Here is a 144,179-nt window from a genome sequence, read left to right as displayed (position 1 = left end):
TCTTACCAGTGGGCAGAAGAGTGAGCCACTGGAGCTGAAGGAGGAATGAGAGAGCTGGCCCTATAGTGTTCTGCTCTGCTGGGCCATGAGCTTCTCCAGGCTGGGTGCCTCCCTCTTGTAGTTGGGAAGAGCCTCTCATACTCTGGGCTTCCTGACAGCTACAGCTCCAAATGGCAGTTCAAGTTTAGAATGTCCCACCTTGCTGTCTCCTAGTGCAAATTGTGGTCAGTCTCAGCAATATACTTAGGGATTTTCTTTTTAAATAGCAAAGATCTGCTCCCTTAGACTCCTTAAAGTGAAGGATTTTGTCTAAAAATAGTCACATGAATAAGGCCATTGTTTAATTTCTTAGCTATCTGGAGGGAACTCTGCAAACCCCCTTTCTTTAGGACACCCGGTTGGCAACTGACAGTAATATATTGTAGGAAACTTCTCATTAGAGCTGTGCTTGCTTCTTGTGTCCTTTGCAACTGGACTGAAGCAGAAGCAGTTGTCTCATTGAGTTGTTTGGGGAGCCATTTCTCTTGATACCCCAAGGTCATTCCCAAGGTCATTCCTAAGATCACTCCTACTTTTTTGAGGCCAACATTTGGTCATAAGGTACGGCATTGGATGTAGGCATCATTATGTCAGCCTCTTGCAAGGATAGAAACTGCACAATGGGTTTTGTTTTAATTATTTTAAAAAGTCAATGCCAAGGGAAGTGTGTGTGTGTGTGTGTGTGTGTGTGTGGATGTGTGTGTGTGTATGTGTGTGTGGTATGCGTATGCATGTTGTGTGTATCTGTTTGTGTGTATATACTATGCACATGATTTCCATACACAGCCTTTTAATTCCTCTGTAGTCATTAAGTAAGAATAGGGGCAATGAGGCAATTTTCCAATTATTAGATTCCTTTTTTAAAAATTCTTGATATTTTAAAGTATAAATCTGGTTATTGTCATAAATATGAATAGCTTGTATAAGTATCTTGTAGGGTTTTTTTCCGTTATTTTTATTTTTTCTAGTTTATTAACCAAAGCTTCATCCATCCTCAAAGTTTTTAAATTTTATTATTATTATTATTATTATTATTAAATTAATGGGCATTGTGTTTGTGAATTTAAAAAAAAATGTTTTATTTAAATGCCATGATGAACAGTTGTTCTCAATATGTGGCAACCAAAACTTAATAGATTTCGATCAATTTTGATCAATGTTTAGTGATCTGAAACATGTACTGTGTACAGATGCAATGATACAGCTGTTATGGTGGCTGCCCAAGGCCTTTAAATTCAGCTTAGTTCTGCATTTCATTACAGCTACTGTCTCAGCCTCTAATTGATGTGTATACATTTTTGGTGTGTATATTTGGTACTGGAGAGTCATATATACCAATATTCTCATATAGGACGCTCTACCAAAAAAAAAAAAAAAAAAAAAAAAAAAAAAACCCATAAAGAGTTGTTTAACCAGTGCCCAAAGAGACTGTTTTGAGGCCGATGACTCAGCCCTCAGCAGCCAACAATTCAGTGACTCCTACTACCCAGCTCCGAGCCTTCCTGGAATGTTCGTGGGCTGGGAGAATGTGTGTTTTGCAAAATGAAGTTGGAGTGGAAAGAGAGGAAAGTTTGAGTGGATGCAAATAGTATCTGAGGATTTGGGGAAGGGGCACTTAAGATGGATGTGAAAGGAAGAGATGGGAGGAGGGAGACAGGAGAAGATCCCGGGAGGGGAGGGTGGGAGAGTTTTGGGTGAGGAGATGTGTTTTTAGGTATGTGTTTTTTCTAGCCAGGAGTCACAAACTCAGTATTAAAGGCAGGGAACTAAATAAGGGTGGGGAGAGGTGGGGGGGCACTGTGCCTACCTTAAAGAGGGTAGCCACAGTTAAGCTCCAGGCGGGAAAAGAAAAGGTGGAGCTAGGAATTGGTATTTCAGATTAAAAGGCTGAAGCTCAATGGCTTTTAATTTAAGGAGTAATTTAATGTCTAAAGCCACAGAACAAAAATTTGGTTGAACCTGAAGCCACCATTTTTCTACCCCTTGCCTTACAGTTAGCCTTCCACCCAAGTATATATAAGGTTATATTCTTTGCCAGGGAGATGATGGTTTTATATATAGGAGGGAGTATGCTAGTTCCTTTCTGCTTTATCTGTCAGAGTTAAGCTTTATTATGGGAATAACAACAGAAAAAATTAACACAGCCACAGATAACATCCCCAGTTTCTGGTAGAGCTCCCATTGCAAGCCTGGCTCTCCAGTGAGAACCACAACTAAAACACTTGGGGGCTATTTCTGGTTTTTCTTTGCTGGTGATTTGGGGTCAACTTCTTGGCCTGGCTGGAGCTTGCAGATGAGTAATGAGGCACAACTGCAGAATAAGTTCTTTCTTTGTATTTGGTTCTTATATGAAAATTAATTTATTTGGTTGTTGTCCATGGTAACCTGGCCTGGGACTTCACAATGTTGCTTAAAAGGCATTAAACACCAGCAAAACAAAAACAACAAAAAAACAGCCAGTATTCATCTTTGGGCCAAATTCCATGGCTTTATACTATTCCCACCTCCAAGAACACTGGCTGACTTCTCTTCCAGCATTTCTAACCCTTTCTGACTTAGTGTCTCCCATCAAAATTACCACCAGCTGAGCCTGCTTCCAAAGTATCTTTTGTCACCTCCCAGAGGAAGTCATGTTTTCCACAGAACTGGGCTTCCTGGCTTTGACTTTGACAAAGAGGTTTTCCCCATGTCTACCCAAAGAAAATTTCTCCCATGTGGAGAAAATGAACCTCACCCACATTTCTGGTTCACTGTTATCCCTGTGGTGTGTTAGTTTTTTCTTCTTTAATTGCTTGTCTGTAACACATCTATTTATTTTTTATGGCACACGGGGTGGGAATAATGCTAGTGGAAGTCAAGAGAGGGAAGCAAATCCCAGATCATGTACACAGAGAAAATAGAGTAAGACCTGCATCTAACTGATACGGAATCTGGTTTTGGAAGTATTGGATATTCAGGAATATTTTAGCACCTTTTGGGGGAAAAAGGTTGCCTTGTCTTAGTCACTTGACTTGAAGCATTCCATCACTGGCTGTTTTTAATGTGCCTTCTGACCCCAAACACTGGGATACAGTTTGAGGGTCTCAGTTACAGCCTGTTTGTTCCAATGAAAGAGACCAAAGAGTTAATCAGACCTGGTTGGCTGCTATCACAACGGTGTGATTAAGGCTGTCTTGATCACACAGTTTCCATGGCCCCAGGGGTCAAGCCTGTCACTCTCATCTTCATTTGAAGTTGGAGTAAATTTGCACTTTTCGATCCTGTGGGTCACTAGGGGACCTAGTTCTTTCCCTTTTTGCTGTATCAATAAAGGAACTTGTGGAAACCTCTGGACTATGTGTGTGTGTGGGGGGGAGGTGAGGGGGGGAGATGGGAGGGTGGGGGGGTCTGGGGACCTCAGTGGGGGGAGGGTGCTGTGCCTATGCCTGCTCTGGCTTGAACTACTTTGCAGAAACTTCAGTTGCTTTGCCTCAGGTGCTCCCTCTTCTCCCCCAACCCCTGTGTGTATGTGAGAGAGACAGAGACAGAGAGACATGGAGAGAGACAGGGGAGGGTTCTGGGCATTATTAACTCAGGTTCTCCTGTTTGGGTGGCAATCACCTTACCAGCTGAGCCATCTCTCCAACCCACCTCAAAGACTTCTGGAACTCTTGCCCAGGTGAGAGAAGATACCCTTCAGGGGTACAGCCTGGACTTCTGTCTTCCATTCCTTCCCTGCCTAGACCTCTTTGTCCTGCCCCTCCTCTCTGCCCCACCATCTCCCTCCCCAATGCAAGTATTGGCCTATGGCTAATTCATAGGTCAAACATTTTGCCCAGAAACTGCCTGGGCCCTGGGGCCCTCTTGACATGGTTAACTGCTAACATTGAAAATCAACTGTCTTAGCATGAGATGGAATCTTGGAGACCGTGTTGGGTGGTCGACAACTCAGCCAGCTAGGCCTCAAGGAAAGCTGCAGCTACCGCTGACTAAGCACTAGTTGTGTGTTAAGCCTCCGGGAAAACTGATGAGCATGTTTCATTTGGTTTTGAATTAAAGTAGTAATATCCCAGGGCTTTGAAGACAGCACAGAGCTGGCAAACACACACACCACCTCTTCCAAGTTTACAGATGTGCTATTAGAGATTACAATATTGGGCAGGGAAGGCAACAGAACTCAAAACAGAGATGCCTAGGGCATAAGGATTTCCAGGAGGGCCACTTGGAAGAGGTGGCTTCTAAATAGGAATTAACCAAGCCAAGGAGGTTGAGCTAGCTGCAGAAGACTACACCAAGCACCATCAGAGATAGAACTGGTCATTTCCCAGGCACCAGGGAGCAATGAGAGGAAGGAGCTGGAGGTCCCAGTGCCTGCTCTCCATGACTTGGCCTCCTTCCTCCATGGCCCAACTCCCAAAGGATCCACTATCTCCTGATGATAGCCTGAGGACCAAGCCTCTAGTGTAGGGACTTAGGAAAACATTAAGAACCGAGCATTCCAGAAGAACATGGTACATGCTTGGCTACAGCTTGTAAAAGTCAGACCTATAGTGACATTAACAGTAAGGTTTCAAACCCCATCCCCTTCTGGAAGCCTGGATGTAAGGGTCCCGCAGTTGAGGGATGATTTGGGATTTGGGCATCTTTTTGCTTTGGCTTTCCAGGTGGCTTTGCTTTTATCTTCATACAGTGTTTGTCCAGATTCTGTAGTGACCACTTTCTTTTCCTACAGCTAACTGGCTCAGAGAGAGGACAGCAAACTGACTATGGAAAATGATGGATTTCTCTCTTCCTATGGGACAGAGTCCTGTCACATGACATATTTACACAGGAAGCTGGGCAGGGCAAATGGGCATTCGTGGATAAATAAGACAGCCACAGGATTTGGAAATAAACAACGCAGTCCTATACGCAAATTCCACAAGTCTACCAGAAAAGGGAGTAGTAGAGGGCTCACGATTTCATATCTACTTGATTTAGACTGTCCTAAGTTAGCATGCAATAAACTACACAGATGTGTCTGGTCTCAGGGTCACTGTTCACTCATGATGATGATGATGATATCATTAGGCCAGTTATACAACATAGGAGTGAAACCCCATCCCTTGATAGTGGTGCTGAGAACAGTGCCTGCACACAGGCAGGTGTGAGTCAGACCTTAGCTGTCCACCCTTAGGAGGGTCTGCACACCAGATTTTTGAAACAAGCAGAGGGTCAGCCTACAAGAGGGAGTCCCCCTCAAGCACTCAGCCCATGTCTCTCCATCACCAGATTTTCTTCAGGGTGGCACTCTACAGTTTTGAACATTTGCTGTAGATGTCTCTAGAAATGAGGTTCATCCAGTGAGAGGTTTGCCCACAGCCATTTCTTTCTCCCACAGTGTCTCATCTTCAAATGTCCTCCAGTTGTTGTCCTTGCTAGAGTTCCAGGCACAAGGCTCAAGTTCTCAGTGGCCTCAATCCCGACACTCTTAGGACACACCAGGGACTTTGCAGAGACACCCAAGCTTGGGGTCTCATCTATACCAGTCAGATCAGAGCCTCAGAATGTGCAGCCCAAGCAAGGACCCTTTTTTTTAGAACTCCATGGGTGAATTTACTAGTGTTACAAATTACTGAGTGCTGTCTGGTGGCTCTTCCAGAACCTTCTGCCTATGATATCTACGTCAGGGCTTATGGAACCAGTTGGTGTTTGTCACATCTGCTTCCTGGCAGAGACAGATAGGTGAACGGTCAGCAGCAGTAGTGATAATGGGCAGAAATCTTTGGCTGAGAAACACAGGCTTAGCATCACTTCTGAGCAGGCATGAGGCTTAACTTTACAGGCACTTTCCCTTTTTTCTAACCCCAGGAAGACAGAGACAACTTTGTCAAGATGTCAGGATCACAATAAAACGTCTCCACATAGAGAAACTTCTCCATACAGAGAAATGCTTCTATATCAGAAAGACACTACACTTCTTTTACAATCTGTCATCTAAAAGACAGCCAGATGCTACTGCTTTCTGTCACTCTGACAAAATACCAGGCACAATCAAGTGATAAGAAGCAAAATCTGTTTTGACAGTTTTAGAGTTTAGCCATGGTCAGTTGTCTCCATTGTTCCTGACCTCATTGCTACTGGGGAATATCAAGGAAGAGTTAGGGTTGAGAGCCCCTTCCATGGCATGCCACCCATGGCCTGACTTCCTCCCATTAGGACTTACTGCCTAAAGGTTCAACCCCCTACCTCCTTCCAATGGCACCATGGGCTGGGAACCAAGCCTTTGACACATGGTCTTCAGGATGAGACATTTAAGATTGAAGTGCAGTAGCTGTAGCACTACTTCGTAGAATGTTGGCTCTTTTCATGAACATCCAATGGCTTTATCCACGTGTACACACATGCATATGTGCACATGTGGCAACCAGAGATTAACCTTAGGTATACATTCTTCAAGCTCTTTTCACCATGTGATTTTTGTTTGGTTTGGTTTGGTTTTGGTTTTGGTTTGTTTTGAAACAGTCTTCCAATGGCCCGGAACTCAACAAGTTAGCTACACTGACTAGTCACCTGAAATCTGCCTGTCCCCACCTTCCCAGTATTGATATTACAAGCATGTGCCACCACATCTGGCTTTTTAACGTGGTCCCTTATGGCAGAAGTCAGGTCCTCCTGAACCCAAGGCAAATACTTTAACAACAGAACTGGCTGCCAAGCTCCTCGCCACCGTTTATCTCAGTGTCTTCTTCCAAGCCCTCTAGGTGCAGTGACTTTGAGCTGGCCTTGAAGAAGAGACTCAAGTCCACTGAGTCACCTTCCATTGAAGTCAGGGGGAAAGACCCCAAGAGTCCCTCTGTCTTCCACACCCAACAGAAAGCTTTTAGAGACCTAGTCATTTGAAAGATTTTATTCTTTGTGGTTTATTTAATTCTCAGTCACTTCAAATTAGGAAGTGGGCCTCTACTGAGTGGCTGTCGATACCTTATCAAATTGAAGGAAGTGTTTCAACTGTACAACGGTCTGGCATGGGAGGCCTTACCTGTGGGAGGAGTGGAGGAGGGAGGCGGGAGGAGGGATGGGAGGGAGAACTGTGATTGGGATGTAAAATGAAATTAAATTAGTTAGTTAATTAAAATAATTTCAACTGTGGAGGCAAATGGAGCTGATGATGAGTGGCCTTCTGGATCCCACAGGGCAAGAAACTGCACCCTGAAGACACGGCCTCATGGCTCAGATGTCACATGGGCAAAGGCTGTGTGATCCCCATGCTTTTCCTGATAAAAACAGTCAAATTTCCATATCCATGGCTTGCACATCTGTCGGTTTGACCAAACACAGATCAAAGATTCAAAGGAAAAACACCAACTGAATCCGGAGGTCAGCAAGATGGCTCAGCAGGTAAATATGCTTGCCCAGAAAGCCTGATGGGAACTGACTCCCAAAAGTTGCCCTTTGGTCTTCACATGCACATTGTGGTATTTTCATACCCATACGTATACCTATGTGCACACATTACACATATAATAATGATACATTTTAAAAATTACATCTGCAGCTGGAAAGGTCACTCACATGATAAAGATGCTTGGTTGGCTAAGCTGAGCTCGCCCCTGGAACCCAGAAGGGGCTGTCTTGAAGACATTGTTCTCTGGCCTCTACATGTGTGCTGTGGCACACACGGATCTAAGATCACAGGAGACTTTTGCAGTTTTTGGAGAAAGCTCACTCTGTAGTTCCAGCTCACCTGGAACTTGGTCTCCTGAGTACTTGGATTGGAATGAGTCTTAGAACTAAACTGATGCTTCCGTGTGATTTGACCTGGTTTTCAGAAGCCATCTCCTTAGCAGTGATCTGTACTTTCCAGGTCTTCATTGAGCATTGTGACTTCCTCTTTGTAGTCACAGACACATGAAACCAGAGGAGTCTGAGACCTCTCCATGAAGAGGCACTCCCACATGCACACTAGCTATGAGCAACCCTCTACTGCCCAGTTCCCCCAGAAGGCGCACAGGGCCAAGCGACCAGTTGTATCCAGTGGGCATGGAGCAGAAGAGACATGTGCTTGGTCTTGCAGGGACAATAAAATTGACCAGTTACAACGACAACATCCCAAATTGCAACTGAGTCATTAACACATAATCACTGCCTGTAAGAGTCACTGGAATGATATTTAGATGGTTGAGAAATCAGCCTTTGTTGTAAGATATTTGACTACACAGTATAAAGATATGTCACTGTGATTGATTTAATAAAAAGCTAAGTGGCCAATAGCTACACAGGAGGTATAGCCTGGACTTCTGGACAGAGAAAGCTCTGGAAAAAAGAAGAAAGGCAGGGTCACCAGGTGGACATGCAGGAGGAGAGGTAAAAGCCATGAGTTCCGTGGCAGCACACAGATGAATAGAAATGGGTTAATTTAAGTTATAAGAGCTAATGGGACAAGCCTAAGCTATAGACTGAGCTTTCATAAGTAATAAGTCTCCATGACATTTTTTTGTGAGCTGGAAGCCCAAAGAAAATTCCATCTACAGGCCTTTGTGATGTCAGGCTGGGGTTCCTTGTCCTGATAGCACAGCCTCACTTGATCTAACTTATACATCAGGATGCTTCCCATCAAAGCAGCAGTCTTCAGCTTGTGGATCATGGCCCCTTTGTGAGTCAATGACCCTTTCACGGGTCTGTGGAAAACACAGATATTTGTATTAGAATTCATAACAGTAGCAAAATTACAGTTGTGAAGCAGCAATGAAAATAATTTTATGATTGGGGGATTATCACCACAATATCTACTGTCTTAAAGGGTCCCAGCTTGAGGAAGGTTGAGAAGCACTGCACTATATGTCAGCTATGTGCTGGCCCTGTGCAGAGATGGGATGGTTGGCAGACAGCTGGCTAAAGGAGAGAGATTGTTGTCAGACACAAGGGCCAATGCAGGTGTTTGCTTTGAGGCAAAGAAACGAGTTTCTATGACATCATAGGTGAAAGGAACCTCACAGAGCCCAGGGGTGTTATGAATGGCATCTCTAAAATCTGAAATCCCAGAAGTTCTGTCTCAGGGTACCACCTTGGGAAACCTTTCCTGGCACAAAGCTCTGAGTCAAACACTTGACATACACAATTCTCATTACTGTCATAGTTCCAGGAGGTGGCTCTCAAAGCCGCCCCACTTTACAGATGGGGAACCCTTTGCTCAGCAGAATGAGGCCATAGGCCCAAGGAAGTACACATAGGGTTTTGAACGCATGTCTGCAGACTCTGTAATGAACTCTCAGCAGCCCCTGTATTCCGGCTTTTTAAACTTAGCCAAAGAAGTGACTCAGGCAGGAAGTTACCCTTTGAGAGTTCCAGGGGGAAAAAAAAAAACTAATGGGCAGGCAGTGTCCACAACAGCCTCCCCCCAAGTCCCTCCTTAAAAGCTCCTGGTTCCTTTTTCATTTTTATGACTTCCTCTCAGTACCCCCACCCCCAGGGTGACTTCAGTTCTCCTTTAGCAGATGGGAAAGCGAGGGTGGTTAGCCCTACAGTAGCCCAGCCACTGGCCTCCTTTCCCTCCAGACTTAGCCCAGAGACAAACAAGGACACAGCAGCTGACTCTTCTCTTGGCCTGCTCCAATGCCTCCCTCTCTCCTTGCTACAAAAGCAGGAAGTCCCCGGGTCACTGTGTTGAAATGTTGCCTGGGTGAAACTTGTTGCTTTTCCTTACAGAACCCAGACAGGGACCCAGTGACACATTCAGATACATGTTTCCCATGGAGATGTGTACACAGGCTCATGTGTATCCATGCATATCAGACATATTTACCAACTAGAAGGACAAACCTTGGCCTGCCAGCACTGCAAATAAAGTTTTATTGAAACACTCATTCCACAACATCACATATTTGCTGCTTTTGTCACTACAGAAACTGATCTGAATGTGCAGCAAATGACATTATTTATGACTTTCAAAACCTAAATGATTTATTGTTTGCCTTTCAACAGGAAAAGTAAGCCTTGTTCCTATTGACCTTTCTTCCAGTGTTCTGTGAGGTGTCTGCTACTTATAGGCTTGTAATAAAACACCCTAAGAAACTGAGCTGCTCAAACCCACTGTAGGGGATGGAAAGATGCCAAAGTCGGTACAGTGCCTGCCTTGCAACCATGAATACCCAAGTTTCCCAAGAACCCAGGTAAGACCCTGGGGTGGTGGTGCTTGTAACCCTGATAAATTGCAATGCTTACTCATAACCCCACTCTGAAGAGATGGAAAGAGGCAGATTTCCCATACCAGTGAGAGACTCTGTCTCAGGAACCAGGGTGGACCACTCTTGAGGAATGTGATCAGGTTGACCTCTGACCTCTATGTGCATATGCATACCCTCCAAACACACACACACACACACACACACACACACACACACACACCCCACTGCTACAAACACCATGACCATGGTGGCCTCTGTCATGGTTCTGCATCATGATCAAGCTGGGCCAGGCAGTATTGCTACCCATGATGTAAGATCTGAGGCCTGGGCACCTCTGCTCACTTCCTTAATGTGGAGGAAACCATCAACCACAGATGAGCTCAGCATGTGTCCTGAGTGGCAGAGCAGCCCCTGTGTTGGTGGTGCCTAATGAACACCCTTCATGGAAAGTTCTGGCACAAGGGAAATCCACAGTGCCCCAGAAATGAAAGGGCTGGAAGTGCCCATTCAGTATTGATGTATGGTGTATGTACGTATATATGTGTAGGTGTGTGTATGTTTGTGTTTCTGTATGTGTGTGTACTGGTATGTGTATACATATATTTGTATATATGTATGAATCTGTATGTATGGATCTCTGTGTATATATCTGTGTGTGTGTGTGTGTGTGTGTGTGTGTGTGTGTGTGTGTGTGTGTGTACTTCACCATATGATTCCAGTTTTACTTAGTTGGTCTGGTTGACCAAGGAGTTCTAGAGATCTGTCTGTCTCTGCATCTCCACTGCTAGTATTCAGATACACACTACATGCCTAGCTTTTCCTTGGTGCTGGGAATCTGAACTGAGGTCCTCATGCTGGCTCAGAAGCACTTTACCTACTGAACCATTTCCCCAGTACTCTTTAAAAAGTATCCCCTCTCAAAGATTTTGTTAGATAACTGAGAATAGGTGGAAACATTTAGTAAGAGTAAAACATTGTTTAAACTAACTTGTGATGCTGGGCATCAAAGCCAGGACCCACATGCTAGATGAGAGCTCTCCCGCTGAGCTACATCTCCAGCCTCAAGAACTCAAGAACTTTTTCTTTCTTTTTTTTTTTTCTTTCTTTTTCTTTTCTTTTTTTCTTTCTTTCTTTCTTTCTTTTTTTTTTTTTTTTTTTTAATGCACAGTGATGCCTGAGTTCCATCCCCAGAGAATAAGGTTTGATTGGTCTGGGCTGGACCTGAGCACCAGGGTTTGTTAAAGCTCCTGGTAGTTCTAATGTGTGTCTGGACTGGAGCCTGACTGGTCCATGGAGAAGCTTCTGTAGGAAAATGCCTTGAAGCTGCAAAGAAGAAGAAAGGTATCTGCTGAAAACCAAAACAGGAAGGTCTGGATGATTGCACAGCCCTGCTGGTGGATTTATCAAAACAGGATCAGCCACTCTAGGCAGAACACACCCTCCCTCTGCTCTTGAATGTTGACTCCCACAGCCTTCCACCAGTGACTGTTCCTGTAGCTACTGCTCTGACACCCAGACACACTTTACTGTGGTAACTGGCTTTGGCCAAAGTAGCCTGCATGTCTCAGTCTGTCCACAGCACTGGAAGTGTTTATTTTTATTTTATTTATGTCTATGAGTATTTGGCCTGCCATGTATTTCTGAATATCACTTATGTGGCCGATGCTCACAGACGCCTGAAGAGGGGGTTGGATCCCCTGCAACTGGAGTTTCAAATAGTAGTTAGCTACCATGTGGTAGCTGGAAATTAAATGTGGGTCCTCTGGAAAAGCAGTAAGAGCTCTTGACTGCTGAGCCATCACTCCAGCCCCAAGGGGGCTTCTCATATATCCAGTGTGATGGCTAACCTTGATTGGCAACTTGATGTGATATAAAATCACCATGGAAACAAATCGCTGGGCAGGTCTAGATTAGATTAACTGAGGTGGGAAGGCCCAATGTAAATGTGGGCAGTGCTGTCCCAGGGGCTGGGGTCCTGGGCTGAGAGTGAGGAAAAACCAAGCTGAGCATCAACATTCATCCCTCTCTGCTTTCTAACTGTTAGCACAAGGCAAGCTGTAGCTTCAAGTATCCCTATCTTCCCTGCTATGAGGGGCAGACAGTCCCCTCCAACTGTGAGCCAAAACAAGCTTTTTCTCCCCAAATGGCTTTTGTTGGGTTTTGGTCACACCAAGACAAGCATTACCCTGTTTCTTCAACTCCGAGGCTTACTTGAGGGCTGGCGTTCCAGCAGCTGTGTCTACAGGCTACAGGTGACAGAACCTGAGGAGAGCCTCCTGATTCTGCTGGATGGTTATCAGAAGACCAAGACAAGAGGCAGGGGGTCCAGGTAAGTCAGAAACTGACCCCGAGTCTCTAGAGGAATGCCAGCCAGTGCAGGGTGGATCTTTCATGATGGAAATAGTGTCCTTGTCCTTTGGGACTATAGAAGTCTGAAGAATGCATAGGTGTATGGCAGGGAATGGAGATCATTAGATACCCCCCAGAATTTTAAGGCAGAGCATCCTCATTTGGCACCAGAATGAGGGAGAGGGGATTCTCTAAAAAGGCTCCTTTCCACCCAGCTTTGCCCATGGCTTCAGCATAAAACAGGCCATTTTCATGACATCATCTCTTTGCCTTGGGACTGTGGTATGGGGACAATGGCAGGATGCAGCCTTCCAATTTAGCTCTTGACATCAGCCTAGTTGGAAAGGACTTGGCCCAGAGCCTCTATGTGCCCCTGGGGAGGACTCACTGGGCTTGGGCCCAGATCCTGTCTCTGGAGTGACTAATAATAAGCCTGGACACTCCCTGCATACCAGCCTTCAGTTCACAGACTAGCTAACTCAGACTTGGGCACACCCCAGCACAGGAACTACTACACTTCCCATGTTGAGTGTTCCCCACAGGCCATGTGTTGGAGGTGCGCTCCTTAGAGAGACATTATTTCAAGTTGTGAGGCCTTTAAGAGATGAGTTTAGTGGGAGATCTTCAGGTCATTGGGTGTCCTCTGGAAGGGGTCAGTGGGATACCAACCTCCCTTCTCTCTCTTTTTGAGTCCAGTCATGAAGTGAATGACTTTAGACAACAACACACTCTCATGACAGTGTGCTGCTTTGTCACAGGCCAAAAAGTGGCAGGGCCAACAGACCATTGGATGAAGCCTCCAAATCTGTGAGTCAGAATAAACATTTCCCCTTTATAAGCTGGTTGTATTGGGTATTTGTTACAGCAATGGGAAGCTGACGGACATCATCATAGAAGAGAAAGTAGCTCAGAGGGGTAAAGTAACTGGCCAGAACTCACAGAGCTGAGGAGCAGCAGAGCCAGGCCTGGATTTGCATTTGCTGGGGTCATATTCATCAAGGATCTGGCATGATGTTCAGTGCACCAGGCAAGGCTAGTGTGTTCAATGTCCTCCATACATGGTTGAGGAAATTAGTTGACAAGGAGTTGACCAGAGCCTTCCATCTCTGAGATAACTTATGAGGAGGAAGGGTTGTTTTGGCCCATGGTTTCAACAATGGTTGATAGCTCCACTGTTTCCAGGTCATGGTTATGTGGTATATCATAGTGGGAATCTGGGGTGGAGCAGAGCTGCTTGTAGAAGGAGGAGGTTAAGTAAGAATACAAGAGGAGGTTAAGTAAGAATACAAGAAGCCAGACGGCATTGTGCTGTCTGCTTGTCTGCTTCAAGGGCATGCCTTCTGTCTTAGTTAGGGTTTCTATTGCTGTCAAGAGATACTATGACCACAGGAACTCTTATAAAGGTAAGCATTTAATTGAGGTGGCTTATAGTTATATTGTTGCCCTGGGGACCAAGCCTTCAGCATGTAAGCTTTAGAGGGACAACCCATATGAACAAAACAAAGGGATGCTAGAGGGTGGGTTTGGAGGTGATCCTTCAGGTATTGAGAATTGAAGAGAAAGGCCTGTGCCTAGGGTTGTGATCTTAGCAGATGGAGGAAGACCACCCCACATACTAGTAGACATGGTTTTGAGGAAGTATGGGTGAAACAGTCTTTGGAATGCCACCTGTTCCTGTAAGCTGTATTGTTCCTGACTGTCTCATCCCTCCCAGCCATCTATGTAACAGAGACTGGAGTGGGCCTACAGCTTGGTGATGAAGTGCCAAAGTTGAATTTAACTGACCTAGGATCAGGTTCTTGTTTTTTATAACTAACATCTGTATGATGATTACAGCAAGTTCCTTAACTTCTGTCTTGATCACTGTTCTATTGCTTTGAAGAGACACCATGACCATGGCAACTCTTATAATTTAATTGGGACTTGCTTAAAGTTTCAGAGGTTTAGTTCGTTGTCATCATGGTGGGGAGCATAGTGGCATGCAAGCAGCCATGGTGCTGGATAAGTCACTGAGGAATACATCCAGATCTACAGGCAGCAGGAAGAGCAAGACACTGGGCCTGGCTTGAGTTTTGAATCCTCAAAGCCCACACCCAGTGACACACTTCCTCCAACAAGGCCACACCTCCTATTCCTTCTCAAGTAGTGCTACTCCCTGATAACCAAGCACTCAAATCTATGAGCCTTTGGGGGCCATTCTTATTCAAATCACTACAATCTCTGAGGAAAGGCTGAAATGAGCATACTCTAGAAGTGATGGGTAGATACTGGGCACAGCCCCAGGGAAGAGTGTCAGGTGTATTCAATTGTTAGATCTGTACAGCTTTAATATGATCCATGAGAGGAAGAGGCAATCTACAGCAAGAACAATTCACCCTTAGACAGAAATAGGCATGCACATCCCTGTACACCACGAATCCATTATGCAAATAGAATCTGTGGCATGCTTTTTACCCCACCCCCACTTACCCTATATGGCAACTTGAATAAGAATGGCCCCCAAAGGCTCATATGTTTGGATACTTGGTGCCCACTGATGGAAGTTTTGGGGAAAGATTAGGAGGTATAGCCTTATCAGAGGAGGTATGTCACAGGGGTGGGCTTTGAGATTTCAAAAGCCCATGGCATCAGTGTGAATGACTCTCTGTCTCCTACTTGTGGATCAAGATGTGAACTCTCAGCTGTTCCTGCCATCATGCCTTTGCTCTGAAACCATAAGCCCAATTAAAGTGTTGTAAGCCAGCTTGGCCATGGTGTTTTGTCACAGCAATAGAAAAGTAACTAAGAAACCTTGTATACTGGAGAGCTTTGCATAGCAGCCCTTCCAGGTGTACCTAATTTTCAGCATATCATTAAATTCTAACATAACTACAGTGAAGTGCACAATGCTAAGGGAAGACTGTTTGAATAACCATTACAGCTTGAACCCAGCAGCCAGCACTTCTCTTACCATAGAAGCCTTCTCTAATCCACACGATTAGCAATGCTGTCCCATGGCGATGTCTGGGGACCTTGTGGGTCATCTTCACCTGCAGGGGGAGATTCTATTGGCATCTATCAGGTAGGGCCTGTTGTGTAGCAGTTCCCTTTGAAGTGAAGCATTCTATCCTGGAGGGAGGTTCATTAAGGCTCAGAAAGTTTTAAAGGAAAACTGGTTAAGATTCTGATAATAAACAACTTAAAAGTCTCAGGAAGTCCCTAAAACTTATCAAATCCAGTCATTCCATTCCTAAGGTAATATAAGTAATAAGCACTGCCAAAGAGAAGAGACTCTCCAACCTGTGGAGCTGCCTGCAAGTTCTGCAAAATGCTGTCAATTTCCAGCTTTTGTGGACTGTCACCCATGTTGCTGTGGGCTTCAGTGATGTGGCTATCCTTGAGTCATTTCTGCTCTAGTAAGTAATGCCTCATCATACTCCTTAAAGTAACTCCAATAACTCATGGTTGGATTTTAGTGGTATCCTTACTTTGGTCTATCATCAATTCATCTTTGGATTAAGTATGTTCCAGTTTCTTCAGGGGTAATATCACACAATAAGTCCAGGGATGATGTTCAACATCCCACAGTTCAGGGACTCTCCAAAGCACAGAAAGGCCTTTCTCTGGGTGTTAGCCATGGTGAAGTGCAAAAATCTACTTGGATCAGACTAAGAAGTTCAGATTGAAGAGCAGTGGAGATGGTGAGTATGAGGACACATGATTGTCAGCCCAACTCTTGGGAGAAGGAGGCAGAAGGATCATGAGTCTGAGATCAGCTTGGCCTGCAGAGAAAGACCCTACATCAAAACAAAGTGAAATGACGAAAATGAAAGCAATGAAGAAACAATGGCCTAGGGGTGCATTCAGTTCTACCGGACACGGCCAAACTGCTTTTCAAGGTAGCTATGTCCTCTTTCTCTTCTAATTCTGACAGCTTACCAGTTCCTAGCAAATAACTTTTCCTCATTCTTTGGCTACCACACCAGTGCCAAATGAAGACTTGCAGAACAATTTATTTGGTCTAAAACACACACACACACACACACACACACACACACACACACACACACACACACACACGTGCGCACGCACGCGCATTCTCTCTGCAACAGGACCATGATAGAAGCATCATTTAAATCAGCTGTTCTCAACCTGTGGTTGCCAACCCTTTGCGAGTTGACCAACCTTTCAACATGGTTGTCTAAGACCATAAAAAAAAAAAGGCACAGACATTTACAATATGATTCGTAACAGTTGCAAAATTACAGTTATGGAGCTGCAACAAATGTTATGATTGGGGGTCACCACAACATGAGGAGCTGTGTTTAGGAGTCCCAGCATTAGGAAGGTTGAGAACCACTAATTGAAATGAAATCTCCACTCTCTCTCCTCAGCATGGTATGGACACCAGGAGATAGCTCTGGTCATCTTGGCTTCTGCTCTGGTTTCACATCTTGTGCACTGGAAAGATAAACAGGAAGGCGCTCCCTGACTGGGAGGATGGGATAAGCCTCTGCTCCTCTCAGAGTTGGGACTCAGAAGAGCTAAGTGTCCCCTGGGAGGGGCTCCAGGGCCCTGGGATGAACTTCCTGCTTGTAAAAAGGGCTGGATGGCTGGGGGAGAGGAGGATGTCTTTTTTCTCTCTCCTAAATGGGTGTGGTGGACTAATTTTACTTTGAAATTCACCTGGAACATCCAGAAGCGTTTTGTCTTTGTCTAAAATTCCAGCTTGGGTAATGCTTTGACTCCTGAGCATATGGTGTCTGTGACTTGTCTGGTCATTTTGGTGTCACTAATAGTTTCACTTTGTGTGTGTGTGTGTGTGTGTGTGTGTGTGTGTGTGTGTACATGTGTGTACACGCACTTGTATGTACAGGCCACTGGTTGACATCAGGTATTGTCCTCTATCACTCTCCATTCTGTTTCCTGAGACAGGGTCTTTCCCTGTGCCAGGAGCTCTTCCATTTGGTTACTCCAATTAGTCAACTTGCTCAGGACCTCCTGAGCATCCAAGTGCTAGCTTGGATGATAGATGGGCCACTGTGCACCCCACTATTTAATGTGGATCCTAGGGATGCAAACCGTAGGCCTCGTGCCTGAATGGCAAGCACTTTATCCACTGAACTATCTGTTCCCTAGGCCATGTCACTGATACTTCAAGCAGCTGGATCAACAATCTCTATCAAGTAAAATCTATGCTACCAGAACAACAGAATCAACAGAATAGGCATTTTCATATTCTCTGCCTCTCTCTTTCTCTTTCATTTGTTTAGAGATGGGGATCTTGTCACATCTAGACAAGGCTAGTCTTGAACTCACATTCCTTCTGCCTCAGTTCCCTGAGTGTTGAGATTACAGGTGTGTGCTATACCCAGTTCCAATCTCTCATTTTCCTTTATTTTTGAAAAAATAAAGATTCATGTTTAAATATTTATGTGTGAACATGTGAGTGGAGACACTCACAGAGGCCAGAAGTGGATACATGTCCCCTGGAGCGGGAGTTACAGGTGGCTATAAGCTGCTTGACACGGATCCTGGGAACTGAATTTGGCTCCTCTACAAGAGCAGTTTGAACTCCTAACCTGGAGCCATCTCTCTAGACCCAGTCTCTCATTTTCCAATAGAACGAAAACCACATATTGTTAACTGAGATAGTATTTATATAACATGATATTTCTGTGATCTTGAAATCTGAAAGGATGGGGTGTGAAGAGCTTAACCTTCCAGTCAGTGTTTTTGTTTCTGCTTTTTTTGTTTGTTCCAGATGGAGTGCAGATGTCACAGTTGTTAGCTCATACAGTCATGGTACCTGGTTGACCACTTCTGCAGTGTGTGTGTGTGTGTGTGTGTGTGTGTGTGTGTGTGTGTGTTTGAGATATGAACTGCAATAATCTCTATCTTCCAGATAAAGGTTCAGGGACAGAGAATTCAAATAACAACACCCTACCTACTCCAGCAAGTAGAGGAAGTGATAGGGAGACAGGAAGATGTTGTTGTCTTCTTGGAGCATAAAAGACCCTAGGGATTGGGAGATGGCTCAGTTGAAAAAGTGCCTTCCATGCACACACAAAGACCTGAGTTTAGATCCCCAGCATCCACACAAAAAAGCCAGCTGTGGAAGTGCGTGCCTCAATCCTAACCTGGGGGAGGCAGAGATTGAAGGGTTCCTGCTCACTGCCCATCCTGTCTAGCTGAGCCAGTGAGAGACCATGTCTGAAGAAATAAGGTAGACAGAAATTGGTGAAAACACCTGGATTGACCTGTAGCCTCCACACATTGTGCCCAACACACATAGACACACACACACACACAAACACACCCACAAACACACACATATACACACACAAACACGCATACACACATACACACACACAAACACATACAAATACACACACACACACAAACACACACACACATAGTTATGGAACTTCCCCAAGGTCATCCTGCAGAACAGAACCCAGGTCTTCTGGCTCCAGGTTCAGGGTTTGTTCTACTGCAGCCTGAAGCAAGCCAGAGTTAATAAAACCATTTCTGGAAATAGTTAAGAGCCAGAGCTGGGGAAAAATATTTGGAATTGGCCAAGAGGGAATTGAGCAACAGCTCATGTCAAGTCCTTGCCTTCTCTCTTGATGTGGCTGCTCTGCTTTCCCCACTATATTTTTCTGAGTGCTCTATTCTCTCCCAGAAGAAAATCAGCACAGTAGTTCATTCATTCATTCACTCACTCATTCTTTTACTCACTATTACAGATTGGAGTTTTGTCCACCCAAATTTATATGTTGGAGCCATGACCCCAGCATCTCAGAATGTGGCTATGTTTTGATACATGGCCTTTAAGAGATGACTAAGGTACCAGCTACGGTGGACACATACTCTAAAACCAGCACAGGAGGCTGAGGCGGGGGGCGGGGGGGGGGGGTCATGAGTTCAGGTCCAGCCTGGATAACAGTGAGTTCTAGGCCAATCTGGCTACCTAGCAAGAACCTATCTCAAAAAGAGTAAAAACTACAAAGCATAATTAAGGTAAAATGAAGTCACATGGGTGGACTGTAGTGACTGGTGCTCACGTAAGAGGACACAAACGTCGCAGAGATGAGGACACAGGAGATGGGCTGCCACCTGCAGGACAAGACAAGAGGTCTCCCGAGAAAACCTCACCCTGCTGACACCCTTCTCTAAAGGTTAGAGAAATGGATCTCTGCTGGTTAAGTTGACCAGGCTGTGATGTTTTGTTGTAGTTTCTGGAAGAACTGAATACATCCTTTCTCTCTTCATTCCCCACTCACATATATCACAGCTCTTACGAATCTGAGCTCAGCTGTCAGCTTAGGGGCTTTCCTGGATCCCACCCCCACCCCTATGGCTGCAATGCCTCTGTCCCTGGCTCACACTCCTGTGGAATTCCCATCTCTGCTCCATCATTCTCTGTAGGGCTGGTCACTAACAGGGACTCAGGAGTTACTTGTTTGTTGCTGTGTGTTTCCTCCACCCTCACACTGTCATATACACAAAGGGCAAGAGCATCTGCCCATTCTCTTCACCTGCTGCAATTGCAGTGCCCAGGACAGGGCCTTGACGCAGCGGGTGCTCCGCACTGTATCTTGAGTGAATAGAGTCGCTACCCAGGCATCCAACCAGCAGACAATAACTGAGCTAAGACTGTGTCAGGAACCATTCTCAAGAATCTGTCATCCAGACCTAAGCAACATGGCTGCCGGGGACCACAGTATATATATGACCCCTCTAGGACCTAGGACCAGGTAGTCACAGGCTTTTGACTGGGTTCACAGTACCAGGCATTTGCATTAGCTTTAGCTCAGAAGTCCCTGTAACCTCAGTGCTCATCCAGATTTGGCCAGTCAATATCTGTCCCTTGGAGGTTTACAGTCTGGTACAGTCTCAGGATATGTAACTACAGAGTTTCACTGGAATCAGCATGAGAGCTAATTGTCCTCATAACAAAGGGAGGAGAGAAGCAGTCTCCTGCTCTTTTGCAAATTATTTCTAAAACTTTCAAGAGACACATACAGATGATTAGTGTTGAAGTATCATGTGATGTTTCCATACATGAATGCATAACACAGAGAATGATATAGTACTGACATGACTGTCAGGAAGCTCACATAGCAACAGACAGTGACTTGCAAAGTTCCAACTGATTTCTGATTGGATTTGAAGCCTGCTCCATGGGAGGGAACCAGGCCTGTTATTGTCAATATGGTCAGAAGCCTATGCTGAGGTGAAGTCATGGTCCTGGGGCGGGGGCAAAGAGGGGGTGGCCTACAACTGTTGTTAAACAGACACATTGTCAAAGACCTTCTAAATATTTCCATGTATGCCCACAGGTCAGTGCTGTGCTCAACCTTGATCAGAGGAGCTTCTTTCTACAATGGGTAGTGGTCAATACAGAGTCTCATAAGTAGCCGGTTAAAGTGCAGAGAACAAGTAACTGTTGAGTGCTCACCCTTAAGTGGGACATCTGTGTCAACCCCATCCAAGGTCAGGGAACATGGGAAGAAAGGACAGAAAGAATGTAAGCGCTGGAGGATGGGGCGAGGAGCTGTGATGTTCTGTCTTCTGGATATGACAAGGCTTTAAGCTCATGGGAACGGTAGTTACCTGCACAAGACCTACATAAGGTCAAGCCAACCAGCATTCCAGCACAGACCAGGGAGGGGCTCATGAGGCCCCACCTCCAGTGGGGGAGGGACAGCTAATTTTCCTCAGGGGTGATGCCTGTGTGACTGTAGGCAGCAATAATGGTCTCCTTGAATTATTAAAACAAACAAACAAACAAAACAAAGAAGAGGACACTGTTGGGAGAGTCTGGGGGAGTGAAAGGAGTGACTTGGGATGGATATGATCAAGATACATGATATATGTAAGTAAACTTGTCAAAGGCTGAATGAGAACCCCCCCCCCCCTTTTTTAAATCGGGATAACCATGCAAATTCCTCACGCACTTATCACACTTAGGATTTATCTGTGAAGATTCAACCACCTTTTGTTTGGCGTTTGAAGTGCTTAGGGCAGCACTGTCTTGTACAGTCCCCTGCTGGGCAGTAGCAGGTCAGAACTGTGCTCTGGTCTAGCTATAATTCTGTGCCACACTGAGCACACGGACTCTACCTGAATTTAGCATCACTGTTCACCCCTCAGCATCTCCAGCACTAACTTCTCCAGATTCCAGGGCTGAGGTACCCTGTGCCCGTCTTTCTGTGCCTGGAGAGTTTCGTGTACCTCATTGCTTCCAGGTCCCTCCCGGTGGTGGAAGTGATGAGATTCCACCTCTCCTCTGAGTTTGTTCATTGTTCTCTTCTAGATGTGAGAAGATGACAACATGGTGCTTCGCAAGCAAAGATGGCCCCAAAGCCCAGATTCTGGGATGCACAGTGGTCCACCCTGCCCCCTGCTGGCTTACTGTCCTTGGCTGGGGGACCTTCCACTGCTCCTCTAGGGTCATGTATATTTGCCTTTAATTTTGCCCATGGAGACAGCGTATGAAGGTGGAAACCCCCTTGTGAAGCACTGTCTTGCCCTAGTGAGCTTTCTTTTCCTGCTACAAAACAAGTCTGGGCTACACAGCTGTGGGAGTTGTCAGACACACAGGACGGGGACTTGAGACTTGTGCAGACCGCCGTCTGCAAATGCTGCCAAATACATATTGATGTCTCTGGGCTAGGGAGATGATCAGTTAGAAAGCAGTTGCTGTGCAAGCATGAGACCTGGAGCACATGTAAAAGCCAGGTGTGGTGGGAAGTACCTATAGTCCCATTTTGGGGGAGGCAGAGACACGGGGGGGGGGGTAGGGTGCCTGGAACATAATGTTCAAATCATGGTAGCTCACTTGGTAGCCCATCTAACCAAACTAATAAAGTCTAGGCCAGTGAGAGACCCTGTCTCAAGTGAGGAGAAAGACTGCCTCTGGCCTGCACACTTATACACATGTGAGCATGCATGTGAGAATGAATGCACACGCACCCATGAGAAAGCACACACAAACATGTACATACCAAAATGTCCAAGTCTTTGAAATGACAGTCTTGCTGGGGTCTTTCGTGGGAGTAGGTAGGTATCCAAGATTTCTTTGGTGAGACATCAGACATCAGGATGGAGGAAGGGACAACATAGCTGGAGGGACTCATGATGAGTCATGCTGGATGAGGCGCTCGTGGTGGTAGTCATCATATCCTTCCTGAAGACCACAAAAGGCTATGTGAGAAGTGCGGGCAAATGAAACTTTGTCCTTCTGGTTTTCAGCTGTTCTGTTATGTTTGTTTTTTTGAGACAGTTTCTTGGAGCCTGTCCTGGAACTCCCTCTATAGTCCTTGAACTCACAGAGATCTTCTTGCCTCTGCCTCCCGAGTGCTATCTTGAACTCACTCCGTAGTTTGTGCAGGTCTTTGAACCTTTCTATTCCTTTGGGATTACACTTGTGACATGGGCGCTAGGGTAGACATGGTCTCTCGATTTTCCCACTTGTGTTCGGATGGCAGGTAGTTTTAAAAGCTCTAGTATATTTCTGATATTTATAGTTTTTTCTCTTTTACTCATTCACTTATTCACCCATCTCTTCCCTCTTCTCCTCCCCTCTCGTTGCTTCCCTCCCTAGCTCTCTTCTCCTTTCATTTTTTTCCTAGTAACTCCCCTCACCACCCATTATAAACCAGTTAATAATATAAGACTAGTGAAGTATGGGCTGGAGAGACAGCTCGGTGATTAGGAGCACTGACGACTCTTCCGGAGGATCTGGGTTCAATTCCCAGCACCTCGTGGCAGCTCATGACCTTGCTGACCTCTGTGGGCACTGCAAACATATGGTGTGCAGACATCCACACAGACAAAACACCCATATATGAAAAAATGAAAAGAATAAATTTCAAAGACAAGTAAAGTGTGCAGTGGTGTTTTTCATGCTGATCATAACATTAAAAACCTATCATTTAAAATCATGAAATAAAGGTCATTGACTAAACCTCACACATCTAGGTACAGTAGAAGGTCAGATAAACAATGATTCCTTTCTATGGAAGTTTAACTTGTGGTATACTAGGGACTTACTCATATTAAAATTTTGTTATTCTGATATTTAATTTTAACTAGGCTTTATGTGTGTATTTTTTTCCTGGACCTACACACAGGCTTGCCTAACTGTATTAACACGGGGAGTGTGTGATACTAACAGTTGGACTCAGGACTTGACATTACTAAGCATGCAGTAATCCTGGATATACCCCAACCCAACCCAAGAACAATTCCAAATAACTTCCTACTTTGGAATCATTTAGCTTTTTAAAGTAACACAGTATGAATGAAGTTATAGCCTACCCTAATGTTCACACTTTACAGAACCAGGGGGAAAATCATCAAAGCTACCAGACACTTATCCATGTGTCACAAGACTCCAGCCTGTGTGTGAGTGTGTGTGTGTGTGTGTGTGTGTGTGTGCGCGCGCACGCACTCCAGTGTGCCTGCACATATGTGTACATGTGTGCCAACACCAGGGGTATCACTCTTCCCTATCTTGTTTTCTGAGGCAGGGTTTCTCACTGGCCTTGAACGTTCCAAGTAACTAGACTGGTTGGCCAGTGACCCCAGGCATCTGTCTCTACACCTCCCTGTTGATGGGATTATGTGCATACACTACTACTTCTTGCTTTTTACATTTTAACTGTGGGTTCTGGGGATTGAATTTGGGTTCTTCTGCTTGCATAGCAAGCACTCTACCAACTGAAAAATCTCTCCAACCCCCAGACTTAATGTGGAGCTCACCACATTTTCCTACTGATAAGCCTTTTCCGTCCCAGATTCCAGGATCTCACATAGAATTTGGTGGCTTTGATTTTCTTTTCAAGTTCAATATTATGGGGTACATGTCTGTTCACCTTTCATTGCAAAAGGCAACTGGCTGAGACCACGTAACTGGGTGTTGTTTGAGGCTTTCAAAAGTTACTTGAATTTCACAGACCCACAGCAGGAAGAAGAGTACAATGCCATGCTTGTGAGTGTCACCTGAGGGCTGGTGTGAGCTCGTGGCCATGTGCTCACTTTCTGTGCACCTGTGCCACACACAGGAATGTATTATTTACTGAGCAATCATCAGCATTGAGCTGCTGTTATCAGATCACTTGCCCCATGAGGGCAGGGACCAAACTCCCTTTTTGGCCCTAACACAATGTCTGGCATTCAGTCTGTGCTCTGCAAACATTTATCAAATAAACCAGGCATACGATTGTTCTCCCTAAGTCTTTCATTATCCGTTTAACTGGTTTGAAGGTCAAAGTTTTATTAATGTGTGTTTTTCTTTTAAATTTATTAGTGTGTGTTTGTATGATGGGGTCACACATGCTGCACTGTGTTGTGTGCGTGGAAGTCAGAGGAGTTGTTTTGAGGAATTTTTTTTCCTTTCCCTTTTCTGTGGGCTCCAGAGATCAAACTCAGGCCCAGGCTTGTATGAACTTACTGGAGCGCCTTACCAACCCTGTGTTATTTGAGACAGGGTCTTACTATGTAGCCTAGGCTGGCCTGGAATTTACGGTTCTCCTGCCTCTACTGACTGAGTGCTGATATGTGTTATCATGCCACAATAACTCATGAATCACTGAATTGCAGTGATTTAGGAAAAGCAAACATGCATTGCTCACTTTTCTGCATGTCTGAGGCTGATCCCGAATGGGACTGGAGGGGCTTTGCTTTGCAGGCTTCTTGATGGTTAAAGAGCAAGGGCACTGGTGAGATAGTTGAAAGTTGAATGTGTGCATGCCTGCAATTCCAGTACTCCGGAGGCAGAGGCAGAAAGCTGCAGAGTTTGAAGCCAATCTGGGCTATGCATTTTGGTTACCTCTGCTATATCCTTTTAGTTAGAAATAACTATATGGTTTCCACTAGCTGCAGGGAACTATGAAATTTAGTCTTCCTTTGGCCCCCAAAAGAGGTCTGTGAAAGGGAACTTGGTGGGTGTGGCATTGTGCATCCCAAGCTTAATGGCTCTTCTTTTAGAGTAACTCTGTGAAACAGACAGCTTCTGCTTCACTCCCCAGCTTGGCACAGAAAGGACATGCTGTAGGGACTTGTAGATGGAATAAATGGATGCATAAATCAAGGACCGTCATTTTGCTTTTTGCCTGGCTTTGGGCAGGGCACCCTCTGAGTCATATTTAATTCCCTTGCTTCCAGGCTGAACTCTTGAAAAGATCTTAATTAGATTCTTAGAAGAAGTGATGCCCATCAGACAAACAAATGACAGGAGGTTGCCCGCGGAGCTCAACTCCAGGCTGGGAAAATGTAATAAGAGGGCCCATCCCTCCAGGGACCAGACAGACAGGCTAAAAAAGGTCATGCCAACTCACGGCAGGCAGCAGGCAAGCTGCCCACTGTGTCCTTCAAGAATCAGAGCCCTGCTTCAGTTACTCTGAGGAGCAAGAACACTTCTACCCGACTGTAGACACATGCTTTGATTCCAGTGACATCAAGCACCCGAGTGTCCTCAGACAAGGACATTTTACAACTCAAAAAAGCTGAAGGGGGGGGATGTATTTCACAACCAATTTGATTTTGAAACAAAATAATATTCCACAAAGTAACACTCAGATTTTGTGAGAAGATATGCCATGCCTTGGTGTTCTTTTTTTAAAAAGTGTGTGTGTGTGTGTGTGTGTGTGTGTGTGTGTGTGTGCATGTGTGTACATGTATATTTGGGGTAGTGTATGTGCATGGAGTGCAGGTCCCTTGCATGAGCAGCAAGTGTTCTTGAGCTGAGCGATCTCTCCATCCCCTGGTGATCTCATTTGTCATCTATTCTCCCCTGGGAATATACATGGTTTATCACAGTGTCATACAGCATCTTACAAGGGACTTCAGAATGACTCTAGAATAATCATCTATATTACCCATGAGGGAGCTGAGGGTCAGTAAAATTATACTTAATGTGAGTTAGTGTCTGTAACTGAACAATTAGTGAACTGTACAACTCTGGTATATGTATGCTGTGTGTGTGTGTGTGTGTGTGTGTGTGTGTGTATGCACACGTGTATGTGTGTGTAAGCATGTATGTGTATGCTTGCTTTATAAATATAAGTACTGAGGCTGGCGATATGGTTTAATGGTCAGAGGTGCTTGCTGCCAAGGTTTATGACCTGAGTTCAATCCTCAGGACCCACCCAGTGAAGGAGAATAAACTCCTACAAGTTGTCCTCTGACTTCCACGTGTGTGTCATGTATCTTTCCAATAACAAGAAAATTTTAAATTTATTTTTCAAACAGGTGCATTAGAGATGGCTCAGCATCCAGGTACCTTCTGGAACTGTGTAACGTGTTAGTCTGTGCTAATGGCTTTCTCAAAACTGTGATAGGTTACCAGACAACTTAGAAGGGAAGATTTATTTTGGTTCATGGTTTCAGAAACTTTAGTTCATGGTCCTTGTTGCTACTGACTATGGGACCATGGTGAGGTAGAACATTATGACAGTGGAAGGTGGACAGGAAGCCAGCAGGGACAGAAGAAGCCAGAGCAGCAGTCTATGCCCTTCAAAGACACTCCCCCGTGGTTTTACTATCTCCTGACAGTCCAACACCGTCTAACAGTCTATAGTCAGTTTGACCCATCAACAGATTAAACGTCATTTAGGCCAGAGGTTCCATGATGGAGCCATCTCTGTAAACACCCAGAAGTAAGCTCTGCTAATCTCCTAGTGGTTTCTTAGTTCATTCAGTTGAGAGTCTCTTAGTTCATTCAGTTGAGAGTAGAGATTGGCAACAGTCCTAATCTGCCTCTGTTATGAGGGTATCACAGTTCCACACATTAAAAAAACCAAAACCAAAACAAACAAACAAACAAAAAAAATGACACCTTCCTGCTAGGAGTGAAAATACCATAGATTTCAAGTACTGTTTAGCTGACATGACTTAGAAAACAGGAATAGAGCCTCCAACACCATTCTCAATTCCCTTTTTCATCTTTTGTACTGCTAGTGATCAGACCCAGGATACACGCTCAGCAAGAGCACCACCACTGAGCCACATCCCGGCCCTTGAATTCTGGAAGAGTTCCATGGTTTTGCTTTCTCTCTGGTAGGCAATACTCACTGCAGCCGAAAGCTTAGACTTCAGAATCAGACACAAATGTGATTTGACCGTCAATTAGGCATGACTGTGTGCAGACCACATCAGCTCTGTAATAGCAGCTACTTGCTGGTTGTATGAATTCAGTATTGCTACCAGGTTGGAGTATGTATCCCGCAAATTACCCATGCCCTGTTTACTCTGAACTTGCTCTAGGTAGGAGTGGGTTTTCCAAGTGGTAAGCGTGTCCAACCTGAGACCCATGAGCTGTGTGTACCCCAGTATATCTGAGTGCAGTCTGTTTCAAAATTGTAAACTTAACTACTTGTAGTTTGGGGAGTGGGATGGTGGGGCTCATTGTGTGATGGTTGAGCTCTGGAAGAGCTAGTGATCTCAAGTGAAGCATATGCCTAGAAAAGTACAAAAATTTGTAGGCTAGCCTCAGCTAGTACCCTTGTACTGCAATCTTCCTATGTGCGAATCATGAGAGATTTTTCTAAAATGTGGATTCTGATCCAGTGGCCTTGGGTTGGAACCAGAGACCCTGCATCTTTCACGAGTTGTAAGCAGATGTTATAGTACTGGCCCTACTTTGAATAGAACAGAACCGGGCATGAAACACACAAGCCCTGGAGACTGACAGTCTCATGTTCAAATCCTGGTTCCTCCACTTACTGATTGAGTTTGGGGAAGCCCTTTGACCTTGCTGAGCCTCAGGTTCCTTCTCTGCACAGTAAGGTTAACAATTCTTGTTCATGGTATTGAACATACAGTGTTAAATGGTAAAAGTCAGATGAATTTCTCAACCCAGTGAGGGCACCTAGTAAGTATTCAGTAAATGCTGGCTGTTCCAGAGCTAGACTACTCAGAACCACTCTAGGATTCTGAAGGCTTCACAGAGGAGGCGACATATGACCCAAGTCTGGAAGAACAGGACAAGAGGACATAAGGACAGAGCTTTACACCAGGCCACATTCTTGGGTCAACACTCAGTATGATGTGGGGTCAGCAGAAAAGCCACGCCCTTCCTGCTCCTTAAGTTTTCTTACTTGTTCCTGCTGTCACCATTGCTGTGGCCGCGACACATGTGGGGATCTGAATGGAGTTCTCTGTCCAATATGGCAGCTGCTGGTGGCTAACCAACACAGACAACGGACTTGCCTAGTACCACATATTAAAATGATAATATTTGGGTATACTGAACTAAAGAAAATACCTTATACCTCATAAAATATTCAATAAGATATGTTATGAAAATTAGTTTCACTGTTGCATTTAATTCTTTCAAGACCAGACTCCAGGGAAATTTTAAATTGCTTGTGTGGATGTGGCTTATGTTACGTTTCTATTGACCAGCAATGCTTTGGAGTCCCCATCTGCTCTTTGATTTCCATGCTGAAGACAAGGACAGGGTCAGACGAACTGAAGCTTATCCTAGGATATGCTCCCAGTGGCTACAGCAGCCAGGGGAACAGCTGTAGGACAGAACTGAGGGCTGAGTCTGAGAAAGTGAGGTCGGTCATTGTAGGACCACAAGGCGTGAGCTACCCACACCCAGCTCCAATTCATTTTTTGTGCCAATTATTCCTTCTCCTCCTCCTTCTCCTTTTTCTTACATTCTTTATCCTTCTACATTCTTTACTCTTCTAATCCTATTTCTTCTCTATCTTATTTCTTCTCTGTTAAAAAATCCCAAGCATAAATATATTCATTAATTAACAACTTCTTAGTATCAAAAACTTACAAGGAACATTCTCAGGGACACAGGCATTCTTTAAAGATATGTAGCAAAATTTATCAGCTAGTTTGTAGCCAACTGCAGCTGCAGCTGTGAGGAGGCTCTGGCCATTTCTTAAAGGGGGTCACTACAGGCTACAAAGGGAGAAAACTAAGCTAATGAGAGGTGTAAGGAAGAGGCAAAGAATACGTGTATTATTTTATATTTCTTAAGTGTGAATAATAATATCTGGACATAGTCATGTCCAGACTCTTGAGGAACTATAATATAACAAGGACAGATATCTGCAATTCTGCTCTATGAAAGTTCTTCTTGTGGTCACTCCACAAGGACTTCTGTCCAGCTAAATCATACTGTCAGGGAGTTAGTGGGCTTATTTACAGCTCAGTGCCCCACCTCAGCAAGGGTAATGACTTCTGTATAGCTGCACAGAGGGTGTATCCCTTTATATTAACCTTCAACTCTATACCCTAGCAACTTTGGGCCACAGCAACTGTGGCAGAATTACATGCATCTAGGAGAAGGCAAGAGTGTGTGTGTGCACATGTGTGTTGGGAGGGTGTGTGTGTGTGTGAGAGAGAGTGTGTGTGGGTGTGGGTGTATGTGAAAGTATGTGTGTACATACATGTGAGAGTGTGTGTGTGTGCATGTGTGTGTGTGCACACATGTGATAGAGAGACTGTGTATGTATGTGTGGGGGGGGGCTAGTGACCCTTCCCACCCTCTCTTGTGAGGGAACATCAAGAGTCAATAGATCTGATCTTGATGTCACAGTTGCTGTAATGACGATGGTAATAACTCTATGCTCCACGGACAGATCCCACAGCACTACCCCCCTACCAGTGGGAGGAACACAATGTCAGGTACACACTTAGTGCTGGGTGCTATCAGGGCTGCTTTTAATGTTGACTTGACACAAATTAGAGTCATCTGAGTAAGGAACCTCACCAGAAGAACGGTCCTGACTGCCTCAGGTGAACGGAGAAGACCCTGTCCCAGTAGTAGGTGGCTCATTCTTGTAGAAGCCCAGATGAGAAGGCTGTGGCAGAAGGAAGATAACTCACCCATCTTTTTATGTGAGTTTGGTGGCTAAAACTCAGGTCTTCAATCTTGAACACCAAGCACTTTGCCAGATGACCTATTTCTCAGCCCTGGATAAAATTCCTGAACACTTGATTCCCTTTCTCCACACTGAGTTCTTTAGCTGCAGTCATACATAGATTCAAACTTGCAAAGGAAGAGTGGGCTGTTTAATTTTTGTATTTTAATTTTCAATGCTGGATAAATAGTGGCTGTGGAGGAATGAATATAGAGTATAGAGTGAATGAAAGAAGAAGAGATACTGACTGACTGGGACCCGTGGGGCCCAGAAGGACTTTTGAGGTCTTAATGCTTGCTGTCATTTCTTATACTTTGTAAAGATGGTGAATAAAATTCCCACATTTTAATTTTTTCTGAGCACTGCAAATTTGGAGTAGCTACCCCCACCTGATGAGTGGGTCAAAGTGGAAGGGAGTGGGTACTAAGATGCCTTGTGTGGCTCCTACCATAACTGCCAACTTTGAATTACACACACCTCACAATCCTCAGCCCTTACAAATCCCCTTGAGGGGGAGCTCAGATGTGTGCATCCGTTACTGTTCTGTGGCTACTTCCAAAGCAATGTAAGTAAAATACCAAGGCAACTTGGCTCATGGTTTCAGATGGCTAAATTGTGGTTGCTTGACTCCATGGCCTTGGACAGCATAAAGAGAAGGGAGCTCTTCAGTTTCTGGTGGGAAGGAAACTTTCAAAGGCACGTGTCCAGTGATACACTTCATCCTGCTAGGCCCTAAAGTTTCCAGAACCTCCCCAAATAATGTCACTACCTAGGGACTAAGAATTCAGCACAACCTATGGAAGCTATTTCATATCCAAGCCATAACAATGTATGTAAGACTGGCTTTAAGAAGCAACCCATAACCAGGCAGTGGTGGTACACTTCTTTAATCCCAGCACTTGGGAGGTATAAACAGGCAGCTCTCTATGAGTTTGAGACTCACCTGATCTGTAGAAAGAGTTCCAGAACAGGCTCCAAAGCTACATAGAGAAACCCTGTCTCAACCCCACCCCCAAATGGGGACCCATATTTTCACATGAGCACCTGTCACATTGTCGGTTCTGGCATGGCCTGCCCTTCACCACTGGATATCTATGATTTCCCCCTACATGGGATAATGTAAACCACCTAACACTTCTGTCTTCTCATCATCCTATTTCCTTATGGGAACTGTTCTTATCCTCTTCTATTTATTTCTAGTGAGGCTGCTAGTCATAGAGCGCTCCTCCCTCCCTACCACAGGCATGTGCATGTCATTCAGGCTGGACCAATCGTAGTGTTAGATTCTCCTTGTACCTGTGATTGAGCCAGCATGGCTCTTAGGACTTACTTCTGTCCTTTGATTGCAGTGAAATGGAAATTGCAGGTCACCAAGGGTCAGGCTAATCAGAGGATCTCATTCTCTTTCAATCCCCTGTAGTCTCAAGGCAGCAGTGTACTGACTGCTCTCTTCCCGCTGTGGATGCTTGGGCAGTGAGCCCTGAAGCTGGTGCCCTTTTTCCAAGACAAGGTCAGGCAACAAAGGTTCTTTGGACTTGACCAGAATACTACCTTAAAAGTCAGCGTATTATGCCCCTTTCGTTGCCTTACATTTTAGTGTGTGTGTGTGTGTGTGTGTGTGTGTGTGTGTGTGTGTGTATGTTTCACTTGTATCGAGAGATCACATTGGCTGGGTTACATGTAGCTTAGCTGGTGGACTGCTTGCCTGACATGCATGAAACTCTGGGTTTGATCCCCAGCACTGTATAAACCAGGTGTGGTGGTACCACCCTGTCACCCCAGTACCCCAGATGTGGAGGCAGGAAGATAGGGAGTTTTGGGTCATCCTCAGCTGCATAGTGAGTTGAAGACCAGCTTGACATGCATGAGACCCTGTCTCAAAGAAAATCTAATCAAAACAAAATGAACAAACAAGTGAGACACCCAGAGAGAAAGATCTAATGTAATAGCTTACCTACACTGTCTAGGTTTATATGAATATACTCTATGTTCACAAAGTACCTCCCAATAATATGTTTCTGATACATGTAACTAATTGTTTCACTGTGTATGATGATGGCATGTGTCTACACATCAAGGATGACTCAAAGCATCCTGTTCCAACTCAACCTACTTGGAGAAGTAAGATAGTGGGAACAGCAGATTCAGGACAGAGAGGGCAAGCCAGGAATTTGATTTTGTTTTTTTTTTTTTTAATATCCAATGTATTGTGTTTCCTTACTTCACCATTTTTATTTCATTGTGCTGCTTTAGATCAAGCCCGAGTCTCACACAGGCTAGGCAATTATTCTACTGTTGAACTCTAGCCTCAGTATACAGCGGTCAGATACTTCTCCGTAAAGGTAAGTACTTTGGGTCCTGTAGGCACCAGGTCTCTGCCATTGATTATCAGCCTTACCACTGTTGCCTGGCAGTTGTCACAGACACATGCATCCCAGTAAAGCCGGGCTTGTCCAGTTTGCTGAGTCCCATTCCCAAATCTGTGTCTGGAGATATGGAGCAGCTGTTACAGAGGGGACCTCGGTGCTCTGAGGAGGCACTTGGGCTGGACACACATTTAGAGAATCTCTTCAGACAGACTGAAGATGGAAGGAGAGTTGGAGGTGGAGAGTAAACAGCATCAATATTCTGAGCTGGCTCTGCCTGACACTCAGGAACACACATTAAGTGTACAGGTGCCAGCTAGGCAGTCACAACTTGACTTCCATGGAAAAGAAGTAGATATGTGGGCTGGGAAGATGGCTCAGTGGGTAAAGTGTCTGGTGTGCAAACATGAAGACCTCAGTTCAAGTCCCCAGTACCCATGTGAAAACTGGTCATGGTGGTATAACCTTAGTGCAGATCCCTGGGCTTGCTGGGCATCCAGCCTAGCTGAATTGGTGAGCGAGCTCCAAGTCCAGTGTGAGACCCTGTCTCATAAGGTAGAAAGCTTTAGAGGAAAACACCCCCACACCAGCCTCTCTTCCACACATAGACACGTGGGCAAGCACATACATGGGTGAGGAGAGAGGGATTGGGTAGTTACCTACTGCTCCCTGTACTGTGTGCATTCTAGAAGATAGCGGGCGCTAAGGAGAGGACATCGACATCTTGCCGTGCCTGCCTAATGGTACCTGTAGGTGGAAGTTTCTGTCCCACCAGCAACTCCCAAGTATACATACTGAGACTTAATATTACTTATAAATGCTCAGCCAATAGCTCAGGCTTACTACTAAATAGCTCCTACATTTTAAATTAACCCATGTTCCTTATTTACACTCTGCCACATGGCAGTACATGGCACATTCATCTCCTACTTCCCCTGCTTCTGGATGGTGATTCCTTGACTCCATCCTTCTCCTTCCTATCATTCTTGATTTGGTCATCCTACCTATACTTCTTGCCTGGCTACTGGCTAATCAGCATTTTACTAAACCAATTTGAGTGGCAAATCTTTATAGTATACAAGAGGATTATTCCATAGAAGTTATACCCTCCCATCTAATAAGTAGCAGTTGATCACTGAGGAACAAGTAAATTGCATGCCACATGCCAACAAGATTCTAGGGCTCCCAGCTCCTTCATCCACTCATTCCTCTAAGCTGATATGCACATCTGAAGGACTTTTAGAAAACTTAGTGTCCCCAGACTGACCACTGTGGACCTGTCCCCTAAATGAACCCAGGTCTCTGTGATGCACACCCTGCCTTCTGTGTTCTGTTTAGGGACAGGATCCACTTGCCTACTGTCCTTTCTCATCCTTTCTGTGGGAGGAGGCTATGGATGAAAGGGTGCCCATATCTAAGAGGGACCTTTTCTACATCCCTGATTCTCAGACAGTGAGTGATCCAAGAGACAGCAGCATCAATATCTGCGCAAGCCAACTTCCCATCACAGTAATAAGACCTCTGAGCTAATCAACATAGAAAAGGAGGGGATTTGTGTTCATCTGGCTGGCATGGCTATTTTGGGCCTGTGGTAAGGTAGCACTTCAGTATGGCAGAACAAACCTACTCACTTCAAAGCCAGGGAAGAAGAAAGAAGAATAAAGAGGAGACAAATAGAATGGTCACCTTTAAGAGAATACCCCATTAGGCTCCCTTCTCTCTAAGATTTCACCACCTCCTAATAGCGGGGGCCATTCTTTAAAAACAAATCTAAATGAATTAATTTAATTTAATGTGTGTGTGTGTGTGTGTGTGTGTGTGTGTGTGCACGCGCGCATGCACACCCCCCATGGTCACACGAGGAGGTAGAGGACAACATTTGAGAGTCAGTTAACTCCTTTCAGCATTGAGTCCCAGAGGTTGGACTCTAGTCCTCAGGCTTGCATGGCAAGCACTCCAACCACTGAGCCATCTCACCAGGACCACAGTATGAGATTTCTTTGCAACTTGACAACATAATATAAGTGAGGAAAAATTGAACACACCCAGTAGAACTTGCTAGAAATGCAGGATTGAATCAAAGGTCCTGCCCCCAAACTCCTGAATGGGAGATTCCAGATGAGGACTATACCATGAAACAAGAGGCTCTGTGGTACTCATGCTGGAGCCAACATCAGAACCTTCTGCAGGGGTAGTACAAGCACAGACCTGTCCCAGTGCCCAGGGCATCTCATTCAGCAGTGTAAGAGTCTGCCTTTCTGGTGAGAGTGCCGTCCATCACCCAGATGCTGCCTCAGATGCAAATTCCAGAATGGGCCTTGAAAATCACCATGGCAGCTGGCAGTGGTGGTGCACACCTTTAATCCCAGCACTCCAGAGGCAGAGGCAGGAAGATCTCTGTAAATTTGAGGCCAGCCTGATCTACAGATTGTTCCAGCTCAGCCATGGTTACACAGAGGGACCTTGTCTCGAAAAACAAAATCAGAAAGAGGAAAGGAAAAGAGAAAGCATCATGCCACTCAGGGCACAAAAACCTAGGGAGCAAGGCTGACTGTGGTGCCAGCGCCATTGTCATCTGGAAGTAACCCCAGCCTCAGATCCTCTTCCTGCCTCTGGGAGAAAACTACACAGCAGATCCAAACTGATGCCTCATCATTTACACAGGAAAGCAGACTTCATGTGCTACTCCCTGAAGTCACATCTATGTTGTCACAGCCATGCCAACCCCAGAATCCTCTTCTATTTCTGCAGTTAGACTCCATCTCTATTCTTCAGAGAGAGAAAGAGAGACAGAGAGAGACAGAGAGACAGAGAACAGGTGGGCACCCATTCCCTGCAAATGCCCTTCATATGTGTGCAGGCTGTTATTAAATCGCCCTCAGATTTTCCTTCTTGAAGACTAAATCATTAGCTATCCTTTTCTGAATCATGAGGTGGAGAGGATTCCGCTGACTAGTTACCAACCCCAGTCGAGCTAGTGTAGGGGCTCCAGGGGTTTTTAAAGACTAGATCATCAGACTCCTTCATCTAAGTAAGATCCTTAGGGGAGACGCCAGCAGACAGCATGGAAGATGAACCCATGTCTGGTAGGTTGCAGGGACCAGAAGGAGGTCGAGCTGCACAGGTGAGTCAAATGCCTTCAGAGCTGATGCATGCCCCACCTCCATGCCATCTCCTACTCTGAGCCCTGACAGCCAATGAGTGAACATCACTCAGAGGCAGTATGGCTGATGGACAGCATCCTTCTAGTTGGGAAATGCAGAAGTATCATAAAGATAATGTCTCTAGCAAGCTAAGACCAAAGTTGGACTTTGCAGCATGTGCTTCCATAAACATCCTTTGGAAATTGGTAGGAACGGGGGTTCCCTAGATTCTGTCCCTCAACCTATGAAATCTAAGTGAGTAAGTGAAGAGGGAGTTTAATGGGATTGTTACCCCCTTCTGTAGAGTCCAATTTAAGAATAACCTGTGCATGGGGTGACTGTCATCTTCATCATAGTCATGAACAAAGAATGAAAACTATTCAGGGTAAGCAAGTAGTGGGGTCAGTCACATTGATAGGGACTTGTGTGTGTGTGTGTGTGTGTGTGTGTGTGTGTTCATGTGTGTGTGTGCCTTGTGTGCTTGTGTGTGCATGAGCATGTACATGAGTGTAAGAGTGTGTGTATGAGTGTCTTTATGTGTGCGTGTATTTGCGTGTACATGAGTGTGAGTGTGTGTGTGTGTGTGTGTGTGTGTGTGTGTGTGTGTGCCACCTAGGGCCCCAGGGCCTCACACCACTAGGGAAGTGATGTGTCTTCAGCCCATATACTTTGAGAATAAAAAGAGAGTAGCAGAGAGCATTTACTGAGAACCTCCTGGGGGCTGGTGCGGTGTTATGAATAAATGCAGAGTTATTCTATGCACCATCAGGGAGAGTGCTTCCTCCCACAAAGCACTGATTTTTGACCCTATTCATCCACCGAGGAGGAAGCTGAGGCCCACAGAGAAGCCCATCTCAGGTCTCCCAGCTAATGAGAGGTGAGCAGCATGACTTTCAGGGGGGCTAGCTGACTCCAGCAGCCAGAATTTCAACCTCTGAGTTGTCCCTTCTTGCTCCCTGACAAACTCCACTTTTCCAAGCATATAATAAAATAAGAAGTCCCAGGTTAAATGTGTATTTTCGGGAAAAGAAAGGAAACCGCTTCTAATGTACTATGCATCCATTTTTCCCAGTGGCTCTCCAGCCCCAGTGGGAAAGTATATGATATTCGTTGAGCAGATGAGGAAAACTGAGGTTCACAGAGGTGAAATGGCTTGTCCCTGGCCACACACAATTAGATGGATAAAACAGAGCTTTTTCCCTGATGACCACACAGCATAGCTTGTGCTCTGGAGACCTTATTTAACATATGGCCTCCCTTCCTATTTCAGAATAGCTTCTTACTACCTTGGCATTCTGGGTAGAAACACAGTCCAGGGAGGGACACAGGCATTGCTAAAGCAAAATCTGAAGGATATGTCTTCTATGCCATAGAATTAATATGGATTTAGGTAACAGGTCCCATCAGTGAGAATGGCCAGAATTGACAGTCCCTGAACAAGAAGCTGAGTTGCTCAGATGGGTGGCAACAGCCGTCTCTGCCACCCTGGCACTTTCTTATGATAACAGGTATTGAAGGGCTGGAGATTGCATTCCCACCTCTAATTCCCTCCTGAAGACTGTTATTATGTTATGTGTCTGCGAGCCTGAGTGTGGTGCTCTAGGGAAATGGCTGGTTCATCTTACGAGCTGGAGAAGGCAGCAGTGCCTACCACAAGAGGAACTGAAAATCAGTCCCCGGCGTGTCCTATGTTAGGAGAGATAGAAAATTCCAGGAACATCTACGCTTCCCTCTGGCCTAGATGGGCCATGGCTGCATCATGGCAGAATAATGCTTCTGTCTCCACCATCTTTTTCTTAAAAAAACCAGCCTTTCCTGCCATCTGTGTGGTTCTCACCAGATAGTGACTAGTGATGCCACACATATATGGCTGCCTGCCCAGTCTCTAGCAGGGTGCTGGGTCCTCTGGCTCAGCATGTGACCAAAGCAGGACCATTACATGTGACATAAAATATCTCTTCATTGGGACCACTAACATAAAAATGTAAACCAAATCACCCCCCTCTCTTTTGCTTCAAGAAGCAAATATAACCTGGGGGCAAACCAAACCAAAAAAAAAAAAAATATTCTAAAAGAAGCTGTAAGAGGTGACTTACAGACACCCCTGGTTCCAGCTGTGTCTGGAGGATTTGTCCTTGGACTTCCCATTAATGAGCCCCTTCTCTCTCATGGAGAGACAGGGAACTCCACCTCTGGCCTCTGCTCTTGTTGAACCTCACTGGCCTCACTGTGATCCGAGAACTACTTGCAGTCCCTCACTCTCTCTGCTAAGCCAACACACTTGCTGCTTTGAGGATGGGTATCCCTGTATCCCCTATATCCCTGAACTTGGGTAGTCCATGGAAGCCTGCAGACCAAATTTCAGAAGAATGGCTTTATAAGTATAGAACATAGTATAGCAGACAACAGAGAAATTAACTGTTTGGACATGCAATTATCAAAGTATTTAAGCAAAATTGAAATATAATAATGCTTGTCTTCCTCCTCTTTCCCCTGAATTTTAGATTTATTTATTTTCTACTTTTCTTTAATTCTTGAGATTATAATTTAATCATATTATTTCCTTCCTCTTCTTTCTCTATCCAAACTTTCCCATATACCCCTCCTTGCTCCCTTTCAAATTCATGACCTCTTTTATCATTAATTGTTGTTACATGCATATATGTATATACATAAACATTCCTAAACACAACCTTCTGGGCCTATATAGTATTACTTCTGTGTATGTTTTCAGGGCTGACCATTTGGTATTGGATAACCAATTAGTATGCTCTCCCCTAGGAAAGACTATTTCTCCTGATCTCAGCATTCCTTAGTTACTTGTAGTTCTTTGTTTAGGGCAGAGACCTTATGGTCTTTCCCATGTTCAATATAGCATGTCTGTTGTTGTCATTGTTCAGCTCATGTTTAGGCAGTCATGTTGGTGAGATTATGGGTGTGGTTTTTGACATTTCCAGGACACACAATCTCACAATGAACTCCCTGATCCTCTGGCTCTTATGATCTTTCCACCTTCCCTTCCCGAAAAGTTGCTTAAGCCTTAGGTGCAGGAGCTGTTTTGTAGATGTGTCCAGTGGGACTAAGCTTCATAACTCTGTATTTTAATTGCTTGTAGTTTTCACCTATTACAAAGAGAAGCTTTTTTTGTGGAGGGGTGAGGACTACACTTATCTGTGGGTTTAGGGACAAATATTTAGACTGTAGTTATCTTCTGGGTTTGATTCAGGGAGTCACCACAGAGCACAGGCTGGCCTGCAATGCTGAATCATCAGCCTCTTGAGTGTTTGGGAATATAGATGTGTGCCATCAAACCCAAGTTACATACATTTCTTTACTGATGCACTCAATGCAAAGATCTAGTGGTGGGCCTGATAACTATTGCAATTTTCAAGCTATAAGAGTCCAAACATGAGCTCTGTGGATATAAAGGTGTTTTCTGACAAATTTGACAACCTGAGTTAGATCCCTGGGCCCACGTGGTAGAAGGAAATAGATACCTAAAAGTTGTCCTCTGACCTCTGCATGCCGCCTGTGGCACATTCATGCCTGCCCCACTCTCACACATTTACACACGATAAATACATTTTTATGGAAAAAAATATAAAAAAAAGAATACAAATGGAATTTCAAGGCTTTCCAGCAGCTGTATGGCAGAGGGCAGAGGGTAAAGCTTTCTCCTGGTCAGAGCGCCCGCTGTTCTGGTTTGTTGCCTGCCTTTGTAATGTAAATAGTAGGATTGGGCAGGCCTGAGTGAGAAGAAGTAACTCTTCCTCTCTAAATTCATGGATCACATAGACAGCTCTCCATAGATTCCTGAAATGAAGTACCATCGGCCCCTAGGGCAGTCTTCCGGTCTGCAGTTCCTGGGACCCAATTTAATGACAGTCCCTCCAGGAAGCCTTCTCTGACCCTCATCACTCTGGCTCAGAGGCCCCTACTCTGTATCCTCCAGCTTCCCCTTGTCACTTCACAAGTCACAGGTAGTTCTGTTTGTCCATCATGAGCAAAGGTGTCATCTACCTCTCTCAAACAGACACAACCTTGGTGTTCAGGTGACATGACTGCAAGTACCTGTGAAGGCCAAGAAGATGATCAAAAAGTCACAGGACCCTGGAATCTAGTCTTGGAGTCACCTTGTACACTCATCTGATGATGACCCCTTAAGCTGACCCCTGAATGTGGGGTAGCCATGAGCAGTGGGACTGTTCCTAGGAAATAGATCAGCTTATCCCTTCTTTACTGTGGATAAATCACTTCACTCTCCAATCCTCCTCATTGTAAAGGGGGAGAGATGCCACTGTACCGGCCTTGCAGAATTCCAACAGAGATTAAACAAGGATTGGTGTGATGTGCTTAGCATCCCAGTGTAATCAACACCTTACTTGAGTATCAGAGCCATATTTGTTAGCAGCCATTATTGTCCATTTACATCATTAAGCACCGTCTTAAACATTTATGAAGTACCCATTGTCCTAGGTACTTTGCATACAACCAAGACAACAAGCAGAAGTGGATTAGTAGATTCTATGATTCCCACACCAAGTAAACAGTTTCCTTGCTATGGTCTTTAGTATTCTCACAGACTTCAAATTTTAAGAGATTAAGGTACCAGGGACTAAGTGTGGTAGTACATGCCTGTAATCTCAACCTTAGGGAGACAGGATTGGGAGAATGGAGAGTGTATTTGGCTTTCTTACAGAACTTAGGTGAGGGGTTACTTAACAGGAGTGTGGGTGACCCCCAAAGCAGCTGCACCCTCTGACTTCCTCTTAGCTGCATATATGAAAGCCACCCCACCAACTTCAATTAACCTTCCACAGTCTATATACTCTAGCATTTCAGAAGACAGTGAGGCTGCATGCAATTAGGGCAGAATTATATACAAATGGCTGGGAGGTTCCGCAGGGAGCAGCCAGAATCTAAGTCGAGGGTTCAGCGACTCTCCCCAACCTCTCCTCACCACCAGTCAACAAGCCCTACCTCCGTATTCTCTTACAAGTAGCACAGCTGCTCTGATGAAGGTGGCGGCTGTTAGGCTCAGAGGATCCAGTTATTCAACATGTCACATGCTGTGCTACAAATGTCGTACTCCCAAATGCTAGATTTTTCCTTGTGTGCATTACATACTTAATTACTTCCATATCCCTTTACTCATTTATCTCCCCTGGAGGCTAGGCTGGTCAGAAATTTGACCCCATTTTTATTGGTGAAAAGATTGGGACGCCAAGAGGTTGAAATGACAAACCCGATGAGTTGGTGAGCAGCGACACCAGCTGCCAGTCATCGAAAATAGAAACTCGAGGACGGCCACGTTCCACCTCAAGTCCCTAGCCGGAGGGTTGCACCGACCTCGAAGGCCTTGCAATAGAGACCCTGGGCTGGGAGATGTGTTAGCAATCTTCCAGTGTGGGGATTCAGTCTCGCAGGCCGGCGCCTGCCGACCAGCAGCGACAGGTCCTGGAGACTGGGATCCCAGCTGCCCTCGAGCAGTCACGCCCCGAGAGCAGCCGGACGCTGGGTGGCGCTGCGCGACCGCCCTGCCCCAGACCTGTTGCATCCTGGGCTTCAGCAGAGAGAGGGGGTTAGGGTAAACGGTCCCACTCAGAGCCGGTCCCACTCAGAGCCGAGAGAGGATTAGCGTCCCCCGGCCGCAGCACTGTCCTGGGGATTGCCAGGTCCACCCCATATAGGTGGCGCCTGCCCTTCAGCTTCTACACGCTCCCCAGCCGAGTTCTAGGCGCGTCGGGTGCGGCTGCCATAAAACTTCAGCCAAGGGGACCTTCCAACTCCAGACCTCACAGCGGGCTTTCCGGTATCACCTCAGCCTCTCAGCTCCCCCCGGAAGCCCTGCTGTCTATCAGGCAGCGGATCAGTACTACTCAAGCGCCTGCCGGCAGCGCTGACCCGGGCACCGCCTCCGCCCACCCCTTCACGGTCCTTATCCCCTCCCCCCCGCCTCCCGCGCTTGGGCCCTGGCGTCGCCAGCCCCGCCTGCTCCGGGGTCGCCGCAGTCCCCGCGGCTCGCCCAGGACTTCCTGGCCAGGCGCCCCAGCTTTATTGCAACCCGGGAGCGCCCCAAGGTGTGGGTGTGGGTGCTTGTTCACCAGAAGCTGAAGCCGGGGACCTCGGGGCATCCCGGTTCTGCGCTCCAGGGAGGCGGCCCCGCAAGGCTGGGCAAGGACGGGGCGGCCGGTGGAGGGGCGGGCACCGCTCATCAGTCAGGCCAGTCACGTCTGGGGCCACCCGGCCGCCCACTGGTGTCTTGCCGGCTGGCTGTGCCACCTCGCCGTGCTGGCGAGGGCAAAGGGGCTGTGGCGACGCCATGCCCGGGCCGGAGTGAGTGAGTGCGGGCGAAGATGGCGTACATCCAGGTAGGACTGTGGCTGGGGGCACAACCGCCAGGGGATAGTGGGGACCGCGCCCCCTCCGCCGGGAGCGCGCAACGCGGGAGTGCGCACCAGCCGGCTCCCACAAACTTACTGGAGGAAAAAAAAAACCCCACAAATCCCACAAAAAAAAAAAAAAAAAAAAAAAAAAAAAACCGGGTGCCCCAGAGCAGGCACCTGTGCATGTCCTCGAGCTAGGGCAGAGGACCTCTGATCTGATATGGAGGACCCTGAGTGGGACCTGCATCCTCGCGCTCGCCTCCCTGGAAGGGGAGATCGTGGGGGTGACTTTGAACGCCCCCACCCCCGTCCCCCTGGCTCGCCCCAGGGGAGGGGCTGGAGGAGGGCGGCCCGGGGCGCGCCAGCCACCCGGCCCGCCAGCGCCCGTTGCCGTGGTGACGGCTCGGGCTAATTGGCCGGTGGAGCCAGCTGGAGGCAGCTGTTCAGACCTGGAGGGACAAGGACGTCGTTCGCCCCGGCACTGGGTGCAGAGGGGTGGGGACATCCAGGGGCCAGAGCACTCTGATGAGGGCTGTGGAGACGGTTACTTCTGTCCATTGAGATCTGAGAAGTGCAGGACCCCCATTCCCCCATCCCTCTCATAGAGTGCCCCCAAGACTCCCAGACGGAATTTCCAAGTAACCCCCACCCCGCCCTCGACACACACAGCTTTGGAGGGGGCTGGTGGGAATGAACTGTTCTGCTTGGCAAAGAAACCCGTTTCTTTTTACAAATTGAGAAGTGATGACAGGTCGTCGCCAAGGTCACGAGGTCAGACCCTCAAACAGATCCTCCAAGGAGCTGCGGGGTTCTAGGACTGCCTGCTATTAGCCTGAGAGGAAGGGAGCAGAGTGGCTCCCAGGTCCAGGAACTCATCTTTCATCTCCCAGCCTCAGCTGGGGGGGGGGAGGGGGGACGACGACTGCAGACCACCTAGGGCTCCTCTGCTCCCTTGTCCCCTGCTCCTCAGGTGGTCTGCTACCTGGTGGAACCTAACCCTCTTCTCTGGCTTTGATCCCCAGGAATGGTTTGCAAAATTTTCATGGATTGCCTAGGTCCTGGTTTCAAGTTCAATGAAGGTCACACTTACTGTATATCTACTGTGTCTTGGAAGTTGTAGGGATACTATTCAATAGTTACTCAACGACACCAGGATGACAATTAAGGAATAGCATAGAGGACATAGGTCACAGTCCCTGCCCCTCTGATGCCCAAGGGAGTGAGCAGAGAACAGTGAAACAAGTTTTTATGGTTCTTCATCGAATTAATACATTTTCTTTTTCTGAGACAGGCGCTTACTGCATAGCCAGGCTAGCCTTGTGATTCTCTTGCCTCTGTCTTCTGAGTGCTGGAATTACAGTGGTAGGTCACTGCTCAGCTACCTAAACCATATTTCAGCCCAGAGAAGTTAAGTCACTTGCCAAGGTCACGCAGCTATTTAGCAGTCACGGTGGGATCTGAACTGTAAGCTAAGACAGGGATGTCTAAGTCGTGCATCTCAATGGTTCTGGCTTCCCTCTTAGAAGCAGTCTTTGAACTTCTGCAGAACACAGAGAGTAATATTTTCCTTCTGCCACAACCTTTCAATTGGGAAAACAGTACTAAAGCAAGCACAGAGGGAGGTCAGAGAGTGGGCATGGCTATGAACCCACAAAGCTTTGTTTTGGTCAGTGAGTTTCAGAGACTTTCTGAAAGTCAGGAAATAGTCATCTGTGATGTTTCACGGCCATTTAGAAATACACAAGTCCACTGGGCTGTAGTTGCTCAAGCTTTTATTCTCAGCTCTCCAGAGGCAGAGGCAGGTGGATCTCTATGAGTTTCAGGACAGCCTGGTCTACAGAGCTAGTTCCAGGACAGCCAGGGACACACAGAGAAACCCTGTCTTGAAAAACCAAAAGAACAAACAAATCAGGAATCCTTTGCTGAAGGACTGGGTAGTGGCCTACCATGGGGCTGAGAGCCCAGAGTCTGCCGACCTCTGTGTGGGATACCTGGGGTTTTCTCTTTATGCTTCCTGGCTGGAATCAGTTCTCCACTGGTATCAGAAGAGTGAGCCCAGGGGACCTCAGGGCCTCTTTCCCATCCCTTTGTCCCTGTCTTGGGTTGCTCCTGGGCCACCATCTCTTACCTGAGCTTTGAGAGGCTGTGCACCCTCTGGCAGCTTTCTCCTCACCATGGCTGTATAAATGGCCAGGTGGGTCTCTTTGGACCACCTGTGCCCCGAGAACACACCTGTAAATTGCTAGAATGCCACAGGTGCTTGGAAAGCATTGTTTTACATTAAACTTTTCACTTTGTGGTGACTGGGGGAACCCGGAGGACTGGGGAGGACTGCACAGGGCATGAGGGACAGTAAGAGAACAGCTCTGGGAGTTGGCTCTCTCCTCCCACCATGTGGGTCCCCCTGGGATTTAACCCAGGTCACTGGGTTTGATGGAAAGCACCTTTACCCACGGAGCCATCTCAGCAGTCCTCGGGTGTGTGTTTGGCTTTCTTTCCCTTCCCTCCTTCCTTCCTTCCCTCCTTCCTTCCTTATTCCTTCCTTCTTTTCCCTTCCTTCCTCTCTCTCTCTCTCTTTCTTGACAAGGTCTAAAATGTCCAAGCTGCCCTCCCCTTACCACCTCCCTTTCTCAGCCTCCTGAGGCCAGGATGATGGGCCTATGCTCAGCTTATAGCAACCACCTTCAAGCCATTTCTCATGCCAGCCCCACGAGGGCGCAGTTTTTATGGCTTAAATTTGCCAGGGTGGTTCTTGGTGTCCAGGAGGTATCACCTTGTCTCAGAATCCATGGAGAAGGTATGTTTGTTTGGAGGTTGGGAGCCACACAGTGTTTCGATATTACAAAATCATCAAAAGAAGTGATCCAGGCCCAGAACCCACCTCCCTCCCAGCTTACAGGGCCAATGGTCTGTGACCATTAGCACTCTGTGCTTGGCTGAGTTTGGGTTTTGGAGGGATCTGTGATGAACACCTTTACATGTTTCCCCACCAGCCGACCAGTGGCACTTCATGAGCTTGAGTTGTAGTTAATAGTCTCACCACCTATGCTGCTATTAATTAATGATTTTTTTCTAGAATTGGACTCTCTTGGCTTGAGTTCAAGTCCTCGGCTCCCATGTGAAAGCTGAGGGTAGTGGTGTGGTACACTGGTGCTAGGGAGGTGGAGACAGGAGAATTCCTGTGACTCACTGGCCAACCAGCCTGGAGTTGAGTTCCCTGTGTTAAAATAAGGAAGACGCTGACCTCTGTCCTCCACAGATACATGCCGGCACGTGCATACATGTGTGCAAGCACTCAGAGGAAAATGTACACATGCTGCACACACACATGTGCACACACACATATATACAGTGGGGTAAAAAAAAAAACTCTCTTTTTTATTTTAACTTATGAAAAAAGTCAAGTCGAGAATGATAGTACACACCTATAATCCCAGAACTTGGGAGGGAGGATGTGGGAGAGGACGAAGCCTTCCAGGTTAGCCTAGCGCACAGTTAAACCCTGCATGAGGACAGCCAGCAAGCCACCAAGCACACAAAAGGTCTGTAAAGGAAACTGTGTCACCTGTGAGCAAAGGTAGCCAAGATCACATGACAGACGCAGAAGGTGCTGGAAAAATAAACACAAGGGAAATGCTATAGTATTCAATCTGAGCAGGACTGGGCTATCCCCAGCCTTAGAGGACTCATCTTATTTTGTTTACAGGAAAGAGCAAGAGTAAAAAGATGTTAACGTCTGGGAACAAACCCTGCTGGCTCCCTATTCACCCCAAAGCCCTAGGTTTGGGCTGCACCTCCCTTCCAGTCTAGGAGCTGCCCTAATCTGGTCAGCAGGATTTGATACCTGCCTGGTGGGTTAACTTGATCATGTTTTTGGTTTAGTTTTGAATCAAAAAATCCTGGGGCTGTAAAGAAGGCTCAGCTGGCAAAGTTGCTTGTCACGGAATCTGATGACCTGAATTTGATCCTTGGAACCAGGTGGAGGAAGGAGAGGATGGACTCCTGAGAGTTGTCCTCTGACCACCACAAAGTGCCCTGGATGGTTGTGACTGCACACACACAGAGATATGAGAATGCACACACAAACTAAAGAAATGCAATATATTAAAAAAAAAATTAAGGAGATCCTGGACCCACAGAGGAACATCTCTCTGGAAGAAGAGGAGGGAGTCTAGGGCTTGGGGACTGATGAGAAGAGGGTGGGGTGGGGTAGAACCATACCAGGGAGGGAGGACCAGCTCCTGGCTTCCTTCCAGCCCTTCTCCCATTTGTGGGTGGTCAAAGAATGCTCTCCACCAGCAGGATTGGAGCAGAATTGGAAGGTAGGGCCCTGGCAGGGGCGGGGGAGTCAGCCTATCAGTTTAGCTAATCAGGCCCTCTTGGGTTGGCTTCTGGCTATTTCAGTCTGGGAAGGTTTGCGAGTCCCCTGAAGTGTGGCTGCGTGTTGAGTAGCTTGACGATCTGTCTACCCGCTCTGATTCATAACAGCACACGGTGCACATCCAATGGAAAAGCTCACATTTCCCGTTTATTCGCTGTTAGTTAACCAAGAGCCTCCCAGCAGCCCTGCAAACATAGCCATACCTTGGTAGTAAAGTCAGCTCCCTCCCCAGAATGGTGAGTGCAAAGATGCAGGGTGCTGCTTTCTGTTGTTTTTGTCTTGCTGTTCTTTGAGTTGCTGGAATATTGCTAAACTGGTCTCTCTCTCTCTCTCTCTCTCTCTCTCTCTCTCTCTCTCTCTCTCTCTCCCTCCCTCCCTCTCCCCTTTCTGCCCCTCACCCTGGCTTCACCGTGGCTCTCTAAAAGGGCAGTTGGAACCACTGAACGAGGTGGGTTAATTCAATCATCTGTTTGGCCTGGATTCTAATCAAATGCTTGCCTTTCCGTTTGGAGTCTGGTGTGGGGCTGGGGCATGATTGAGTACTGAGTCACAGGGTACAGTTTCTGTTCTTTCCTAACATAGGGGAGACCCTGGCAAAAGGGACATCCCTGGACAGCATGTGTCCCAACTCAGTCGGACTCCCCCAGTTTAGTTGCATGTCCCTGGGGCTGTTTTCCTGAAGCATGTTTGTTGGTTTTTTTGGTTTTGTTTTTGTTTTTTTTTTTTCCTTTTGCCAGGAGAGAACCCTATGCATTGTGTGTTTGAGAACATATTGTCTGGCCCTCTCCATGTTGTAATAACCACCCACCTGTCAAGAAAGGCACACACATAAACTACAAAGGCAAACACCTGCAAGTGTTTTGCTTGCTCCGAATGGCTACAGCCACTTCTGTTTGCCATTCCATGCCCACGGTGCATAAATAGGAAAGGAAAAAAAAATTTTTTTTTCTCCTACTGGCAACTCTGCTCTAGGGTGCCTATTTGTCATGGGTGGGGCACATCCCAGATGGACTGCTTATAATTTGGGGTGTTGTCTCTGCTCTCCCTCTTCCTCACCCTCCTCCTCCCTCCTCCCCTCAATGGCCTCAGGGATTTCTTTCTAGAATCTCTGATGTGCTGCTGTGTGGATGGACTTGTCGACACTGCTGTCAGAGGTGCTATGAGTCCAACTGCTGCCAATCCAGGGAAGATGAAGTGGAGATCTTGGGACCTTTCCCTGCCCAGACTCCTCCATGGCTGTGAGTAACCCACTTGGAAATTCACCTCCCAGCATCCTCTCCACTGGAGGGCTGGCAGAGGGTGGGGTGAAATAGGCTGAGTTACCATGGACATAGCCAAGAAGGGCTTCTCTGTGCCCCCTCATTTGTGGGCCAGCTGGTAGCACCAGCTGGCAGTGAGGCTCCCGTTCAGCCACGCTCACACTGAGCTTCTGAGATGCTAGTCGGGTGATGCTAATCTTGTGGACACTTTAAGTAGCCTAAGTATCCAAGCAGAAAAAGATCTTGGTTCTTTGTGAAGAACTTTTTGAAGGCAATAGCCTTCAAAGGAGGGCCAGTGTCTGAGTGTCCCCTCAGACAGCATGACAGACAGTCCTAATGCCCAGCCCCAGGCTTTCCCTGAGTAGATGCTCAGTGAATCTTAGCTTCTAGCACCTTTTGGATGATGCCTTTCAGTTGACCTGAACAAGGTCCATATCCCTAGAGCCACGGGGAGGGATGCTCAGCCCACCCTGCCTCCAATGCTGATGGTACTCACTCTGGCATCTTCCGGTTTATTTCTAATCCACTCCCCTCCTGCGCCCTTATACACCATCTCCATCTGCCAGTCGCTTGGATATTTTGGGAAGGCAGTTTTGAAGCTTGGCTACATGTCTGATCCACCTCTCTGTGGCTGGGAGAGGGATGTGGTCAGAGACTTGGGGAGGAGCCAGGAGACCTGGGCTGGGAAAGACCTAGAAATAATCAACAACAACTGTTGGGGACTCTGGGAGGGAGGTCCAGAAAGGAGATGGTGCTGGGTACAAACGGAACCCAGAGGTAGCACTAGAACTGTCTCAGCTGAATCTTGGGCTGCAATCCTAGAAGCCCCTGGAGCCCCATCTTTCCTTGGGGTGGGAGGTCATGCTATGCATGCTTTTATTTTTTCTTCTTAGAAGCAAATTTCAGATGTTTCCAGAACACAAAGGCTTCATGTCAGCCTATGTGAGTTTAAACTAAGTTTCTACTATAGCTTTCTAGCTCTTTAACTCTGGGAAAGTTGCTTGACTTCTATGAGTCTTGGTTTCCGATCTGTGAAATGAGATGATAAAAGCCAGGGATCGGTGGCACACACCTTTATTCCTGGCACTCAGGAGACAGAGGCAGGCAGAGCTCTGTGAGTCTGAGGGCAGTCTGGTCTACAGAGTGAGTTCCAGGACAGCCAGGGCTACACAGAGAAATCCTGTCTTGGGAAAAAAAAATAAGGAGGTGGGGTGATTAAAAAAAATAGTGCTTACTAAACATGTTTGTTGAATTTGTGTTTAGAAGAGTACTTGAGACTTTGTTGATGATCAAAAATAGTATATCATTTATTTATTGATGCAAGATCTCACTTGCCTCATGGCAAGTGATAGGCCTGGAACTCTCTTTAGAGACTGTCTCAAAAACAAACAACTGTGAATGTGATAACTTCAGAAGGTGTTTAGCCCAGGAGCAAGAGGTCCCTAAGCATTCTTTTTGCCATCATTGGGTACCAAAAGAAACTTTTCATTCATCTCAAGGACATGATTTCCAGTAGGTGGTCACAGAGCTGAGATGTAAGGGACAGTCCCATTACATAGGGTTCTTGCAGCAGAGTGGCTGAAACCATTTGGATCCTAAAAGCCACATGTTTCTGTCACTCAAAAGAGAAGCTGACTGGGCAGTGGTGGCCCATGCCTTTAGTCCCAGCACTTGGGAGGCAGAGGCAGGGGGATCTCTGTGAATTGGAGGTCAGCCTGGTCTACAGGGTGAGTTTCAGGTCAGGCTCCAAAGCTACACAGAGAAACCCTGTCTCAACCCCCCTGCTCCCAAAAAGTTAATGGCCAGTTACAATATGACACCCATATTCCTAGTCCTAAAGATGGAGGAGGAGGAGCATGAGTCCCAGACCAACCTGGGTAATGCTCTGTCTTGGGAACTCAAGGGCTAGGGAATGGAGCTCCACATTTGCAGCAAGTGTGAGGCTCAAACTGGAAACAAAACAGAAGGGAAAATACATCCAATATACACACACATGCATGTGCATATATGTGTGAGTGTGTACATATATATAGTTTCAAAAGTCTGTTGGTCACCTGACTAGCCTACAGAAAGAAACTGACCCCTGAAAATGCATTTATCCAGTCATCATTGCAGAGAAGTGGGGCTCAGTTTTCTTGGCAGTCTGTAACATGAAAAATACATGACCCAGAGACAGATATTGGGGTGCAAGCAAAGATCGGGGAAGCAAAGCAGTCAGCCACTAGCTCTCACCTCTAGCTCAGGCTGAATGGGCTGATCCTATCTCCACGAGCTTGCAGCAAGCTCAGACTGTAACCTCTTCTCAGGGTGGCTGGAGAACAAATGCCTCTCTGAGGCCTTGCTTCTATCTTATATACTTCCCTAATGTTGGGATTAGAGTTGTGAGCTATAATTCTCTTTTAGACTGATTTACTCTTGTGTAGATCTGGGTGGCCTTGGACTCAAAGACTAGTTTATTTCTTAATCCTGAGTCCTAGGATTAAAGGTGTATACCACCACCTCCTAGCTTCTGGCTGCTGGGATTAAAGGTTTGTATCACCACTGCCTGATCTCTATAGCTTGAGGCTGACTTTGCTTTTCTGAATCCTCAGTCAAGCATTAATAAATCATAAATAATATATCACTACAGCAGTCCCTCCTTGATCTTTGGTGTATGGTGTGTATGCACATGCCTACAATTTGTGAGCACACAAGGAGGCCATGTGTCAATCCCAAGTCTTCGCCTTGCACCTCAAGACAAGTCCTCTTGCTATTCTCCACTGAATACACCAGGCTAACTGGCCTGTGACCTTCTGGGGACTTTTCTGTCTCTGCCTCTTATCTTGGAGTAGGAGTACTGACTTTCATGAAGATCTGAACTCAGGTCCTTAGTAACATGTGACAAGGGTTAGTCACTGAACAACCTTCCCAGCCCAGTGGTTATTTCTTTGAGTGCATTCTGTATATGGGACACTGTCATCTTCCTGAGGTTAGATGGGCTCTTGTGAATAGGTTTGAGGACTTTTCAATTTTGTCTAGGACAGAGGGCAGGGGTAGGAGTCAGGTTGCCTTCCCCACCCCCACCGAATCATACCTTCATATCTTGCATACCATATGTGACAACCTAGCCTAGAGTCTCATGGAAAATCCAGGGATGATAGCTTCAGGCATGTCTGGATCCAGGGGCTCACATGGTTTCTCCGTTTTTTGTTTTTTTGTTTTGTTTTGTTTTGTTTCTATTGAATTGGCTTCATTCTTAGGCTCACTTACACCTTGCTGCTGTGCTCGACTCACATTCTATCAACTTCATAGCAAAAGAAAAATTGGAAGACAGAAAACGGCACTGGCCCAGCATTCACCCTGTGCCAGGCATGTGTACCTACCACTTTCAGGCAGAGAAAATAGCTCCAGGTTGCCTATCCACCAGGAGCTAGGGGAAGGCTTGTTCCTGTCTGAAGCACATTCATTTCTTAAAGAGCTGGAGAGTAAATAGTTCAGCCTCCAGGGCCTGTGACCCTGAGGTAACTGGTAACCTCATCATAGCATTTGATGACTATCACAGACAGAGGAGAAGTGAGGGTCATGGTTGTTAGGAAGTCAGGCGGGGGTATGACTCTAGCTCACAGACCCTTGGGGCAGATGCTCCAAGTATTGTAACCAGAGAGGAAGGAGGAGGTAGCAGGTGGACTCTGCCCCACTGATGGGTTGTGGTCATGGGAAAGGAGCCTCAAGTTCAGCCTGTTTAGGGCTTAGAGTGCCAGGTTAAAGATTTGGATTCTCTTCTTCATGCAGCAGCTGTCACCTCCTCCCAAGTTTGCCAGTTACAGTCAGGTACAGGCCCAGCCACTCATCCCCAGACTGCTAGAGATTCCCTGTTGCAGGTGCATAGCCTCATTGTAACACTGAGTTGGGAAACAGTTTTGTTTTGAAAACTGGCTTTCTGTGCAAAAAAAAAAAAAAAAGAGGATTCTTTTTGGAGAAAGAGGTTCATACTGTGGGCAGACAAAAACAGAGACAGGGACTGGAATGTTCCTTCTGAGGCCAGCGCACTTCAGAACTCCAAGCAGTGTCATTTATGTTATGGCATTGTGCACTGCACCATCTGGAGTTAGACAATCTGTGATGTAAACAGCTGTGCGTGACCTTTCTGCCTTCCAGGATGAGCCAGGCTGCCTCAGACCCCAAGCAGACCCTCATTCATTTTTGGCATCTGACACAATGCAAAGTAGAACAGAAATCTGTAAGAGGGAAAGCAGGTTCAATCATTCAGAAAGCGTATCTGCAGCTTGCCTTTGCTCCAGATTTATTTACCAAGTGGGCAGTTGCATGTTATCAAACAGACAGGAAGTAGAAATGTCAAGTGCTCGGTCTGTGCAATGCCGTTCCTATCATGACATCTGAGGCCTGTCTCCATACAGCGGTGTGTGGTGGATGAACCGGCCTCTGCCTATTCTGTGTGAGCCTCTGAGGACACAGCCCTCATTATCATGGGCATTAATGTTACATGGACAGGTGAAGATCTTGGTGACTGCACTATCTACATGGCTCTGTTGTAGTAGTGCCAGGAGGACCCTTATAGGAGAATGAATGCCAAGTTGAGTCTGTGCAACATGCCTATATGGAGTACCTACTTTATGTATGGCTCTCATGGGTTGCCCTGGGGATGCCCAGCTGTGGCAGGGAGTGTGTGCCTGGACTGAAGCCTAGCTGGGATCCCCTGGGGTTCCACCATTCATCAACAGGCGAATCAGCTCCCATCACGAGCTTGCATTTCCCATCAGCAAGGGAGGGATTTATAACAGCTGGCTGCAGGATGGCTAAGGGAATGGCCTAAGATAGTGTTTGTGGGCATTTCCCTGCCCCCTCTGATCAGTGAGTACACCTCAATGTTTCTGATCCCCGTTCATTCTGGGATGTAAAAGACAAGCCAGTGGATCAGCCCTGAAAATGAGTGTGGAGCACTAAAGAGAAAGAAAACTATATATGGAGGGATAGGAGGGGTCACAAGGACAGGGTTTTGGTCCTTGGAGGAAGGGCCACTGAAGCAAACACTTGAGTGGTTAAAAGAACAACAACAAAAAATCTTGGCAAGAAAAGAGCTTGTGGGGGCATCTTAGGCAGGGGTCACAGGGAGGCCCAGGGTACCTGAGGGGACACAGAGGTGAGGCAGTCCTTGTGCTCATGGGCACTTGTGTTTGAGTGGCTCCAGAGGGTGGTGACATTTAAGCTGACCATTGAAGGTGTGTGGGTCTCATTAAAGGAGGTGGCTGTCACAGTGCAGCTTGGCAGCTGGGCAGCAGGGCCATAGGCAGGCAGGGGTCCAGGAGCCATGGCCTTTCCATCCAGAGGCTGCTGTTCTGCTTTAAGGAAGTGTTGTCCAACTTTGATCCTGTCCCCTCTCCCCATGCACCTGCCCCCACACGGTTCATCTGCTGCCCATACACAGACAGCAGGTACCCAGCCCCCCTTTCCAACCAGTTTTGCCCTGGCTGTTGCCGTTCATCACTCTGTTTTCAAGTCAGCTTCATCTCACCCGTCAGGTGTCGCCATAGATCCTCTAGAATTCAAAGCTTGCTTTTTTTTTTTTTTTTTTTTTTGGTTTAAAGACATGTTTGTTTCCTTGTAGGATTAAATGTCAAGTTGAGGAGAGCCATTATGGCTCAGAGTGCACTGTCCACAATACCACCCCCACACACCCCATCTCTTTGCAGGCTCCCTGCTCTGTCTTCCCTGCCCCAGAACCCATGCCCAGCTTGAGTACTAGTGAAACCTTGTTTTGTTACTTGTTTGAGACAAGGTCTTTCTTGGTAGACTGACCTCAAACCCAGGATTATTCTGCCTCAGCCTCCTGAGTGCCGGGATTACAGGTGCATACCATACCCAGCTTGCAGGGTGGGGGTGGGGGTGGGGGTGGATCTTAAAGCCACCTCTGTTATAATAACAGCTAGAGCACACCAAGTACACAACTATGTCACTGCTGTATCACTAGATGCTTACTAACTCATTCTGAGAGTGTAGCAGCCAGCGAAGGTGGCCTTATGGTTATTCCCATTTTATACATGCGGAAATGGAGGAACAGAGAGGGGAAGGGAATCACCCAGGGTCACCTAGCTGTGGTTCCAACTGAAAGTATCTGTCTATCCATTATCTACCTACCTACCTACCTGTTATCTATCATTTATCTATCATTGATCAGCTCTCATCTCCTTCACCATCTGTCCCCCTGAGTCTTGCCCAAGCCTCCCCCAGTTTCTTAGCATTTCTCATCTTCATTAGCATCATGTTGAGTCATGGATGCTGCTAATTCGTAACTGCTTCTCCACCCCCAACTTCTGTTCTCAAGTCATTGATTCACAGGACCATTTTGTAGGCATCCACCCTTGAATGACATTGTGATGGCATATTTTTAAAGGATGTTAAATCAGTAACAGGGAGAGTATTGAAACAGAAGGACACATAGCCCCAAGAGCCACTTTCACAAGTTCAGGTACATCTAAACAGCCACACAGTTCCTTCCAGACCCAAGATTGATAGGTATCCAACTTCATCGCGACACAGTGGTGCCCCCATGTGGCAACAGTGTAGGTTTGCATGCTCTCCACCCAACACTGAAGCTGATATATATATAATTTCACAGTTTGTGCAAAAGGCAAGACTATATGTCCATCGTTCTAAGTGATGAAGTATGGGTCAGAGGCTGCATCATTACCGTGCATGCCCCAAGATACAAGTGTTCTACCACAGAGCGTTTGCTCATGATTTAGGAAAGGTGAACCATGGGAGAATGCAGAGAGCCTGTGGAGGCCCAGGTGGAACTCCGGTGGGGGTTGCCTCAGCAGCTACTGAAACCCCTTCTCCTCCTCTAGGATGGCCAGCCGGAGCAATGACAAGGATGGTGACTCGGTCCACACAGCCAGTGATGTCCCATTGACCCCAAGGACTAACTCCCCAGATGGGAGACGCTCGTCTTCAGACACATCCAAGTCCACCTACAGCCTGACTCGAAGAATCTCCAGTAAGTGCCTGGAGACAGTTGGGATGGGGGGGGCAGTCTCTTAGTACAGGGAAAAAAGCTAGCTGATGATGATGGCTTGTGTCAGAAATCCCAGCATTTGTGAGTCTGAAGCAAGAGAATCTAGGACAGCCTGGAGTAGATTGAGTTCCAGGACAGCCTGAGCTACAGCATAATATCCTGTCTCAAAACAGCAGTGCTTATTCTCGGGGTCATGGAAACAGGAAAAGAAATGTAAGGGCTTGAAATAGGGAAACCAAGGGGCTGTTTGTTGTGCCTATAGACACTGTCCATCTGTTTATAGGCTAATTGGGCTTTCACCCGGGCACACTGGCCCTTGGGTTCACCCTCAAAAGTGGGGAAGTGCTGCACCTCGGATGGGGAGGGTATACTTCCCTCTTGGTTCTTGCACTTGCAAGTGCAGGGCTCTGGAAGGCACTCCAGTTTATCCCTTCATCTATAAGGTAGATAATAATAATAATCATCTAATAATCCAGGGACTGTAAACATCAGGTGACCTAGGACATGTCATCCATTTAGAGTATTACCTGGCACTGAGCTGCTCTGATGATTGCAGTGGGATGCTCCTAGCCACCACCTTTCACAATAAATAAGAATACAATTATCTATCCATGCGCACACATTCTGCATCCCAACACTTGGAGCCTAAGGTGGAAGAATTGTGAATTCAAGACCAGCCCAAGTTACATAGTGAATCCCAGGCCATTGGGGGCTACTTAGCAAAATCCTGTCTCAAAGAGCCAAGAAAAAAGATTGTGTGTGTGTTTGTGTGTATACTTAACACAGACTTTCTTTTCATGTCTTTATTACCTAAACAATATAATGTAATAGCCATATTGTGGTGCTGGCCTATAAGCCTAGCTACTCAAGAGGCTGAAGCAGGGGGATTATGAGTTCAAAGTAGTCTGGTGATACCCTATCTTAAAATGAAAATTAAAGAGAGGCCCAGGCCTACAGCTCAGTGGTAGAGCCTTGCCTAGATGCATGAAGTCCTAGGCTGAATCCACCTCACTACAGGAAAAGGAAGAATGTAGAAAGTTTCATTCTGTTGCATTTATATTGTACTCAGCACTTTAATCTATTTGGAGACAGTGCAGGGGTACCCAGCCTTTTGATACTGGAATGCAATGTCATCTACAAGTGTATTGAACTACATTCATAGCTAGTCTGGGGTACATGTTGCCTGTGGGCTTCAGGTTGGACATGCATGGACATACATGGATGTGTAGTTTATATATTGTTCTTTTGCATTTATTTATTTGTGTGGGTGTGTATGTGCATGTGTGCATGTGTGAAGGTGCACACTATGGTACATATGTGGAGGTCAGAGGACAATTTTGGTTCTTTCTTTCCACCACATGGGTATTGAACTTAGGTCCCCAGACTTGGTAGCAAGTGCATTTTCCTACTGAACCATCTTGCCAGCCGCTACGTTGTTTCAAGTAAGGGCTTTGAGCATCTGAGGGCTTGGGTGTGTCAGAGGTCCTGAAATGGATTCCAAAGCTCATGGAACACCTGCACTTCCAGTGTGCACAGAAGAGTCCATTGAAGCAGAGGAGCCCGCATGGGCATCTGGGGAACTTTACTGATGTTACCAGGTGGCCGGTGGTGGTGATCATTGTTCTTGGTGGCTGTTTAGGTCTGGATTCCCGGCGCCCCAGCTCCCCACTCATTGACATCAAACCTATTGAGTTTGGGGTTCTCAGTGCCAAGAAGGAGCCCATCCAGCCATCGGTGCTGCGCCGGACCTACACCCCTGATGACTACTTCAGGAAGTTTGAGCCCAGACTTTACTCCCTTGATTCAAACCTTGATGATGTGGACTCGCTGACTGATGAGGAGATCATGTCCAAGTTCCAGCTGGGCATGCTGCACTTCAGCACACAGTATGACCTGCTGCACAACCACCTCACCGTAAGGGTGATTGAGGCCCGGGACCTGCCACCCCCCATCTCTCATGATGGCTCTCGCCAGGACATGGCCCACTCCAACCCCTATGTCAAGATCTGCCTCCTGCCTGACCAGAAGAACTCCAAGCAGACAGGAGTCAAACGCAAGACCCAGAAGCCTGTGTTTGAGGAACGCTACACCTTCGAGATCCCCTTCCTAGAAGCCCAGAGGAGGACCCTGCTGCTCACTGTGGTGGATTTTGACAAATTCTCCCGCCACTGTGTGATTGGGAAAGTGGCGGTGCCTCTGTGTGAGGTGGACTTGGTGAAGGGTGGCCACTGGTGGAAAGCTCTGATCCCCAGTTCTCAGGTAAGGCTTGAGTTTTGCTGTGTCACCTCCTGGGGATTCTTTCCTTCTTATGATTGTTATTTAACGTATTTTACTATTTAATTTTTTCTTTTGAAGCTGGTATGGTGATACAGTCCTGCAATGAGGATCAGAAGTTCAGGGTCACCCTTAGCTATGTAATGAATCTGAGGATAGCCTGGACTACTTGAGATCTGTGTCAAAAAAGCCAAAGAGAAAAAAAAATTATTTTATATTTAAGTTGTTTTTATTTTGGAATAGTTATACTCCCATGAAGTTTCAAAAACAGCATAGATTTTCAATTGTTCTCTTCTTCCCTGTCCCCAGAACAGTGTCTTACAGCCCAGAGAATATAGGATATAGCACAATAAGACACCATGAACTAGAGTAGACCAAGTTCAGATTCCACCCTGTGTGTGTGTGTGTGTGTGTGTGTGTGTGTGTGTTTGCGTGCATGGGCATGCATAGGCATGGCTGTGTGTGTATGTGGAGTGTGTGAGTGTGTGTCTGTGTGAGAAGGAGAGAGAGAGAGAGAAAGGGAGAGAGAGAATGTGTATGTACCCATATGTGCGTGCATGGGCATGCATGTGTGAGTGTGTGTGTGTGAGAGAGAGAGAATGTGTATGTACATGTATGTGTGTACATGGGCATGCATGTGTGAGTGTGTGTGCATATGCATTTGAGCGTGCACAGGCGCGTGCGTGTGTGTGTGTGTGTGTGTGTGTGTGCATGGGCATGCATGTGTATGTGTGTGTGTGTGTGTGAGAGAGAGAGAAATACAGAGAGAGAGAATGTGTGCATGTATAGTTCTGTGAAATCTTTTCACTCTTTGTGTATGGGGATGTATGTGGAGTATGTAAGGTATATGGATGTGCATTTGTGTGTGAAGGCCAGAGAAAGGTGTCATGTGTCCTGCTCTATCACACTTGGCCTTACTTCTTTGAGTCAGCGGCTCTCACTGAACCTAGAATAGACTGGAGGCCAGCAAGCTCCAGCAATCCTCCTGCCTCTGTCCCCACAGGGGCTGTGTGTATCCATATATGCATATCTATGCCTGTTTTCTTGGTGGGTTCTGGAATCCAAGCTCAGATCACCATGCTTATGAAGCAAGGACTCTCATGGGGCATCTCTTCCTCCGCAGTTCTGCAAAATCTTACCATATACACAGATTTATGGCACCACCACTCTAGAGATGCTTTTGCCACCAATGCTGAACAGTTTCATCAGGGTATAAAGATAAAAATCATTTTGACTTTTAGAAAGTGACTTGGAAGAAAACACAAAAAACAAAAATGGGGGCAGTGGGACCGATGATGCATGGCCATTCTCAGGCAAACTGTGTGGTGATCGCCTCCTTCCCCATGTCCAGCCGGAAGGGGGATGTGATTGGCTGCTGGGGAAGCCATTGTAAGGCCACAGGCTGAGCTGTGACTCCAAGAGGCTGTTGAGCACTGCTGAGTGCACCCTCTGTGGACAGAGAGCTGGCAGGGAAGGGGAAGGCAGAGCCGGGAAGAGGCATGCACTGCACAGGTGAGGACTGCAGGATGGCCCAGCACAAGGAGATACTGTCAGGGTAGTTGTAAATGAACATGCTTGGGGCATCTCAAAGCTGTGCAATCTTGATCAAGAATTCAGTGACTCACGGCTGCCTTCGGGGCGGCAGGTTGGTTGGTTTATGGTGAGTTATGTGCTAGGGATTGGACCAGCACTGTGCATGCTGAGTATACCCTCTCCTACTGAGCTAAGTCATATCCCAGCAGTATACAGGTTTCCAGCATGGGGACAGGACTGTCCTGTCATCTGTGTGATTGTGTTTGCCTTCCAAGATGAAGGTCTACCCCTTTCTTCATATGAATTCCCCATGAAGAAGGCCCTGAAGCACGGCTGGTCACATATCAGGGAAATATCACCAAATGGGAAAAGCAGGAGGGATTTGGAAAGTCAGGAAGGGTGTGTGATGGACAGGTCAACACAACAAGTCATTGTCTGATCTTCCAGGGACCTGGCAGTTTGTGGAAGGCACACACACAGGAGCCCAGTACTGTTCATCCACAGAACTGTTAAGTGAGCTTAATTCCATGGCAATTTTGGACTGTGGTCCTAGTTGATAAGAGACCTCTGACAAGTCAGGCAATGGTGGCACGCGCCTTTAATCCCAACACTCGGGAGGCAGAGGCAGGTAGATCTCTGTGAGTTCAAGGCCTGCCTGGTCTACAAAGTTACACAGAGAAACCCGTCTCAATAAAACAGAGAGAGAGAGAGAGAGAGAGAGAGAGAGAGAGAGAGAGAGAGAGAGAGAGAGAGAGAGTGAGTACTGACACCCTGTAAGAAGGAGGAGTGAAAATGGAGAGCCCGGAGAGAGCGGTATGCGGCAGCTGGCTCGGGGTAAGAAGACCACGTGGAAATACATAGATTAACACAAATGGGTTAATAATTAAGGCAGAGCTAGCCGATAAGAAACAAGTAACGGGGCCAACAGCATTGTATCAAATACAGAGTCTCTGTGTATTATTTGGGGCTGGCGCGGTGGCAGGACGATACCAGGCGACGGGCGGAAAAACCGTACTCGTTACAACACCCAGGGTGGGAGTTAGCATCTGGACACAAGCCTTGGTGCTGAAGCAGGGAGAACAAGAAGAGAGCAGGCAAGGCACAGGCAGGTCTCCCCTTACGCATCGCCACTATGTTGGGAACTTTCTGTGCCTTCTGTAATAGCTGATGACACTTGGCATTCAAAGAATTACCCTACCTCGGTCATTCAGAAGTTTGCAGTTGGGGGAGTGGGGAACATTCCATCTTGCCAAACCCAAACTCCATTCTTTTTTTCCAAACTCTATTTTTTTGTCCAAGACCCTGGAGATGCAGGGAATCTCTTTGGCACCCACACCCGTCACCTGCAGGTCTTGTTCAGCGCTTCCTTTCAGCGTGGTCCTCCTGTACAGTGCTGAAGTTTGCTTCCCCCTGTAACACAATAAATAAAAGACTCAGAGACAGGCACTGGGGTTCAAGCTTCAAGATGAAGATCAGGGAAGCAAAGCAGCCAAGTTACCAGAGGGCTCTTACCTCTAATAAGGCTGGGGCATTCCTAGTCTTCAATGTGGCTGGAGAATGAATGCCTGATACTGACCTCCCTGCCGTCTTATATACCCCCTAATGCTGGGATTAAAGGTAGGTGATCCCAGGCGCTGATCATCCTTGTGTGAGTTGTTTCTCTTTAGGACTGGGTCAATCTTGTGTAGATCTAGGTGGCATTGAACTCACAGACATATGTTTACCTCTTGATCCTGAATCCTAGGATTAAAGGTGTGTACCACCTCCTCCTAGCTTCTGGCTGCTGGAATTAAAGGTGTGTGCCTGGCTTCTTTAGCTTGTGGCTGACTTTGCTTTCTGAATCTTCAGGCAAGCGTTAATAAATCATAAATAATATATCACTACATCCTTCCCTCCTTTCCTTCCTTCCTCCTTCTTCACCTTCCTCCTTCCATTCTCTATTTCCCAATCACTTCTTCCTTCCCTCCCCATCCTTACCTCCTTCCTCTCATGAAGTGAACAGCCAAGGCCACCCTGCTGATGTCTGAACCCAGATGCAGAGGGCTTTTTGCTTTTAGCCATTCTTACTGAGGCTAGCCTTCTCACAGTTCCCCTGCTTCAGCCTTCTGAGTGCTAGTACTGCAGGCATGCATCGTCATGCCTGGATAGAATTACCTTTAATTTTTGGGGGGGTTAGTTTGGGAGGCAGCTCCGCTAGTGATGTGCTTGTTGTGCAAACACCAGGACCCACACTTAATGCCCATTTTAAAACCCAAGTTTAAGGCAGGTATCTGTAATCCCAGTGCTTGGGGGGCAAAGGCAGAAGGATCCCTGGACCTTGCTGGACAGCCAGTCCAGCTGAATTGGTGAGTTCTAGGTTCGGTGAGACCTTGCCTCAAAAAATAAGATGGAAAGTTATTGAGGAAGATACTGGATAATGATATTTGACCCACAAACATGCACACAATACATACATATACATGCACACAATACATACATGCACACACAGAGTACTCACATATACACACACAGGACTGTTCAGGGTTCACAGGAAAATCAAGCTGGAAATTTATAGGTTTCCCATCACTCCATTTCACCCCTGCCTACACACAGTCTCCCCATTACCAGCATCACTTACCATAGCAGTATGTCTGGTACCAGAGACAAATCCACATTAACACATCATTATTGCACTTTGGGGTACACTGTTAAGGAGTACATCCTATATATCTGGGTAAATGTCTAGTGACATATGTCCACTGTGATAGCAGCAGATAGAGTGGTGTCACCAGGGCTTGTTTTCAAGGCAAAAATAATTTGAGATGCTCGGCATTCTGTGCTGATTGGATCCAGTACCTGGAAACTGCCTGGAGTTACGGACGCCCCCAGCCTGCCTTCTGGACTGCTAAAAACAACCTGGTAAACAGAGACTCCTAACTGCCTTCTGTATTTTGAGACTCCTCACCAACTGCTACTGTCACTGTCCAGCCCTCAACCAGGCAAATGGCAATGTTTTAAACTTGCTCTGAGCTGCTGTCGGCCTTGTCCTTTAGAACCCTGGCAGGTGTGTGTGTTAAAACTGTTTCTGGCTCAGCTTCTGATAGGCAGCCCCGTAATGCTTCCGGAGACCACATCAGAGCAACAGGAACTAGAAGTTCCCATGTGCATGGGCCTTCTTGTGCCCCTCCTCCTTCAGTAAAAATCAATTTCACACTTGAGGGCTTATTAAATTTTTTAATTACATTCTTTATTTGCTTAATGTGTATCTACTATGGAGTGCTTGTGGAAGTCAGAGGACAACTTGTAGGAACTGTGTGTGGGGTCTGGGATCAAACGGAAGTCATCAGGGTCTGCAGCGAGCACTTTTACCTGCTGTTCTAGTTTGCTTTCTACTGCTGTGATAAAGGCCATGACCAGGACCTACTTGGGCAGGAAAGGGTTTATATGTAGTCACAGTCCATTGAAAATGGCCAAGGCAGGAGCCTGGAGGCAGGCACTGAGGCAGAAGCCATAGAGAAGTGCTGCTTACTATGGATTGCTCAGTCTGCTTTCTTATACAACTCAGGACCACCCACCCAGGAGTAGCATCATCCACAGAAGGCAGGGCCCTCCTCCATCAGTTAGCAATCAAGAAAATGCCCCACAGACTAGCCTTCAGGCATTCTGATGAAGACATTTTCTCAATTGAGATTACTCTTCCCTGGACAACTGTAACTCCAGTCAAGTTTACAAAAACCCAACCAGGACACCTGCTGGGCCATGTCACTGGCCCCAGCATGAGCTTTTGATCCCTGGTTATAGCATGAACTCAAGGAGGAACCAATGTGGGTAAACCTCCCTATTGCCTAAGTGAGAAGACTGCATCACGGAAAGGTTGAGTGATCAGTCTAAGGTCACACAGATTTTCATGGTAGAAATGAGACTAGAGTTAGGTTGCCTAGCTTCCAAGCAAGTCTTGCTACTATGCCAGCCATCTTTACAGCCTCAGAAAATATGGTCCCAGTGATGGCTAAGAGCATGGGCCCCATCACACAGGCCTGGGTTCAAGTTCTTTCTCTGCCATTACTAGAGGTATGTGCTCAGGGAGGTTACACTTCATCACTCAGCCTCAGTGTCTGTCCTGTCCGTCTCAGGAAGCTGGTACAATGTGATGGTCAAACTTTCCAGAGCCTCTATAGCAGTCTCCTCAGGAGCATCCACTATGAGCTGTTTGTTCCAAGTGGGTCTAGGGGACAGAGGTCTAGACTGAAAGTGACAGGACTCAGAGTGCTAAACTGTTCCCCACACTGGCACTTCCCTGGAGTGGCCTTCTGGGAATCCTAGTCACAACCTGGTGTCCAGGGCTGCACCAGAGCCTGGTTTCCTGCATTCTCTGGAACAGCAGTAGGAGTATGTGTCAGAGGCTGGTCTTCTTGGTGGGCAGGAACTAGAGAGACACAGGAAGGAAAGCCTGTTACAACACACACTCTCCAATGTTATGAGTAAGGGTTTTTTTTTTTTTTGTTTTGTTTTGTTTTTTGCCTGCCTGGACCCATAGCTGCGCTGGCCCCAAATAACATGCAGAGAGGCTGTATTTGATATAAAGCTGTTGGCCTGTTATTAGCTTTTTATTGGCTAGCTCTGTCTTAAATATTAACCCATTTGTATTAATCTAAGTATTTCCATGTGATCTTATCTTACCGGAGAGAGGGCTGGCATTTTTCTCCTTCCATCCTCCATCTTGAATCTCCTCTCTCCTTCTGGAATCCTCCTTGTCTCCTAGTCCCGCCTATCTTGCTTTCCTATTGGCCAACAGTGCTTTATTCATTAACCAAGAAACATATTTACAGAATAACATCTCCCATCATTTCCTCTTTTCTGTCTAAATGAAAAGAGAGGGTTTAACCTTAGCATAGCAAACTATATAACAGTTATGTTATCAAATAAGAACCATAGTTAACAATGTTTAGTCCATTAACATTTAGCAAGATTTAAAGAAAATGTTTTATCATCTATCCTATCTTTGTGAGTCTAAAGTCTTATATGTAACTTATCTTTAATCTTAACTAAGGAAAACTATAACCATAACTTGTCTTTAGCAAAACAGAATCCAATTGAGAAAAATGTTGCTATCAAGAAGCTTTGTTTTTTCTGTTCTTTTGTTTTTAAAATCATTTTTAAGCTTTTTTTAAAGTTTTAAGTGGAAGTTCTTATTAGCCATGTTGCAGACGCCATTATGTTATGTGTATGTTTTTCCTCGCCAGTCCTGGACCCATTATTGTGCCAGCCCCAATTAACATATAGAGATTCTGTATTTGATATAATTCTGTTGTCCAATTATTAGTTTCTTATTGGCTAGCTCTGTCTTAAATATTAACCCATTTCTATTAATCTAAGTACTTCCATGTGGTCTTATCTTACGGTGAGAGGGGCTGGCGTTCTTCTCTCCCTGTCCTCCATCTTGGATCTCCTCCCTATTACTTCCTCTTTCCTCTTTGTCCCCTAGTCCCGCCTATCTTGTTTTCCTATTGGCCAACAGTGCTTTACTCATTAACCAAAACGAGAAACATATTTATAGAATGACATCTCCCATCACTCCAAGAACACAAAGAGAGACCCATCTCCTCCACTGAGACTCCCCCTCCTAAATGTCTACAGCCTCCAAAAGCAACACTCGTAGCTGGGGACCAGGTGTGTAATACATGAACTCCAGGGTCGTTCCTATCCAGGCCTGAGCAGTGCCCCTCAGTGAGTAGAGCAAGGGGTCTGGTGATGTAGACATACTGAGGTTGGTGTGAGGCTCCAACTCACTCTTAGTGAGTTTTACAAGTTGGGAATGGCCTAAAAGGAGGGGTCTTTAGAATGCCATGAAGTTTGCCTGAGAGAGAGATTTGCTGAGCTGAGTGTTAGGCAGGGAACTAGAGGACATGGGTGAGGAGATGGCTGTGACGATGACGATGAATTTGATCTAGAGTGCAGGATGCTGAAGTTGATGGGGGGAGGTGCTCCTCTGTGATTTACAGTGGACTGAAGTTCAGATCCCTGAGTGATCTTGTCTGATCCAGAGACTTGAAACCACACCACTTTGGGCCTAAGATGGCGCCTCAGGAAGGGGGAAACTGCTCTCAAAGTGGCTGGAGAGCAAGAGAAGAAAATCCAAAGTCCTGCATTCTCCTTCAAGGACAAACCCTGAGGCATCCAAAGGCATCTAAGTAGGCTCTCTATTGTGAAGAGAGACCAAGGCAGCTCATAAAATAAAGCACTTAACTGGGATCTTGCTACAGTTTCAGAGAGTAAGTCAATGGCCATTATGGCAGGGAGCATGGCAGCAAGCAGGCAGACTTGGCACTAGAGCAGTAGGTAGGAGTTTACATCTGATTCACAACCATTAGGCAGAGAGAGCTAACTGGAATGGTGTAGGCTATTGAAATCTCAAAGCCCACCCCCAGTGACACCTCCTCCAATAAAGCTACACCTCCTAATCCTTCCTAAACAGTTTCACCAACTAGGGGCCAATCATTCAAACATGTGAGCATATGGGGATCATTCTCATTCAAACCACTGTAAGCACCTACTATGCATTTCCGTGGGCCTGACAGGGGGTCGTTTCTCTGAGTAGCTATGCAGTGCAGAACAGAACAAGGCTTTCTGTGCAAAAAAGGGAAGAAGGAAATGGAAATGGTACAAAAGGTTAAGGCCAATGCTCTTGATCCAGCCCCTCCCTTTGCATCTTCCAGTCAATTCCCTGGAAGATCCCCAAGGCCATCCTGGCTTGCACTGCTTTTGCTTGAGGGAGGACCATCTTTAATCATAAGGCTCTTTAATCATAAGGTTGCGGTGTGAATGATCTTGACTGTCAGTTTGACTGAACTGAAGAAGCCTGGAGATTAATAAGGCATACCCCTGGGTGTGTCTGCCCAGAAATTATTAGACCATGAATGTTCTGACCAAATGAATGGTTTAATCCTTTGGTGGAGTCTCAGAGACTCCAAGAGAATGTTGTGAAGTGGTGAAGCTGTGGAAAGTGGAGCCTGGTTGGAGGAGATGTGTCACTGGGACATGTCCTCAAGGCTCCTGTCTTCCCTGTCTCTGTACTGTTCCACTTTGCTTCCTGTCTGGCATGATGTGAGCAGAAACCTCTGAAACCATGAGCTGAAATAAATCCTCCTTTCCTTCAGTTGGGTACATCCAGTGTTTGGTACAGCAAAGCACGGTATAACAGAGCTGCCCCATCAGCTCTTCACTGAGATCACTGGGTAGATGGACACCAGGCAGGATGCCTAGCCTGGTTTTAGGTTGGGGCTGAGTTCTTACAATAAGACACTTGCTGGCTGCCTGGCTGGTACATAATGAATCTTACTCTCTTGTGATGGAGTGGATCTGAAGTGGGTTGGCTATGTTTGGACAGCCATTCAGTCTAAGACAGAAACTCTCAGACATGAGAATACTGACCTGCTCTTCAAACTTTCTTGGAAAACTGGGGGTCACACACAAAGCTATGAGGAAGCATTTCACTGGGTGACATTTACTGGGGGTCTACTGTATGCCATAAGTACTGGGAAGATGGAGACACTGCTTTGAATGAACTCATAGCTCTGAGGAGCAGAAATAAAAAAATAGAAGCTAGGGACTGTGGCTCAGTTGGTAAAGTGTATGCCTAAAATGGGTGAAGTCTTGGGTTATGTCCCTAGCACAACATAACTGGAAATGATGGAACATGTCTGTGTTTCTAGTACTCATGTGAGGGGTAGGTCTGTTGTAGGCTACCAGACCTATACCTACACTTCTTGCCTATAGTCTACACTATAGGCAGACTATACCTACATTTTCTGTAGGTGTGCCTCAGATTTAGAATGTAGTAAGGAATTATGTTGGTCTAGCGAAAGTTCAATAGCAAACTCTTTTCTAAGTTCCATTTCCTCACTAGCCCCAGGAAGCTGGCTAGGTTTTCAGTACCAGGGATGATTTCCCTCATGTTGAATGGGCCTTGAATCCAATTAGACAGCTGCTAGCTACTGGCGTGCGAGTGCCACTTACTCCACCTTTACTCATGTCTTGCCACGCTAGACTCGTTGTGGTTTATAGCTGCTGCAGTTGGTGGAGCTGCGTACTTGCCTCCCTGCCTCGGCAGCTTGGCGGCGCCTTCTGGAACCTTGGAAGCTGAGTTGTAGGAAAGAGTCTCTCAGATCAGATCGAGCGCTAGTCATCTGCGTCTTATGTCCTGTGTCTTCAGCAGCAGGGGCTTACCTTCAACCCCTCAACATTCAGAGGCAGCCAAGGGCTACATGGAAAATCTCTGTATATTTGGGGGAGGTCACTTGGATTACCCTGCATAACCCTTTGAAGAGTTGTACCCTACTTGTGTCTGATACTAGAGATCTTGTTAGACTATGGTTCTTGTGGGGAGCACTATCACCTCAAATATCTTAACCTCATTTTATATATAATTTAAATATATAAATACTTTAAATATATTTGTATATATGTGCTATATAATATGTATATGATATATATGTATGTACATGTGTATATATATATATACACACACATACATATGCACCTTAATGTATATATCTGTGCATACATATGCACTGTGTATAATTTTAGGTAAATATAAAATAATGTAATTCTGTGAGTCTTTATCAGACAACCTCAGAGTGATTTGTCCACCCTTCTTCTGTACTGAACTCCCTCCCCTCCCCCATTAGGCCATTTCTCAGGTGCTTGCGATGTGACCATCAGCTTCTCGATCCTGCTGCCAAGCCTTCCCTCCTGATACATTGTGTCTCTTGGAAAGTAAGCTGGAATAAACCCTTTCCCTCTGAAGTTGCTTTAGCCCCCAGGTATTTTATGACAGCAGTGTATAAAGTAACCAAGACATCATTGGACAAGAATGATGAAAAGCTTGCCAGTGGCAGCAAATCCAGTCCATTGTACTGTCACCCACATTGTGAGCAAGAAGAAGACAGTGGACTTAGAAGGAAAGTCAGAAGCCAATGGTTTTGAACAGAGGAAAGACAGTGTTCCTCCCCTGGGGGTTTGCTTTTGATGGTTTCATTTACCAGGGTCAAACATGGTCTAAAAATATAAATGGAGAATTCCAGAAATAGTAGGTTTTAAACAACTGGTGTTTGTTTCTTACTGTGCCTGATTTATAAGTTTAGCTTTACTGCAGGTAAACATGTATAGAGAAATTGTGGTGTGTATAGGCTTCACTATTACCTGTGATCTCAGGCACCCACTGAAAGTTGGATCATACCCCCTATACGTAAGTGATAAAGGGGGACAAATACAGATTAAATTGACACCTAACTAGATAGTTCTGTCCGCTAGTTTTCCTCTCACTGTGTTAAAATACAAAACTTAGGGAGAAGGTTTCTTTTGGCTGGCAGTTCAGATGTGTAGACTATCATGGCAGGGACAGTGTGGTGGCTGGAGCACCTTGATCCATGGTGGCAAATGCATGGGGCTGGTCACATCGTCACAGATGAGACCTTCAAGGCCTACCCCAGCAGACTGCTTCCACCATCTAGTCCCCATGTCCCAAAGGTTACATAGTCTTTCCAATCAGCACTGAGAACTGGGACCAGTATTTAAACACACAAGCCTGTAGGGGGTGTTTCAGATCTAAGTCATGACAACAGTCAGTCGGAAGAATGCAACAGTCATGTTAGATGTCAATGTGATCTTATGTCCCTTTGTTAAAGCATCGGCACCCTACTCTGTCTCTCCTGGAGACATACACTCACATCTTGTATGCTGGTGGCCATAAAGTTAGCTTACCCCTCTTGACAATCAATCCTCCAATTCATATTGATTGTCAAAAAAACATCTTACTGTTTCTTGAGACAACTATTCTACCTCAGGGATTTATGATAATCTTAATTTTTTTAAGTATTCCATTGAGGTCATTACAAAAAAACAAAACAAAACTGGTGGGGCTAGGCCTGGGAATATTTCTTAGTGGCACAAGCATAACTAGATCCCTAAGACCCGTTGTGAATGCCCACTGGGCATGGCAGTGCGCCTGTAATTATACTGCACAGACGCTAGAGACAGCAGATCCCCAGGGCAAGCCAGCTAGCAAAACTAGCTGCACCTGTGAGCTGTGGGTTTTATTGAGAAATCCTGTCTCAGTGAAGAAGGTGGAGAGAGATTGAGAAAGAGTCCGTTTATCAGCCTTTGGCCTACACACACACACACACACACACACACACACACACACACACACACTGCATACCCGTGTGAATGCACACATGTACATACCACATATCACACACAATCTAGGTATCTATCAATAAAACAATTATAATCCAGCTGATGCATGACTAGGTCATTGCATGGAAAATATTACAAGGAAATTTCAGCATCTGCTTGTGTCCTCAGGGCAGCTATGTAAATACATGTGGGTGTATTGACAGAGGTTGGAGGAGGAAAGGACACATTGATGAACTGTGTAAAATGATGGGTGTTTTTTAAATGTATCTTCTAAATACAAAAAGTGTATTCTTACATAAAATGGATCTTGCCTTTAAAAAAATCATTTTCTTTAGAAATGTTGCTTGTACAGTAAATTAGGAAACAAAGACTTCTCCAAGGCAGTCAGAATAAAAGCAAAGGGGGCCCGAAGAGCAGCTGTGTTTGTACCTCATTAAAAGTTGTGTGCACACTTGTGAAGCCCTCTGCGAGGTGAGCGTGAGCAGGAGGAGCATTTAGAAAGCACTTCAAAGAAAGCCTGTGAGGAGAGAACCTGGCTCTCATTTCCCCAGAAAACGTCCTTTGTCCCAGATGGCTTTCTTTGATTTCCTTTTTATTGATTAGAGCTTGACTGTATTCAAAGGCTGCAGGAGAGGATTTGTGTTTTCTTTCTTTCTTTCTTTCTTTTTTTTTTTTTTTTTGCCTGGGTAGAGGGAGAGCTACAGCATTCGCACAAGCAGGCTGCCAGAGAGCTGGCAGAGGGGGCTCTGGCTTCACTTGAGTAATTTACAGACCGTCTATTTTGGGTCTCCCTAGCCCACCCCACGTGGTACTACTCAATTAAGCTCATCAGGCTTTTACAAAAAAGGAAATGAGGCTTGTTTATTCGTGACACTCCTCAAAAAGGGAAAAGAGAAATGATTGTCTCACCCAGTCCCTCCTCCCTCTGGCCTCAGCTTCCAGCCTCCTAAGGTTGGAAAGGACAGGTGACAGAGTGTCTTGCTCATGTCCTCTTTGGGATCATGATGTGACAGTGGTTCCATCTCCATTTGGGGGCCTGCATAGTTTGTTCTCAGGATCGCCCAGATTGGAGAGGTAGCTTGTGCCATGAGTGTTGTTCTTTTGTACAATTATAGGAATAAAGCTGGAGAAGGGGAAGGTGGTAGTCCCGAGTGGAAATCCCAAGTGAGTGGGATCCCAAGGTAGGGGACCACGTGGGAGAGCATAGCAGGTTCCATAGCAGATGAGGGTGACCGAGGTGAAGGGAATAACATGCTAGGCAGACAGAGCTTAAATGCGTTTATTTAGAAAGGGGAGTGAGAGGGGAAAGGGAGAGACATAGAGACACTAGGAACAGAAGAGAAGAGGAGAGAGAAAGAGCAGAGCTGGAAGGCAAAAAAAAAACATGCAAAAGAGAGCGTAAGTGGGCAGGGGTCTGTCTTTTAAAGGGGTCCTTTACACCTGCCTGCAGACTAGTACTCATGGAACCCTGAGCTGACCAGAGCCCTGCCTGAGTTCATTCTGCCAGGTGACAGGGGCAGGCCAGTATAATGCCTGAATCCTTACAATGAGTACTGGTTAACTTACAGTGCAGTCACATTCCCACAGATCCACTGTGAATTAAAAATATCGGAAGCTGAAGACATATTTCATCTGCCTGCTGCAGCCTGCATCATCATTGACTCCCGCTGTGGTGACGGTGTGATCCTCAGTGGGGTGCTCCTGGGACACGATAGGGCCTTTAAGATTGGACATAGTGGGAAGTCTTTAGGTCACTGGGGACAGACCATCAAAGAGACCCTCGATCTTTCTCCTCCTCTCTCTTGCATCCTAGCTGTTCCATGTGGTCCAGAGAAGGACCAATGCAAATCTGTGGTGGCTGTGCCTTGGGCTTGCAAATGAGTGTTTATTAAGCACATAATCGCATAAGAGCAGCAAGTAGCAGGTAAACAGAGGCTGTAGGCCAATAGCAAGCCATCATGCTGGGTGTTTACATCAGACACATGTCTAAGAGAACAAACAAGGGTAAAAGTATCAGGGTTCACAGTCCCTCTGTGGTCCAGCTTCTGGCTTCCATCCCCACTGCAGACATTTTCATTCTGAGGGATGACCAGTAGTGACCTCTGTTGGAGATGGTTTGCCATCTCACTGTTCTCAAAGGCACAGAGTTTTTTAACCTCCTTAACTGTTGCTGTTCTCTTTTCTCCCTCTTACAGAATTAGGGAGCAGCCTGCCCCCAAGACAGGGATCTTTGGAGGATACTTTGAGGCTAACATGATTGGATCTGAATGAATGAAGGGAATGATGCCTGCTTCCAGAGCTGGCTTCTCAGTGAGCTTGAACAACACATGACAATTCACCAGTACATTTCTATGTCACCAGCCATGATACAAGTGGTCTTGTTCCACTATGAGCTGCCACTGCCATATGCTGCCTCACCGCAGGCCCACACCACAGCAAAGGGGTCAGCAAAGGGGTCTATGAAACCCCATAGACATCCCCTCTTTGTAAGTTGTCTCAGGCATTTAGTTAGAATGGCAGAAATGCCATCTAACCTTTCGAACATCACAGTTTAGTAGCACAGCACACCTGTGGACCGGCATCTCTCCTTGTCCTTTCATGGCTGGTGGAAGCTATACTCATCGTTCACAACACTGCAAGGGAGAAAGTTCTCATAGCCCCAGTTCAGGCAATGATCAAAATACTAAATTCAAAGACAATGTGGAAAAAAGAAATTTCAAGTTGAATTGTTGTCAGTGAGACTATCCATATCAGCATGCCATGTGTTCCCAGGGTAGCTATGAATGTGGCCTGACTCATTTGTAAATGATAATGTCATGTTATAGTTTCAAAAGATTGGGCATCCCTGTTCTATATAGGAGCAGACAGATGGGCATTGTGTTGGCCTTTGTAGAGAACATGAAGATATCTGGTAAGGACAAAGCATATAAAACAAGGTTGTACGATGCAGGGAGCAGGCTGGTTTCAATTCAATGGGAAGCTTGGATGAGAAGATGACATTTGAGATTCCATGGAAACTTCGGGACTCCTGCACTAGCCATGGTGTTATTTTCCTTTGTTCATTTTCTGTGTGTGTGTGGGCGGGGGGACACATGTTTGAGACCTGAGGGGACATCCAGTGTCTTGTTCTCCATCTCTCTTGACCTCGTTCCCTTGACACAGGGTCTCTCCACACACACACCCATCCCCACATAGCACTGGGGTTACAGGCTTGTATGTGGTCATACCTGTCTTTTTTTTACATGAATTCTAGGAATTTGGACTAAGGCCCTCATGCTTGGATAGCAAATGCTCTTACCCATCTCCCCCAGGCCCTAGCTTTCTCAATAATTCCTTCATTTATCTTACTCTTGCTCCTAAGACACACCTCTCTCTTATTTGAAATAGAGATGGAGGTCCTACCTGCCTCTGCAGGGGTCTCCAGCACACACCTGTTCTGCCTATGTGGGAAGACATCTCATACTTCTCACTGACCAACCCAACAATAACAACTTGAAATTGCCTGGGGCGGGGTTATTTATAAAAGAGAGTCTTAATTTATTTTTTTAAAAGCTAAGGTCCTTTGGAAAGGTCAAAAGGACTTGAGTGAGAGACTCCTGAATTCTGTTCCATCTGTTGGGGAGCCAATTTCCCTGCAATGTTTCTCTACAACAGGATAAGCTAAACACAATCCTACTTACATTTTAAGGTCTGTCCCCAGTTAATTCTTCTCCAGGAAGCCTTGGTGGCCACATCCTGCTGAGGGTGGGTCAAACTTCATTCTCTCTGGTATGCTGGGCCTTAATGATGCCCTTTTAAATGGAGGTTAAGTTTACATAATATCAATGTGATCATTTTAAAGCCTACAGTTCATTGGCACTGGTACCCACAGTGGTATACAACCATCATTTCTACCTGATTCCAGAACATTCCACCACTCAGACAAGGCTCTGGATCCACGGTGTGGTCACTCTGCATACCTGTTCTTCTCTGATCCTGGAGAACACTACTGTGCTCTCTGTTGCTGTCTCACTTCTCTTGTTACTGGAACAAAATGCCTGCAAAGAGCAGCTTGAGGAAGCAAGGGTTGCTCGGCTCATCATCCGAGCTCTCAGACAGTCATGGTAGGAAAGGCCCGATGGCGGGAGACAGAAGCAGCTGGTCACATAGCATTTGTATTCAGGGAGGGGAGCAATGCATTCTGGCCCTCAGCTTGCTGTAGCACTGTCGGACCCCAGCCCATGGGACTGTACACCCCATATTTAGGTGGGTCTTCCATCCTCAGGTAAACATCCCCACAGACACACCCAGGAGTACCCCTCTTAAGTGACTTAAAACTCAGTCAAGTGGACCCTCAAAGTTAACCACCACAGTTTGTATGTTTTGTGTGTTAATAGGATCATACAGCACATGATCTTTTGTATCAAGCATGTTTTCCAGGTTCACTCCTCTGTTTACAGTTGTTTTTAATTTAGAGTGTGTGTATGTGTGTGTGTGTATTCATTTGTCTGCACATGCATGCGTGTTTGTGCATGCACACATTACCACACACGTTTGGAGGTTAGAGGACCACTTTCGCAAGTTGGTTCTTTCCTCCCATCATGGGTTTCAGGGATGGAACTCAGGTCCTCGGGCTTGCACAGCAAGCCTTTACCCACCAAGCTGCTGTGCCAGCCCTCGTTCCTTCCTATGATTGAAGAAGAGTAGATTGTCTACACACACCACGGTGCTTCTCCACTTACTGATGGACTTTAGGCTCTGGGCTGCTGTGAATACCAGGAACATCTGGTGCAAATTTGCTGGATTTTCTTCTCTTTTGGTTTTGGTTTGTTGTTGTTGTTTTGAGACAGGGTCTCTCTCATTGTGCAGCCCAGGTTTGTGTTGAACTCATGAGCCTCCTGCCTCTGCCTCCCAAATGCTGAGGTTCCCCCACCTAAAGCCTGGCTCATGGATAAGTTTTTGTGTGGATATCTGTTTTTTCTAATAGCAGAATTGCTAGATCCCATGGTGGCTATGTGTCAGAATGTTGTATGTATGTATGTATGTATGTACGTTGTACGTATACAGTGTATATGTGGGTGTTATATGTATTGAGTATATACATGTGTAGGGTGTGTATGTGTGTGTGTGTGTGTGTATCTGTGTCTGTGTCTGTGTGGTGTGTATGCACATTCATGTGAAGTCCAGACATCAATGCTGGAGGTGTCCCTCAGTCACTTGCCACCTGATGTTTTGAGACAAGTCTCTCCCTGAACCTGGAGTCACTGATTGGCTGGGCCAGCTAGCCAGCAAGCTCCAGGGACCCACTGGTCTCTGCCTCCCCAGCATTAGATTACAAACAGTGCTGTCCACTACCTTTTATACAGATGTGGGGATCCAAACTGTCCTTATCCTTGCTTAGCAAACCCTTTACCCACCTCACCTTCACCTGGCTCTAGACTTGAGACTCTTGAGCCTCACAGCTGAGTGTTTTGCATTTCCACCAGCTATGGCCAGAGTTTCAACATCAGGACATCAGTTCAGCTTTTGTTATTTTCTGCTTTTGTGTATGTGTGCACGTGTTTGTGGGTGTGGTGAAGAACGTGTGTGGAGATGAGAGGACAACTTGTAGAAGCCAGTCCTCGCTTTCTGCCCTGTGGGCTCTGAGCTGTCTTGACGGTCCTGTTTTCTGCTTCCATGTATTCACTTGTTCATCTTGATGGGAACCATGAAAGTGGGCATCCAGTCCCTGGTGCTGGGACATACTTTTCACCTCTTATCACCTCGTAGACTGTGTTTGGCTTGCTGCATGCCTATGATTGCCCCTTAGCTGCCAAGATTAAAAAGAGGAGCTGAGCTTGCATCCTGCCTCTGTCATGCATAATATGAACAGCATGGTTTGGATGGATTCTTTCATTTGTAATGTGGGAGCCTCTAGAGTTGCTGGAAGGACAGAATAACAGCCATACATGGGACTGAGTCTGGCCTATGCCGATGTTTTGCTGACGATTCGCTGTTGTGGTCACGACCATGACACCTCTCCCCTCCAGACTAAAGATCCAGAAACTAATGAATGAAGCTTGTTGGATGAATCATTGAGCCCTCTGTTCAGTTAGCCTTTTCTTTAGTTCTCACTAACTGTCCCCCAGGCTGCACATTGATCACTCCCATGATGAACAAGCAAAAGAGCAGCTGGATCAATGTGCATATTTCCTCAGAAGGATGGGAGGGGACGCTACGGTTCTGGTGTGGGGTGGACCTGGGAAGAGAAGGGAACAATAAGCTTGAAGCCTACAAAAGCAAGAGGAACAAAGAACCCTGTTTTACTTAAGGCAAGAAATAAAGGGCTCCAGGGAGCTGCCTCAGAGGGTCCAGTTGGTGGCCCAGTTGAGGGAAACATCGGGTCTCTCTGCTCTTGAAGGTGGCAAGAAGGACTCAAGGGGTCCCTGGGTACTGAGGGTTCAAGCAATGGTCTCCTATCCCCTCCCACTTCCTATGAGAATGGCCAAGGCTGAGCAGCCTCCCATGACGAGAATCACTGAACAGTTTGCCATGGCTTCCATGGATGTCTCTAGAATACAACTGTGCCATACCCCAGCCATCTTACCCTTCATTTTGTTTTTTAAACACTAAGTTTATTCTTTCATGTTTAGGCAGCTTGACTGAGCTATTAATCCCTCCGGTGACCACCACCCCAGCTCCACAAAGAAGGCATTATAAGTCTTGTAGATTTTAGAAGGAATGAGAGAAGTGTTGTTTTGGATTATAAACCTGGGAAGAGGTTTATAATTTGGATGGCTTCTGGCCTGGGCTCCCTGGAATCTCAGCCTTATTGACCAGGAAGACAGATGGACCTGCAGAGTCAGATGCTAAGGATCCTGCAGGCCCCTAAGAACCAGCAGGAGGCCACTAGCAACTATATCAGGGGCCCTTGGCTTTTCTTATGACCCAGGGTACCCAGTTCAGCTTTCCTTTCTTGAAAATCTGACCCTCCAGACCAGGGTAGAAGAAACCTGAAAGAGGAAAGATAACTGGAAGACATAATGGCAAGGGCAGGTCTCATCAAACAGGTAATGGGAGGTGTTAAGGAAAAAATACCCAATGACACATTTTTTTCAGTCCTGAGGTGGAAGGAACCCTTATACTTGCTGGGCAAATGTTCTACCACTGAACTACATCTCCAGTCTCATCAGAGACACTGTGTGTGTGCACACACATGCATGTGTGTGAGCACACCAGTGGCTGTACATATTTGTGAGTGTATGTTTGTGTGGTTATGCACTTGTCTGTAGGTGTGTATGTGCTTGTGCATATGTACATACTTGTGTGGGTGTACACATGTTTGTGGGTATGTATGTTTGTATGTGTACATATTTGTGTGTATATGGGTATGTACATATTTATGTTTGTGTGTGCATGTATTTGTGTGTGCATTGTTTACATGTTTTTGTAGGTGTATACATGTGTGTGTACATGTTTATGGGTACACATGTGTATATGTGTACATATTTGTGTGTATGTGTGATATTCATGTTTGTATGTGTATATGTTTATGTGTTTGTGGATGTGTACATGTTTGTGTAGGGGTGTAGATGTGTATAATATGTTTGTGGGTATGCATATTTGTATATGTACATATTTGTATGTATATGAGTATGCACATGTTTGTGTAGATGTGTACATATATGAAGAGTGTCTATGTATTTGTGGATATACACATTTGTATATGTATATTCTTGTGTAGGTGTGTGTACACATTTTATGTAGATGCATATGTATGTGTTTGTATGGATGTGTAGATGTTTGTGTGGGTATCTACAAAATATTTTTCTCATTCACTCTCTACCTTAGTTTTTAGTCAGGACCTCTCACTGAACACAGAACTCACCAGTTGAGCTAGGGTGACCTGTCTGCCAGTGATCTGTCTCTGTGCTCCTCCCATTCCTGGCACTGGAGTAACCATGTGCCACCACACCCAGGTTTCATGTGGGTGCTGGGATCCAAAAGCATATCCACATGCTGGTGAAGAGATACTTTACCATTGGAACAGTCTTTCCAGTCCCCAAACAACACTTTAAGAAGCAGTCAATTAGGCTTAGTCTGGACCATCCTGATGGCACTAGGAACACAGCAATGAGATTTTGTAGTGGGTAGAGCTTGGGCTCTATCCTCACCCAGGATCATAATGTAATAGTACCGAGGGGTACCTCCAAGGGCAGAGGGGCTCTGTCTAAATCAGCCTTGCTGAAGATTGGCCAGGTGACTGGGAATGACAGAAGAGGAGGAACCTGAGACATTGAGGACTCAGATCTTGACAGCAGGGATTCAGGGCCAGGAAGAAGGCTCAGAGGGAAAGGGTGCCCCCAAACTACTAAATAAATAGACAAAACATAATTTTAAAAAAAGTAAGGGAGGGGCTCTTAGTAAGTGAAGTCAGCATGCCCTTTGGTTAAACTGGCTTTCCACAAGTAAGCACACAGATGGATCCAGGACTAAAGTCTGTCCATGCAAAGAATCTTCCTCAGTTGCCAAGTGGGAACATGGGCCCAGCACTAATAGGCCTTCCTGTTTTTCAAGCAAAACAAGAAATCCTGTCTTTTTAATGTGAAATAGCTTGGTCTTTAAAAGTACATAATAATTAGTAACTATCTATTTGAAAGTGACATGAGCCAAACAAAATGCTTCCGTGGGCTGCAAGTTTGAAATCTGTAGTTAAGTGTGAGGTTGTTTCTTGTTTATAGGCTAACTTGATCTGTATAGGATCTGGTTTTGTTGTTTTGTGTTTGAGACAAGGTTTTACCCTGTACCCTGGCTGGCCTGGAACTTCCTATGTGGACCAGCTTGGCCTCAAACTCATCAAGATTTCTCTGCCTCTACCTCTCAAGTGCTGCAATTAAAGGTATGCACCACCATGCCCAGACCATATAGAAATCTTTTTGTGATAAACATTGTTATAGAATTGCCACTTGCCATCAGTTTGCTGAAAAGAGTAGATAGAGAATATGGATGGATTCATGCATGTATGCATGAGTAAGTAGCTAGATGAATGGGAGGATGGATGCACACATGTATGCATGAGTAAGTGGGTGGATGGATGGATGGATGGACACATGTGTGCATGAGTTAATGGATGGATGGGAGGATGAATAAAACATCTTTAGAGACATGTTCTGAAATATTACTAATAAAATGGTGTATGTCTAGGAGCTACTTCAGAATCATATATGGGGTCAAATGAAGATGTGGAAATCTAGATTGACCATGGGGTAATCACTGAATATGAGAGATAGTATACATTACAGTTCCTTGGATGTTTTTGACTTCTAATATGCCTGGAAGTTGACAGTACTAAGGATGCTTATTTTAATGCCCTGATCCCCTAGAGATGCTTTGGGAGGAATAAATAGGTAAAATTATATCCTACTTGGGACTTATTTTAAAACATTCAGCTAATTTTTTGTAAGTAGAGGCAAGTGTAGATAAAGCACCATTTGGCAAAAGTTTATAAGTAATACAGTTGGGCAGTGGGTGCATGGAGAATGATTCACTACTCTAAAGTGGCTGACATTTTTTTAAAAATAATTGTTTAAAACATAGGCATGAAAATGAGTGTTCCTGTTTTTTAGGCAGCATAGAGTCATCTGTCCTGAGTATTTGTATAGATTTTTCATGGGTGTGATAGCCCCGACATAGAGGGAAGTGGGGCTCTTTGGTGGGAGAGGTAATGCGCTGAGCATGGTTGCAGTAAGGGGTGGGCTCTGTTGTTAGCTACTGGTTAAGAACGGTATCTCCCAGGTAGCCCTCTACTGATTACTAAATGAAGTAAATAGTTGCCTCTTGGACTCATTATGAAGATTAAATTGGTTGTTATATGTAAAGCACTTAGCCCAGCACTTGGTCATCACTACTGTTGTTGCAATGTTGGTGGTTGTTGTTGCTGTTAAATGCCCTAAGGGCAAAAAAACCACTTTCTGAGATAGACAAAATAATTGAATGCAGAAACTAAAAGAAGTCAAATATGACTTAGTCGGTGAAACACTTGTATTCCTGATGATCCCCAGAACCCCCATAAAAATTCTGGCCATGGTAGCACATTCTTGTAATCTCATCATTGGGGAGGCAGAGATGGGAAGATCCTGGAGACTCACAGGGCAGCCAGTTTAGCCTAGTTAATAAGCTCCAGACCCATGAGAGACCCTATCTCAAAGGATGTAGATGGTGTTCATGAGGATGACACCCAAGTTTATCCGTCCTCTTGCTTCCATGCAAACTCACACACATACACATAAAGGTATTCCCCACCACCACCATGTACATGCATACATACACACCCGTGCAAAAGAAGCACAAGAAAGAGGTACCCACTGTCAACTGACCTATCCTCAGCCACTTGTTCATGAGTTTCAGGAATCAGCTTCTTGTACAGGGGACACAAAAGGAGTAAAATTAACAAAGCAACCATGGGATTTTCTTTCCTGCAGAACGAAGTGGAGCTGGGGGAGCTACTTCTGTCTCTAAACTATCTACCAAGTGCAGGGAGACTGAATGTGGACATCATTCGAGCCAAGCAGCTTCTGCAGACTGATGTGAGCCAGGGCTCAGGTACGGCACCATCCCATCATCCTCCACATCTCTAAGGGGTGCTCTGTTGTTTGAGGGATCCAGTTTGTGCAGTGTGTGTGTGTGTGTGTGTGTGTCCTGAATGCTATTGATGGTGGACACTATAAGGGTGTCCACATAAGGGTGACAACATTTAGAACTAGAATGCTAGTTCAAAAAGAAAATATAAACAATCAGCTATGTGTTAGGATGAAACAAGTCATCTTGCAAACCCTAACACACCTGTTACCAGGTATGATAACTTCTGAAATCCATCTTCTCTTTGAACTTACAAGTAACTTGCTTTTCCCATACCCTATGCCTGTAATGCATATGTCATGCTCTAGGTGGCGATAGTGACTAGGCATTCTGATAGACAAGGAAGGTGGAGCCAGCCTGGGGGAAGGGTTGCAGCTCATTTCCTGTGTATCATAATTCTTTATAAATCCCAGCTCTGAAAGAACTACTGTGTTGTCTGCTTCCTACAAAGACCAGTTCAAACACATTTAACAAAAAGCCCAGATTCCAGTCCACCTGTATGTAGCTTCTTCTACAGCTGAGCATGCCATTATAAATGAAGCATGGTTGCTGGGCTCCCTCCCTTCAGCTCAGTGGTAGAAATGCCATCTCCCCCTCACCACCATCCCTAGACCCAATAGCCAAAGGAAGTTGTTTGCAATGAGGTGACAGCTGAATCTAGGCTGTACTTTGTATTCTCAAATGCCACACTATAAAGTGGAGGCTTCGAGGAAGGAGGACTACAGTGGCTGGAGCGTTCTAACTCACCACTGTGGAGAGGCAGGATGCTGAGACAGAAGGAGGTCAAACTGCCTGCCACAAAATGTGTTTGTGGTGCTTGCAAAAGATGTGACCTTGGAGGCATTACCTAACCTCTGTATATCTCAACTTCTTCATCTCAAATATTGTAAAATGATAATATTTATCTAACTGGGCTGCTTAAATAAACATTAAATTCAATAATGTGCACAAATCCCTTTCTAAACTACAAAAAGACCAAAGCATGGCAATTCTAATTCTGCCTTCGCTCTTCCCCCATGTGTGAGCTGAGAGCCCACTGGCCTGCCAATGGCTTTCTGCTTTTGGATAGCCTTCAACTTGGTTCTGCTCCACCAGCTAGATCTTGAGCGAATCATTCCTTGTCATCTTTAAGCGTGCAATTTCCCCATTTATAAAATGAACACAATGCCTAAAATGTGGGGGGGGGGAGTTCAATAAGTGCTAGATGTGTAGAGGAAGAGGAACAGGAATCAGCAGATAAGAAGACAGCTGTGGAAACCATGGGTGGGTAACAGAACAGTTGGATACATGGGAGAATGGTTAGGTGAAAGTAGGGGTGGATTGATGTCTGGATTAGTAAATGGATGAGCGGTTAGTTGAATAAATGAATCAGTGGGTAGATTGATAGAAAACATGAAAAGAGCTCAGTAGTAGAGCCCTCACCTAGTGTGCTTGAGACCCTAGGCTCCATCCCCAGCACTGCAGACTGTATGGAGATGGGAAGGGGTTAGGTGCTTACTCTGTTACATAGATAATAACTTGGAAAGATGGATGGATAGACTGATGGACAGATGGGTGGATGGATAGAATGGTGAACGGTGAGTGTTTTGAATGACTTGATGAATAGATGGGAAAGAATAGATGAGTGATTATATTCATGGATGGATGAATTGGCTGAGAGGCAAAAATTATGGATGGATAGACGGGTGGGTGAATGGGAGAGTGGGAGAATAACAGGATGGCCGGGAAGTTGAGGAGATGAGAGATGGCTAGATTAGGTTCCCTTGCCTCCAGTATTCTACAATGTTGTATCCAATCCTTCAGACCCCTTTGTAAAAATCCAGCTGGTACATGGACTCAAGCTTGTGAAAACCAAGAAGACATCATTCTTAAGAGGAACAATTGACCCTTTTTACAATGAATCCTTCAGCTTCAAAGTTCCCCAGGAAGAACTGGAAAATGCCAGCCTAGTATTCACAGGTAAGACAGCATTCTAGACCCTGAGGAAGCCCTGGTGAGGCATGTTCAACTGCTTGCATAAAACTGAAGGCATCCAGAGAAAGTTACACCTAAGAACCTGGTGTCTGGCATTCAGCTACCTAGATTTGAACCCCTACTTCCTATCCACCAACTTGGACAACACCCATACAGCCTAAACACAATTGTTATGTCATTGTCAGGAATCTAACTCAAGCTAGATTCCTTGAAACTGCTATATAACTGAGGGCTTTGGCAAGTTATTTAACTCCCTGGGCCTCAGTTTTCTCATCTATAAAATATGGGCAATATTAGCTCTTGTGTTATAGGTTTACTGTGTTGAGTAAATGATTTATAACCTTTAAATAATATCTGATACGTATTATGCCAGCTTTAATGATGATGGTGGTGGTACTATTGTCGGGAATGGTGGTGGCGGCGATGATGATGAGGATGATGATAGTGATGGTGGTGATGCTGACTATGAAGACGATGGTTGTGGTGGAGTCAAGTTGCTGGGTTTAATATAAGTCTAGAAGGCTTGGTGGTGGTGCACACCTTTAATCCCAGCACTCTGGAAACAGAGGCAGGTGGATCTCTGACTTCGAGGCCATCCTGGTCTACAGAGTGAGTTCCAGGACAACTAGAGCTACATATATGTGTATGTATAGAAAAAAAGTGAGGTCACCTAGCTCAGGAAGGACAGTTGTAAAAGGCATGGAGAATATAATATTTAAGTACAGGTGTCATATGCCACTCTCTGGTAAAATTTAATCTACTTTACTGGGGTATAATTGTTTTAATCTTAGGAGTTATTAGTTATCTGTTACTGCATAACACATCACCCTAAAATTTAGTAGTATAAATAAATCATCAAAAATTATTTCATAGTTCCTGTCACTCAAGAGCCTGGGCATGGAGCTAGGGTTGGGGCTCATGCTAGAGTGCTTGCCTAGCATATATGTGGCTTGGGTTCAATGCCCAGCACCACACAAATCAGGTGTGGTGGTATTCACCTCTAATCCCAGCATTCCAGAGGATCAGAAGTTCAAGGTCAGCCTCAGCTACATACCAAGTTTGTGGACAGCCTAGGCTGCATGAGACATTGTCTTAAAAACAAAACAAAAACAAATACAAAATCTGCTCAGGCAGAGCTGTGATGTGCTCTGTAGTTCTAGCTTGTCTGACGCCCCTCCAGGAGTCCTGCAAGTGGGGCAAGTGGAAACTTTCTTCTTTTTAGATACAGTCTAAAATACTTGCCTCTAGGTCTTTCATGAACTCTTGCCCTGGCCAAAATCTGTTTGAGATGCTGAAGAGGTGGCTTAGTGGGTAAGAGTCTTCACTGTACTAGTATGAGGTTCAAATCCCAGCACTCATATAAAAACCAAATGGCTGCATGGACCTGTAACCTCAGTACTAGGGGCCTCCTTGACAGTGGTCATCAGATTCTCAAGGGAATGAGGAGGTAGATGACACTCATCTCCTCCTCTGGGTTTCACTACACACACACACACACACACACACACACACACACACACACACACACACCGATGAAATTTTCAAAGAGTACATTGAAAAGGACATTTTTGAAGTTGTTCATGAATTCCACAGTTATACACTAAACATGTCCCCATGCCCTGACACTGTTTTCAAGTGTTAAGGACAGAGCAGAAACCTAGTGGATTGTATCTGGGCCCTCAGGATCACTTGGGCCTCCTTATAGCCATCACTCTGCTGCTTGCTCTTCTGAAATTACCAGTGAAGGTGTCTGGTTCCTCAGGAAACAGATGAAAGTGTGGGGCAGTTTGCACTTATTTGCAGAGTGTTTCAAACCCCTTAAATCTCACATAGTTAGCCTGTAAGAAAGAGATTTCAAAATGCGAGTGTGTACATACACACAGCCCCACCTCTTAGGTGACTCTTTTCAGGTGGGGCGCATTGTCAGGACTCCATCAGAAAAGGCTCTCTCTCTCCCTCCTCCCCCCCCCCCGTGTGTGTGTGTGTGTGTGTGTGTGTGTGTGTGTGTGTGAACACTTGTAAAGAATAGCTTAATGGAGTCCATTTTCTCCTTCCACCGTGTAAGTCCTGAGGACCTAACTGAGGCACTTAACTCACCGAACTCTCTTGCCTATCCAAGACTCTTGACTCACAAAAGATGCAAGCACCAAGGCTTGTGCTCTTCACAGTCAGGGCCATGGCAGATATTCACTCTAGAGGAAGTTAGCATGGCTCCCACACCATGGTGTCGGGGCCACTCACAGCATCACCAGAGAGCTTGAGAATGTAGCCAGTGGCCATGCCTCATCCCCAGAGACTGGAGTAGAGTGCTGGGGCTGGGTCCTCACCACAATTTTGCTGCCACAGTTTCAGTCAGCCACGGTCAAATGAAGTGCAAAAACACTCAATGGAAAATCCCACAAACCATATCCACAGAACCTGGAGGGCAGTAATGACATGGAAGAGTTCTAGGTTATTATTGGTTGTTTTTAATCTCTTACCCTGCTGTGTTTATAAGTTAAACTCTATCACAGGTATGAATAGGAAATAACTTACGAAGTTGGAACTGTGAGCTGTTTGGGGTGTCCACTGGGCCTCTCTGATTGTCTTCCTACAGATAAAGGGGGTCTACTGGATATATATATGAATGATATTATAAAGTACCCCTTGATATTTCTAATGCACAGCTAAGAATGGGAGCTACAGCTGGCTGCCATTTTACCTAAAAAGCTCTGGCTGGAATAGTAGCAGAAATCTGGATGAGTGCCTTTTGATCTAGACAAAACCACAACCCCCATGCAGCTCAAAGGGTCTCTGACTTGCTTTATTGACTGAATTCCAGCCCAGCCCCATGTTTCCAAACACTTCTTAGGGAAAGTCATGTTGATCTGCAATTTAAGCATTTGCTGATACTCCTTGAGGAAACCTGTAATTATCCTGGGGGCTGGGCACTCTGAACAGTTTCATTCCCCAGGGATGGGGGTGGGGTGGGGGGGGTGCTTCTGCGATGCAGTCAGGTGATTTTTTTTTAACGGCTGAGGTTTAAAAAGAAAAGGAAAGATTGCTTTCCTCACCTCAAAACACATGGTTCAGGACCTTTCTAGAAAATCCACAAAGGTCCTGCTTGGAAGAAAATGTGCGTTGACCCTTGAAGTGATTGGGAGAGAGGAGGAAAGAGGAGGAGGAACAGTGTGAAAGAGGAGGGTATTGAGGGAAGAAGGGAGGAAGGAAAAGCTAGGAGAGGTAGAGGAGAGCAGAAGAGGAGCAGATAGAAAAGGGGAGGAAGAATGAGACAAAATTCAATGCTCAAAAATTTAGAAATAGAACTCGATTGCCATCCACCAATTCTACTTCTCTGTGTAGAAATGCGGGAGTATGGAATCTACAGGCACTGAAAGCAGAGACGCAGATGTCTGTGCTCCTATGTTCCCAGCAGCAGCACCTACAAACAGCTAGAAGGGGAACCACCCAGGTGTTATCCAGACCATGAAATGTCGTTAGGCCTAGAAAGGAAGCCCTTAGGATGCCTGCTACATGAAGTCTGAAATCATGTGCTGTAGAATCAGCCAGCCAGAAAAGGACAAGCATCATACAGAGTAGTCAAAAATCTATGAGAAGGGGGGGGGTGGTCCTCTGGGCCTGAGCCCTCTGACTTTCACACACATGGAACAATGCAGGATGTAGTCAGGAGTGATGACACATGCCTAGGATGCTGGTGCATAGGAGATGCAAATAGGAAGATTGTGGGTTCAAAACCAGCTGGAACTACATAGTCTTTAGCCTCCAGACTTGTGGGCCAAATAAATCTCTATTCTTTATAAATTTCCCAGCAAAAGAAAGCAAAGTAAAGTGTACACTTGTTTTGGGCTTGGGGTGTCCAGCCCAGGCTGGCTTCAAACTTACCACCTCCTGCCTTCCTCCACCTCTGCCTCCAGAGTGCTGTGGTTACAAGAAGATGCCACACACTGAGCCTGACAAGGATTGTTTAAAAGCCTGGTGTCCAGAGCTCAGCTCACAATTATCAAACTTACTGTGGCATCTATCTCTCAAAGCTCCAGGGTGGCTCTCTTGCACAAACCATGGCAGCTGGACTTGGCCTAGAGTCCATTCTGCTCCCTCCCACCCATCGTCTGTTTGGAAGTCTCCCAGGCCCCACTGTGAGAGCGAGTTCCAAGGCACCTGGTCTGTGTTTCATAATTGCCTGTCTTTCTGCAGCTGGAGCACAGAATTGGTTAACTGAATCTGCTGCAGTGGTGAGATGGGTGAGGAAGCAATGGGTATAGATCACAGGAAGTCTACCCTGGAAAGACCCAGGGCTTGGATGGGCACCAATGGCATGCATGAAAAGTGTTAGGTTTGAAAAGCCATGGTGGTGCATTGCTATAATCCCAGCATTGGACTGTAGAGACAGGAGGGTATTGGGGTCTCAATGACCAGCTAGTCTAGACAGTCACTGAGCTTCATGTTCAATGAAAGAAGCTGTCTCAAAAAAATAAGGTAGAAAACTAGATGGAGGATGATGGCACAGATCTTTAGTCCCAACACTGGGGAGACATAGACAGGCAAATCTATTAATTCAAGGCCAGCAAGGACTATTGAGTGAGACCCTGTCTTTAAATAAATACAATTGAAGTGATAGAAGAAAACATCTGACATTGACCTCTGGCTTCCACATACACAACTTAACATGCACACATTAACACACACACACATAAACACACACACACCTTCAAATGCATGCACACACACACTTGCACACACACACACCACACCACACCAGGTTTAGGGATCAGGCTTGTGGAAAGCTGAACATATCTATTGAAGGAGAGAGGAGGAAGCTAGTCTGAGAGGGACATAGCTGTTCTAAGATGGGGAGGTATTATAGGTTTATTCTGGGACACAAATGTCTCCCCAAAGTTTCAACATACTTCTATGCAGCTCCCACCTCTCCTCATGCAGCTGTGTTTCATGAACACAAATCCCAGCTGACTCCTAGAGAGAGGGCTACAGGCTGAGCAGACTATGGCATGAAAGGAGATGTGATTTGGTTCAAATTTAACCTTTGCCACCTAGTCTGTAATGCCAGACAAATGATATTCTTTCATACCTGTTTCTTCTCTATTATGAGTTTCTAATTCAACACTTTGTAGCATAATCCTTGAGTATGCCTCACACATAGATGATAAGACTTACCAGTTGCAATCGTGTTGATGCTGATAATGCTGATGCTGGGGATGATGGTGCTGCTACTGCTGTATTAATCATGGCGATGATGATGTTGCTGGTAGTGATGCTGTTGTTGCTGCTGCTGCTGATGGTGTTGATACTGATGCTGTAATGATGATGATGCTGTTGCTGCTGGTAGTGATAACACTTATGTTGTTAAATGGTCCTACTATAGAAGGATCAGACTCTAGAATTATAAAGACTTGGGATGAATCTTGAGCCCACTATTAGTCAGCTGTGACCTTAAGCAAGTGATTCCACCTCTCTGAGGCCAGCTTCTTCACATGTAAAATGTAGCACATTATTTCTATTATAGAATTAAAGACACCAGGCAGTGGTGGTGCATGCCTATAATCCCAGCACTCAGGAGGCAGAGGCAGGTGAATCTCTGTGAATTTGAAGCCAGCCTGATCTACAGAGTGAGTTCCAGGACAGCCAAGGCTGTTACACGAAGAAACCCTATCTCAAGAAAAAAAAAAAAAAAAAAAAAAAAAAAAAAAAAAAAAAAAAAAAACAAAAAAAAGGAATTAAAGGCAAAGGAGCACGTGGACCTGTCTAGCTCCAACAGCCACTTGAAAAATCCTCTATTGCTTTATCATCTCAGTGTGTGAGGGAGCTGAGTGTTGGCACTTCAGGGATTCATAGCTCTGCCCAACTGGCTGCTGTTACCCCAGAATCTCCCTTGCCTAATCACCATTACCCCAAAGTTACCAGCTGGTACCATGTCCAGAAACTGACATATCCTATGCCAGCCCAGCTGCAGAACCAGACCAGTGTGGCCTTCCATAGCGTCCTGACTTGGCAGTGTGTGAGATGGGTCAGAGAGAGAGAGCTAGTATATGCACTAGGCTCTAGCCCCAGATCTGCTCATGAGCAGAAAGCAGCTGAGTGGGCAGCTCAATGCCCTCACTGCCCTCAGTCCAGCCAGAGGATCATGAAAGTCACCAGAGACTAGGGAAGCTCACAAAGGGAAGAGCTGGACAAGGGCCCCATCAACCTGTGTGTGGACCCCAAGCTCAGTGGGAGCTCAGATTGTATAACCAAGGCTTTGAGAAGGTGGATTGTCACCAACTCCTCCACTGATCCCTAGGGGACATACCCAGGGCAGACTAAGTACCATAGCACAGGCACTGAGAATTGAGCCTGTGAGGTAAAATAATGTCACACAGAAGGCCAGGTAGAACTTATGACCTGAAACTAGTTTAGTTGTTTAAACACCAACATATTAATAGGGATCAAACAAGACCCAGAGTCTTATAGTGTTCAAATATATGTTATAATAATCTGAAATTACTTCTTTTATAAAGCACCAAGAAAACCTGACATACAGGGAAACATACAGTTGATGGTATAGCCATAACACCACCCAGGCGTTGGATTCCCCCAGGGATTCAGGGCAGCTGATTGCCATGCTCTAAGACAGTGGTTCTTAACCTGTAGGTCATGAGAACCACTGCTCTAAGAAATAGTGGTGAAGCCTCTTGAGGAGAAGAAGATAAGAACAAACATGTCAGCAACCAACAGAGAAGTAAAAGCATGGAGCCTTTAGAACCAAAGAAGTGGACCAGAAATAAAATGCTCACCCTGTGAACCCCACAGCAGATGGGAAAATTGGTGAGCAGGAGTCAGGTCAAGACTTTCTCTTGACCAGATGTGTGTGTGAGCCACCATGCCTCCTTGCCTCGATGGGCTCCATCCTTCAAACACAGCCAGATTGAGTCCTTCATCCCTTGAGTGACTTCTTTCAGGAAATTCATCTCAGCAATGAGCAGGGTATCTAATGCACTGTGAGGGATGGGGCAGAGAGTGAGCCCAGGGTTCCTCAAGTATGCCTGTCCTGTAGCACTGAGCTAGATGGAGTGAGAAAGGAAGGCCCACAGAGACCAGGCCTTTACCCAAGTCTGTCTCAAACACCTCACAAAGCCACCTCGAGTTCAGCAGCCAGGGCCAGCCTGGGTTTAGACCTGTGCTGGAAATCAAAGATCATCAAAAACTCCACACACACCTCTCATGCCTGCCTCCACCTAGAGCTGCTGTCAGAGGGAAAAGGCACACACATGCAGGGCACAGGCCAGAGCCTCTGACATTTCCAGAAAGCCATTTGCTGTATGAAACAACACTAGGCTTGGGAATCAGGAAACTCAAGTCCCACAGCTTAGCCACTGTGTCACTGAGAGCAAAACCCTCTCATCTCCTTGGCCCCCAATTTTCACCTATCAAGATGCAAGTAAAGTCCATCTCCAGAGCCAGTGAGGTGGCTCAGTGGGTAAAGGCGCTTGGTGCCACCCTGATGGCCCAAGGGTGACCCTCAGGATTGACATGCTAAAAGAACCAACTCCCAAAAGTTAATCCCTGAACACCATACCCCTCCCTCAAACAAATAAGTGACTATAGTAAATAGTGAGGGTTATACAGCACTTACCAGACACCACCCCAAGGGACACACAAAAAAAAAAAAAAAAAAAAAAAAAAAAAAAGAAAGAAAAAGAAAAAGAAAAAGAAAAAGAAAAAAGAAAGAAAGGAACATTCTAGACAGAGAAAATGACAAGTGCAAAGGCCCTGGGCACAAATGAGCTTGTTTGGTTTTTAAAAGAGAGAGAGAAGGCCAGAGTGTCCAGATCAAATTTAATGAAGGAAGTGGATTATACAATAAGTCAGGGCTATGGTAAGGAGCAAAGATATTTATCTAACATCTACTCTGTACCCAAGGCTGCAAGCGCTGGGGAACAGATGTGGCTCATGGCTCTGTGAAGGACTGGGTAAGACGGTGTGCATGCAAGGACTTTGCACAGAGCAGATGCTCCGTGGGTGTCACTTTCTCACTTTTCCAGTTTATGAGTCGACATGAAAACTTCTTCTCTGGGTACTGCTTCCTCAGCCCCCAGCATCAGAGCAAGGCATGGCTGTTTCTGTGGAAGTCACCCTTGGAGAGGCTTAGGCAGAGGCATCATTTATCTGGAACTCATTGTGAGTGGAGGACAGGCAGGGGCTGGGGAGATGGCTCATTGGGTAACCTGAGGACCTGATTCTGATACTTAGAACCCCATACAGTAGAGTACAGCTACACACACCAATAATCTCAACACAGGGAGGAGGGAGACAGGATCCCTGGGGCTTGCTGGCCAGCCAGGTAGCCTGTCAGTGACCTCCAGGTTCAGTGAACCCTGCCTCAGAAAGTAAGATGAAGAGTGTTTGAGGGGGACATCTTATGTCAACTGCTCACTTCTGCATGTATGCATACTCGTGTGTGCACATGCCAACAAACAGATGAATAAGAAGCAAAGAAACAGGCTTCCCCTTCCAGCTTCAACAGGTGTCCCACATGGACCACAGGAGGGACTCTGAGGCTGTGTGGCATGTCCTTTAGAATCCTGATTACCTACTAGGCCAAAAGACTTGTGCCTTGTCCATTGACCTGGCAGTCAAAGTGCCTGTCTCGTGTCTGCTGTGGGCTGGACCTCATCCCATTTAATGTTTTGGAGTGTACAGGAGCTGTAGGTGAGTCATGGGTGAATTCCCCTCCCATCCCTGTTTAAGGCCACTCTTGACCCTTTTGGTGGACTCTGTATGAGAAGAGGCAGGATGCCTACCATGTGTCTGGACAACCCAGTTCTCTAATGATACCACCCCTGCCCCTTCTTATAAGAAGTATTTGTAGCTGGACCTAGTGGTTCAGGCTTGCAATCCCAGCTACTCAGGAGGAAGACTAAAAGTTCAAGGCCTGCCTAGAATACAGGGTGAATTCACAGTCAGCCTGAGCAAGTTAATAATCCCCTGTGTCAAAATAGGAAAGAAAGAAAGAGATAGAGAAAGGGGGGAAGGAAAGAAAAGGGGCTAAGGATGTAGCTAAGTGGGCAAATGCTTGTCTAGCGTGTACCAGGTCCCAAGTTCAATCCCCTAAAACCCAATTAGTCCCTGCATTGTTTGAAAACTTTTCCAAGTTATTCAGCAATGCTGGACAAGAAAGTAAAACAGGAGTCAGGAAACTCTTAACTGAGAGGGGCAGGGACTCAATAGTCCTGTAGTAGAAACAACCAACCTTTATAAAGTTCACAGTGTCTGCCTGGCACTGTCCCAGACACTCTGTAACACCATCCAGTGACCTTCACAATGACCAGATGAAGTGCATGCTACTTGTGCAAAATGCATGGGACCAAAAGTGCTTCAGATTTAAAAAAAATTGTTTTGATTGTTTGCATATTCACAAGGAGCTATTTTGAGGATGAGATCCAAGTCTAAACATGAAGTTCATTTATCTTTCATCTATACCTTATACACATAATCTAAAGGGAATTTGCAAAACTAGATTTCATGGTGTGACATTCTCCACTTGAGCTTCATGTCTGAACTCAATAAATATGAGATTTTGGATGTTCAAATGAGGAGTGTGCACTCTGTGCTGTTATCAGCCCATTTTTCAGGGCTGGGGAGATGGTCAGGAAGTTCAGATGATTTGCTGAAAGGCTAGAGGCTGTGTATAGTCAAGGGAAGGCTGGCTGCTGCAATAGGTCAGCCTGCAGGTGAGGTCCTGTGCTTTGCAGCAACAGAAGCTTGCTACTTCCCAGAACAATGGTCCTGAGTCTCCTTCCATGAGTGGCTTCCATGCTGAGGTGTGACCCGGGTACCTCCCCGGCTCTGCTATGTTCTCAAGCTTTTCTGGCTTTCATTTCCAACCACTTGGTACAACAGAAACAAGAGATAGGGACAGAGAGCCAAAGAGGGACACACATTGATTGTTGCCTGGGGAGATTTTATGCCAGGACTGGAAGGACTACATATCACTGCAGGGGGAGACTGGGAAACATAGTCCAGCTGTACAGTCCAGGGAGAGTGACCATCAGGCTCTGAGGCTCACATAGCCTTCTCTTCAGTCAGCAAATAGAGCTATCCTGTGTCTCACATAGCTTGCTCTGTTTCCTCTCTGGCCCCCCTGAATATTGTTTGCCTTTAAGTTCAGGGTCAGAGTCAATTTTGGGGGCCCCATCATTGGGATGCCCTGAGCAGCTATCAATTTAGACCTGCAGTTTGCGGCTGGATTGACTTAACCCTCCAGCAGATGTCTGGCAATGACTGGGGCCATTCATGTTTGTTGCAGACCAGAGAATGCTACGGACATCTACTGTACAGTTAGGGCCAGAGACAGTACTAAGCACCCAGGAGCATGCAACAACATGGGCAAGGGAAAGTTCTAGCACCAGCAGCAGTGCTGCACAGACGGAGACATTCTGCACTAGAACAAGGGTGTGGCCGCTGGCACAAGGCTGGCATAGGGAAGGCAGAGCTCAGGGGCTTCTGTCTTCCCTGTCTGGGGTTTGGTTACTCTCCCTTGGGCAAATTCTGTAGCCCAGCTGTTGTGGCCTAAGCAGGTAGATCGCCTTGGCCTAGGCAGGTGAGCTGCCGTGGTCTAGGCAGGAGGACTTTAGGCCCAGCAAAGGAGGGCAGGAAACCTCTTGGAGAATGAGCAGAGTTTTTACCGTCAGCTCTCTACTCCTTCACCACCTGACTTGAGCCCCCAGGAACCCAGCACTGTGGAGGTGAAGGAAGGTGACTCTCTGGGGCTCACTTGGCAAGCTGAGGCTAAGGAGAGACCCTGTCTCAAAATATAAGGTGACTGAGGAATAACACCTGAGGTTGACCTCTGGCCTCTACACACATGCGCACCTGCACCCACACACTCATCCATATGCATGCACACACAGACTTTGTATGTGTACATATACATGAGCACATATACACAGTTTATTTATATAATTTATATTTTATATATATGGATTACTATACATTTCTGTAAATACACTAATTATCATATATACTAGTAATATTTACATAAAATAAAATTTGTATTAAAAAGAAAAGCTATATGCACACATATATGACAACCATAAAAATGAAGGCCTGGAATAGAAAGTAAAAGTCCCAAATTTCACTTACAAAAAGGAGTCATTTTGAACAGTTTTATTGTCACATACAGGAATGTGCTTATGTGTATGTGTCTTTCTGTGTGTGTTAACACGTGTGTGTGTGTGTGTGTGTGTGTGTGTGTGTGTGTGTTAGCATGTGTGGAGATCAGAGGACATCTTGCAGGAATCAGTTCTCTCCTTCCACGGTATGAATCTTGAGAATTACACTCAGGTCATCAAGCTCAGAGGCAAGTGCCTTTACCTGCTGAACCATCTTGCAAATCCCTCAAAGGAATCCTTCACTTTTATCTTAAAATCACACCTCAGAGTCTATACCACCTTAAAAGAAAAGCACTGTGGTAGAGATTTTCATCCTTTGAAGTGAGAGGTATATAACAGGTAGGGAACGAAGCTCATCCAAAAGGAATGCTGAAGCACAACTCCAAAGACAAAGAGCCCATTTCTTTGGGTATTTTATGGGGATTCTAGCCCTCAACTTAGTGGTGCAAGCGTTCCTAGGTCCATGCATCACCTGTGACAGATTTTAAGAGTACACATGTCCACTGGGTACACCTGTTATCTTAGCATTTAGAGGTGGAAGCAAGAGACTGGCCAGCCTGAGCCACCTACTGAGACTCCAACACCCAATCTCAAAAAACCAAGAAAGCATATAGAATCTGAGGACCTGTATTCACACATGCCAGCCCTGGGACAGAGTACCTGAGATTCATCCCATCCCATCACACTCAATGCCTGAGATAGAGCATTTTAAAGAAGGAAATATTTGCATTGGGCTAACAGCCTCAGGGTGTCTGTGGTCAGTTGGCCTGGTTGCTTTTAGACCCATGGTGAGGCAGTACATTGTGCAGGACTGGTAGAACACTGAGTGGGAAGGGAGGAGAAGAGAGGTGAGAGGGTCTTCCGATGATAAGGATCATGATGACGTGATGGTAGTGGTGGTGATGGTAGTGGTGGTGATGGTAGTGGTGGTGATGGTGTGGTGTGGTGTGTGTGTGTGTGTGTGTGTGTGTGTGTGTTCAAACCTGTGCCAAGACAGTCTCTGGAAAGCAGTCCTGTGGTAGTTTGAAGGAAAATGCCCCCAAGGGGAGTGGCACTTTTAGGAGGTGTGGCCTTGTTAGAGAAGTATGGTCTTGTTGGAGGAAGTGTGTCACTGTGAGAGTGGCCATTGAGGTCTCATATATGCTCAAGCCATGCCCAGTGAATCAGTTTATTTCCTGTTGCCTTTGGGTCAAGGTGTAGAATTCTCCAGTACCATGTCTGTCTGCATGCCGCCATACTCCCAGCTACCCTGCTGTCTGCCATGATGATAATGGACTGAACCTCCAAAACTGTAAGCCATCCCAATTAAATGTTTCCCTTTATAAGAGTTGCCATGGACGTGGTGTCTCTTCACACAATAGAGTCCTAACTAAGACAGTCCTCCTTCTCCACTGTGGGTCCAGGGATCTACCAAGTGCTGAGACTGGTGCAGCAGCAAGCACTTTGCCAGCTGAACCATCTTGCTGGCCTCGCCAGTGTAGTCCCCCAGGCCAGCCTCCTGCACACACATCAATAACCCCAGCACCTAGCCTGAAACAAGAGGATTATGTGTTCAAGGCCATCTTGAGTTATACATGTATCGAGACCTTTTTTCCCAACATCTCAAAAGGGGGGGGGTTTACACTCCAATGGCCTACTTCTTCCTATGAGATCTTGCCTCTTAAAGGATACCTCCTCTTGAAAGCACCTTAGGAAACCAAGTTTCCAGCTTTGTGGCAGACAGGAAGCAGAGTAGTGAGGGAGTGCAGGAAGGGGTCAGGGTTAGATGCAGCTCCAAGAACAACCTCCCCATCCCCAGTGGCCTACTTCCTCTAGGCCCCTACTCCTTTTGCCACCTCTCCATAAGCCACCAAGTAAGACCCCATCAAAACACTAACCTATTGATGATGCCAGAGCCCTTGTGATCATCTGGAAACACCCTTGGACACTTCAGAGGTGTGCTTACTGAGGTCTTACACATTTTCTCTTCCTATCAAGTTGGCAACGGAGATCAGGCCATGATGGGTCCCTTTATACAGTTCACCTCAGTCCACCTGCAGTTTTTATTCTACACAGAGCCTGATGCATGAGAATCACCTGGGATGCGTTTGAAAAACACCTGTCAAAGTCCTCCAGGTCTAAACGCCAACAGAAGTTCTCTGAAGCAATGTTAGCTGGGCAAGGAAGATAAAATCAGTAGTGCCCCTAAAGCATCAGTAGGTGTTTTGTGACTAGCTATGAAGACAGTTGGTAGAGAATGTTCTCACAGAAGCCTTGCCAGCGTCTCTGGAACAAATGTGCAGAGACAGTCTTCAGTCCAATGTATAAAATTTGGAGCTTCGAGTGAAAACAAAAACATCACTCTATAGTCACACCTTCAGAGGCTTCCAACAAAATGGTGTGATTCACACCCAGGTCTGAGAGTATTGCTTCACCTCGTACAAAGTCTCAACAGACACAGGCTCCACATATTCCACACAGATGCATAGAGTGGCCCATGGCCTCGGAGGGGTTTTAAGAGAGCTTAATCTTGGTTTCCATTTCTTAAGGGAAAGAGATCTAACTGATAAACTGTCTGTACTGGTTAGTTTTCATTACCTACTTGGTGAAACCTATGATCACCTGGGTAGAGTGTCTCAGTGAGGTGTTGCCTGTGGTGTAGGGAGGGGCAGTGTTTTGATTCCATTAGTTGAGATGGGAAAAACCACACACGTGTGTGTGTGCGCGTGCGCACACACACACACATACACACACACACACACACACTGCGATGGCACCATTCCCCAAGAAGGAATTTCTGGACTGTGTAAGTAGAGAAAGTAACTGAGCAGGCATGTACTCACTTCTCTCGGCTCTTGACTGCAAATGTGAACTTCACTGCTTCTGTTTCTGGCCCCTTTGACTTTCCTGTAATGGATTATAACATGGAATTATGATAGGTATACTGGGACACAAGTGTTATAAATCAAGGAGAGTCCATATATCTTATGTATGAGTGTGTGTGTGACCAGAGGTACACAGAGGTGTCTCTACCTTATTTTCTGAGACAGGGTCTCTCACATACCTTGGTGCTTGTAGATTGGCTACAGTGGTTGACAGCGAGCTCCAGAGGCCCACTTGCCTCCCGCTCCCCAGCACCAGGATTGCAGGTGTACACTGCTCCACCTGGCTCTGGGGATTGAACTCAGGCTTGTGTAGCAAGCATTGTGCTGACTGAGTCATCTTCCCAGCCCTATCCTGCACTATATAATACTTTCTTGCCCTCTCCCTATAGGGGAGTCAGGAAGGAGAGCCCAATTAAGACCTTCAATTTTGTGGTAAAAAAAGGAAAATGGTGCCTAGCTTTCCAGTTCTGTTCCTGGGCTGTGGATGACCTTGGACACTGAACTTCTAAAGCCTCTGAGCCCTGCATTTCCCATCTGCAAAGTGGGGGCAGGGAGGGAGTATGAATGGTCCCTTCCCAGTAGAGCTATGGTGTGGATGAAGTGCTTTCCCTGTGCCTGGATGGCAGAAGTCCGGATCAGTGATGCTGGTTTCCAGTGATTAAAGTATGGTTACCCAGACTGTCCTTATGTGGGAATGAAAAAGGCGGAGGCAAACAGATCTGTCTGAGCAGCTGCTATGAATCATGAACAGAGCCAGGAAAGCTTGTAAAGTGTTGAGTCAGGGCGAAATCTCTCAGGCAAGCACTCTACTGCCGAGCTGCACCCTCAGCCTGTTGAAAGGTCTTGGAAACAGAGAAACAAGCATGTGAACGGGCACTTGAAACCTGCATCTGCCCACCCATTTATAAGTGTGAAAACTGAGACCCAGAAAGGGGCTAGATAGAACTTGTACAAGGAAGAGTGTTCATGTGTGTGCTCATCCATGTGTGTGCTTGTGTGTTTGGAGCCCAGAGATTAACCCTTTGAGACACAGTCTTTCATCAAGGTCTGGGGCTTGCAAGTTAGGTTGCATTGGTTGGCCAGTGAGCCCCAGACATCCATCCGCATCCACCTCCCCAGCTCTGGGATTACAAGTCCCTGCCACCATAGTCAGCTCTTTACACAGGAATCAAGCCCAAGTCTTCCCGCTTAAACAACAGTCACTTCAAAGACTGAGCCTCATTGCCAGCTCCTGAGGTAACTTGCTGTGGAAACAACTCTGGAGTAGCTTGCTGATTTCAGGAAGAACAGAGTGAGGATTGCTGGCTGCTGAGGGGATTTTTCAGAATGTAAAGAATATGGGGACCCCTTGTTGGGGTGTGCAGGACTGACCTGTGCAAGGGGGAGAATCAGAAGTGCAGATTCTGTGGATTTCTGCAGTTAACTCATGAACATCATGAAAGTCAGGCACCCTCACCCCCACACCCCGTGTGAGCCGGAAGGGTTGGGAGAGGTCCAGTGTGGGTCTTGCTAACTTAACGCTTCCCCCCCCCCCGAAATGGGTAGGCAACTTACTCCAGCACCCAAGAGGTGAACCACAGAGCATAGTGTGGAAGTGTTAGGATTCCACACATAATCTGAGGGGGCCCCTTGCTGAAGGCCCAAGGTTGCACTGAGGGTACAGTGTTGGCCTGGTGACATGGAGGACAATCCATTATTACCTGTGACCCAGCATACACAAGGGGAGATGAGCCTGTTCTCCGTGACAGAACAGAGAACCACTTCTCCCTCTTTTTAGTGTTTATCACACCCACATTTGAAGGCATCCAGCTTCCCTTCTAGAACCATCTGCCTTGGCAAAGGGAATTAGCAATCAAAAGAGTTTGGCTCCAGTAGGGAAGAACAAAATCATTTTCATAGCAAGTGTAACCATGGGTTGCTTCAGCTTGCCACAACTGGTTCAGGAGAGCTAGTTTTTGACCAAAGCTCAAGGGAATTTCTAGTTGCTTCTTTGGACTTCAGTCTTCCCAGATGTAAAATGGGTGAATAGGTTCTCTCTCTCTCTCTCCCTCCCTCTCTTTCTCTCGTGTCTGTCTCTTTTCTCTATGCTCTCTCTTTCTTCTTCTCTGTCTCTCTGTCTCAGCTTTCCCTCTCTCTGTCTGCCTCTCTGTTTCTGTCTCTTTACCTCACTCTGTGTGTGGATGTGTGTGTGTGTGTGTGTGTGTGTGTGTGTGTGTGTGTGTGTGTTACTAAAGGGAGCTAGATTTTAGTGTGCTGTCCACACATGGGGACTGATTGTGACACCAGGATGCTTAAGATCGTGTGGATGAGAGACTCACTCTGAGCAGCAAGGAACGGGTTCCTAAAGGACTTGGGATAAGGAAATCTCCTTATTGAACACTTTTCTCCTTGGACTTTACCTGTGTTTAAAACAAAAATTTTCCTATGCCCTTTGACTCACAAAGGAGCATTGAGGTTTCTTGCAGCCTGAGAGTCATGCTTAAAGAAAAGAATGCTCTCAGTGCAATCTCCATCACCTTTCTTTAAAGGAGAAAAGGCTGACATTCTCTTCCCCAGAAGCCCTCATTCTACTCTACCTCTTTGAGTCTTTGTATCTGTCTGATAGTCACAGTCCCTTAATTTATATTGTTTCAGATGGGGGTAACAGCGATCAATCTCATTAGCTCATTTTCTATTACTATAGAAAAATACCTAAGGCTGGGTACATTCTAAAGAAAAGAGATTTATTTAACACACAATTCTAAAGGACTGAAAGTCCAAGATTGGGTGGCCCCAATTTTTGTCTCTTATTGAAGATCTCACAGCAGATAGCATCAATGGGGACCATTGGCAAGACAGGAAGACAGAAAATCAGGACTCAGACTTCTTGTCTATAATGGCCCACCTGCCTGTGGCTCTACCTTCCAAAGGTTCCCCCATCTACATACTGCCATACTGAGGCCCACACATGAACTTTGTTAGGATGACCCATATGCAACCCACAGTACCACATGCATTCCAACTGTGTCAAAACTCATGGAGCAGAAACAGGTTATTGGAGAGGACCAGGAGATCCCTCCTCATGGAACACTTGGAGTTTGTGACATTTGTCCTGTCTATGGTCTGTATTACACAGGCTGCTGGGAAATTGATTCTGAATGACAAGGGTGCAGCAGCAGGACAGTGTGTTTCTGTGTGTGTGTGCTGCAGTAATTCATTAATGTCTGCTTTCACATGCCTGCTCCATGACAACCAGTGAGGAATGTTTGCAGGGGGAAGAAATGTGAGGATCTAGTTTGGGATTGCTTTCCTTTGCTTCAGTTCTGTGAGTGTGGTCGCTACCTAACTGTAGGACTTGGTCTCCTAAACCATGGATGGAAGAGCAGGGATATCTGCCCACTGTCTCAGACACCATGCTGGATTCTTTTGGATTTGCTTATTTGAGACACTGTTTATAATGCCCTCAAACTTTTAATCTCCTGCCTCAGACTCATACAGGCTGGGATTACAGGGATACCCCAGCATGCTACATTTCTTTCCTGAATTTTATGTCTAATCTTTTTTATTTTTGAAACAGGGTCTCACTATGTAGTCCTTGCTGTCCTGGAACTTACTATGTAGACCAGGCTGGCCTTGAACTCACAGAGACCCACCAGCCTCTGCCTCCTGTGTGTTGGGATTAAAGACAAGGAACATCACACCTGGCCTCTAATCTTAATTCCCTGTTCTCTCCAGTGGCATAGAATTTAGTATTTGTGGTGATGCCTGCAGTGTCATCTTGCTTTGCCAGTGAACTTGCAGTGCTGGCCACACCCTAAGGGCATGGCTTCAGGTGTTCAGATGTGACCCCTTATAAGGTAGAGGGGGATCTGGCTCACTCTCGGGTTGTAGTGAGAGCATCTGAAGAGCAGAGACTGCATCTTTTGGAGCAGGAAGACCTCAGCCATTATTTACTATTATTTGTATAAGTGCTTTCCTTGCGAGGACTGCCTGAACCCCAGAGAAGGAACAGCCATCCCAGGGAGGCCAGCGAGACCTCTGACCCTACGTAGTGAAGCAGAGAGGACCTCATCTTGCTGCAGTCCTCATCCTGCTGCTCCAGCAACTCTGGAACTGCAGCCATAGCCACACAGGCCTGGAGCAGAGGCTGTCACTGGAACACCAGCACTACAAGGGGATTTGAGATCTGATCCCTCTCCCACCTTGGGCACAAATTGAAGGTGGGGTTTAAATGAGTCCACCAGACCTAAGATAAATGATAATTAGGTATGTATTAGGGAAACACACAAATAATAATAAATAACTGCTGTGGTCTTTCTGCTCCAAAGGATGCAGTCTCTGCCCTTCAGATGCTCTCACCACAATCCAAGAGAGTGAGCTAGACCCTTCTCTACCTGATAAGGGATCACGTCTGAACACCTGAAGCCATGCCCCTAGGGTGTGGACAGTGCTGCAAGTTCACTGGCGAAGCAAGATGACACTACAGATGCCAACTCTTGATTTTCCCCACACAGCCTTTACACTTGATGCTGTTAGCTTTGACTTACATTTGCATCTGAAATTGTGTATTTTCTCACAGACTATCAGAAGCGCATAACTTTATTAAGCACTTTCCAAGTGTCAGTGTGTGCCAGTTAATTCAGATGGCCATAGAGGCAGCCTTCCCATCCTCCAGGACTGAATCAGCAGGAGAGCTCCCACCTCCCCAGGGCCAAACGAATCTCCAGCCAAGTTACTTTGCAAATAGGGCTCGGAAGCGTAGGCTATACCCTTCCGTTTCCTTCCCTTCCCTTCTGGCGATTTAGATGTGGATTCTCTAATAACGGCTGTTTTTTGCTTTCTTCCAACATAATATGTACTTGTTACATGAAGTTCAAATTCTACAGATTTATGTAACACAAAAAGTGGAACTTTCCAGAGAAAGGCTCTCTTGACAGTTTGGTGAACTGTGCTATGTGTCTTGGAGATTCTCCACCCCCTCCTTTTGAATATGTCTCTGTCTCATTTCCAGCAATCATGTAGATCCAAGGCGTTCTATTGCACCAGAGGTTAATTAGTGTTCTCTACTCTTAGTGTTGGCATCCACAAAGTATGTCCTAAGTTGATGACATGAATGCAAATGAGCTACCAAAAAAGTGGTGGGACCCCCAGGGGATGATTAGGTGATTGGGCTCCAGTGACCACTCTCACACATGCCACTGAATACAGACATTGAGGCCTTAACTTTTAGGGTAATTTTATCAGGGTGTGGAACTGTGGGGAGGTGGTTAAGTCATAAAGACAGAACACTCACATGTGTGTTCTGTGGCTTAATGAAGACGGCCTCAGAAAGCTGACTTGTCCCTCCCAGTGTGTGTGAGTACACAGCAAGATGCCATCTCTGAAGAGGACCCTCCCCAAAGGCAAAGCTTGCTGTACCTTGATCTTGTGCTGCCCAGTCTTCAGAACCACTAGAAATAAATTTCTGTTGTTTACAAGCCACCAGGTGGTGGCATTTTCCCACAGCAACCCAAACAAACTAAGATATAATAATGCAAACCAAGTGCATCATTATGTAAGCAAATGGGGTTGGCCATGTTTCAATAAAACTTTATTTACAAAAACAGGTGAAGAGCCGTATTTGTCTTGGAAGCTTTATGTTGTCAGTTCCTGCTATATGAAACATCCTTGTGTGTATTTATCTGTGTCTGTCTCTGTAAGTGGTGCTGTGGGACTCATTCTTGGAGCAGATGTGCTGGGTCACAAGTTGCTTTTTATTTTGAACCAACTCCAAAAGTTGAACCAACTCAGTCTTCATTACATTAGAGTATTTAATTTTTTTCCTTTCTTCTCAGTCTCTCAATTTCTCTCTCTGTATCTCCCCTCTCTGTGTCTCTGTCTCTATGTGTGTGTCTATCTCTCTGTGTCTCTGTCTTTGTCTCTGTGTACGTATTTGCACATATTCATTTGTATGTGTGTATTGTACATATGCATGTGAAGGCCAGAAGTCAAGGTTGGATGTCTTCCTCAATCTCTCTCTCTCTCTCTCTCTCTCTCTCTCTCTCTCTCTCTCTCTTTCTCTCTCTGAACCTGGAGCTCACCAATTAGGCTAGGCCAGAACCAGTGAATGCACAGGATCTGTTTATGTGGGTGCTGTGGGTCTAAACTCTGGTCCTCATGTTTACACAGGTAAACACTTTACCTAATGAGTCTTCTTCCCAACCCTTCTCCTTAAAACTGCTTTCTCAAGGATATAAAACCTGTGCCCATTTGTGGGATACTGCTGTATGTGGCCATTTTTTCATTGAAGTTCTTCAGATGGGAGCTCAGTCTACTCTCAAGTCTGGCTTGAGACAGCATTTCTCCTGCTTCACCCTCTCATATGCTGAGATTGTAGGCATGAACCACAGGACTGTTTCATTATTTTTAAGCTTTGCAGAAGCAGAGAATGTCAGAAAAGAGCCTGGGATGGTGTCCTGATAAAATCTTGTTCTAGACTGAGGTTCACAGGGGCAGGAACTCTGGCAACCTGTTCTTGACTGGTAAGATAAAACTGTGTTCCTTACGAAAAATGGTTCAGAAAGGTCTTAGTTAACTACTCAAAAAACTTTTTTTGCAGTATATCACCTTAGCAATTTCTTTACTAAGCCAAGATTCCATCATCACGGTTGCCCTTCTGTCATAATGGATTTTCATGTAATGCAGTCCATCTATGCACACCAAGCTCATTATCAATTGTACAAAAAATATACATGCTCCAATTTCCCCTACAGAGCTGACAAGCACCAGACATCCTTGAGCAAGCATCATGTTTCTCCTACCCTGTTCAATGGGTATTTTGGTTTTCAGATGCTAGATGGTGTTCTTGGTTTTTCATTTCCACTTTTCTCTCCCTACCCCCATTTCTATCATTTGGAATGTGAACCCCACAAGGAAGGATAGAAGCTCACTACTAGCATTCAAGCTCTGTTTGGGGCTGTGGATTTGAGCTGTTTTGTTTGATAATCAGCACCCCTCCTGAGATCTAACCTCCCTTTACTTGGCTCATGCTGGGTGAATCTGTGATATTTCCCATTCTGTGGCCTTTCATTTATAACACAGGCACAGCCTGCTTCCCCATTAGTGCAATGGTATGCTTGAACTACCCACACACAGATAAAGAATGAGGCTGAACTTGGCTTGGAAGATAAATCAACCCAACCATCTCATTAGGTTTGAAAGACACTAATTAAGCTTGCATTGGAATTAACAGAGAATCCTTCTGAGAGACAGAAGGTGTGACAAGGGGTGGAATAAACTACTCTGGCCATTTCTCTCAGTGAACTTGCCTCCACTGTAAGAAACAGAGGAAGTGTATAGTCTCTTTTTCATGAAGTCAATGGACAGAAATTTAAGATCCAAAATATGATAAATCATTTGCCATGTATTAGGCACTGTGTGCTGAGAGCTCTACACACATTATTTCATCCCCATCATACATTAACTTTCAAGATAAAGTATAGTGAGAATCCTCTCCACTCAGTGAGGAAAGGGAGGCACAAGAGACTTTACCTTGTGTCATAGATAACTGTTCCTATTTGCTGTGATAAGATGTCTTGACAAAAGCAACCTACAAAAGGAGTTTATTTCAGCTCACAGTTCTGACATAGTCCATCAAGCAGAAATCAAGGTGGAAGGAGTCTGAGAGAGCTGATTACATTGAGTACCAGTCAAGAAACAGTAATCAATATATTCAGCAATTTTCTCCTTTTCCATACAACTCAAGACCCAAACCCAAGGAATGGTGCCACCCACAGGGAGGGGGGAAGGATCTTCCCATCTCAATTAATCTAAATAAAATAATCCTCATAAGTATGTCCAGGCTGATTCTAGATTCTTTGAAGTTGACAGCTGAGATTAATAATCACCCTTGCTTACTTCAGAGTCCCAAGATTTACCTCACAATGTCTATTCTTCTAGTTCAACCCTAGTTGCTCTCATCCGTGTTGGATTGGCACTCCCCCCACCCCTACATTAGACTGTTGGCCTCAGGAGACATTTGTGGTTGTCACAGCTTGAATGAGGGATGCTGCTCCTGGCATCTAGTAGGAAGAGTCCAGAGATGATGCTAAGTGCCCTTCATATCACCAGACAGGCTGCTCCAGTAAAGGAATATTCAGACCATGATATCAACAATACTGCTGTTAATATACTCTTGATTGATCCAGGAGAGATGGATCAGTTGGTAAGAATGCTTGCTATGCAAGCATAAGGATTTGAATTCAGTTCTCCAGCACTCGTTAAAAAGCTGAATATGGCTGAGTATGCAAGCCTATAGCCCAAGTGCTTTGGGGGGAAGAGACAGGAGGATCACTGGGGCATAGTGGTCACCATTCTAGCTCCAGGTTCACTGAGATCCTTCACAAGGGAATAAGGCAGAGTATAGCAGAGCAGAACACAGTGTCCTCTTCAAGTCTCTGCAAGTGCACACAAAGGCACAAATATGTGCACTTATAACACACACAAGAAGTCCTGGTTCGTCTGCTTAGCTGGACTACCGTAATAGCTTGCTGCCCCACCAGAACTCTATGTCCATTCATAGAGTTCTATAGGCAATGCGTGAGTCAGTGATATGTAAGCTTATGGTTACATAATGTGGGTGGTACAGCTGTCTCAAAGAAGGGACAGCCAGTGCAAAAGTTGGTAAGTGGGAACATGGCTAACTTGGTAAGGGACAGCACAAGCCCTGGTTGTGCTTAGGAGACTGCCCCCATGAGAAGAAGCAATGTCCCCAAAGCAACAACCCCATGTTTGCTGCTGGGCAACATGCAAACTAATGACATCTGTCTCATGTCTACTTCCCCATCCCTCCTTCCCTGCTCCTCACTTTCTGGCTCTTTAGTGTTTGGTCACAACATGAAAAGCAGCAACGACTTCATCGGGAGAATTGTCATCGGCCAGTATTCCTCCGGCCCCTCTGAGTCCAACCACTGGAGACGGATGCTAAACACCCACCGCACTGCTGTGGAGCAGTGGCACAGCCTGAGGTCCCGGGCCGAGTGTGACCGTGTGTCTCCTGCCTCCCTGGAGGTGACCTGATTGCCATGGGGAAGACAGCCTTCATTTGTTAAAAGAGAGAGAGAGAAATGTGTCACATAAATATTCAACCCACACCTACATATACTTTCACACATGTGCACGTGCATACACAACGCCCTCTCAGCACTGAGAGCAAGCTGACAGTAGATCATGAAATAGCCACCCTCACTGAGGGAAGCTTGTGATGTTTCCGGAACCTCCATTCATAAACCACAAGCTGAGTGGGCTCTGCTGGGAGACTCATTGGCAGTGCCTGCTCTTAGCCATTCCCCTGTCCCAAAATGTACTATCAACCTCAGGCCAGAGAAAGGAGGCCTTCCTGCAGAGAGCCCGATTCGGTGTACTAGAGTTTGGCTGGTATGTCGGGGACTTGATCCCCACTTCAAAAAACATACTTGCCAGGAAACTTCTGAACAGGTCACTGTTTCCTGGGGTCTCCACACCTGATACCTTTCTCCAAAGGTGTAAGTATCTTTGTTTTCTCCTTAGTAAATGTGATAAATAGATTAGGCTCTTCGGAGACACCAAGGGTGACAGAAGACAGTGATTCAGGGTCAGGAACCCAGGCTCACCTGCTTTGTCCTTGTGTTAGCTTATTCCTGGGACTCCCTGTGGGTATGTGTGTGTTATTGTGTGTATGTCCTCACAAGTGTGCTCACTCATCCTGTTAGACAGACAGCAAGGTGGTGGCCAGAGCCTCCATCCTCAGAGTTCCCTTATCTCTGCCTTCCATCCGGTGCAATTTCACCCCATGTCCTCCCGTACATCAGTGACGCCACCTCCAGTAGCAATAGTTGGAATGTGTCCCATATAAATGGGGTTATGATATAGCAAAAAGTAACATTTTCTGACTGAGTCGTGGTGGTTCTGACACAACCAGGGGTCTGGCACATGAATGAAAATGGTGCCTCACCCCTCCACCATGACCTCTCCCCTTGATCATGTTCCAATGATCCGTCTGTGTTTGTGTGTGCACCACAGTCATGTCTCCTGTGCTAAGGCTTTAGTGTGGTTAGAATAGACCTTTCCCCCATGGGATGCTTCTGTGTCTTTCTCCACAGCGTATTGTCCTCTGTGATGGGGAATTACTTGTTGAAATTAAAGATTATTTATTTGTGCCATGCATTGGAGTTATCTGTTTTGTTCATGACATAGAAGATGAAAGGGTGTTGACTGCTAGTATATATAATGAGGCAATCCAGCCAGAGCCAAGAGGTGGCTCAGTGAGGCCTCAAGGCTGGTTCCCAAGCACCCACTTAAAAAGACAGGCGGGACACTTGGAGAAATACAACACACATGTCCAACTTACCCCAGATAAGGAGCCCACAACAGATACCACCAAAGTCCAAATTGGTTAACTAATGAGGTTTATTGGGGTTACTTACAGGAATTTGGGGAGGGGTTACTCACAGCACAGGACCAGAAACAACTCAAAGACAGCTGCATCACCAAAGCCCACCCCAGCATGGGTGACAGCTCTTGGAAGCTGGAGTGCACTGCACAGCCTGCAGGCAGCTCCACTGGCTTCTCCTTCTTCCAGGCAGCTGGCCTGGTCTTGGAGTCTTCTTTGCCCTTTGGTTTGTCTGAGAGATTCTCAGCTCTCTTTTTTGTTTACTCTTAGGAGTGAGGGACTTAGGGGATCTGGTCTGTTTCAGGACAGACTTCCCAGCAGGATGGAATATATCAAGGAGGAAATTGCTGCACCACTGTGTGTGTGTGTGTGTGTGTGTGTGTGTGTGTGTGTGTGTGTGTGTGTGTGTGTAAGTAACCATGTGACTCCCTGGGGCTCACTGGCCAACCAGTCTAGTCAATCAGTGAGTCATGAATCCAGTAAGAGACTGTTTCAAAACACAGTATGGAAGTGATGAGTATGATACTCATTGTTTACCTCTGGCCTCCACAAACATACCTACATACTAGCATATGCACAAAAATACATACACTGAGCATGCGTTCACACACATGCGTACACACACACACACACACACACACCTACTCAGAGCAGTGATGTCAATCTTGATAACTGTTACTTGGCAAGATTCTAGCTCAGACCCAACAGGGATGGCTTAGCTGTGCTCCCTGCACCTAGTACCTAAGCTAGAATACTTAAGGGCTAGGTAACGGAACCCCCTGAAGGCTTTTCCCACCAATGTTTGGTGCTTGGTCCTGGCTGACAGCTGAGGACTTACTTGTTCCCTATCCTTGGAGGTCTTAGCACAGGTTGCCTCCATAGGGTGCTGACTTGGGCTTCCTCACAGCATGGTAGCAGATGTGATGGTTTGAATATGAAGTGTTCCCACAGGCTAATGCATTGAATGCTTGGTCCAAAGCTAGTGGAGCCACACACTCCTGCCACTTTACTGTTCTACCCAAGGGCTGGGTCAAGCCAGCATAGACAGGATCCTCTGAAACTGTGAAATAAAATAGGTAATTCCTCCCTTCAGATGCAACAATGGGAAAAGTAATGGTACACAGGGAAAATGGCAGAAATGATTTTCTATGACTTCTGAGGACAGGGCATAAGAAGAACTCATGCATACTTTTAATCCAGCACTCAGGAGGCAGAGGCAGAGGCAGGCAGATTCAAGGCCAGCCTGGTCTACAGAGCAAGTTCCAGGACAGCCAAGACTATACAAGAAAACCCCTTCTCAAAACAAAAACAAAAAACATGGATTCTCTCTCCTCTCTCCCTCCCACTCCTTCCCTCCCTGGACTTCCCTCTCACTCCCTGCCCCCTGCTTTTCCTTAAGAACTTCTGTGTCATATACCTTTCTCATCATTGTAACCAAAATGATGATTTTGGCCACAGATCAAGGTTCCAGCCCATCATGGTAAAGAAATCAAGGCAGCAGAAGTCCACAGCATCACATGGCACCAATAGTTGGGAAGCAGAGAGCAAGCATGCATGCTAATGCTCTGCTAACTTTCTCTATTTTATGCAGTCTGGGACCCAAACCCAGGAAATGGTGCCACTCACTATGGGAAGAACCTCTCACCTCAATTAACCTAATCAAGGTAATCCCTCACAGGCATGCCCAATCCCAGGGCTCCTATCCCAGGAGAGTATAGATCTCAAGCAGTTGACAACCCAGGCTAACCATCATGCCTTGATTTGAATAGTAGCAAACACATGCTCTGATTGAGGGGAGGGGACATGAGGAAATATCAAGAAAAAAGCAGTTAGATTGTATGAAGAGCTTGCAAGGTATGTGCAGTGCAGCCATCTTTGGAAAACACAGTCCTTACAATGGGCAATCAGACTGCACAAGGTCATGCTGAACCTCACTGGTATAGGGTGTGGTCCAGGGGGAGAAGAATGGGTGAAATGGATATACCAATTTGAGAACCAAGAGGTGGACCCACATGAAAAGGGAATGGTGTTTATGTTAGATGCCTTTGGTTGTCAGCAACAGAAGTTACAGCTTTAGACATAGCTGGATCTAGGGCTTCAACTGGGACTCATCAGGGCTTCACTTCTCACTTCATCTCTTGGCTAGTCTCTCTCTTGCTTCATAAGCATCTTGGCAACTACTAATAGTTCCGACTCATCCTTCGCATTGAACCCACAGTCTCGTGCACACCAGGCAACAACCTGTGTTCTAAGGCCTGTCTTAAGTTTCTACTTCCTGATTTTCCAAGGATGAAATAACACTTACTTCCTGCTGTGCCCTGTGATAAACCCAGGAGTTATTTAGTTCTCACAGCAACCTTTTGAAATAGGATCTGTTATGATCCCTCCCCCCCCCCACACACACACCCCTTTTAGATGTGGAAACAACACTCTGGGCATCAAGTGTCACTCAACATGTCACAGAGGATTATGAAGTGTGTGATCTACCTCATCTACTATAGTCAGTTATTCAACATTTGTTCTCCATGAAACTTTGCCTTTGTCCCAGACCAGAGTCACAGCTTTGCTTTTTATTAGCCATGCCCTGCTGAGGACTTAGCCAGGTAAATACTATACAGACTGAAAAGTGCCTTGACTCTCCAGGCCACAAAAGTATTTGTCTGAGTTTCTCTTCTGTTGCTTTGATAAAATACCCTGGTAAAACACCATAATAGAGAAAGGGGCTTTTTTGTCTTGTAGTTAAGGGAGAGCTGGGGTGGAGAAATCAAAGGAGTTTGAAGGGGTTGATCACATCACATCCACAGTTAAGAAGCAGAGAGCAATGCATGCCTGCCAATGCTCAGTCACTCTCTATACTGTCCAAAATGTCCTGACCTTGGGAATGGTCCAGGCCACATTTAAGAAGGGTTTCCCACATCAGTGTAATTAAGATAATCTCCCACTGGTGTGCCCAAAAGCCCATCTTCCAGGTGATTCTAGATTCTGTCAAGTTGACAACTAAACGCTAACCATTACAAGGATGGAGGAATCTGTGATGATATGCTATTGGTGTTACTGTTTCTGACATTTTATAGTACAAGTCACAGGGTTGAGGCAGGAAGGCTAGCTTGACTGAGTTCTCAGAGAGAAAAAAAGAGACAATATTTTTCCTTTTCTACAAAACACCTTCCTTCCTGGGGCTAAACAGAAAAGAACAAAAGCAAAAATGGCAAACATGAGAGAGACAAGTGGATAACCAGCATGGTAGCCAGAGACATGATAGAAAATTGTTGTGGGAATTCATTCAGGCAATAACTTGGGGTACCAGCCCTTAGGGTATGGTCTGAGGTGCTATGTGAGGATTAATAAGCTTGCTCTTTTGGGTGGTGATTGGAGATCTGATGGCAGCTTCCAGTGCCCTAGGGCAGAAGATCTGGGTGACTCTCTACCTTACTGTCATTCGTGAGTGTTCCCCAAATAAGTATTTAACATCCCTTTATTTCAGGCTCTCATGGACTCTCTTACCATTCATTCACAAATAATGATCAGGCTCCTGGGCTTTAGAACCAAAGAAAGGACAGCCCAAATCCTGGGTCCACCGTCAGACATAAACCAGGCAACTCCTCCATGCTCTGTTTTCCTGCTATCTTAGGGCCCCTCAAAGGCAGATTTAAGGAGGCAACTTGGAAGCGAATAATTTGCTGAGGATACAGCCCCAAGAAACATAAATTAAAGGAAAAGGATGAAGGGCAGATAAAGGCTGCCTGGATTAACAGTGGGCACACCAGGAGCTCAGAATCTTTATTGAGGAGGATTTAAGTACTGAGCCCTCTCCCTCAGGTTGTTCCTGAAAGCATTAAGTATTGATACTTCAGGACTGCACTGTGTGGGTGGGGCAAGCTCCTGCAGCAGCAGAGAAACTCCTAGGCCGAGAGAGACATGGAGTGAGCTGTGCGCATGCACAGCCTGGCCCACTGTCACCACCACTGAGGAGCTCAGATGGATTTCAAATATTAGTTCAGACAGCCCCAGCCTCTGCTGGCCTCCTCAGTAATAACAAGAGGGCTAACAATGTGAAGTACCAGACATCTCCCCATAGAAACCTACAGCAGTGACAATGCTATTCTGTCAAAGTTTAATGAAGCAAGTTGTGATGCTGGAAGACCAGCACTTACCACATAAACTTGATGATGACTGACGTTTGATCTCTGGAACCCGCATAAAGAACCAGGTATGGTGGTACCTACCTACAATCCCAGTACTCTTAAGAGAATCTGCAGGGAGCTCACAGGCCACCTAGCCTATAGTGCAAAGTACAGTGGCAGAAACAAGGGAGACCTTGTCCCAGGAAACAAGGTGGAGGGAGAGAGCTGACTCCCCAGAAGCTGCCCAGCTTTCACACAAGTGTGGTGGCACATATGCACTTGCACTCTAATGCACAAAGCAAATAATTAAATAATAAATATTCTTCTCAAGTTACATCTGTGTCTTAGTCACTATTCTAGTACTGTAAGACACCGTGACCAAGACAACTATTATAAAAGAAAGCATTTGAGACTTGGCTTACAGTTTCAGAGGTTTAGTCCATTATCATGGTGGAAGCTTGGCAGCATGCAGACTGACAATGGAGCAGTAACTGAGAACTACATCCTGATCCACAGAAAGAGAGAGAGAGAGAGAGAGAGAGAGAGAGAGACTTGGCATGATCTTTTGAAAATTCAAAGCCCACCCCCAGTGACACACTTCCTCCAACAAGGCCAAACCTCTTAATCCTTCTAATCCTTTCAGATAGTACCACTCCCTGGTGACTAAGCATTGAAATATATAAGTTCATGGGAGCCATTCTTATTCAAACCACCACAGTCTGTATTACATATTTCTTTTCTCATCCTCATTCCCCATATGATGTTGTGCAACAGCTGTATCAATAGCATAGCCAGAACACTGGTTACTATAAGCAGTCTAAGATGATGCAATCTTCACAGGGCACCTCCTTATGTAACATATTAGGGTTAGGTTAAGTTAATTCTATGAAAACACTAAACCATCTTATGGAAGACACATCTGTTGTTTTCAGTATCTGTGGGTGTCCTTGAACTAGTCTCCCTCAGACATCTATAATCCAGAGTAGGTGTGGCCAACTGCCCCACTGATCTGTTTTGTCTGACAATCAGTGACAATCTGAAGGAATAGATGTAAGGACATGCTGGAATCAAGCTGGCAAAGTCCTCACTTGAGTCTTGGCACAGCACCCAGTGGCTATTATTACCTGGCGTGCATCAGACAGCTTTTGCTGGGGACAAGGAGGAACGTTGGCAGCTCAGATCAGAGCCATCCACATCTCCAGGAATAGACTTTGTCAGGAGACAGAGAGATGTGCTGAAAGGTGAAAGGAGGACTGAGTTTCTATAGAAACAAGAGCCCAAGGTGCCCTGCTTTGGACTATCCATTGTTTTAATTAGCATCCTCCTCCTCCTCAGGTAGGAGGTGGGAAAGAGATGCCTGGGGACCCAAGTTAAAAGAATAAAGGTGGGTGGGGAGCAGTAGTGGGAAGTTTTAAAGATACTCCCATTTCACCAGTACCCTTGAGTGTTCTCATATCTTGGAAGAGAAGGTATTCCCTTCTTCTTCCTGAGCTGTAGCTCTGAGCTCAGGCCAACTCCAGAACACCTTGGGATTTCAACTGCACCCCCAGACTTGACACAAATTACAGACATTTGTGTTGACTATAAATAAAGAACAATCCCATCTAGGGCACTGAGACCAGCCTGCCATTTGAGGCACTGGCATTTTTCTCCTATCGAATGAAAAATAATTGAAGGAAGAAGAATCCCTTTCCTTTCTGGATATCCCATTTTCTACTCTGGTGAGATAACTGCCCTTCATTATGTCCAGAAATTCCAAGTAAAAATTACTCCAGAGGAGTTGGTAGGTTAAAAACCTAATACTTTACACCTAGAAGAAAATGTTGGAAGGTAATGCCTTAAAGGTTTGAAGTAGCTAACCTCCAGAGAATGTGTTAGCTTTCTATAGCAAAGTACCTGAGGCAATAAAAGATCAAAGTGGGCCATGGTTTTGACATCTGCTAAGGACAGTAGCTGGAGTCACGTCTTGGTGAGAGTGTTGAAGCAGAGACAGAGAGAGGGTGCTGGTAGCTGATCTCATAACCCTTGAGAGTTCACACATTAATGGCCTTAACCTCTTCCAAGGACAACATCCCCAATGGCCTCCTATTAAGACCAACCATTTCCCAATACTGCCACTCTAATTCATCATAGGGACCATTGGGGAACATTCAAGTCATATCCAGACCACACCAGCTCCTTTAGTTCCCAACTTTAGGATTGTGGGTGTTTCTCTCATGACATTTTCTAAGTACTTGTATGGGAGAAGCATTAGTTTGTTCACATTTTGAAGGCAAGAAAGCTGAGAGAGATATATTGATTGATGTCTAATCACACAGCAGCAAGTCTAGAACATGAAAACATCAATCTCATTGTTTACAAAATGTATTAGCGTTGACTCCTCTTTTATAATGGCTGGGGACAGAGAACTTTTAACTATTAAGTGAGCAATCTTTTTCAATGTTTGTTTGAGTGTACACACATGTGTGTGTCCAGGTATGTGTATGAACAAGCAGAGACCAGAAGAGGATACCAGGTGTCCCCTTCCATCACTCTCCACCTATCCCTTTGAGGTAGGGTCTCTCCCTGAATCTGAAGCTCATGTTTTCTTGGTTAAACTGGAAACCAGGAAGCCCCAGCAATCTTTCTGATTCTGCCTCCCTTGGAGCTGCAGTTACCAAACTATTGGAGATGTCCAGTTTGTTACCTGGGTTCTTGGATCCAAATTTTCCTCCTTGTGATTGCATATTAAATGCTCTTAACCTCTAAACCATCTCTACAGCTTTGTAACATTTTAAAAGCTAGAAAATTATAAGAGACAGATAGATGGATAGATATGTAGATGATAATCGGTACATGTTTTAGACAGATCTTAACTTACTTGCCCAGCCTCCCATAAAATTATGTATAGAGGAGGGAGGACTATCATTAAGTAATTGTCATTTTAAGAAACTAGAAAAAAACACACACACTGTACTACAAAGAGATCCTTATAATCACCAATTGACAGTGAACATAATACTTGTGAAGAAGATTATCCATTTCTTTTTTGTCTGTAAACTTGAGACTTAGATCAGGAGTTGACCCAACCTATTGCCTGTCTTTATAAATAAAGTTTTATTGAAACACTTCCAAGCCTATTCCTGGATCTCTAGTAGAGCTGAACAGTGATAGATTAGCAAAGCCTTAAAAATGTACTCTTTCTTTACAGAAAAGTTCTGTACCCCTGCCTAGAGCAATATTCTATAAACTTTTAATGAACACACAAGCCACTAGGGGACAGTAAACCAGGAACAGTTTCTGAATCAGGAGCTCCTGACATAGTCTGAGATTCTGCAATTCTGCATGCACTTCCACAGGCTATACCTGCAAGTGAGCAAAGGACACATTCAGAGAGCGGATGGGACTAATAGACAATAACACTATAGGTATGGATTCAGCAAGATCTGTCTGCCTAAAATTTTCTACCTATCATCTGTCTGTCTAATGTCATGTATCTGTCATCACCTATCAAGTATCATCTACTATAAGATATCTATCTACCTACCATCCATTCTCCTTCCACAAGAATTTCCAGTGGCCTCTTTCAGACTATTCTCCATCTCCCATCTAGAACATTCATACTCAGAAGGACATTGCTGTGATTGGAATGTTTGTCCCCACCAGCTGTGTTTCAGTCTCATAAAGAGTGAATTAAGGTGTTTGTCTCCTCTTTTGCCCCTTTCTCTCTCTTCTCCATTTCCTTCTCTCCCTCCCTCCCACCTATGATGCTACAGCAAAAGATGCAGACACTGATATTGAATTTTACAACCTTGAAACTGAAAACAAATAATCTCTCTTCATTATACATTATCCAATCTCAAGTATTTTGTCATAGAATCAAACATGGACTAAGGCAGATGTGTTTGGATTCCTGATATTTCCCCAATAACATAGCAGTAGGGACCTCTCTATTTCTACCCACAGGATAATAGCACTGAAGGGAAAACATCTACTTTATATTTTTATGGCCCCACAGTAATGTCAGGTTAGAGGTGTTCAGAGCAAAAAGACTAGTACAGCAAGTAACAATGGTAACCTTTGCTCATTGCTGTGACAAAACCCCTGACACAGACACTCAAGGAAGGAAGGGTTTGTTTGGGCTCACAGTTTTAGGATGTAGCCCATGATAGCAGGGAACACATGGTGGAGAGAAGGTAGGTAGGGCATCCACAGACAAGAAGCAAAGGTAGATGAATACTGATGCCAGACTGGTTTCTTCCTCTTCTTTTCAGCCTGAGATTCCAGTTCATTGGATGGTGTGACCACATTCAGGGTGGGACATCCCTCTTCAGGTAAATGTCTCTGGAAATGCACAGACACACTCAGAAATGTATGTTCTAAGTGATTCCTAATCCAGTCAAGTCAATGATAAAGACTGATATTCACACATTAACATTTATATTCCCAGTAATGTCAGCACTCTCATAAGCATGTACTAAATGTTCACCACTTCTGAATAAATAGACACGCTTTGGAAGCTGCCCTAATACAATGGTCTTGAGACAACTGATATACCCCAGACTTGCTGTAAGCTGGAGTTGGGCCTAAGTTGAGCCTATATGCTGAGTCATGACTTGTCAGATTTCAGTGCCAATACCAGTGGGGCAAAGCATGCTGTGTGGGTGAGAGCTAAGTTGTTCCTCACAAGATTGCAGTGGGGGTTCCAGAGGGAGAATGAGTGACTTGGAAACCAAGTTGACATATTCCCATCTTACTCACGAATGCCAGTGATGTGAAGTGTCAGAGCACCCCGCTGAGCATTTTGGGGGAGGATAAGGGGCATACAAGATGGAGAGGATGCAGCTGATGCCAGAGTAAGTCTTTCATGAGTATAAGTTCAATAATAGCAGTGTGTGCTGTTATTTAGTGACCATCTTCTACTGCCCAGCACCCATGCTAAACTGAATGAAGACCTGGCTGTGGTGGGGTATTCCTGCCATCTCTGCACTGGAAAGGCTGACACAGAAGGATCATGAATTCAGGGCCAGGCAGGACTATATAGTAAGATCTTCTCCCAAAATTCCAAGGAAAAATAGTGTAAGCAAAGGGATGAATTTCATTTAATCTCTTGGCAATATATACTATTTATTATTAATTAAATGGAGGGAGAATCGGGCTCATCCAGGCATAGTGGCTTGCCCAAGAATACGCAGAATAGAAGAGAGGAATTCTCAGGCTGGGGACATGGCTCAGTTGATAAACAGCTTGCTGCTGAAGCAAGAGGACCTGGCTTTGAATCTCCACACCTATGTAAAAAGCTGTGTGCAGCCACACATATCGTAATCCCAGAGCTGACAAGAGAGGAATCCTTAAAGCCAGTCTAGCAGGATCAATGAGCTCCATGTTCAATGAGAGACCCTGTCTCAAAAAGTAAAATAAGTCGGGAGCCTTTAAGAAGACATTTGACACCAACATCAGGCTTCTACATGCATAATCTACATGAATACTCACACATATGCAAAATGAAAAGAAAAAAATAAGGACCCTCCTACATGCAGTGAAATCCCGATAGAAACACCAGTGGATTTTAGGACATTTAAAAATGAATAAATTACACAGTAGAGCTAGGCTCTACTGTGTAATTGTGACATTTGTAATCAGCCATTGTGACATTTGTTATTCTTTGTGTGACCCTTCTACAGATGCCGCCTTTAACCCTGCAAGTAGTGGCCTCAATGTCAGACTAGTGGACAGGTCCTTGGTACACCTGAGTCCATGGAGCCCTCCACATGTGGCGGGCGCCCCCCCATACCTCGGGGCAGTCATTCTGCTGCAGAAATGGGACCCAGTCTTATCCAATCTTCAGATTTGCAGCAGGAGACAGAAATCATCTGGTAGCTGAAAACCTCCTGGTTCATTTGTTTTTGTTTTTCAAGACAAACAAAGCTCTATGTAGCTTTGGAGCCTATCTTGGAACTCACTTCGTAGATCATGCTGGCTTCAAACTCACTGGATTCGCCTGCCTTTGCCTCCTGAGTGCTGGGATTAAAGGTGTGTACCATCACCCGACAAACCTCCTGATTTTTATAGCCTGACATCAATATGGTGTGTGTGTGTGTGTGTGGTGTGTGTGTGTGTGTGTGTGTGTGTGTGTGTGTGTGTGTGTTGCTTGGAAGTCAGGAAAACTTGCAAGAGTTTGTTCTCCCTTCCATCATGTGGATTCATTCAAGTCTCAGGCCATCAGGCTTGTTGACATGTGCTGAGCCAGCCCTGTTTTTATATTAATTTTAAGACATTATGTAGACCACACAAATCACCTCTATGGCTAGGGACCTTCTGTAATCAACCTCAACTTGTGTTTCCACCTTTTGATAGGTATTCACCCACAAGGACAGACATGATAGGTGGCCTAGGACAGGCTGGAGGACAGGCCACTTCATGATCCTGTCTTACAGAGGCAGAAACTGAGGCTCAAAGAAGAGGTGGCATGGCTCAGAGCTGGGAACTCAGGTGGCTCAGGGGTTCCCAGGGCACTGGAGCACTGCTTTGCTCTTAGCTGTCATTCTGCATTGTATTCAGTGATGCAGAGGAGTGGGGGGGGGGGAGGCAGGAGAAGGAGGGGCTGGGGTCCATCCCATCTGCCTTAGCTGCTGGAGGCCTTGCCTGAACCTAGAAAAGCCATCAAGGACCCAAGCTCTGTGGTGCTCTGCTCTAGCCAGAGGCAATGTCCTTTGGGCTCAGCATGCAGGAGTGGGGACTGTGGTCTGTGGCCTTCCTGGCCCTCCTGTCTGCAGGGGCCTTTCCACACACTGACATCAGTATCCACTCAGGTGAGCACAGGGGCCAGGGACAAGGGCAGGTTGGGGGAGGTCACTTCAAGGGACTTGAGGGCCCACTGGTGAGGCCAGCTGCCTGGGCTGCAGGAATGTTGAGGGAAGTGCTGAGGGGGCGGGGCTAAAATGTCCCTCCTGAGAGCTCAGCCCGAATGAGGGAGCATCCCAAGACCCTTAAAGTTCAAATCCCAGCTTTATAGTTTACAGGCTGTGTAACCTGGGAGACTAACTTCCTCTCCCTCCCTTTAAATTTTACTTATTCAGTCATTTACTTTTGAAACAGAATCTTGCTATTATCCCAGGCTGGTCCTGAAATCTCCTGCTTCTTGCTCCAGAGTGCTGGGGGAGTGGGGAGGACGGGTTCATAAGATCACCTCCTCCAGGCCGTGGAGAAAGTGCTTAGCACAGTACCTGTCACCACAGGGAAATGGAAATGGTATTTTTGTTAGAAATCTGATCTCCAGGACCCTTCCCCCACTCCAACCTTGGCAATGCCAACCATTCCCAGGCAACTTGGAGATGCAGATGCACTGGAAATAGATGTGCAAGATGAATACAGTTGTCCCTCTTCTGGTCTCCCTGGCAGCCTGGCTCCAGTGACACCCATCCCTATGAGCTTTATGGGATGTCCCCAGGGAATGGGGCTCATCAGCCTCAGGCATGTGATCCCCCTATATGCCATTTGTGGGATGAGAGGCAGTCAGTGAGTTTGAATTCTTCCATAGTGCAAAGGGGAGGCTGTGGCACTAACGCCAGGGAACTTCTCGAAAATTGGACCATATCCTGTTTCTCCTTGTGTCTGTGTGCACCAGCCTCTTATCTGAAGCCTCCGCCAAGTTCTTTTCAAGCATTGTTTAAAAGATTGATTAATGCTAGGGACAGTAGTATGTGTCTGTAAACACAGCATTGGGGAAGTTGAGGCAAGAGGATGGAGAGTTCAAAGCCTGAATGTATACAAATGAAGTGACAGGCTAGCCTGTGGTATTTTGTGACGCTCTCTTAAATATATATATACATGTACGTGTGTATATATGTGTACTCACAAACACCTAAATTCTAAGGCAAGACTCACAAATTCCTTACTATATATTGCCATAGTTCTAAGTACTTTTCATCATAGCTTTATGTAATCTTTACAATAAGCCTGTGATGGAGACCAGTTATTTTTATTCCTGTTTAAGTGAGATCTCCATATGGAGATTGTCATAAGGCCAGTTATTGGGCTGTCATAGTGTGGGCTGCTCAGAGTTACTGGGTAAAACACCAGTAGATAGATACCAATAAATCCTTTGTTTGTCTAAGTGTACCTCATCTATTGCATGGACAAACTTATACTAAAAATTGTTATTTATCTGAAATTCTGATTTCACTAACCACTCTTCTCCTTATTTGTTTGGCAACCCCCTGGTATGGAGGTGGGTAGCCTTGGCTCACTTGGCCAAGGCTGGGGGTTTTGCTTCTACTCAAGTTCTCTATGTGTATTAGTTAGCTTGGGTTGTCATGGCAGAACCCATAGACTGGGGCCTGAAACTGTAGAAACTTGTCTCTCAGCCTGTGGCTGGAAGTGCTTGCTGAACAACCATGAGGAGCTAAAGTTTATCCCTAATGCCAAATTAAAAGCCTGGCACCATGGTGTTCCCATAACCACAGAGCTGGGTAAGCAGAGATGGGAAGATGCCTGTCTAGCTGAATCAGTGAGCTGCGGTTCTGTGAAAGACCCTGCATCAAAAAAACAAGATGGGGAGTGAGAGAGGTAGAAAACCAACTTCAATCACATATACACCTGAATCCACTAATGCACCCATGTGTGAACATATCCACTACACGCATGCCTGAGTACACACATACACACATACCCATACATACACATATGCACGCATGCATGCATGCACACATGCACACATGCACACCAGTGGTTGAAATAATAATGGAGGGTCAGTGCACATAAGGTGTCAACACCATGACAAACATTGGAAAAAAATAACATTTTTTTCTTTGGGCACCTCTGTCATTGTGGTTGTTGGTGTTATGATGTCACGGGCAGGAGAGTTTCATTGTGACAAACAGGATTCATCAGAGACAGGGACTTCCCCACCTGTCCCCATGTGCCACTCTCTTTCATAGACAAGGCGAACCAGAATCACATGAAAGGCAGAAATCTTGGGGACCTCTGACTTAGAAATCCATTCCACTCAACCCTTCCCTACCACAGCAATTGAGGGTGCAGTGGGGTCTGGGACTGAGGCTACAGACTGATGGAGGTTTACAGTGGAGGGAGGAGACGGGAGGAGGGACACAGGACTCACACTGAGGGTGCAGGCTGACTAGGTCTGAGGTCTACAGCGGAGGAACTGAGGCTATACAATGGGGCAACTAAAGCTACAGACTGACCAAGGCCTACAGCAGGGAAACTGAGTCTGCAGACTGCTGAGCAGGACCATCACCGCTCACACAGCATTCCCCAGACTAGGGAAATGATATCAACCCAGAGATGGCGACTTGCAAGCATGAGAGCGTGCATTGCTTGGTGACTAGAAAGGACTTAATAGGGGCTCTGTGGTTCCTTGCAGACCTTAAGGGTGGATGTGCACCCCAAAGTCCTTTTGTGTTGAATGAGCTTGATTTCCTTCCTCTTCTGGATATCCCCAGCTATTCTATATAAAGCAGTACAGGGCATCAGTCATTCTCCCACAGCTCCCAGCTCTCATTACCCATCCCCTAAGCATGCTGATCTATGCACAGATCTGCTCTGCATCAGTCCTGGATTTTCTTGGAGAAAATATCCTTCATACATGCCTTGGAGGATTTAGCCAAACTAGACTTTCCCCCAAGCCTTTCCTCTGAAATTGCCTTTGATCTCATTGTTTCTGTGCATTTGAACAAGTGAAATACTTAGAGCCAGCACCTAATAGCAATAACAAAGATGATTGCCATCGGAATACTTCAGCCATCTCTGGTTCCTTGCCCCAGCTTCTGAACCCAAAACTTTCCATGCAACAACAAGGCAAAGTGATTTGAAACTCAGCACCTGCCTCTGCAGGGCCCAGGGTACAGACAGGGGATCAGTCAAGTTGTTCCACCTTCTCCTGACCCTCCAGAAACTTGGCATCACATTCTTAGCATTACATTCTTGGGAAGGTTTCTGCTGTGGTAATACTTGAAGTCTATTAGGATGCTCACTCTGCCTACACATCTTTGCAGGGAAGTAAGTACTCAGTCAAGCCGTGTGTGTGTGTGTGTGTGTGTGTGTGTGTTGAATGTTGTTTGCTCTCTGCTTATTTATTTATTTATTTTTAAGCAGGGTTTCTCACTGATCCAGTTAGGCTAGTTGGCTAATGAGTTTCTGCCTGTCTCTAACTCCCCAGCAATGAGAGCACAGAATTACATCACTGTGCCTGGTTTCTTACATTGGAGCTAGGGATCTGATGAACTCCAGTCCTCATGCTTACACAGCTGGCACTTTACCCACTGAGCCATGTCCCCAGTCCCACCCATGCACATTTTGCAGATGAAACTGAGGTAGCAGTTTCCAATCAGGGTCATCTGGTGCCAGATTCCAAGCACCTAAGCTGGGGTACAGGGGCTCAAGCAGATGGATGTCCTATCTCCTAGTGTAGATGCAATCCTGGAGCTTGCCTCAGACACTCTGGCTATTATTTCTCCCCCTGTGTAGTCACAGGACACTCTACACATACTATGGAATACCCTTTAGTATACAATAACTAATACCATGTGGGAACAGCATGAGGTCACACACATAGGAACTCAGTAAATGCTGATGTCTTTAACTGAATCTTTGTTAAACTTCATATCTGACACACTGTAGTCCCTTAGCCATCTGAAGGTTCCAGCATTCTGGTGGATGTCAAAATTATCAGATACTGGGCCCCTGGTGTAGAAAGATGCAGTAGCTGCATCTAACCAGTATCTATTTCCTGTGTTCTGGGGTGCATTGTGTAGAGAAAGATGACACAAAAGAAAAACTAAGTGCCCCCAATTATGGCACTTAGGAATCGTAGACAGGAGAATCTTAAATCCAAGGCCAGCTGAGCTACAGAGTGAGACCCTATCTGAATTCACCAAAGGCTGGGAGTGTTTGCCTAGCACATACAAATCCCCAGCACCCCAGAAATCTATGTTCAGCACAGGTGCAGTGCCTCCCCAGATGCTTTCTCTCCACTATTGGTTAAGTTCATGGACCAGAGCCTGTAGGTATGAAGCTCAACTATATTTATTCTGCTGATGAGCCATGGAACCATGAGCATGGAACCACTTCTTCCAGCAGCACTAAAGGGCTTAGGAGTTTCAGAGAGTTACAAACCTGGTCACCAGGAGCAAGTGGCAGTCTCTCCTGTCTTTGTCCGCAAAGTGGGTACGAGTCTAACATCGCTCCTGGGCTGACCTCCGGGAATCGAGCACTAAACACCCAGTGAATGGCCCCTGCTAAGATCGATCTAAGCAATGGGTTTGGAGCTTTTCCTCTGTTCTGGGGCCAAGAGAGTGTCTCAGAAAGGAAAAGGCAGAGCTCAGGATGGAAAGAGCAAGCATTGAGACCAGAGAGGCAACAGGAGGATGATAAAGGTGGCCCAGCCCTCCATCTTGCTAGAGTCTGGAAGACACTTCCCTTTAAGTCCCAGGAGTGTTGGGGCCCCACTCTGGGAATGGGGAAGGTGAGTGTGGCTTAGGGGCCTCTCAGCCTCCTCTCTTTGTCTGGTCCAGAGGCTGATCTGGGCAGGAGGAGGTGGCAGCAAAGCAGGACATCTGCAGGAGGCAGCAGAGAGCAGAGTGTTGCATCTGTGGGCGGCTGGAGGGGGGCCAGGGAAGCTCACAGCCAGATTGAGTGGGAAGGTGACAATTTATTCTTTCAAAGTGGGAGAGCTGGATTCCAAGGATGTGTTTTCATCCCAGAACAAACTCAGCTCCCAAAGGCTTTGACTCCCCCCACCACACACACACACACACACACACACACACACACACACACACACACACACACACACACACACACAGAGCTGGGAGACCTTGGCTGACCATGCAGTTTGGCTTCTCGGTTTCCTGAGCAACAAGCCTCCTCCTCTTCCTGTTCTGCACCTCCAGTCTGCCTCTCTCCCTCTATCCCCCATATCTCCCTCCAGCCTCACCTTGGATTCCTTCTCAGACTCTTAGGCTGTTGGACCACTCCAACCCCCTGCCACACTCCATCCTCTGCCTGCACCATGCCCAATGCCCGGAGCACTCTGACTCTTAACATAGTCCACGTCTCTGCTGATACATTAACTGTTACAGGTAGATCTTCAAGTCTCTGTCCTAACTACTTGTAAGGTCCTTTCTGACAGGGACCAGAGAGTCATTAATTCTTTCCCTCAAAGGGGCAAACAAATAATGTTTCCAATTTTGCCTGCAAGCCTCACACCCACAAGTTAAATATTAATGACATCATTATTTCTGTGTGCTCTCTCAAAAAAAAAAATCTTGTGCTCCATGGGCTACCTCTGAGCAATTCTGTGACCTTTGACAAGGTAGTCAACCTCTGTGTGTTCTGAGTAACAGCCTACCTGATAGGATGTGAAGATTAAACTAATAACAGGTACAAAGCACTTAGCACAGGGCCTAGCATACACCACGTGGTCAGTAAAGTTTGGTTCTGGTTATTGCATTACCACCATTTTCTGAAGGTCAATATACAAATCCAGCAGCACGCCTAAAAAGATGAACAGACTAGCAAAGGCTAGTTAGTGCTCCAGTTGATGAAAAACCTTTTAACCCCAGCTCTTAATCTCTCAGAGGCAAAGGGAGAGGGGGAAATACCAGACAGCTGGGAGTTCATTTTTGTGCCTCCCAACCCTCCAATTAATGGTTTTTGCTTGCCTGGATGGAAGGAGAGATTTGGGCAGTGACCTGCCACAGTCCCATTTTCTGGTTTATTTCAACCCAGGCATGCAGAAATTCCTTTTTCCTTAGTGAGGGAAAACAACCTCAAAGGGATCAGATTGGGAAGATGCAGAATAACTCCCAAAGTATTTTCCACCTTGGGGAAGAAGGCTGCTTTCAGGGGGCAGGGGTGGGGAGAAGCGATGTCAGGATCTCTTTCCTATGTAGCCCTGGCTGGCTTGGAACTCACTATGTAGACCAGACCATCTATGAACCCATAAAGATTCATCTGCCTCTGTCTCCTGAATGTTGTGATTAAAGGTATGTGCCACAATGCCTGGTGCTTTTGGAGATAGGGTCTCTCACTAACCTTGAAGTTTCACCTAGCAGCTAGACTGGCTGGCCAGCAAACTCCGAGGATCTGCTTGACTCTACACCCCCACCCCAATGCTGGGATTATAGTCATGGATCACCAAGCTGAGCTTTTTCTGTGGCTACTAGAGATCTGAATGTTGGGTCCTCATGGTTGCACAGTAGGCACTTTATCCACTGATTCATCTCCCCTATTCACTACGTTAAGATTCTCAGAGTCAGTCAGCTATGGTCGCCATTTGAAGGCAGAGATTCTGTGCTTCTGGGTTGTTACAAGAGAGGTTGGACTCCAGGTGTCTTCGAGCAGACATCTGAGGAAAAAGAGAATGTGCCCATGACTCACACCAGGTCAGACACAGAGCTGACCAGTACACAGGTGTCCAGGGACCTGCTGCTCACTGCATGCATCTCTCAACTCAGTGGATGGAAGGTTCTCAATTGTCTGCCTCTCCCAGCAGCTACCTTCTGTTTCCAAGAACAACAGCCCCAAGAAGTTTCAAGAGGGGCCAAGACTTAAGAGGACTTTATCAACTCAAACACCATAACCTTGTTGTTTTCTTTTTAACCTTATTGAATGTGCATTGGTATGAAGGTGTCAGATCCTCTGGAACTGGAGTCACAGACAGTTGTGAACTGCCATACGGGTGCTGGGAATTGAACCCAGGTCCTCTGGGAGAGCAGCTGGTGCTCTTAACCACTGAGTCATCTCTCCAGTCCCAGCCTTATTGTTTTCAGGGTGTTGCTTTTCACAATTAACAAATGATTCTGACCCCAGCAAAAGATAAAAGTCTTGCTTCTAGTTTGTCAGTAATGTGCACACTTGCCAGATAGCCTGGAATTGAAAACTGAAACAAGGTGCAATTTCTTGCTTACAAAATTTGCAAAGATTCCCAAGGAAGTGATGGCAGTAAAGACTGGCAAGGGCAGAGTGAGATGAGTCCCTCAGCCATGAAGAGAGGGAAAATTGCTTTCAGGAGACAATTTAGAAATTGTATCAAAGTCATCCATTTTATCTCTTCAGAAAACCACCAGTAACACTGACAAAGCTTGTTGTACAAAACTGTTGTCTCAGTATTATCCTTAGTAGATTTTTATTTAGAGAGAGAGAGGATGGAAGGAAGGAAGGAAGAAAGGAAGAAATTAGTCTAATTATCCAAAAATAAAGTAGTTATTAAACTCTAGGAAGGCTATTTGGGGGCTATTCAAGAGCTATTTAAAACAATGTTAATAAGGGCTGCAAAAGTGGCTCAGCAGTTAAGAGAAAATCCAAGTTCTGTCCCAGCACCCACAAGGTGGCTCACAACCACCTGTAATTACAGCATCAGGGGAGCCACTGCCCCCTTCTGGCTCAGTAGACATCATCATACAAGTGGCACCTGCACAGGCACAGCATATACACATACATAATGCATAAATGTTTAAAATAACTCTCGTTTGTTTGTTTTTTGTATGTTTGTTTGTTTGTTTGTTTGTTTGAGACAGGGTCTTTCTATGGAGGCTTGAAGTGTGCCTATAGTTTTAGACTTCAGGCACAGAACTGTGCTAATCATAATGGATGTGTTTTACTCTTAAAAATGTGTAATAAGTTGCGGAGACAACATGAGCACCACCGATCTTCCTCCTGCTCTGCTTTCTCTCGATCCCCAGCCCTGTCAGAGGTGCCCCAGATGACCCTGCTGTGTCCCTTGTTCTGGACAGAGTTCAAAGGTCACTGCTACAGATTCTTTCCCATCAATAAGACCTGGGCCGAGGCCGACCTGCACTGCTCTCAGTTCACTGTCGGTAGGAAATCTGCCAAGCTGGCCTCCATCCACAGGTGAGTGGACTGCCAAGGCCTCTGTGGTTTAGCCAAGTGCCCTTGGGGAAAGGATTTGGAGTCTGACGTCTCCAACTGGCTTCTGGCTCAGGTCATGGAAGCTACTTCTTACCCAGCACAGTTTTTCACTGAAGTTATCCTGGGTGAAACAGAGGGCAAATAGCACAGCGGTAGCAGCAAAGAGCATGCTGGGAGAATCATCTTTATAATTGCCCGTTTTGTGCCATGCACTGCAGGGCATCAGAGCTCTTGATCCGGTGACACAGCTGACCTAATAAACATGTGTGGAACAGAAACAGGTGGGCCAGGAAGATGGCTTGGTAGGTAAAAGCACCAACTATACAAGTCTGACCTCAGAAACTGAGCTGGGTGGGAGGGGGGCGGATACATCTGCATCTGACACGAATCTGTATCCAGCACTCCTTGTGTGAGGTGGTAGGTAGAGACAGAGTTACCTGGAAGCTTGCAGGTTGGCTCCCTGGAGTTAGCAACAAAGCAGAAACAAGAGAGACTTTTCCTCAACAAGGTGGAAGGCACAAGCATCTCCCCTGACCTCCACTCCAGGTGAGATACACTCCATGGTGGACACTCCCACAGAATGGGAGCCCCTTTAAAGTGCATTGGGAACATACTTGTGGGAGCTGGTAGACCTTTGGTCCAGGACTAGTGCGATGACTTCCCTGATGCACTGAAGTTCACCTCTTATCCATGATAGGAACCACTTGTCAGGGGGATCTGTCCATCTGGTTGTGTGAACAACTGAGTGACCTGTGCTGCCATTTGTCTGTTTGCCCTCACACCCTTCCTCTGCCCTCCTGACTCTAGTTGATGGCTTTTTCTGGGCTCACTGATAATAAGGCACTAGGTGAACCATGCTTTGGGTGAGCAGTTGCCTTGACTTTCCTCAAGAAAGTTTCCAAACAGGAAGGACAGAGCAAAGACTGGGATCTTCTCCACACATCTTCCTTCTGCCAGGGGGAAAATGCTTCCCAGACACTCCCTGAAAGTCTTGCCTTTCAGCTAGGTATTTGAGCTGGCTCCTTTGGCAGTGTTAACTTCAAAGAGACTGGGGAAAGAAATATGCCTTCCTAGGCTATGACATTTACAGTAGGAAGATGAAATCATCTTATGGGAATGGCTTTGGGGCAGACAGCCAATTGAGTCTGCTTCAAGTCCAGCTTGCTACGAGGATAAAATGAATCCATAGCTACATAACATGAAACACAGTTCTAACATAAATGAGTACCTGCAGCCTGTGAGTCTGTCTTACTATGTCCATCTAGTCACCCTTCCTTCCCTATGTTCCTCTATTTTTCTATCCATTCATCATCCATCCTTTATCAATTATCCATCCATTTATCTATTCCCACTTTCTTCCATCCATTCATCTATCTCTTTGTCCTTCCATCCATTCATCTCTGTTTCTTCATTGTTTTAGACAATGAGCAAACACCAAGGCCCCTCATTGGTTTCTTTGTTGATAACCTTCTGAAATCAAGGCTGGAACTCCTTCAAAAAGACACTGAGTGGACTGAGCAACTTCAAGCCCACAGCTGAATTTCCCAGAAAAGAGACAGACAGACAGACAGACAGACAGAATATATTAGTGGTGCTATGTGAGAAAAAATTATGAAAGAGGAAGGACTGGCAGTGCAAGGAGAGAGAACAAAAGTGGGTGTTGGAAATCTCATTAAGTCATTCGGTATACTTGATACAATGTGTGGCACTTCCGTTGTTCTTTTTGTCTTCAATACGACCCACGTCATTTGTAGTGTATTTGAAGTGGTAGTAAGTAGTGTGCTGAGTCTCTCTCTAAGCTGGCATGGTTGGCCACATATGGTTGGCCTAATTAAAAATGATGGGAGGACTAGGGAGATGGCTCAGTTGCTAAAAGCACTCACTCCACAATTGGGAAGATCAGAGTTCAGATCCCAACATCTACATAACATGCCAAGTGCCCCAGCAAATGCCTATAGCCCCAGTTCCAAGGATGGCAAGACAGAACAATTGCTAGCACTTACTGGCTTCCAGCCTAGCCAAGAATGCACAAGCCCCAGGTTCATGGATAGAGTGTCTCAAAGGAATATCACTCAGAGAGTGGTAGAGGGAGACGCTCAGGCTGCTGCACCTATACACAAGTGTGCACACAAGTACACATGTGTGCACACACTCAGGCAGACACACACAAGTAAATACATAGGTTAGTTAATTAACAAAAGTCTTAAGAGAACAGAAAAGAAATGAAGAGTTACAGCCTGTCCTCTTTTTACTTAGCCCAGAAACAATAACAAGCATGCTTTAGACTCCGCCCTATGGAAAGGAGTGGTGGTAACTGCTGCTATGCTTCCTACATCCACAGCTGGGACGAGAACATCTTTGTGTATGACCTGGTGAACAGCTGTGTTCCTGACATCCCGGCTAACATCTGGATGGGCCTTCATGACCACAGGCAGGTGAGCTGAGGAAGCCACAGCTATCAGATCCCGTGGAGAAACTCAAGCCAAGGCTCCACTTTGATTTAATAATGCCAGGTCACAGTTATGCATCCAGCACATAGACAGCCCAGTCAGCCATGGAAGAGGATATGACAATGACCTGTCCAGTTAGTCCTGGAAGTGGATGTGACACTGACCTGCCTCAGATTGTCATAGAGGTGGATGTGACTGGAACATAGAGGATAATCAGAGAAAGTCTTTGTTTTGACTCAGATTCTCTGAAACAAACAAAAAATGTCACTAGATATATGAGAGTCCTTTTTTAAAAACCCCTTCAGCATCACTGAACCCAAGGCTCACACACAGTAGATAAGTGAGCACTCGATTACTGAGCTCCATCCCCAGCCCACTGCATTGTTTATTTTGAGATGAAGTGTCTTTTGATTGTCTGGGTTCACCCTGAGATCATTCTATGTTGTGGAAGAATCTGAGTTTGGCTCCCTGTCTCAGCCCTAGGTTCAGTCCCTAGAACCTCAAACAAGTAAACAAAAAATAGGAAATGTAATATGGACTTGAGATACAGTGATAGGTTCCACAGAGGCCCTGGGTTCCATCTCCAGCACCATAAAACTAATGACTAAATGATAAATAATAAAACAAATGTTGCCATTTAAAGTAGCAGCATTAAAATTAGATCAGCCATCATGCCAGTCCCTTACCTCTGTCCCAGTGTCCTCCCTTGAATAAGGACTTCTAAAGGGGGGAAAGGTGGAATGGTATGGAAATTTCTGCTGAAGGAACCACTGTGTGCCAACTAAAGTATGCAATTAAAACTCTTGCTCATTTTAACTGTATTTTAAAGTAATTCCCAAAAACTTGGGGGGGGGTAATTTAAATCATCCTAACCAATAAAAATAAATAAAATTAAATTAGAACTACATTAATCATAATTTTAAAAATTATGTGTAATAGTCTGGCAGTAGTGGCACATACATTTAATCCCAGCACTTGGGAAGCAGAGGCAGGCAGTTCTCTATGGAACCAGCCTGATCTACAGAATGAGTTCCAAGACAGCCAAGGCTACACAGAGAAACCATGTCTCAGCAAAAAAGGAGAGCGAGAGTGAGAGAGAGAGGGGGGAAAGAAGGAAAAGGAAAGGAAAGGAAAGGAAAGAATGTGTATTATAAGACTTAATAACCCTAACAAACAAGACTGACAAAGGCTCCATGTGGCCATTCACATACTTTGAAAATCACTCAACCCTCAGACCTCTGTGGGATATTCACCCTGCTGTATTGAACAGGAAACTGAATTTCAGAAAGGTTGAGTAATGTGCCTAGGTCACAGACCAAGGAAGGTGGATAGAGAGAAAACCTTGAGCTCTGTCCGCCCCCTCTATGCTATTCCACTGTATAGAAAAGACTTCAGAATCATCCATGCTTCAAGAGGTACTTTTCTAAAGACCAGAATAGATGACACAAAGGTGTGACTCCTGCTCCCATCCTTGCTGGTGTCATTCTTTCTACCATTGGTTTGCATACTCACTCCAGAACCCATCAGATTTCCAGCAGGACTTCTCTTGCAATAGAACAGCATAGTTCCAGACCAGGAAAGAAACTTATGGACATTTGAGTAAAAAAGTGGAGAAGAGTAAGTCTCACTGACTAAAGAAGGACAGTGCTTAGGTGTTGGGTAAAGGAATCAGGTCTGCCTGGGTTTGGGTACCAACACTGATGGATCTGGGCCAACTCATCCATGTGCCAGTTTTCTGAGAATGACAATGCCTGCAGTGCAGAGTGGTGAGGACAAAATAAGTCAAGTTCACATGATAAGAGCCAAACAAGGCATCTGTGAAGAGCAGTGCAGACAACCATAGTATGCAGACAAATGTTTTTTTCCATCTGCCAGTTGCCAAATAACCAACATGGAGACTTAAAGTTAATTACAAATGCTCGGCCAATAGCTCAGGCTTGTTACTAGTTAAATCTTACACTTAAATTAATCCATATTTTTTAATCTATGCTTTAGCACATGTCTCAGTACCTTTTTTCAGTATGGCATGTTCCATTTTACTTCTCTTTGAGTCTGCTTGGGACTCCAGACTCCACCCTTCTCCTTCCCAGCATTCTTAGTTTGGCTCTCCTGACTAACTTTATCCTGTTCAGCTATTGGCCAGCCAGATTCTTTATTAAACCAATCACTGCAACATATATCCATACAGTGTATAGGAATATCCCACAGTAATACACATTACAAGTAAGATCTTTAATACAAGGTGGCAGGCGTGAAGTACTATAATGTTGTACCTACACTGGAGCTGACCCAGTATTTGGTCTTCCTCTCTACTTCCTTGCTTCTGAATGGACCCCAGGAAGGGCAGTTTGAGTGGACGGATGGCTCTCCTTATGACTACAGTTATTGGGACAGGAGCCAGCCTGGTGATGGCATCCATACAGACCCAGAAGAAGACTGTGTGCAGATGTGGTACCGACCAAGTAGTGGTAGGTACCCCTGGGACCTGAATTCTCACAGAGATGTTGAAGAGATATTGTGGTGGATGAGGAAGAACCCTGAAGGATGGGGGAATGCGATGAGGAGATGGGGAGTGGAGTCACCATGAGGGATGGGGAGACATCAAGGAGCATGGAGAAGCACCATGGGGAAAGGAGGATGATAATGAGGATTAAGAGATCATATTTTTCAGAACCTTGGAGAGCAGCTAGAGTCCCTGGGAATGGGATACTATCTACGGTAGAAGTATTTCAAGTGATCTTTAATGATTCACTGACACTTAGGCTCTAAATGGATGAAAGGGCATTAGAGAATTAGAGTGGGTAGCAGAGTTTCATTAAGTTCTTTGATGTGTACAGTGCAGCCTATATCCATTTTTAAAATTTTTTGCACTGAGTTTAATCTCCTGGGTCAGCTCAGCAGGGCACCAAAGTCCAAGCCCTGAGCCCAGGCTGGTACTTATGCATATTAGACAGAATACAGTTGTGTGAGCACATGCCTGGGTTTGAATTCCAGCCCCATTGCTTTGTAGCTATGCTCTTGTAGGTTGTAATTCACCCTGAGAGTCTGTTTCCTCTCCTGGGAAATGGGCTTAATATCTACCCCTATGTAAAGGCCACTGAGATAACTGAGGGACAGCTGGCAGAGTAATAGGAGCATGAGCTCCTTGAGCTATCGTCTGAACGCACATTCTGTGCTCTATCAACTATGGAGCCAAGGTAATCCAGGCTCCAGAGAGATGCAAAACTTCTTCAAGGTCACAGAGCAGGCAAGAAATGAAGCTAAGTCTGAAACATGCACAGAATCCCAGATCAAGAATCTCCCTGCTCTTCTCTATTCCTTCTTCCTCCCCTGAGGAGTGGTGGGATATAAAAATGATTTATCCTAGGGGCCATCCTGAAGTCCAGCATACAGAGCTGGGGTGGTCTCTAAGCAAAGTCTGCCCTCCCCAAACCAGTGGCAGATCAAACCCAGCTTTATGAGAAATGAAGATCAGAGAGCTGTCTTGGCAAGTGAGGCCAGCTGGAGAGGACTTTTACTCCAGAGCAGCTACGCAGTGACTTTTAATGCAGTAGATGGATCTTTACCCAGACTCTCTGCTTCTTCTGTTGACAGCACTGAGGTCCTGGAATGATAACACCTGCCACATGAAGTTCCCCTTTGTCTGCAAGATCCCGTCTCTGAGCATCCAGTAGTGCACTCCTCTGGCATGAACTCAGCACCAGGAGGTTTTGCAGTGGTGTCTAGAGCAAAGCTCACGCTAAGTAAATGTACACACACATAGAAGGGAAGTCCAGGCAGAGATTCTCAATAAGCTGGTCTTACTAGTCAGTGGCCAAGAGACAGCAGACCAACTCACATAAGTCCCAGCACCCTGGACTGAACTGAATTTTGTCATCCTGGTCAGGCCTCCAGTCCATGCTTGAAGTGGTCACTTTGACATTGGTTAACTGGTTAGCCCTGATGTGATGTGCATCGCTGAGGCAGAGTGGCTGGGAGCTGAGACCCTCTGTGGGTGCGAGCTTCAGTTCTGTTCAGAAGAGTTGGGTTTAACGACAAAGTGTCCATGGAAGCAGAAAAATTGGATTCGGTTCTAAGCTGTACCCCTTACTTAATACATGACCTCAGATAAGTTACTTCTCTTGTGAGAACCTTGGTCTGTACAGTGAGTGGAAAAGAAACATATTAAAACATCTAAGGAATGTCGACTTCAAGGGGCCTGATGGGTCGGAGGACTTCAGTGTGTGGGAGCTGTTACTACTATTAATGCCAATGGTGGGGTTTTACTCCCCGTATTTCCTTGCCAGAAGAGTGGGTTACATCCAACACACATAAGGATTCAAGGAGGCAAATTTTTGACCCAGCAAACTTTTTCAATAAAGGATCACAAGCAGATATTTTACATTTATGCACCATCTGCAGCTGTGAAACTTTCATTGTTTGATAGCTGCTGTGGGTTCAGGACTGTTGTCTAAAAGCCTAAGCTTTGTAGAACGATCATGTTACTGTTCTGTTGCCATTACAAACACCAGAAACAAAAGCAGCTGGGGAGGGGTTTATTTCATCTTACACTTTATAGTCCATCACTAAGAGAATTCAAGACAGAGGCCTGCAGCAGAAACAATGAAGGAATGCTGCTTATGGGCTTGCTTCCCTGGCTTGCTCAGCTAGCTTTCTTATACAGTCCAGGCCCACCAGACTAGAGATGGCACCTATTACAGTGAGCTGGGCCCTTCTACATTAATTATTAATCAAAAAATGCCTGTGCCAGGTAGTAGTGGTGCATACCTCTAATCCCAGAACTTGGGAGGCAGAGGCAGATGAATCTCTGTGAGTTCAAAGCCATACTGGTCTACAAAGAACATTCTAGGACCAGCCAGGGCTACACAAAGAAGCCCTGTCTCAAAAAACCAAGGAGAGGGAAGTGATGCCCAAAGACACGGCCATCTGATCAAGGTAATTCATCAGTTGAGATTCCCTCCTCATAAGTGTCTCCAGATTTGTGTCCAGTTGACGGCTAGAGGTAACCATGACAACGTGTCATGAAATCTCCTTCTTTGGGCCCCTTTTTCCAATTATGTAAATTTTATTTTTAACTGTCACATTGCATAAAAGCAAGCATCAAACCAAATGGGGCTACAGAGTGCTGACCCCTGGCCACATGGTTTTACTGGGTGAGTGGGAGGGAAAACACGAACAGCAAGGACTGTAGGAGAATAAGGTTCAAGGGTCCAGGATTCCAAGCCAAGTTCTGCACCTCTCTCAGGATGCATCTCAGTTCCTTTTTTGTTTTTTCTTCTTCTTCTGTTAATGTGATAAAAATTCCCTGACAAAAAGAACCTAAGGAAAGGAAAGGTATATTCTGCTTCACAGTTCACAAGTGCAGTCCTTCATAGCATCAGGAACTTGAGGCAACAGTTTGAGTCATATCTATAATCAGGAAACAGAACTGAGTGTTCAGCTAGCCTCCTTTTTATGCATCCCAGCCCCCAAACCCAGATAATAGAGCAGCCCTCCTTTGGGGTGAGTCTTTGAACTAACCTAATCTAAGTAAGCCCTCACAGGTGTGCCTGGAGGCTTACTGCTAGGCGATTCTGAATCATGATAAGTTGACAGTTAACATTAACCATCACATAGTAGGACCATATGTATCCCTAACCCCTCTATATATGTTTATTCACTGGTCTAGTAACATGCTGTCCTATCTCAGCACTGTTGCAGGAATAAGATGGTGATGGATGTCATGCTATACATCACTGATGCAATAAAAAGGCATCCATTGTCAGCATGTGTCAAGCACTTCCAAGAGGTCAACATGATGCTTAGGGCAAAAGTAGTAAAAGTAGCACTGAAGCCATTTAACTCAGATGCTTAGATTCTTGGGTGAGAAAACTGGGAGTCAATAGGATTACATCAGCTAGTTAAGAGGCTGAGCCAGGAAGCCAGTACAATGTCTGCAGTTATCAGAGATAAAAGCTCATATGTGGACTTTATAGTCAGTCTCAGGTGGGAATAAATGCAATCCTGAACAGAGCCACGGGTGGGAATAAATGCAATTCTGAACAGAGCCATGGATGGGAAAGAGTTAGTTGTCTAAAGGAGGTGTTTTTCAAGGGACGAGTGGGGTTAGGGGATAGATGGAGGTTAACAAATGTTCTCAGAAACATCTAGGCTTGAGTGAGCAAGAACAGAGATGGGGCCATGTGAGGTTAGAGTGTCACTGTAGGAAAGGGTCCTCCCCAAAATGGCTACTGTCAAGCCCTAATCAGCAGTAGGGGCTAGAGATACCCAGCATCTCCATCCTTTCCACCAGTTTCCTCTTCATTTCCAGTGTGAGATGTATCCAACTACAGGCCAGATGATAAAAATCTAGATACCATGTAGACCACACCAATACCCTTAGGAACTGCAGAGAGGCCTGGGAGAGTCCACACTTCAAAGGACATCAAATAGATGACCAGCTAACTTTGAGGTTCTGTCCCAATGAGTCCCAGTGAGGTTTGCCCCTCACTGCAGGCAGCAAGTCCCTGTGGCTTTCATCCCAAGGTGCCTCAAACCTGTCCTGGCTGTTGCTCTTCCTGTACGACCAAAGCCTTTTGTGCATAGATGTCCAGTCCAGTTAGCCACATGGCTGCTGCCTGTTCCTGTTATGCGGCTCCCTCTGATATAGCAGGACAGAAACTGTACTTACTAAAAAAGATTGACTTCTCACTCAAGCCCACAAAGTAACTAAATACCTGATATAACGCCAGGCATCTCTGCCTGCCTTTGTTTGCATCTATCTCCTTCACACTGAGTGACCTGCTTACCTATGCAAGCACATTAGCCACTCAAGGACTTTCTAGATAGAAACACATGGTACCTGCTTCATCCCATACCCCTCTGAAACTGAAGACAAAGGGGAGTGTAACTGAGCATTATGCAGCCTGCTTATTTATGTGTTGTATATGCAGTGTGTGTACTTGTCAATGTGGGTGTGTGCACATAAGGGCAGGAAGAGGCCAAATGTCAAGGGTCTTTTCTTGATCAAGTTTCACCTTTACTTTTTGAAACAGGGTCTCTTACTGAGCCTGAAGCTCATCCATTCAGCTAAGTTGGTTGGCCAATGAGCTTTAGAGATATGCTTGCCTCCACCCACCCTCCCAACCCCTCAACCCCCATCACTGGAGTTACAGGCCCATTGCCATACCTAGCTTTTTATATGGGTTCTAGGGATCTGAACTCAGTTCCTCCTGTCTGTATGGCAGGTACTGATTGAGCCATTCCCCAGCCCACTTACTATTAGCTTTTTTACAGCATTCTATGTCAAGCCCCTCAAAGACATGTAAAACTCTCCAGGTCTTAGCCTTGGAATCCATTAACAGCAGAGTCTCTCAGACTTTCCCCTCCACTGAAATGAGGGTAACTGTCTATAAAAGCAAGGTTGTGCCCTGGAGCAGGGGTGATCACCCATGGTCACCAGATTGCTCCTTCTAAGTGATGAGATCTTCTTTGGACCATCCTGCAGAACCAGAACTGGGCAAGAACATCCAGACCATCCTTGACCAGGGCAGCTTAATTATATCTAGCTCTTGTCCCCTGGTGCAATTCTCCCTCTGTTTAAACTTAAAGCTCTCATCAGTGCCCTGAAGATGGACTTGGGGGATCATTGGACCCTTCTACCTTTTCCTCTTTCATTGTGAACATTGATTAAATCTCTCCTGCCTCTGCTTCTCACTTTACTCACCTCTTTGATTGGCATATTAGGATGGGGGGGGCAAGCCTAGTCCCTGGGACTCCCAAAGCTGGTGCCTTTGCCCTGAAACTGGTTCTTCTAGAGTATAGAGCATTCTCTCTGCCTGGTACATCCCCTCCCTAGTGCCTGTCAAAGCTTTTTATTTTATTATCATGTGGGGGGAGGGGTATGTGGGGAGTATGCATGTCAGAAAGGAGCTCCATGGAGTCAGTTTTTTCCTCCACCAGTACAAGGGCTCTGGTGATCATACTCAGGTGGTTGGGCTTCTGTGGCAAACACATAGCCTACTGAGCCATCTTGATGGTGTCCCTATCCAAGTTTTAAAAAGTAGAACTCCAGCTTGTTCCAGGGACCATCTGTATTTCACTTCTGCTACAGCACGAAGGGCAGCTGGGAAGCCAGTGTCCAACTTTCACACCCCAGCTTGTCATCTGCTTCTGTAGCTTGTTTCTGGGGTCACAAGTAGAGGCAGGCCTCTGTGGGAGTAGCTGCAGAGATATTTTGAAGTCCAGGTTGCTTATCAGGAATTAATGCCTGTGAATGAAAAGCAAGGAGAGGCCAGAAATTTGATGTTCCCTAAAACATTCTCAGTCAACCTAGGAATGAGATGTGGGGTAAACACTGTGTGTCAAGAGTGACATCCCTCACCCCTCTACTCTCTGTCCTCATGATAGACTTACCTAGTTAGGAGCTTTCTTCACGTAAGGCAACATTAGATGATCCTGATGTTGCTGACAGCTGGAGATGACCCTCTGCCTCCTCCTCGAAAGAGGACCTATGTGGCACCTGCACAATACAACACAGAGAATCAGATGTGGGTGTAGACTCACTCCCCCACCCCTCATCCCCCATCCCAACCTACCTCCACCCCCCCACCCCGCTGTCACTGACTGTAACCTCATGGGAATGACCTAACTTCTCTGTCCTATTTCTTGACAAAATGGAGACACAAGTTCTTCTAGCCTTGACACTGACTTTAGGAAACAACGAGCTCAGCATGGCAAGGTTCCTCTATATAGCCCTGGCTGTCCTGTAACTCACTCTGTAGACCAGGCTGGCCTCAAAATCACAGAGATCCACCTGCCTCTGCCTCCTGAGTGCTGGGATTAAAGGCTTGAACGATCATGCCCTATACAACAGATTTTAAAAACAAACCTCCCCTAACCATGGCCACATCTACTCTTCCATTTAGAGTAGAAATTATCCAAATCATCCTGTTTTCTTCAGCTGAAGATGTTCCAGGGGCCTTGTCACATCTTGGTGACTCTGGGTCATACATGTCCAATGTGGGTGCCCATAAAGATGGCTGCACTCTATCTCAGCACAAGGACAGAGAGTTCAAAATTGTCCTGAGCAAGTCACAAGACCTAAAGATCAAAGGTGTGGCTACAGAAGGATGTTTGGCTGTCTTATTCTAAATTACAACAGACCTGAATCTGAGGTATGGCTATTCCTGATCCTCAAGGCTAGGGAACGAGAAGTTGAAGCTAAGGTGTGATTACTGAACCCTTAGAATAAGTGAGGAAGAAAAGTCTATTTGTTCTGTATACATGATAATGTATTCCTCTTTTTAGATAAGGCATATAAAAGTGGTGTAAAATAAACTCATGGTATTTCAGTATTGACTGATCTGCCCTCATGACCTTTATTCTGTCTCTCTGCCCCTTCTTTATTGTCTATAGCTAGCCTTTTCCTCATCCATACTCCCCCACTCAGGTAGAGACCCGGAGTTGCTCGGCTGGTTCCAATTGCAGCCCCACAAAGACAGCTCCTGACAGTCCAATTTGAGTATGTGTCTCCTGTAACATCTGAGTGTCCCTATATGGCCTGTGAACAGCCCATGGGGCACCCTCTTCCCATAGGACTTTCCCTAAATTGTTATTGCAAGGATGTTATACTGAGGAAAGCCAGACAATGATACCTGAGAATAGTCCTTAGTAGTAACAGACAGACAGACAGACAGAGGTGATTGAGAAAAAAGTGGAACAGAGACAGAGAACAGAGGCTAGGTAATTAAAAAATAAATAATTGATATCTAGATATAGTAGAGATACTGTGATGGATGAATGGATGAATGGATTGCTGGGTGATGGGTAGATGATGGATGGATGGATGGATGGAGATAGATAGATAGATAGATAGATAGATAGATAGATAGATAGATAGATGTAGTTTGAAATAAAATGGTCTCCAAAGGGAGTGGCTATTAGGAAGTGTTACTTTGTTGGAGAAGGTGTGATTTTGTTGGAGGAAGTGTGTCAATGTGGAGGTAGACTCAAGCCACACCCAGTGAGACAGACCACATCCTATTGCCTTCAAGTCAAGATGTAAGATTCTCAGCTACTTCTCTAGCACCATGTCTAATTGAATGGGACCATGTAGCAACATAATGATAATGGTCTAAACCTATGAAAATATATGCTACCCCAATTAAATGTCTTTCCCTTATAAGAGTTACCGTGGTCATGTTGTATCTTCACAGCAATGAAAGCTTTAACTAAGATAACAGATAGACAGTACATGATAGATAGATGATAACCGATGATAGATAGATGCATAGAAAAGTAATGTGTCCTAGTTACATTCCTATTGCTGTGATAGACACCATGACAAAAAGCAACATAGGGAGTAAAGAGTCTATTTCACATTATACTTTATAGTCCATCAGTGAGGAAAGCTGAGGCAGGAACTTGAGGCAAGAACTGAAACAGAAACCCTGGAGAAATGTTGTTTACTGGCATACTTGCTAAGATCACATTCAGCTAAGTTTCTTTTACCTCCCAGGGCCACCTACTCAGTGATAGAACTGCTCACAGTGGGATGGGCCCTCCCATGCCAATCATTAATCAAGAAAATGACACAGACTTGCCTACAGATCAATCTGATGGAGACATTTTCTCAGTAGAGGTTCCCTCTTTCTAGATGGCTTGTGTCAAGTTGACAAAAAAACTAACTAGCACAATTATAGAGATGAAAGATAGATAAATAGATAGATGGATAGTAGATAGATTATAGATAGATAATAGTTCTCTAAAACAAAATCATTAGGGGCCAGCAAAATGGTTCAGTGGGTAAAGGTACTTTTATTTAGATAATATTTAATTTTATTTTTATGTAACATTAAATGTGTTAAAATATTATTAACATTATTTTATTTAATGATATTTAATTTCTTAATAAATAGCCAGTCAAATAAATATAGCACATTCATCCAGGGGAGTTCTAAGCAGTTGTTAAGTACAAATTCAAAATATATCTGTGACCTTTGATTGGAAGGCAAAGCAAGCTATAATTTTTCAAAAAAAAATCATAAATAAGGGTAGGCCTTTCTTTTCTTCCATTGACTCTTGGCCATCCCCTTGAGTGGAAGGAGAAAGAGCACCAGGTTTTCCCTTTGCTCCTAAGTTAGGAAAACCCAACTCCCACAGCCTAAGGACCACTTAATTAATACCTGTCCCACCATGGTACCCAGCAACCACCAGGCAGGAACCTATACTTTGCCCTCCACCCACTGGAGTCATGCTTATTCACTTTACAATAGAAATAACCTACCAGCAACATGGGCCTGTCAAATCCAAGGATGGTGGGAAGCACTGGCCTGCACTAATGATACCATAGATCTATAGGGGCAAGTCCCCAGCTGCCAGAAGAGGGTGGAAAAGGCCCTGCAGGAGCCCTCAGAGCCTCCACATGCTCTGCTCTCTTCCACAGAGCTGTTGACAGCTTGATGTCTCTGGCACCTCCTTGATGAACCCCTTGGTGCATCACCCACTCACAGTGTCATTAACTCATTACCTTTCACCCATGCAAACCAGCCCATCACCAGCACCACTCCTGGTCTAGGCACTTGTCCTAGCTGGCATCTCCTGGTGAGGGTATTGCAAAAGAGAATTCACAGTGATAATAGGATGGTAGTGGAATTGCAAGCCTCTGAATTTCTCTTAAGGACAGACCTGCCTTTATGAAAATATATATGTGTTCACTTATATGTACATGTATGTACATACCTGTGCAAGTATGTGCAGAGGCAAGAGGAGGACATCAGGGTCACTCTACATCTTGTTCTCATGAGATAGGATCTCTCACTGGACCTGGAGTTAAGCTGGCAACCAGCAAGCCTCAATGGTCTTTCTTGGCCCAATCCAAATACACCAAAGTTATAGGAGCACTCAACTATGCCTGGCTGAAATCTGAACTAATGAGGTAGGTTCAGATGGTGTGAGGCTGAGATTCTCATAGGTAGGTCCTCATACTATCTCCCTAGACATATCCCCAGCCTCAGGAAAACAGTTATATTTAGTTTTAGGGGTGTGTGTGTGTGTGTGTGTGTGTGTGTGTGTGTATCTGTGTGTGCATGCGTGTGTGGGTGTGTCTGTGTCTGTATTCATGAGTGTGTGTGTGTGTGAGAGAGAGAGGGAGAGAGAGAAAACATTTGTGCAGGTATCCTCAGATCCTCTGGGACTGGAGTTACAAGTGGCTGTGAGCTGACATGGGTACTGGGAACCAAGCCTGTCTTCTCTTAACCACTGAGTCATCTTTCCCACCCCATAAAGCCTTTGATGTAGGGGAAGGAAGTCAAAGTCATAGAAGTGGAAGCCATACAAGTGTACATTCAAAAGTGGGATCAAAATTAATTTGGAGCCAAGTACGGTGTAGCCAGTAGTCCCAGCACTCAGAAAATCAAAGCAGGAGGATCTCTGCTGGTCTGAGACCAGTTCAGGCAGCAAGTTGAGTTTTAGATGTGACTAGTAGAGAGACTCTGTCTCAAACAAACAGACAAATAAATAAATTTGGAGTGGACATAAAGGAAGACACTAGCTCACAAGAAATTCTGTCTCATTCATCAGTATATAATTTTCAGAACATGTGTTCAGGTTTAAAAGAGCAATTCTACAAGTCTATGGTGAGGGCATGTTACAGCCTTTTATCTTGTTAATGGTGGAGGTAGTGGGGTACTACACTGGTTCATAGAGGATCAGAGAGATGAAAATACACACCAAGTACCTGTGCACAAATGTGCCCATGCAAACACTCAGCAGAAAGAATGCTGAGTAAACATCTAGTTAAACACAAAATTAGTTAATGGCCTAAGACAGATTTAAAAAAAAACACCTCTCTGGGACAGAAACTGGCAATTCAACATCTAAGCATGTGTAGGATCCACCAGCTCCAAGTGGCTTTATGGTTTTCCAAATGACTGGGGGGAAACTGCATGTACAACATGTTTTATGGCATGTGGTAGGCTGGATGGTGGTGGTGCATACCTTTAACCCCAGCACATGGGATGCAAAGGCAGGTGGATCTCTGAGTTTGAGGTCAGCCTAGTCTAAAGAGTGAGTTCCAGGACAGCCAGGGCTGTTACCCAGAAAAACCTTGTCTTGAAAAACAAAAATGAAAAACAAAAAGAAGAAAGAAAGAAAATGGCATATGGTGGTCTGGAGAGATGACTCAGTGGGTAAAGTGTTGCTGTCCAAGGATGAGGAACTGAGTTCAGATCCCCAGGACCAGTGTAAGAGCTGGGCATGGTGGTGCACAGCTGTAACACCTGTGCTGGGCGTGGGAAGCAGAAACAAGAAGATTCCCAAGCTCACTGGCCAGCCATTCTAGCTAAATAGGTTTAGGGAGGGTCTGTGTCTCAGAAAAATAAGGCAGATAATGACAGAGGAAGACAGTCAGTGTTGACCTCTGGCCTCCACAAGCATGTAAGCCCAAACATATGAGCACATGCACATACATACCACACATGCATACAAATAAATAAAGGAAACAGTATGTGTGTGTTGCATTTTGTAATATAGGAAAACATTACTGAGGACAGGCAAGATGGCTCAGCTGGTAAAAAGTGCTTGCTGTGCTAGCCTGGAGAATTGAGTACTATCCCTGGAACCCATGTAATGGTGGAAGGAAAGGATCAACTCCACAAAGTTGTCTGCTAGTATCTACACATGCCACAGACACATCATGCACATGTGTGGCAATAATAAGAATAGTAATAGTAATAATAAGAAGAAAATAGAAAATGGTACTAAAGTGAGCTTGCCAGGCATAGTTGATACAACAGCAAACATCATGGTGTACAAAACAAGTGCAAAACAAGACCACCCAGACCACACCAAACCACCTGTGACCACCCTGGCAGACCAAGACAAGAGCTCACAGACCTGTCCCTCACTGCACTAGCTTCTCCCTGTCATGGGCCTTGCAGAACTGGCTACTGCCATCATACATCTGACACTAGGTCACCCCATGTAAGGACACAAAAGTGGAGTAAACCCTGTTGTCAGAAAACCTCCAGGGCACCCCTGACTGCCACCCACTTTAACTCATGAATAATGTCCCACCTCTTAATGCTTGCCTGCAAGACTATCCAAAATCCCAGGAAACGCAACTAATTGTCCACTCAAAACCCAGCTCTCACCTCAAAGGAGGTAAGTTTATTCTGGAGGCAAACATGAGGAACTGTGTCCCAGGATATGGATTTCTGTTGCCCCAAACACCATTCTCCAGCATGGAAACAGTTTAATGAGCTTTTATAGTGACAGAGCAAAAGAAAGGCATGATCAAAGCATTTTCAAACCCATCAGATAGGTGGTTACAGCAGAATCGGGAATCTCTACTACAGACCTCATATACTATTGGCAAACATTCTTAGCTTTGGGTTTGGGGAAGCTAGTGATCTATTAATACAATCCAAAAGGTTTTACCTGAGTCACAAGGATATTAGGTCAGACACAGAGGTGGGCAATGAATGGCTATGAATGCACCTAAGATAACACAAAATGATTTAGCTTAGAAATGAATGGCATCTCCATAGGATAAAGATCACATGCAGTTTTCCTTAAGGTAAGATCTCATCTTATAAGTTGGAGTCAAATCTGTCCCCAGAGTCTGAAAACCCTTGAAAAATTTCCATGGGATTTTCAAAACTTATGCCATAAGTTTTTGTTCCAGAGTTTTTGTTCTGAACATTTGAAATCAAGGGATCACAAATCAGGGCTGGAAAGGTAGCTCAGTCAGTAAAGCACTTGCTGTGCAAGCATAAGGACCTGAGTTCAGATCCCAGCACCCATGAAAAAGCCAGGCACTGTAGCTCACACATGCAATACACACACTGAGAAGATGGAGCCAAGTAAATCCCTGTAAATTGCCAGCCAGTCTACACAAACCAGAGAGCTCCAGCTAAGTGAGAGACCCTGCCTCAAAGTGTACTGAGCGACTGGAGAAATGGTTAAGAGCGCTTGCAGAGTTCAATTCCCAATACCCACGGGATGGCTCACAACCGTCCTAGCTCTAGCTCCAGCTCCAGGGAGATATAATGTCATCTTCTGACTTTCATATGCACTAGTCACACATGTGGTGGGCATACCACAGACAAAACATTCGTATCCATAAAATAAATCTAAAAATATTTTAAAGTGAAAGCAACTGAGGAAGACACAGGATGTTGACCTCTGGCCTCTAAACAGATGCACACACCTGTGCACCTGCATACACTCACAGTGATCACTAAGCCATTACAACTGAAGGCGGAGGGTGAGCTCCTCCCAGGGAACTCTCTGAATTGAAGATCTAAAGTGGCTCCAGGATATTTAAGGAATAGTGATTGTGTAAATAGACTACAGCCTGGGCACACTCAGACATAGATTTCTTCAGTAATGAAAGTCTGTCAGGAAAGGTCTCCAGCTTTCTGCTCCCAAGTCCCACAGCTCAAAACTGACTTTTTAAGAATGGACACAAACACAGGAAGCCAAATCATCAACTAAAGAGTATCACAACCCCATAATCCCCTGGGGGTCCCCTTGGGGGAACATGCTGTCCAATCAACAAGGAATGCCTCCCTCCCTATAGCCAACCCACTGCTGACTGATCTGGGAAGTACATTTGTGTTCATTTTGTGATCTGGGCTCCTTGCTTATGGCTGTGTAATCAAAACCTGGTGCTTTAATATTGGCTTCTAGTCACGTGGGGCAAGAAGCCCTCACTCAATAACAATTTCCACAACTCCATCAGCAATTTCATTAAAATGGGAATGTTAATTTATATATTCATTTATTTATCATTGATTGACTTAACACACATCTGGTTGGTTCCTTTGGTCTGGAAACTGCTGCTTAATGCAGCATCCAGGGAACACAGGCTCTGACCTGTGAATAACAGCCTAACCAATGCCTTGCTCTCTAACCAATCCAAGAAGCAGCTCATTGTGTGTCTGTCTGTCTCTGTGTGTGTGTGTGTCTATCTGTATTGGTGTGTGTGTGTGTGTGTGTGTGTGTGTGTGTGTGTGTGTGTGTGTGGCTGCAGGTGTATTCAGTTGTGTAGAGGCCAATGAAAACTACTGTTCTTCAGATGTGGTCCATCTTTCTTTTTGAGATGGAGCTCACTACACAGGCTAAGCTGGCTGACCATCAAATCCTGGCAATGTCTTTTCTCTGCTTTCCCCAGCACTGAGATTACAAGCATATTGCCAAGACTGGCTTTTGTATGTAGATTCTGAGCATTGAAATCAGAGCCCCATGCTTATAAGGCAAGAACTTTGCCAACTGAGCCATCTCCCTGACTTTAGTACCACATTTTTGAGAAGTACATATAGGAAAGGGGGTAAATACAGAGTCATACAGAGAGATCTGATGCCTACTTCTTTAAAGGAGTAGGCACTGGAGTGCCAAAGGTTGACCTCAGAACATTTCAAAATGTCCTTCAGATTTCTCTGCCAACAGACAGGGCTCAAGGGTGTCACTGTGATCTCTGGGGCATTCTAGATGTTTCTCTGTAAGTCTCATACCGTGTAGGGCCATCAACAAGTAGGGCACAGAATCACAGGAAGAAGTAAATAATAGATTCCCTTAGCCCCTTTGGGACTGTTGAACTATGAGAGAAAACTCAAACACAGCAGCAGATGGGTGGGGTTAGGGACCTCCCAATCTCAATGGGGTCACTACAAACTAATTCTGTTAATTGAGCTAGTTGGTCAAGCCTCTGCTTGTTCTTCAACAGAGTTCAAATAGGCTGGAGATAAGGTTCATTGAGTAAAAGTGCTTGCCAAGCAAACCTAACTACCACAGATTGAACCCACAAAAAGCTGGATGTAGTGGTGC

At 45.6% G+C, this 144,179-nt stretch overlaps 3 protein-coding genes across 11 annotated transcripts in view; all 3 read left to right on the top strand.

The window, feature by feature from the left end:
* Itpripl2 (ITPRIP like 2) overlaps positions 1 to 1,810 on the top strand; it is a 5,146-nt gene extending 3,336 nt beyond the window's left edge. Inside the window, exon 1 of the mRNA XM_051192783.1 lies at positions 1 to 1,810. This exon is cut by the window's left edge and continues 3,336 nt beyond it. The gene's annotated coding sequence lies outside the window, so the exon portion shown is untranslated.
* Positions 1,811 to 42,140: 40,330 nt separating this feature from the next.
* On the top strand, positions 42,141 to 104,608 carry Syt17 (synaptotagmin 17). 9 transcript variants are annotated; one of them, XM_051192774.1, is made up of 8 exons: positions 42,141 to 42,289; positions 47,116 to 47,133; positions 47,775 to 47,923; positions 54,790 to 54,938; positions 56,596 to 57,215; positions 79,379 to 79,499; positions 81,339 to 81,494; positions 104,378 to 104,608. In XM_051192774.1, the coding sequence occupies exons 1-8, from the start codon at positions 42,275 to 42,277 to the stop codon at positions 104,572 to 104,574; spliced, it is 1,425 nt and encodes a 474-aa protein (XP_051048731.1). In that variant the 5' UTR covers positions 42,141 to 42,274; the 3' UTR covers positions 104,575 to 104,608. The 9 variants fall into 9 exon arrangements, with proteins under 9 accessions (XP_051048731.1, XP_051048738.1, XP_051048735.1 ...); XM_051192781.1 differs by having other exon boundaries at positions 47,111 to 47,133; positions 47,789 to 47,923; XM_051192778.1 differs by having other exon boundaries at positions 47,111 to 47,133.
* A 12,119-nt stretch (positions 104,609 to 116,727) lies between these two features.
* On the top strand, positions 116,728 to 131,052 carry Clec19a (C-type lectin domain containing 19A). Its single transcript, XM_051192045.1, has 5 exons — positions 116,728 to 116,840; positions 124,734 to 124,902; positions 127,262 to 127,355; positions 129,709 to 129,838; positions 130,965 to 131,052. Exons 1-5 carry the CDS (start codon positions 116,735 to 116,737, stop codon positions 131,042 to 131,044), a joined length of 579 nt encoding a protein of 192 aa, XP_051048002.1. The 5' UTR covers positions 116,728 to 116,734; the 3' UTR covers positions 131,045 to 131,052.
* The last annotated feature ends 13,127 nt before the right edge of the window (positions 131,053 to 144,179 follow it).

The sequence above is a fragment of the Phodopus roborovskii genome, unplaced genomic scaffold (genome assembly GCF_943737965.1).
Source record: "Phodopus roborovskii unplaced genomic scaffold, PHOROB, whole genome shotgun sequence".
Lineage (NCBI taxonomy): Eukaryota > Metazoa > Chordata > Mammalia > Rodentia > Cricetidae > Phodopus > Phodopus roborovskii.
Note: the sequence above shows the minus strand (reverse complement) of the source record. Positions and strands in the feature narration are given on the sequence as shown.

Bases quoted from the DNA above. Each gene is read 5' to 3' on its own strand.
- Syt17 (XM_051192773.1), top strand. From the start codon at position 45,003: ATGCCAGCCCCACGAGGGCGCAGTTTTTATGGCTTAAATTTGCCAGGG. The intron at 54,939-56,595 runs GTAAGTGCCTGG...GTGGCTGTTTAG, and splicing joins CCTGACTCGAAGAATCTCCA to GTCTGGATTCCCGGCGCCCC. The intron at 57,216-79,378 runs GTAAGGCTTGAG...TCTTTCCTGCAG, and splicing joins CTCTGATCCCCAGTTCTCAG to AACGAAGTGGAGCTGGGGGA.
- Clec19a (XM_051192045.1), top strand. From the start codon at position 116,735: ATGTCCTTTGGGCTCAGCATGCAGGAGTGGGGACTGTGGTCTGTGGCC. The intron at 116,841-124,733 runs GTGAGCACAGGG...CTCGATCCCCAG, and splicing joins TGACATCAGTATCCACTCAG to CCCTGTCAGAGGTGCCCCAG. The intron at 127,356-129,708 runs GTGAGCTGAGGA...AATGGACCCCAG, and splicing joins GCCTTCATGACCACAGGCAG to GAAGGGCAGTTTGAGTGGAC.